General features: G+C 40.6%; 1 protein-coding gene and 2 long non-coding RNA genes across 7 annotated transcripts; 1 reads left to right on the forward strand and 2 right to left on the reverse strand.

The window, feature by feature from the left end:
* Positions 1-36,634: 36,634 nt before the first annotated feature.
* fbln2 (fibulin 2) lies at positions 36,635-102,119 on the reverse strand. 4 transcript variants are annotated; one of them, XM_038697912.1, is made up of 17 exons: positions 101,921-102,112; positions 98,055-99,959; positions 77,973-78,096; positions 77,372-77,501; positions 76,196-76,382; positions 69,393-69,602; positions 66,315-66,440; positions 61,860-61,961; positions 55,633-55,767; positions 53,043-53,180; positions 51,024-51,167; positions 47,710-47,838; positions 45,382-45,507; positions 44,110-44,226; positions 42,471-42,599; positions 41,704-41,827; positions 36,635-38,292 (listed from the first exon to the last, which is right to left on the reverse strand). In XM_038697912.1, the coding sequence occupies exons 2-17, from the start codon at positions 99,889-99,891 to the stop codon at positions 37,932-37,934; spliced, it is 4,119 nt and encodes a 1,372-aa protein (XP_038553840.1). In that variant the 5' UTR covers positions 99,892-99,959; positions 101,921-102,112; the 3' UTR covers positions 36,635-37,931. The 4 variants fall into 4 exon arrangements, with proteins under 4 accessions (XP_038553840.1, XP_038553839.1, XP_038553841.1 ...); XM_038697911.1 differs by having other exon boundaries at positions 98,055-99,964; positions 101,921-102,111; XM_038697913.1 differs by lacking the exon at positions 55,633-55,767 and having other exon boundaries at positions 98,055-99,964; positions 101,921-102,113.
* Positions 102,082-112,413, forward strand: LOC119886918. 2 transcript variants are annotated; one of them, XR_005441567.1, is made up of 3 exons: positions 102,082-102,220; positions 103,361-103,509; positions 111,905-112,413. It is a non-coding gene; the product is annotated as an uncharacterized LOC119886918 (long non-coding RNA). The 2 variants fall into 2 exon arrangements; XR_005441568.1 differs by lacking the exon at positions 111,905-112,413 and adding an exon at positions 103,586-103,790.
* Positions 107,056-112,009, reverse strand: LOC119886920. The gene is made up of 2 exons (XR_005441569.1): positions 110,508-112,009; positions 107,056-109,945 (listed from the first exon to the last, which is right to left on the reverse strand). It is a non-coding gene; the product is annotated as an uncharacterized LOC119886920 (long non-coding RNA).
* Positions 112,414-144,179: the final 31,766 nt, after the last annotated feature.

Here is a 144,179-nt window from a genome sequence, read left to right on the forward strand (position 1 = left end):
TTTTTGAAGATGCTTCAAATAGCTAATTAAATATGATTTAGAGTGTGTTGTCTACTTGGCATGTAACACATCAGGGTAATGGATAGGTGATCAACTGTTTAGTCATGCCATTAATGATCAGTGTTGCAAGAGCAGGTGGCATTAAACCTGAAGGTACGATCACACTGAGGTGGTTAGCCGACTCTTGAGTTTGGGGAAGTTTGATCTGTGTTTATTGTCTGAGAGGATAATATCTTATGTTTTATGAGAAGAGTTTCATGAGGTGAAGCTCTTTGAAGAGACCTCGGCAGCTGTGTGTATCATGTGTCATCACTCACACATTACCAGTCCACATATTAGACACACACACGCACACCACCCTCAGCAATGTAATGTTAATCATCCATGCTGTATTGCATACTGCAGTAGAAAAGCTCAGGGAAGGGCTGTGTACTGCTCGTCATCGGAGGTGGGGTGGTTGGTCAGACGTACATTTACCAAACCAGCCAGTCAGTCAGTCTTCATCCTTGAAGTCTTTTCTCTTCTAAAACCACATTAATTACAGTTGTAGTTAGTTTTGCTGTGAGTTTTGTGGCAGGAGAAACAGTGAGATGCGCCTCGGCCTCCTCTCAAGTCCCTCTCCTCTTTGATGACACTGACAATCACAGAAGCATTAGCTATCCTCTATGGACGGGATGTCCTTGTCCCACCTGCCGGGGACAGTGCAGGTGGGGCAGTTCACACATGGCCTCTGTGTGGTGCTCAGCTTGGTAGCAAGTCCGGTGGTGAAATCCCAGATGAGGGTCTTTGGCAGCAGGGGGGGAGGTAAGTGTCCACTTTCTAAACAGCTGACTGAAAGAGGCCAGACAGGTCGTCAGGTGGGTAGCAGTGGGAAGGCGGCTTCTCCACGAAGAGGGTGGCTGGGTCTTCCTCTTCATGGATGCACCATTCATCTTCCTTGTCATAAACTTCCCACGGCTTTAAACATTGGTAAGCTCTGTGGATTTTCTCTCTGCTCAGGCAGGGCAGGACTTTGCTTGGGCCTGGGGCTGCCTTGCTGGAAGACAACAATGTCCTCAGCGACATCATCGGGTGATTGAAGATTGTGAGAGCAAGTCCATACTCGATGGGAGCAGTGTGAAAAAGGGAGAGATGAAACACTACCGTAACAGCGTTGTCACTCAATTTTTAAAGCTTGCACACTAAGAAAATAAAATCCTTTAGCTTTAGAACGCTGTGAGTGAGTCAGTTTTACCTAAGTTGTGTGATCAAAATGTATTTTTTCTCCAATCACAGTGCAGAGAAGAAAAGGTATAAAAACAAAGAAAACTAAACTTGTACAACCACAATAATCCCTGCACTCTTTCTTTATATTTGAAACTTGTATCCAGCCAACTGCATGGATGGAATTATACATATCCAGAAAGCATGTAAGAAAATAGGAATTAAATAAGAGTCCCTTGTGCAGTTTTAACATTACAGGTCACACAATCCTTTGATAATGATAACATTTATTGGGGGATTAACTGTGAGAAGTGCTGGCAGTCATTAATTTAGGTTTGAACTGCACAATATATTTTAAAATCCATACCTCAAGCACTCACAGCTGTTCTCAGGTGTCAGATATCACTTGGTGGCTGGGCTCTTTCTGTAATGATCTTGTCATGTTTGAATGAAGCTTTAACAAACATTTACATAATGGATAACAATGTCTGAAGCCTGACAAGAATCCTTAACTTTAACAGAAAAGGGTTCCTTTATTTTTCTGCTCACTGCTCACTGGGCCTAGCTCTTGAGGCTACAGGTGTGTCATTTTGTCTCCTGTTTATTTGTACACAAAAAAACTAAACTAAAAATCCTGATGGATCAGCAGGCCAAGGCACATAGGTAACTAATGTCACACTTAATATCCTATTTCTGAATTGCAAACTATTAAAATACAAGCACAAATGCAAAATAAATATATCTTTCAGCATTTTACCCTGACATCAGTTTAATATAGATTAGTGTACAAGGCTGACAATCCTCGTAGACTCAGGGAAGAAAGTATATGTTTTGTGACTGTCCAGAGCTCGTTGGACAGGTTTTCTACCTCTACACCAAAATAGTTTCCAGGCCCTCAAGGCTCCACATTCATTTCCGAGAGCCACCGTTGAAATACAAGAGCTAGCAGGCACTGCACCAGATAAAGATGACAAACCTCCTCAGTTTAACCCCTAAATCTGCAGTTCAAAATCACTCTTTAGATCTACAAAGACAGCTGCTTCCTCCCAAATCTCCCTTTCCGAATCTTTATGTCACATTATCTTAACCTCATCAATCTCCTGGTTAACTCTTATTGGGGGAAGGTGTGTTCAAAGATAGCCCCAGTTTGTGCCTTTCACGTATCAGCATACATTCTGGTCGCAGAGGTATGCTAATACACAAGACACAGACTCTGGCTGGTTAAACGTGTTCACTGTGAATAATAAACTGTTTCTGCCAAAATGTGAATCAATGATTATTTGCTACTGATACTTGTGTGTGTTCAATTCATACAGGTTACTGCCTCCAGGAAACAGCCATATGCCCTCACTCAAAGCCCGATTTGACAAAATATCTCTCCTTCTCCCGCCTACTGGCTAACTGCCAGCCAAATAAATGGAAACATTACAACCTTAAATTCATTGGATTTGTCAGACAGTAGGCTCACATGCTTGTTGGCCTGTTACACTGTGGATATTGTTCCTGGCTGCCTGCAGCCTTGGTTGATAGTTAGACAACTTTTAGTGCCTGTTAGTGTTTTGTATTTTCATTGAAATACTTTTAGCGTTTCAAGGTCGTTCCTTAGTTCTGCTTATGTCATGATACAACATACATATCAGTTGGTAGATTTTTGTTTATTTTTTACTGTGAAAATATTAGACACATACCATCAACACAAATATCACAGTAACACAGTCACTTGGTTTCTCATGTTTTCAGCTTTATGTAGCCTACAGCTTGATATTTTGGGAGGATAATGAAACATTTTGCTTACATACACATTATCTTCGTGTGCCCTGCACTCTGTAGCCTGAAAGGTGCGCAAATACTAAAAAAAACACCTTTGCAAACAGCAAAAAAAAATCGAATTTGTCTATTGCCTGCTGTAAAAATGTACAACATTTTTGGATACAATTTTGTAAGTGAACTAGGGAGATAGCTGAACCTCCAGAACAGACAAATCCAGTACAACATTTACACATGAATACAAACAAGACTGTGTAATTGAATGTTTCACACCTGCGTCTTGTATTCCCATACTGGGCCTTCCTTCTTGACCTGCCATTCGTACACGAGGATGGAGGCGATAGATCAAAGCCATGAACGCTAGGAAGGACCCAAAGAATTTTAACCTCAAGCGGCAGTGGTCAGCCTTTAGTTGTTCTGAGAGGAGAACGTCCCAAACAGTTTCAGCACCTTGGAGAGGGACACACTCTGCCACAGAGGGTTAACTGTCCATATGGAAAGATGGACTTCCAGGCCAAACTTAAAAATTCAAAATGGATAGTTTGGCTCTCATCTCTCCAGCAGTGAATTCAGACAAATGGATATTGCCACTAACCCAGCAGTCTTGCGATCTATGCTTGGGCCCCCTCTCAGGGCCCCCTGGGATACCATCCTGGACATCTTGGCTTTGGTATTTTGACACAGACCAATTTCTTACTTTGGTCTGGGACAGCCACAGTCAGTTAGGCCTGGAAGAGGGTTGTGGGCATCAGTCTGGCAGTGTGACCACTTGTGGAAGCACAGTTTTAGATATAGTCATTGTTCACATCAGGTTTGTGACGTTACCAATTTGAAACAATTGATTAAAAAGCCATACTTACTGCCTGATGTTTTGTATGTTGTCAACAGCTAAGAGTACAAGTCTTGCTTCCCTTTTCGTTGTCATCAATGTCAAACAAGGTTTTTACAAGGCTGACCTGTGAGACTACATAATCCAGCAATTCTCCAGGTATCATTAAGTGTCTTTGGGCAAGATACTGAACCCCAAATTGTGTGAGTGTGTGTGAAAGTGACATGAGCGATTTGAGTGGTTGGAAGACTAGAAAGGTGATTTGTAAGTACACATATATACACATATTGGAATACAGACCATGAACAAAATGTCAGAACTATAAAATCCTGTACATTGAATTGAAATCAAATACAGCTCACTGGTGCTGAAGCTCATCCTGACATCTAGAGGGAACGCAAAGTGTTTTTCTTGGTCATCGTCATGACTGGAAGAAAAGAGGGGACAACCTTCTTGATTCATGAACACAGGTGATGAACTTCAGCAAATCACATAGTGATCGACATAATGTAAATAATAAACAAAGAAGTTTGTTTCACGTGTGCGTGCCGAGAGGAGCGAGGGGATAGAGAGCCAGAGCTTTAGAACAGCACCAAGCATTGAAAGGTTGAATTTTTTTACAGCTTATTCCCTTAATGTAACATTAAATGAAATGTGCAATTCATATGTTAATCATGAATGACATCTTACTTGGGCTACCCACGTCAGTTGAATGCACTGCAAGAGTGGAGAGGGATGGTGAGTAGGAGGTGGAGTTATCACCTCCGGTCAGTCTCTGGCAAAGCCTTTGAACTTTACATTTTGGTGACTTCTATGTTCATTAAACAAGTATATTCTCTTCTGTACTGTAGAAACTGAATATCAAAGCATCTGATGATGAAGCATTTGATTTAGTTTGTTTTTCATAGGTTTTCGCCAAGTGACAGACAGTGCTGTTCCTGACCGTGTTATTACGCTGCATCAAATCCTTTGCATACAGCCAGCAGTTACAATTACAGGCTGTTTAAAACAAACAATTTTGAAATTTGAGCGAAAATGCTCTGGAGCTGTTGTTCGGTACACAGAATAGTGTAATCTCCGGGTTAACAGCAATCCAAAAGCAAATATTAATCTAGTGCTAACATGCAATTGGCTGCAAATCTTACAGTTGTTTGGGAATGGAGATGATAGTGAAGTTGTCAGAGGACTGCTCTGAGAGATCAAGGTCACAGTTCACATCTGCACCTGGTGCAGGCTCACTTTAATGACATAAATGATCCGAATTATAGGGCAAATGTTTTATCTCTTCCATCATCACCTGCATATAGCTGCCCTTTGGAACCAAATGAATGTCTTTATATTGAATGTGCTGAGAGAAGGAACCTTGCAGGTGAACACATTACAAAGGAGTGCTGCTCTGAATAAAGTAAGTCCAATCGTCTAATCTACAACAATGAGATGCACCTCCACACCTGTTTATCAAAGAGATGTATTACGTCTCCTTAAAAAGTGAAAGGTTAGGTGTGAGCCCTTCGTCTGAAAAGCAATGAAGCTAATTATGTCTTCACATACTCTGATGACTCAGACAGCAGGAAAATTACTGAGCTGTCCCCATCAGTCAAAGGGTCTGTCTGGGGAGGAACGCTACATCACGGCAAACTGAGATAGATGTGAAGCAGAGGCCCTCCTCCTGTTTCCTGCCAGAGGGCCGATAAAAGAACTGTCACTTTCCTGAAGCCTCTGGTAGCACTGAGGCTGAGAGATAAGTGATAAAAAAGACAGCATGATAGAGACTGATGGTGCCTAGATCTAGATCACAGCTCGGGTACTGTTCACACCGACAGCAGAGGGCATGAAGAACAAGGGCTCTTCTCAGTCAACATCAGAAACAGACATGACACCAGAATTACTGGATGAGAAATAATTACCAACCTGGCATCACATCAAGCAGTGGTTCACCACAAATTAGCACTAAAACAGGTACAGGTGTGTTTGTGCTGGAAAACCCTGAGGCAAAACTGTATATTGAAGTTACAAATCTCAGTGGCAGTGAGAGGCAGTCATTAAACATGTTTACATCCAGTGACAATGCCAAGTGGCTGTTTCCAAAAAGTATATTTTCTGTAAATGGAGAGTAGTGTATATATAGTATAGTATGAGAGTGCCGCTCCACCGATTGCTAAACTTTTACTTTAATACAGGGTCTCTGGATAAGTATGATGTAAGTCAAACTTCTTAGCATTTGTGCCCTGAAGACTGAGGGGCACTGGGCATTGTGCTGTTACTGAATGTTTAATGTGGCTCGTACACAAAGGAAGCTTACACCTCCTTCAGGATCCATACAAAAGCAGGGAGAACGGCCCAAGAACCTTCCTATCCAGAACCACCATGGGGAAAACGCCATTAGGTCCAGACCATCTAGGCACCTGTGACAGATGACAAGCAACCAAACAAGTCACACTCAACTTAGGTTTGATATCTGCAGTGTTAGAACCACGTTCAGGAAGTGCAAAACGGGCAAAGCTCCAAGCTAGGCAACATTACTGGGAAAATGTGGAACGTCCGTGCAGATCAGCTGTGTGATATTTTCTGTCATCTGTTTGTCCTTGGAGCAGCAGAGAGTCCCTAGAATACAGAAGCACAGAAAATGTCCCAGATGGAGCTCAATGACTGCAGGCATGTGGCATTAACTTCCCCGGTAATGAAAGTATTTGAGAGACTGAGCAGCACTCAGCTGCTCAGCAGGTTCGAGGGTCTTCTTGACCCTCTGCAGTTTGCCTACAGGGCACTTTACTCAACTATCTCTAAATGCGCCTTGATGGAACAAAAATGTATGCAAGACTTTGATTGATTTTCTTCTGCTTTTAACATAATTAAGCCCCACATGTTGGCTGATTAACTGCTACTGTTTGTTTTCAATGATGTCAAATGGATTGTGGAGGGTTGCAGACCCCAGACAGTCAGAGTAAATGGTGTTCTTTGAGCAGCAGTTGTCCTCCACAGGCTCCCCACAGGATTGTGTCCAGCCCCCTCTACTGTTCATTCTCTATAGAGGTCAGCACAAGGAAAGGTAAATTTTTAAGTTTAGAGACGACTCAGGTGTTGTCAATCTGCTTCATGGAATTTATTTATGACATGGACCTTAATTTTCACTGTAATGATCACTTTACATTTTCAAAACCAAACATATAGTTATTGGCTTCCAAACAGCATCACTTCCACCTTCCCAGACTGTTGTTAAAGTAGAAGTAGAAAGTGACCTCCAGCCACCATGCTACTTGTCTTGATACAAAATTAAGCTTTGATCTGAGGCAATTTGTAAGAAAGAACAACAAAGGCTGTATTGTCTGCAGATGTTAAAAGTTTTTAATGTTGACAGACACCTGCTTCGCCATCTCACCGTTGGTATAGCAATCTTAATGTATGATCTGAAACAGGAAACATCGTCTAGGCAGTTTGTAAAGTCGCTGGTGAGCAGCAGTAGCCTTCTGTCTGACATTTACAGCAGACAAATCACACAGAAGACTAAATCATTTCAAATCCAGACCATCCTCTTCACATCCTTCCCTCTGTTCAGAGATACAAGTTTCCAAGAATGAGGTGCAACAGTTTCAATTTTCATTCATAATATGCGCAATACATGCTCTTAATTCTAATACATAAAAAATATAAACTTAAGCCAAGTAGGCAGGAGAAGGCTAGAGTCTTTGTCAGTGTTAGACTTAAGACTGTGAGCATTTGGCTTTTTCCTGGAGGCAGTATGCACCACTGCAGACCCGACATGACTCGAAGTCGCAAAATGTATTTATTTACTTTTTGGCAGCACTAGTAGACGCCATCTGTAACGGGTTCTCATCTCTATATACTGACGCTTTCAGACAGTGTGACAAAACGTAATTATTTGACGCTAAACGCACCCTCAAATAATTACGCCACCGTTTGCTACGTTTCAGCAACACAAAGAAGGCTAACCCTACCTACTAGCCCATTGGCTGTGAGGCCGATGCGCACAGCTGTAGGGTTAGCCGGTCGACATGCATAAAATTAGTGACTTAGGTTTAGGCACTTACATTTCTGATGGTTATGGTAAGGGTAGGGGGCTTCGGGGGGCTGTCAACACCTTTAACACAAACATAGCTAGCTAGCTAGCACTTCCGGTCTGTATGGACACAGATGCTGAAGGGTACCTTTAGCATCAAATAACTACTACTACTACTACTTTGTCACTTTTTCTGAAAGCGTTGGTATATCAAGTTGCATCTGGATATAATCAGGATACGGGACACTTGAAGTGACTGCTGTAAATGTGGTCTTTGGAAGGCACTGGCAAACAACCTTTTTGTTGTTTTAAATGCTTTAGGATGGTAACATAAGAATGTTTACTGCAGCCGAAAAGTGGCGTAGTAGTAGTAGTAGTACTACTAAGTAGTCTTAGACATAGCTCTGGTTTTCGCTAGACAGAGGTAACCTGGAGGAGGTATTTGTGGGTAATGAGAGGGAGGGTGACAGGCTTTTCACAAGCATGCTGAATATCTGTATTCAGGAAGTTCAACACCTGGTCCATGCTGTTCATTGTCACAGAGTGCATGCAGGCGGTCTCCTTAAATTATCATGTCTTCATAGACGTCCCCTCACTGGTCCTACGTCCATATTAAGTCATTAAGTTCTCAACCTCTGCCATGCAGGTTATTAATAGACATAATTTGGACTTAATTACAGGTTTATAACTCATCAGTAATGATAGAAAGCACTGACATTCTCTTTGAAGCGAGATCCCAATCTTCTGAAAGATGGATAAGCAGAAGTCCTGCAGATCAAGCTGATACCTTCATGTCAACAGCCTGAGGGATTATAAAGGGAAAGGCTTGTTAATTTGTAAAACACACTGTCACTTCGGTTTGGAAAATTACACGTGGCAGCAAGCCTGAGTACTGTGCCACTGCTGCAGTGGAAGTCAAACAAATTTATCACAGGAACTACTTTTATGTGTGGGTTTGAGGGTTTTCAGGGGTCAGTGGTTAGAAATGTGAATCCCTTGGCCTGTGTGGACAATATCTGTGATGGATAATTTCAATATTAGATTATCTGCCTGTGGTGCTCAGATTAGCTGGATTTCTACTGTCACCAGTTCACTTGTAAACACAGATATACAATATGAGCGGCTGATTCAGAGGCGGCCTATTTTGAACAATGTTCTCTTTATGTGTCGCCTTCTGTGATCGTTTGTCAGCCCCCCCTCACCCTCCCTCGCGTTTGGGTTTCCCAGCAGTCAGACAACTCCGGGTCAGTCTGTCAGGTAAGTTTTACCTGAAGCTGAACTCTGCACCACCTTCTGTCGTAGCCGGCAGCACCGGCAGCACTCTCTTATCCACTAAACAAACGGTGAATTCCAGATTCATGCCCCGAGGCTGTGATACTTCCACCGCACATAGCCCTAATGTGTTTTTACATGGAGCTGCTAATAGAAAGAAAGGGAGGATTTGTTCCTTTGCTGCAGCTCATATCTAGGAAAGGATCATGTAGCTGGTTGTCAGAACATTTCCCTACTTAAAATTACATTTAAATCATCATGCTAAGATGAGGGATCTGCTGTTTAACACACCTGCAGATTAATATGCTATGAAATAATCAGTCTAAATATGGTATTCTGGAGTGCCAATTTTAAGTCACTATTTTGTTAATCTCTGGTTAAACCCCCAGAAAATTTGGTTGTAAATCCTGAGCAAACATGCAAAAAGTAAATAAAAAAAGAAGAAAAAAACTTTGCTCTGAAAACTCAGTTAATCTGTAACATCAGGACTTTGTCGGCCGTGACGAAACAACCAAACAACTGTCAGTGTTGCTAAATCCTGATTGGTGTGAACAAGTAAGTGACATCATTTCCAAATGAGCCCCACCCATCTCAGGTCAGGGCCTTCACGAAAGGTGGTAGTATGGTGCCTTACAGACGTAAAACATTTGGACAATATTTATTGTCAATTAAGAGGTCAGAGATCTGGAACAAGTTACCGGCTGCTGTGAGGGAATGTCCGGCTTACCCCAGCTTTAAGAACCAACTCAAACAATGGCTCAAGACACTTCAAATTTGTGACCGCTAACACCATACACCAACACCATTTACCATACCAGATCCAGCGCTTTACTGCATTAAATAGCACTTTAACATAATTAAAATGTACTTCATGTAAATAGAGAAGCACTTTACTGCGTATGTGTATATGTGTGTGTCTGCCGTACTAGTGTAGCACCCTCCTGCACTAAACAGCTCTCAAACATAATTAAATTGAACATTATTTCATAGAATGGCACTTTACTGCATAAACAGCACCTTAAATTACATAATCCCTGTCTGCTAACTGTGGTGTTTTTTAGAATATGTTGTTGAAAATTGTGGCGTCTCTTAAATTGTGTTGTATCGTATCTAATTTCAATGTTACATTGTACTGTGATGACCTGACGGGGGACTACAGATGTAAAATAGCCTTTGGGCTAATTCTGCAGTATTTACATTGCTGAAAAGCTTAGATGTCCATTAATATGCACTGTCCCTTTTAAATAAAAAAAAAAAGAAACAAATAAAATCTAAAAGTGAAATAAACTGTTGTTATGTCAACCCACATTAAGTTGACTCTGTAAGGCTTTGCAGTCAAGCAGATAGCACTGTGGTAATATGACAGCAGTTAGTTAGACACTTTAGGTTGAGAATGATGTTTTTCATTGATATTTACATTTGTCATATTGTGTTAAGATAAAAGCTGAAAATATCTGACTGGGCCACAAACCTGTACAGGGCAGGAATTTCCTTGAGGCCATGCTGGCCATGGCTGCTGTGCCCCATCAGTTTGGCCTTATGCGTTGTTGCGAGAGTTGCGTTGTTGGTCCTTTGATCATGCACCAGCCCTCAGTTGAGGTTCTGCAGCTGAAGCTGTATTCTAAAAAGCAGAATAAAAATAAAAACATCTTCAACCCTTAAGATAAAATCATAATTTCCCTGGGCGTTTCAGTTGATGGACTTGCTGCCCTGGCATTTTCCGTTGTGCCCTCAAAATACTGGCCAGTGGCCTTGCCTTGGCTAATTATCATTGCTGGCTGCTGCAGTAGCTGAGACAGGCTGAACTCATGTGGTGTATCTGTTATCTGATTCAGGTTCAGATTCTGGCATGAGCGTATGGTTGTCAGTCTTGGCTAATGTTACAGCCACAGTCATAGCCATACAGCTATAGCAATAGCATTTCCCCACAGCTATAGCTGCAAACATATCCACAGCCACAACAAAGGGTGGGCCCACTTTCACTGTGGTCACAGCCAGTGGCCATGTCTACGATCTGGGCTCAGCTTTACTAGGTTTGTGTTGTTGTATTTGTTATAGAAAACTGAAACTGACAGAACATACATTAAACAATTAAATATGGATTTTTAAGAAGACACCCTACCTTATGTTCCTTTGTTAAGTGGCCATGGCATGAGTTTTGACAAAACTCTCAGAGCAGGGTATCGTTGCTTTTTATATTATATTTGGCATTTCATATTTATTATTATTTAAGACAGGATCATGCCAGTTGGCCCATGAACCCCAGTTTACAATAAGGCCTGTACACACCTGGACATTTTATCTGGGGAGTATTTGAGTCTATTATTATGTCTATACCTTACAGTGTGTAACCCAGAAATGAAATGCACACTATATGCTGAGGACTAGCAGCTGCAGGAGTACAGAGGATGGATTCCAGACGAGGAGAAGGCGTCTGAGGAATGGTCTGTAAAATTAAGTCCTTCTTCTTGAATTTCTTCTGCTGTTTTATAAGAGTGGCAGCAAGTTGTTCCCAGTTCACCACCACTCAACGACTTTACACATCAGGATTTCTGTGGCTCTGGAGGAGCTTTGCTGAATCCAAAAATAACCTGATAATGTCATAGTGATGTTATCAATCCTTATCAAGATATGGGCTTGGAGACTACACATTTTTAACAAGTCTATATCACAAATTGGGGGCATGAGGGATAAATATACAGGCGTTTATGTTGTGTTTATGTCATATCGGCGTGATATCCGGCTTGGCACTTATGGAAGTGCCATACATATATACATATAGCTTACTATACAAAGGTAGTGGTATGGTAATGTGCAAAACCAGCATAACACAAAGTTCCATGTCATGTATTTGTGGTGGAGTACGGAGGAAGAGGTGAAGTTAATGAGTCTCACAGCCTGAGCAAAGAAGCTGCTGTGTAGTGTGGTGGTACAGCAGTCTGGTGGCATGAGGATAAAAGGAGACAAGGCACAATTATGTTTTTTCTACCTCATGTTTTTGTAATGATAATCAAATGACAAAACATTCATTTTCCTGCAAGATTACATCTGCTCTCAAAGACAACACTAGCTTGTCTGAGTAGTTTTATATCAATAACAGAAGTGGAGATTAAATGAACAACACTGAGGTTCAAACAGTCTTGTAACTTAGAACCTTAGAATAAAGTCTGACATTTCATTATCATTCTGCTGAATCATCAGCACTGAATCATCAAACTCTGCAAAGCCTCCAGATTCTCGTAAACAACTCCAGTAGTTGCATGAATGCAGCAGGGTGTTGCTGTTTGTCCTGATTTATTCCGCCTAGGGAAAAACACCTACTGATGTGTTCGTCTGACAGGTGGAGAAAAAGAAGGCACTTGTGCTTTGTAGGCCCATACCACAGACAATTAAACACATGGCTGTTTGGAGTAGAGCACACAAGCAGGTTTTACTAGTGAGGACAGGACTGCGCTGGAATTCCTGAGGTGTGCACTAAGTCGGCAGTAAAAACACTCCATGTATCTATCCAAGAGTCCCACACACAGGCAGCCCAGTGTAAAGTGGTCATGCATCCCGACGGATCTGTCACCAGATGCTTAGTGTGTCCCACAGTCGCTGACGGCCCTGGCCCGTCTCTTTGTCTGCCTGACTGCTGCACAACAGAGCAGATTCACATTCCCCACATCCACAGGCAGCACTCTGTGGGAGAAGAATTTATGACGACCTGACACACAGTTTGTCTCCTCAATTTGTCATCCAATGAAAGGATGCTCATTAGCTGTGGATGGCAGTTATTTCCAATCTTAAAAGTAGAGGCAGAGAGCATCTGGCCTTTGTGGTGTGGTCGACTCCAGGTAGAAACCCCACCGCTCAGCGCTGGGTCAGGCCACATCGAGACTGTAGGACCTGTTCATTTAAATGCTTTTGTCTGCTGTGCTGTCGCTGGGAGCGGGTGAGGAGTAAATCGCAGAGGGGCTTCCTGCTCTAATTCACAGGGAGTCAGGGCTCAGCCCAGGCTGAAACCCAGTAAAGATTCCACACTAAAGAGGGCAGATGGCTTTTGTAATAACAAATATTTAAAGAGAACTCAATACTCCAGAAACATTGTTTCTCTCAAGGGAAGCTCTGTCCATTACTTGGTTTTGGGAAATTTATTGGCTCTAAATCCATTTGCAAAAGTTACTCAAGGCAACAACAACTCTCTGGAAAGAGAGGAATGTCCAGCTGAGAGGAAGACAGAGATAGACATCCAGAGAGCGGGGAAGAAAGAGCACACGTGGTAGTCACAATACAACTTGGACTGCCGTTAAAAACCGAGGTTTCTATGAAAATTGATCATTAAAATTGATAATTAATGAGGAGGTGGTGATGGCACAATGGATAAGATGCTTGCCTTTGGTGTGAGAGACCCGGGTTCTTACCCATCCACCATTGTGTCCTTGAGCAAGACACTTCACCCCTAGTTGCTCCAGAGGCGTGTGACCTCTGACATGTATAGCAATTGTAAGTTTCTTTGGATAAAAGTGTCAGCTAAATGAATAAATGTAATGTTAATTCATTTTATTTTTATTTTTTCTATATAATAATAACATGGTATCTGTATTTCATGCAATACACATCATTGCAGACAAATATGGTCTGTCTGCAGCCTAAACAATAACTTGAAACCATGCTTAAATTTAATCATTTATATAGTTTCCAAACTGTTAAAAAACAAGGCAAAAATGTCTTAGTAATGCAGATGGACATCATATATTTTCAACATTTGCAATACATTTTATCTTAAGAGCCAGTAACAGAATCCTCAAGCAGTGAAGCCAAAATGAATAGTTGACCCCCACAAGATGAATAGCATTTACAATAGATATTATTTTAACATGTTTTGTTTTGTATTATGATTCAAATGCCCAAAAATGCATTCTGGGACAATGAGTAACGCTGCTTGCCATTGCTTGCTGGTTTTTCTTATGCATGTAAGCACCTGGGTAAAACCCTGCAAGCATGATTCACTTGTAAAGTGGAGTCTGGTGGACGTCTTTTCACAACATAAATAAATCATCTTGAAACTGAGCTGATCTCGGCGGAGAGTCCAACAAGTAGCTTTGATTGAGGCATAAAGTAATGTCGCAGGCTGTGTTTGTGTGTGTGTGTGTTTGTGAGTGTGTCACACTAGTAGTAGCACAGAAGCAGACTGCATGCCACACAGTGAGACAGCACTGGGATCCGTCATCAGAACCATTATCCTTTGTTGTAGCCAGACCCACCTACATCAGGCGATGAAAGTTCAGGTTAAAGTGCACTCGGCTGAGAAAAGCTCTCTGCTTTCTCAAATAACCAAATTAATTTGGCTTGATAGGACGGAAATGTTTGTAACCATTACATTACTGTGCAACTGGGTGAACTGGCCTTAAAGTCGAGCCTTTTTAAATACTTAAATACAGAGAGCACAAGTTCATTTCCAATTGCTTACACTGCATTTGCATTCTTACGTTACTGACATTTTAAACAAAAGTTACCAGTATGATTATTAACATTTTCTTATTATATCTGTACTAGATTGTACTTCTATTGTGTAATTGCTATATCTGTTTAAGTATAATTATCAACCCTATGCTTTTCAGTTAAATCCAGTAATTTACTCCATCGTCTCAGATATTCAATTTCTTGATTTCCACTTGTGTATCTTATTGTTTCTGTTTCTAAATTAATCTAATTTTTACCCTCCATATTTAAAATGACGATGGTGTGGGTTTTAACCATAAAGATGGACGACACGTCGCCACTTCTTCCCAGTTCAAAAAAATGAAGCCAAAATATACATGGCGCTGCTGTCTTGCGTTTGTGATGTAATTGTAACCTGGGAGACTTAGTGAACTACTGTAGCTGACAACGACTAGCATTCTATGCAAGACAGGAACACGTTGGCACTAGTTAGTCACAATAGCTCTCCAAGCTCCCCTCTTTATTTGTACTGTGCTGTTTACTCAGCTGACATTTCATTCTCATGATTGTACATCAATTCAGTAAATAGTTAATGGTAACTAAATAAATAAATAAATATTAAATATATTATTGTTTTTTCAGTTATGATCAGCGCTGAACATCATGGCGGTATGAACAGTGATGCGTTCACTTACGGTTGTACGTACTGCAGTGCATTTGAACAGTGATGCAGACTTTTAGCTTAGGGGAAAAAGTGAACCATCTATGTGGTCGGTGACTACGAGTCTCTGAACTGAACCAAATGATTAGAATTGGCCAAGTGATTAGTGATTTCCACCTCTAATTGTGATTTAGATGTAACTTCTTTGTTCCCTCAAATGTTTGAGTGGGCATACATCTGCATGTCATTTTACAAAACATGGCCATTTAGTTGGTGTGCTCTGGCTTCATTTTGTCAGACACATTTTTTAAATAATATTTCAGAACACTGGAAGACGGATTGATCGGAAACCACAAATCCTTAAATTCCTTTAAATGGTCATTTCTTAATCATCATGCACATTTTGCTCGAGGTGTTGCAATATTTATAACACATTTAATACTTTAGCAACATCTGGATGGAAATCTTTGTTGTTGAAAATAGCATGCATTACGAGGAAGTTCAGATATGTCTATTTTATTTGTTGTTTATCGGCTGTGTCATTCTGCTTATAACTTCACATTCCCACAGAAGAGAAGTGCTGATGCAAGGTGCGGGATTATTGATTGAGTGTGCAGAAGGACAATAGCAGGATCCAGATTCCCACAAGGCTACAGTTAATTCCCTCCAAGTCTCGCAGCCAAACCACAAACACAGGAGAGGCCACCCACAAAAATGTTTCTCATAACAGCTCCAATCTCCAATGATAAGCCCAGAGCCAAGATAAATAAGAACACACTCCTCTGCAAGCCTCCTAGTTTACACTGTAAATACTGCTGGAGGGTGCAAGGCAGTTGGTCAACATTTCCTCTTTTAAGTCTGCCACACCCCAACTAGCGTTACAGGTCCTCAGCTGTGGGCTCGTCACAGCCAGAGGTAAAAATCCTCTTCATGGAGCTTTCCAGAAATCTGGTCCAGGGATCAGTTGAAACCTGTGAATTACCATGCTCTCCACATGGATTGTTTCTTCAGTGAGTATTAAGATACTGACTGGAAAAATACATTCAGATACAGAAACATTTGCAGTGGTCTGTTTAAGACTTGAAAGGTCAATCCACAGTTTAACATTTAAATCTGAAATATTTTAGCTTACATGACTTCCTAAATGGTAAATGGCTACATATATAGCGCTTTAATCCAAAGCGCTTGATATGGTTTTTGCCACTTATTCACCCATTCATGTGCACTCACATACCGCTAGCAGCAAGCTACCATGAAGGGTACTGGCCAACCATCAGGGGTAATTTGTGTTTCAGTGTCTTGCCCACAGAGACGTCGACAGACGGGACCCGCTCTACCTCCTGAGCCCGTGGACACACTTTCTTCTTGAATCTGTGTTTGAACTTTCTGTGCACATGCTAAACCCCTAAATTCATTATCACCTCTGATGTGTATATGTTGAATGGATGAAACAGATCCTTCAACCTTTTTTGTTTATCAAACATAGAGCTAGGGAAGATATCTGCCACTTCAGAGGGGAAAACCCGTCTGGCCATTCTTGAAGCTGGAATTAACAGGAAACACAAAGTGCGTGTCGAAAGACAACTGAAGGAACGGAAGCAGAGTTGTGCTTTGTTGGCCGGTCAGGTGTCGTCTCGCCTCTGACCTCAGCATAAGCTGGAGCTTTCAGACAGCAAACATCTTCCCTGTGAAACAGCTATTGTAATTCAGATTTTTTTTTTTTTGCAATTTGGATGTGGGCCAAAATGGTTGCCTGATGATGGAGGCTCCACTTTTACCACAGCAACATTACATTTGAAAACCTGAAATAAAATTTTCTGAGCACATTTTATTATTTAAAATTCAGTATCTTTATTTTTAATATAAAAGCAGTGTTGCATTCTAACGCCAGGAATCCTCCAGTTATGGCACGTTACAGCTGCGCCACTTTTGATGCCTCCATAGCCATTCGTTTCATCAGCGGAGCGTGCAGCCTGCCCCACATTATTTACTTGTTATTAATTTATCCTTTTTGTGCTTCTACTACCTTCTTCACAACTCTCTGTGATGTGGTAATCAGTGTATTTTTGACTTTAGAAATATAAAGTTGATCTGAAAGCTGACAGTGAAGGGCGTGAGTCATTCAGAGTAAACTGGACTTCATCTGGGAGAATGCTGAGAGTTTCAAATTTATCTTTACAGTGCTGCTCCCGTTCACCTTCATTGTGTTGGAGTGTGGCCAGAAATCACAACACAACACAAACATCTCTCAAAGCTGTGCAACTAATTTATAACAACATGTAACAAAATGATCAACACAGGTCTATTTAATGAACTACTGCTTTTTTAAGTTTTGGTAAACTGACCCTTTAAAAAGCTTTGAGTAAAAGTACCTTGTGAGGACTAGCAGCACTATGGAGCAATGTTTTTACGAGTGGGTCCACATGTTTGTATCATGCATGATGACTCACATGCACGCACAAGAGCGCAGGGTAGAACAAGTCACATCCTGCCATTGGCGGTTGTTATTCCACTGATCAGCAGTTGGTGGCAACAAACAAAGCAATGTGTGAGTAAAGGCAGTAAAGAATAAGATTGTTTGCAAGCAAACACAGATGTTTAACTGATTTTGAAAGAGCAGCATTGCTGTGTTTTGCTGTTTCATTAGAAAGGAAATAAACTCAACATATTTGTTAATCCAAGGATACACATCATGAGCTTCGGTGAGCAACACTGAATGTAAACATCTTCTAGGTCCTGCTTAACATAAGATATCTGCTATCAGCATCATTACAGCACAAAAAAGATATGGGATGTAAAAAATATATTTTTGTAAAAAAATATCTTTAAGTGCAGTAAGGTTGTATAGACTCACAAACACACTTAGAAGGTAGTATACAAAATATGAGTTGGTAAAATACAAAATAGCTTGAAACACTGGAATGCTCTTCTAGTTTTTGGTGTGTATATATGCAGTACATGTATATCTGTCAATCTGACAATGCTGTCTCCTGTGGCAATCATCAATCATGACTGTCTTTTCGGTGTTTAATTCCTCCACAGTGATTATCTCTACATTGCCAGATGACTTGAGGTTAATACTGCTGTTTATAGTCTCCACTTCTGAGAAGGTGCATGATCAGACAAACACTGCATGGCCAGCAGGCTGAGGTTTTGTAAATGTGGAAAGTGGGAATTCCCTGTAGTGCTGCTGGTGCTGAAGAACCCTCCCTGTGGTGTTTTATAATAGCTAGCAAATTGACTTATCAAACGAAAGGGCTCTTAAAAATGATTATCTTTATTTCTAACTTTATTTCAACTTGAACTAACTGTTTCTTAGTTGCACCGTTGCTTGTGCCCCTGGGCGAAACCTATTTGGCAACCAGCCAGTCAACAAACACGTTTTGAAAGGTCACGTGATTTTGTATTTATTCATGGGGTGTCTGACTGATAATGACTCCTTCGACCTTGATTGATATATGCTATTGGATTGAAGACCCACATATCTTTGACTTGCCATTTGAGGTATGGACAGTCAGTAGGCACAGTCACCACTCCTATGTTCACGCCATCTGCCACCGACAGGCTGGGGTAAAGGCAAAAGTCCTGATGGGGCTATTTGAAATCAGCCACACACCCACATCTGCTCTGGCAGTACTTAACACGACCTCCAAATGGAACATGGAGAGTGATTTCTACATGAATAAGCCAACAAGGAGATTTGCCTCAACCTGCCCTATGTGTAAAGGTTGGCATCACTTGGGAAATATGGTCAAGATAACTACTACCAACTATTATTTTGTAACAGTGCAATGAAACTGAATAATGTATCCAGTGAGTGCAATTTACAGTTTTCTACAGTATGTAAGTTCATCTCTTTCCCAGACACACAAGGTGTATGGGGTTCAAAATCGTCCAACCATGTTGGGGAAGCTACAAAGTCAAGTATAGAGCTACAACAAGAAGTGGATAGAAGAACATCTTCTTTTGTTGTGTGTTCTCTCTTGATGAAGAAAGTGCGCCAACTGAAGCACAGTGGGGAGCTGTGCTTTATAGATTCCTTAGGGAATATGGACAGTGTTGCTCCTCCTGACCCATAGCTCTGCCAGACAGAGGATGAGCAGACTATTTCTGAAGGGCTATTAAAACAAATAGTTGGAGAGAAGGCCTTTGCTGGCAGGGGACAAGCAAGACCACAGATCATTATTACAGATGACTGTAGGGCAGAGAGTGGAGCTCTGGGCCTACGCTCATTCCATCTGCTATCAGCAGTTTGGAGGTGGCTGTGGAGCAAGGAGACTGGTGTGGAATACAGAGACAGAAGAAACTCAATTCACAATGATCAAAGAAATGCTATACTGTAAAGAAGTAGCCAAGGCTTTACAGCAAGGCAAGAGAGCATCCTGTTGCAGTCAGGTTACTCTGCTCACAACAGACAAATAAAATGTCTAATGTTCTGCCATAGGACAGAAATTTCCATAATCAGATCAAATTACATTTGTTAATAAAATGTGATGAAGTCGTGAAGCTGTTGTGTTTGGATACTTAATTAGTAAATACAATAGTGTATATGCCCCTACATAAACGCATATGTACAAAATTTCAGAAGCCTAAATAATAAATTACTGCATTAAGCTTACTTATCGTGAACCTGTGCCTGCCTGTGGTGGGTCCTGTCTCATCTGCGCCTACCACAGCAGCAACCTTTCCAATAAGGAAGAGGTCACTTAATTTGTCACATACATTCTTATTTTTTCAGCACAACATTGGCCATTGAGCCAATCAGATTTCAACAAAAATAAGGATCAGTTCAAGTTGGGAGGGGCCGCTTATATCCCCCCCTAAACTTGAAAGTATTTGTTTGGCCCAGGGATCTTCCCGAACTTCCCGATGAAGTGTTGCAGCAATGTTGCAGAAGCAATACATGTCCTCTAGGACAAGATACTGCAGAGGAAAGACACTACAAGCAACACCTTGTTAATGTTGCCCTTGGACACTGGTAATCAGTGGGTAGTGTTTTTGTAGACACACTAGAATTTAGTTGTCAAAGGCCACTGGTCCATGGTTAATGCCGATCCCTCTTATGTTTTATAGAAACAATCTCTTTGGATTTATTGCAACCCCGGAAACTTACTCAGCAAGCATATCAGCTGTTAAAGGGTAAGTACATAAAAGTAACATCGATAAGGGTTCAAAACAATGTAGGCAATGTTGGAAAAACCAACATGAGACAGCTAGATTTTGAAATTAAAATCCATTCAGGCCTCCCTCCAAAGCACACAGCTTCATCCTGTAGGCTGGCTCACCTTTATCATCTAAACTAATACTCAGAAACAGGGCCGAGGCACTTTTCTTTGTTACTAGTCCTGTAGCATCATCTCACCACTCACAGTCACCATTTAGTCATTGCTCCTTGTGAGAGTAGAGTGTGTGGCAAAGCGAGAGAGAACAGCAGGTGAATGCAGCGGAGCAGAGGAAAAGGTGAGCAGTGAAGTTTAGTTGTAAATGTACAGCGTAAGTTACAGTTTTTCAGTGAATTAAGGCTGCAGCCAAAGCTCCTGTGTGTCTGCGTTACTACGTTGAGGGTGTATACTACAATACATCCCCTCAATATAGCATATTAATAAAAAAACACATTTCATGAAAATCTGTTGAGAATAAATAGATTTACAGTGAATTTTGTAGTGAAGTCTGCATCTTCCAATACACATTGGCTGTATTCGTACATACTGATTTGGCCTAAATGTTCCCAGTAAGGAGTATGCAGAAAATACCTGGATGTTGTACTAATTTGAAAAAAAATCTCCAGTAGCCTATGCATTGGACCAGTCTGCCCTGCGTGCTGTTTCCCACAATGCAAAGAGCTAGAACTGTCACAAAAACTGGTCTTTTGTAAAAATGCAACAAAATGATTTAATTAGTACAAAGTCTTCTGATTATCTACCGCCCCCTTCCCTGTTGTCCCCCCATGTTGTCGTGAAGTTTCAGAGCGACAGACACAACGCATCCCTGTAACCATAGTAACTTACTCTAACTCCTGCCTGTGTGCGCACGGTGTGAGTCTACTTTTACCTGAGTATTTTTTATCAGAATTACCCCCATAAAAATACTTGAGTAAAAGTATTTACTTGAGCACTGCTCCATGAGCAGTAAAAATGCATGTCGGGCAAGTTGATTGGCTTGTTTGGGCTGACAGTTGCTCTGTCAACATCAAAAATCAGAAAAAGCAACATTGTAACTGGGTGTTTTAAAGTTCCCTATGTACCCCCAGGAGTTTGCTGATTGACAGGTAGCATTAGGTCCTTGTTGCGGAAGTACCGCTAACTCGCTGCTGTTATCTAATTAGCTCAGTTAGATGACTCTGCCCGGAATGGGAGCTTGTTTCGGAGGCTGTGTTCGGTCCTGGTCCGGCATCTGTGTTCACTCATTGAGTACTGGGACCAGTCTGCACAGAGCCTTCATGACGAGGTGTGGGGTGTAACGCACATTCAGCGTTATTGGCTACTGTCGCCAATCAATACCTGCAACAAGTCTCTCCCTGTTTGTGTGTTTTTATTGTGCAGAAGCAAATAACACTCCGCTTTCAGTTTCATAAGAAAATCAAAACCAAAAATTTATATTATAATGTTGCATAAAATCTAAAATGGTATAAGAAGAAAATGAATCAGTTTTTTTCTCTCTCTCTCTCTTTTTTTCCCTGTGCCAATAAAAATATTCAAGAAGCCAGTAAAACTCTGATCTGCTGGCCAGGTGGACAAGATTGTGTTACATTGGACAGTTACGTAAAGTAATGTCATTCTGATATTACTCAAGTGCAAGGCTCTACATACAGTAGATTTTCTAGGTAATAAATCTAAAAATTAATTATTTGAAAAAACACAACAGCTCCAAAGTGCTTTACCATAATAAATGCTTTCGAATCATAGAGAGATCATATTTTAACACCAACACACACAAGCAGGCTTACATAATTCAGCCTCTCATCTTTCTGTACCTAGAGATAGTGATCTACAGCATCTATTCTGTGCTTCGCATCAATGCAACCCTGAGCGCCGGGAATTCCCAGATGCTTCAACACAGCACCAGGCTGACTATAAGAATCAATATAAAGCAAAGTTTCTCTATGGTCTGCAGCTCAGTACCCGTTTATCCCCCATCACACAGCTCCTTTTCTTGATTGGACCCCTACCTTTGTGTCACGTAGCAACTCAAGCATACAACTCACTTGTACAGTATTTCACAACCACTTAAGAATGCAGAATGATAACAAGTCAGTCAGTAAGACAAAATCACCGACCTGATGAATTTGCTTTTTAATAGTTTTAACTGTTACTTCAAAGAACAAAACCATTCACCTTTCATCTCTTTTCTTGATGTTTTTTTAAGGCACAATGAACTGCTATACCAAATGCAAATCAAGATTTTTGCACGCATGGGATATTGTTTAAAAACCATTAGTGTTTAAAGAAATGTGACAGTTAGCACCCATATGTGCACACACTAATGTACACACACACACACACACACACACACACACTCTCTCCACGCCCGCTACACATTTTTACTGCAGATAGGTGAAAAACAGATGAGATAGGCTGAACGCATTGGGATATGAATGAGTGCACAACAAAAGGAGAGGTACACTATCTGGATGTAATGTGTGCATTTCTGTGTCTTTTATGGTGTATGGTGAGCCAGCAACACACGGCAGAATATCCTACAACCTGTTTCTTAATATGTTTATATGTTCAATGGCAATGTATTTTCTAGTGTAGCATGTGTAACAAACACATCCTGTCTTGTGCTTCAAGTCACTCTTGTCTTGTCTAGTATGGAAAAGGTGTTGTGACAAACCCAGAGAATTTTCACCTGACTAGAGTTTCCCTCAGCTCTACAGATTTTTTGGCCTCTTTTAGCTCTCTGTTTCCAGTCTTAGCAGGCAGCTGTTTTCTTTAATAGATGACTGAGAAATAGAAAGATAAAGTTAGACACAGTTAGCTGGTGAATATAGAGGAGCATTTAGCTGCTCGAGTGCCAGACATTTCCTTCAGGAAACAAGCACAACTTCAAATGAATGATACGGCTGTGCCATAGATGTTCTAGATACCAAACACGTTAGCAACATTTTGCTGCTACGTTGTGTCAATGTTGTGCTTACACCCTGTTCTGATGCGGCCAAAAATAAAAAAAATTATACTGCTCCAATTCAAAAGCTTTGAGTTGCGGTAACATAACAATGAAAACATGAATCTTACCTTACTGTTAAAAGATGGTCATAGTGTGGATATTGCATCTTAATTGTTGAGGGGTAGTATTTTGGTGCATAATAGATGGAACAGAACCAGGTCTGTTTCTGGGGCAATGTCAATCTGCTTTCATGATTTTCTCTAATATGAATAAAAGACACAAGGAAAAAAAACATAATCAAATACAGAGAACGAAAAAACACAAAGACAGGAAGTGTGAAGTACACAAAGACACACAAGAAAAGGATTGCCAAAAACAAAACAGCAAATAACACTAATAATAACACTAAAATCTCAGAACCATGACAAGTTTGAATAATTGTTTAACATTTAAGGTGGAAAAAGCAGGAAGGTCAATAAATCATCCTGCAATGATCTATAAAGGAATATGAGTGATATCGTATCTGTTGTCCATAGCAACTTTATCCTATATAAAAAAAGCTTCTCCTTCAGTTCATTACATTCCTGCAGCATCTGTAGGCAGTGGGAGACATATGTTGATAAATCTGCAGCCTCTGATGGGCACAGTGCCATTGTGCTCAAACTTTCACTGTGTTTACCTTCAATGAATCAAGTGCAAAGGACGGCAGGCTGCTGCAGAAAAACCACTCACCTCTACACACATCAGATGGGTCGGCTGTAACCCAGTACCCTGCCTGTTTATAAGGGACACATTAGATTACCAGAGCTCACTGATCCTCTAAATTAGTGGTTACGAAGTAAACAATGCTGCGATGCATCCATTTTCAACTTGAAATACAGTAGAAGTGAAATAACATCAGCTGGTGAGATCCTATGAACAGCTTCACCAAACAATTTTTTTAATGATTTATTGTTATTGTGACATTATATCATGTCTATTTGTTGAGCTGTTGCATCATGTGTCATTGTGACTGGTTCAGCTGCTTCAGTGTGATGAGACCAGTTAATTCATTGGCACGCCTTCTAATCTATATTCCCCCACCCAGCCCTTTTGCACTTTGCGCTGCTGCACATTCATGAACCAAAATAGCAGGTGCACAGTTCATGCGCCCACAACATACTGCTTAACCCAAATTGTCATTGCGCTTGTGCTAATAAGATGGGGCCCATGGTGTTTCTCCTTCCATTCAGCATATTAGGACTGTGGGTGGTAGATTTTCCAACACATGAAATAGGCACACACTAAAGAAGTTTTTCAGTAGGAAAAGAATTAATATGAAGAAAAACAGGATCATGACACAGGTCTGTTACTCACATGCATGTTGTAGTTGTTGTTACACAGAATTTTGAGAATAATGCAGCATTTGAACTCTGTGTTGAGATGTAATTAATTTTGTGAAAGATCTTACCAAATGAACTCTTTAGCTGTAATGATCACACAGTTCTAAAGCCTTGAAAGATTGACAAAGACAGAAAATCCCTGCTGTTATCATCACAGCAAACTCATCAAGTGTGTCTGTCCTGTAAACTAAGAGCTTTTGAAAGAAGAGCAGAGGGAATTACCACTGTGCCTCAGGGGCTGAGACAGAGCTGATAATAGCTGCACTGCATTTGTCATTGCATTCGGTGAGTAATTAAGAAGCTACCTGTAGTTTCTTGATACCGTGCAAAAAAAAATGTGACCAGCTCTGAAGGTCAAGGTAAGGAACTATTTTCCACTTTCTGTAATAAAATCATGCTGTTAGGAATGTGGTTTGTTGCTCATAGCTTGTGGATGCGCTTTAACCTGAGTTCATCTCTGCCTCGTGTTTCTGTTAGCCTGGCCAACTTGTGGATTTTGGTTTCATCTTGCGTTCTTTGGATTAGGCTTTTGCACTCAGTCACTGTTTGTAAGTGTGCTTGTTTTTTTGTTAATAAATCATTGGCTGATTTCTGCTCAGCTCTGGTGTCCTGCATTTGGGTCCTCAACTAGCTCACACACACTGCAAACCGTAACACATGCACTGTAGATTTATTCTTCACACGATTTCAATCACAGCGACAAAGCCACATATATTTATCAGCCAACACTGCAGATCTAGGGGGCTTTTTCAGCCTCTTTTAGCTCATTGTTTTAGTTTTACTTGTTTTAAGCAGGAGCAGATACAGTATCTCACAAAAGTGAGTACACCCCTCACATTTGTTGTGAATATTTGATTATATCTTTTCATGTGACAACACTGAAGAAGTCACTCTTTGCTACAATGTAAACTAGTGAGTATAAGCTGTACATTATATAACAGTGTAAATTTGCTGTCCCCTCAAAATAACACATCACATTAAGGCCATTAATGTCCACAACGCTGGCAACAAAAGTGAGCACTATTTACAAAAATGTGAGGGGTGCACTCACTTTTGTGAGAGCCTGTAGCTGTTTTCAGTAAACGCTCAGATAACGCCACTGTATACTACCTGTCCAGCACCAAACAGAAGACAGACAAAGTTAGTAACTAGCTAGTGAACATAGTGAAGCATTTAGCAGCAAGAGACAGATTTTCCTTTATGAGTTGATTAAAAGGGATACTATGCGATTCTGCAGAGTTTGTTGATATTTTAACTCAACTGCCAAACAAACTCACTCCTCCCTTCACCTTCTTCAGAATCTCCGCCCACCAAATTCTGCTGAAATATGGCAGAATCCATAGCGTCTGCTGGCCAAGGGCTCGTTAGCCTCAATAAAATGGCATGTTTTATTTTTTTTTACAGTACTGTAGAAAGTGTGACAACAAGCCCAGCTAACGTTACTCACCTGTCCAGCAGAAATCTATGAGGTTTATGCAGCATTGAAACGCCTGTCATATAACTTCACAATTTAGATCTTTGGCTGTTTCTCAGCCATCTCTCCTTCTTCACAGCAGTCCCCCACTGAATCCAGCATGTTCCCTGTTTACAACTTTCTCTCTCCTACTGCTCCCGTCACCGCCACCTGTTGCTGTTGTGGGGGGATCGCTCAGGCTCGCTGCATGCCACTTTGGGTTGCATTTAATGAGCCAGGGCAATGTAGCAGGGCAATTGATTTAATAACAGTGAGGAAATATTCACTGAATTTAACAAAAAGTGCTTTGGATTAGAATCACATAGTATACTGTTAAGAGCAAAACCCAGTCTGATGGACGTGTAAATCTAACATAATAGCCAAAAAAACTTTATTGGGAAATTATACTTTTCAGCTTGTTGTGAGTACTTGAGTCCTTCTGCCCCCATGTGGCACATCAAAAATCAATCAATGCAGCTTTAAATGACCAGTTTAAGTGACTCCTTGTAGAATGCACACTGATTGGTGAGAGCAAAGAGCTAAAAGCAACAGAAAGAAAAATGTTTGCTATCAGAATAATGATGCTAAATTCACATTATACACATAGGTGGTCCTATCTTACACCTGACACAAAGATTTCAGTCATTGCTAGTTTCTGACAGACACGGTTATCATTTTCAGGCGCGCTGTTGTCGCTTTCCTATCTTGAAGCAACAAAAACCGGGTCTAAAGTCAATGGCGCCGTATTTTCCTGCTATTATTCTGATAGTAAGATGCACCTGGAAAAGCAGGTTCTAGTGATGCACAGGTGGCAAGATTGGGTGGGCCAGGTCGATGAGTTGTGGGTGGGTGGAGAGTCTCCCCATTAAGAGAGCAGATTATTTAAATCTCCTAGCACCCCGACAGAATCAGTCAGAATCAAATGTTAAAAGTTGAGTTGGACACACCCTAAATGTACTTGCGCCATGCACTTCAGACCATGTGCTATAGAGAGTTTAAATAGGGACCAGGAGCTTTAAGAAGATGTATTTTAATTCTGAGATGGGACAAAACAGGAACTGAATGTAAGAAATAGTCAAGGAAATAAGGGATGCTTTTTATACAGTTTTGTCATACCATTCAGCTTATTAAAGATTAATACATTACAGCCACTGTGAATTAACAACTGTATGTTTAGAGAAAGAAATATCGCATTTACTGCTTTGTAAGGTTATGTGTCCCTAAATTCCCCTAAATGTGTAAAGTTGTTGTGATACCAGCTGACTCAAACTAAAAATTATGAAATTTTGATACAGTACCACTAGGAAATTAAAAAAGACAACTTCTTTGTAGACATAATTGCTTTGTTCTTAGAGACTGAAACATATCTTCCTGAGTGCAGCTTTGAGATTCATAATCACAGCTCTGGAGTGACCTGTGAGTGATTCAGCTGACCCGAGGATCAAAGCAGCACGGCGTACCTGTGTGAGCATCTCGCAAGTACAAAGGTCTGTGCTGTCAGGCCGACCCTTCTTGCGACTGAGACGTGAACCCACCCAGCCTCAACAAACACACTGCTGGACAACTTCAAACACAGCACTCAGCTCTGAACTTCATTACTTCACATGAAAGACAAAGATTCATCTTTCATTTGAGCTAGACATTTAGTTTGATGCAATGCAGTGACCTATATGGGCACAGTGCAGGTTTAGTTCTGGACATTCAGACTCAGGTCTGTCACAATACATCACTGCAACAAATGTACAATACAACACAATCCTAATAATAATCCTCTTTTTCTCTTTCAATAGAGATCTCTTTGCCTCTTGCAGTGATGTAGCTCTTGTAAGGTCATTTGACAAAGGTAATGTCCTCATCACACACCACTCCAGATATAAATGGGAGAGCTCACTTCCTAATGTTTCTGTTACAGCAGCTCATACAAGGCAGTTACTCTTCAGTGAACCTGGGAGGCAAACATTTCAGAGTTGGAGGAAGGTAATTTTTCTCACTTAGCCAAGGGCTGCAGCACAAGGCTCTGTGAAGCAGTATGGGGGTTTGAAAATGACCTGTCAAGCTAAAATCTGTCATTGGAATGTACCTTCCCCATTACAGACACAACATTAAAATGACTACATACTGATAAAAAATAAATTTTTTGACTGGTTACAAAGTAACTGCAGCAGTAAACATTTAATAGAATATAGAAAAGAACATAGAATCCTTTGTCAAAAACCACAAGCTTCCTGCTAAAATGTTTTAAAAGTTTTTACTGGTTTTAATGGTGAAAGTCTTAAAGCAGGAACAGATTTTATGGCCACTTTGCCGCAAGATCAGGCAAAAAGTGGTTCCAACTTTGTGCAGCCAGAGAAAAGCAACTGGATTGGACTCCATTACTGCAGCAGCCTTCAGATTCAGATTCAGATTCATTCTTTATTGTCCTCAGTGGAGGAAATTTGCTTTCATAGTCTGTACAAAGAGCACCATCAATATGAATTCTACACACAAACTGCGCATAGTACACATATAGACATACAGGGATAATATACACATATCTACACATAACACAAACGTTAGGGAGGATAGACAACACTACTAATGGTACTGAATAACACCATGGGGATTTGGTGGTGGTCTGCAATAAAATTTGCAACAAATGTCAGCTACCTGATATTAGATTTTTAAGATTGTCAATAGATGACAGATCTTCACATTCACTCCGCCTTAGGATACTGCCATTTGGGAGTGTGCTTATTAAGTTCTTAAATGGTAAGTTCATTATTGTGTAACCTGGACCTTATTTTCACATGTTTTTGTTAGTTCAGTATTGATCCAGAATTGAGCAAGCATGCTGCAGTCGGCAGCAGCGAGAAAGGGCTGCAACATATTCCTTAAAAGTACCAGACTCCCTTGACAAAAACCTCTTAGGTTTACCACTGCCTCGACCGCTTAGCCTGTTTGTGTAGTGTGTAATGTGTTTTTAAACCCTTTAAAAACCAAATTCACACAATAACACAAACAAACTAACCGACTGAGGCAGCGGTGGACCAGCAACTCCCATGTTCTGCAAGGTAAAATTAAGTTTTTTTGTCTAGGAAGTCTGGTGACTTTGATGAGAGCGAACTAGCAACTGTTTCTGGTTAAACAAAAATAAAAGATGTTACTCTTAATAAAAGCTCTCACTCTGTAGGGATCCTTTCCATAATGTTGTCAGACACTTAAAATCAGTCAGTGGCAAAACCAAGCACTTTAGTGGTACGTACTTTAACGGGCCATAATTGCCTACAAGGATTGTGTTGCCGACTGCAGCTGTCTAAACTGAAGGACAACAAATATGACTTGAAAAACCAGGAATAATTAGAGACAGTAGCTCTGAAAATTGTGAGATTGAATTTGACTTGGGATGTCTATAAATCACAGAACAAAGCAATTGAGTATTTCCTCTGATAACAAAAGCTCAATAGATATGTATCCACCATAAGTGACAATAGAACAATTTAAAGAATTGTATCACTGTATATGGAAAGTTAGACAGTTCTTTTGAACAATCTGGTAGCTACACATAAAAAAACCAACATGAAACTGAACCAAACTATGATAAGCCAAACTATGATAAGCTACATGTCAGCCAGGTTCCCTCGAGGCCGGAAACAAGTATGTTAAGGAATGATGAAGTGAGCTTTCAAGTCTTTTGCCCTCTTTTTACTGTCAGCGCTGCAGGGAAAGTCAGTGCTTGGTATGTCAGGGAAAGTCTCTCCCTTCCTCCGGTCATATATCCATGTACATAATGTATTCCTCATTCCTCTTAGTTCACAAAATACCAAATCTGTTAACAGACGGGGTTTTACATGATGGAGGTTCAGCTTGGAATGTTTATGGAACACAAAGCCTCCACAATGTTTATTTTGAAGGCGCAATCAGTAATATTATATACGCTCTTGGCTCAAAATGACCATCATTTTTAGGATTGCAGGATTTTGAGCTGCTGATTGTTATCACTCATTTTCCTCAATTTCTGCTATGATTTCAAGTTTTCTAGAGGCATAGATGAATTAGTTCACTGTTTTTAGTGGGAATGCTCCAATCTCCCAGGCCCAACTTTGCTCTACACACTTAATGCTTCTCTGAAATCCAAATTGACATTAGTTCTGCAAGGTGGGTAGATGCTACAGATTCTGAAAAATATCGGTACCAAGGTAGAGTTGGCGCTGCCTTGCTACCAATTCAGGCAGTGGTCAACAACAGTACCAGAACAAAAAAGTCAATGCAGCATGGATGCCAAGGCCTACAATGCTATGTAGTCAGTCAAGTCTTGCTGGGTTTAAAATAATAAAAAAAAATAATCAATAGACAGGGAAAAAGCGCCATTCTTCCATAGATTTATGATGGAGTGACTACTGAAAATACACAGTTTTTGACTGTTTCACTGATTGTTTTTTTTTAGCCTGATTGTGATCATCCCCAAAGCTTAACTAGGTCGTATTTGTGCCTAAGTCCAACCAAACCTTAAAGCTGATGTAACTCTTTTCTTTGGCCACTTGGGAGCACCAGAAACAAGATGTGAAAACAACAATGAAATTCTAAGATAAAATGGTGAACTAGTTAGCAAACATTAGCCTATTGACACATCCAGCGTACACAGAGCAACATCATCATTCATTTAGTGTTGTATTTCTGACCACCTGATCAAAGTCCAATATTCACGCTCTGTTAGCTGTTTTTGGTCTCCACCAACTCCTGAGGGAAATATCAGCCTCTTCAGCTGCCAAATGCTCTACCATGTTCACCAGCTAGTGTTTAGCTGTGTCTGTCTGCAGTTTGCTGCTGAGCACATAATGTATGATGGGTATTTAGAGCTTTTTCTTTGAAAACAGCTGCCTCCTGCGGCCGAAAGCGACTCTGAGCAGTCCATTCTCACTTCTCTCAACACGTCAAATAAAGCATACTTTTCTTTCATACTTTACTTGGCCATACTTTTCTATGATGCTGTAGGTACCCCACTGGACATGCCCCTCTAGTGTAATGCTTTGATGTGCCGTTGACATCAGATGATGTAGTCTAACGAGCGAAATACAGGACTTTCACCCAGGAGATTGGGGTTTGTTTCCCATGAAACCAATTGTCAAAACTGACTTCTTTTTACATAATATAAGTTACATATTTTCCTAAACCTAACCAATTACCTTTGGTGCCTAAATCTAACAGTGCCCACAATTATAAGGAAATGACAAGTTAATAGCAGTTTACTAGGAGACTTGTTAATAAGTTTACCTTCTTGATGCTCCAAGAGGACCAACTTACCACCATTTTACTAGCTTGTTGTCCAATTTTTGTGCTACTCCTAAGTGGCCTGCATGGCTCCATCAAGTCAGTTCGTCTAAAAAGTTCTCTGTTTTGTTATTGCTATGGACAGATATGTGATAAAATCTTCAGCCTGATGAACCTAACACATCAGATTTTCCACCAGTGAATATTCGACATCCCACACTTCTTTTCAAACCAGAAACCACAAATGTTATCTTTCATGTTATTTCTTTGTTTAATTGCATTTTTCGATCTGTTTACCTTTCCACATATACTGTATAATTTTCGAGGAGCAGTGGAAGCAATTATGACAAAAATGAGGGGGAATTTTCCATAACGAGCCTTTCCAAGAAAAATACTCTGTCACCTGAAATAGCATTTCATCATGATTGCAGTTATAATTAATCAAAAGGAGACATTGTTTGTCACATCAAGGAACAACCTGTGATAGAATATATCACAGGTTAGAAGATAGATAGAAGGTAAGTATGACTAATCATAAGTGTACTGACAATTGCGACATACACAAAATCAGGGTCTTATGCAACAACAAAAGCTCTGTGGTTTTTGATCGGCAAACACAGGCCTCACTGGCTGATACAGCGTGATACAAGATGACTTTTATCTCTATGGTTAGGCAGAGCTAAGAAAATCAAAGGCATCATTTAATTGGAGCCCCTGATGAAACCTGGTTTTGCTGTCACAGAGGGAGTTCTCTGCTTTGGAAGAAACACATCAGTTATATCCATGGAAAAGCTGACTCATGATTTCACAAATACCAAATGTCTGCATGATAATAATAATCACTAATAGCTTGGACTGACACATTATTACAGTGGGAAGGTGACTGAACACAGCAGTTAAATGGAATCAGTGTGTTAGTGAGGAAGCCCCTGTGAGAAGAATGGGAATGTGTTTGCGCTCACATGTGCTGGAATGGAAAATGTAGCCATGCATTTGATGTGCTGACGCTCAGACAGGTTACGCAAGTGTATTGTGCAAGTGAACATTCTTTTACCAACACACTAGGGCTGTCAGATAGGTACAGTCTGCTGCCCTCTATTGTCAACCTGTAGTGTAATGAGTTTACCATATGGATTAAGAGCACTACTAAGCCCCCAATATTACATACGACTGCAGACATGGGCTTCAGACATTCAAGGATTCTCGTGATGGGCACAATGGCTCACTGGCATGGAACACTTGGATGAAACAGAGCCAGTGTAATTGTTACACATAGACTTGTGTCTAACATTAACTGCTAGGTAAGTCGAAGTATCAGCTGTTAAAAAGGGAAAAGCATAAGAAAATATGCTATGGAATATCCGCTCTTTATTGGTGCCATATAATGGTCCTTTATGATATCACATCGACATATTAATGGGTCAGTGAATCAGGTTTTTTTCATAATCTAAACGAGCTGTGTTCACAAAAATGTTCCTGAACTTTCTTTATATGGATACCCTTTGAATGTCCATGTGAGCCAGCACGTGTTTGGTTTGAGATGTGGTCTTCAATCTGCAGGACCACCAGCATCTCTGCTGTTTGTGCCAGAACCTGCAAATGGGAAACACGGGTAGTATCAGCAGTGAGGCATGGAAGTGCCACACTGTGAACAAACATGATAGCAACATGCTCCATTTAACCTTTAACTACCCACCTACTGTACCTACTATCCATAGTACCAACCGGGGGTTGTAATGGTCATACTCCTGCAGGTATTGGTAGGATACAGTCTGAAGCAGGGAGCTCTACGCCTTTGAGTTCATTTGGTAAACAGCCCGAATCTGTTTGAAGTAAAACCTGTTGGATTTCTTCACAGCACAGTGCTTAATCTCCGAGCCTCTTCATCATATACCAGCAAGAGCCAAGCTCCACTATCTTCACATCTCCATTTAAGATCAAAGTCGGCCTCAGAGCTCAACATCAGGGTCAGTGATCATTTTCTGGAACTCATTGCTTTCATTTCATTGCCTTAGCTCTGATGTGCTAGTTGTCACTATTTGAAGGCTGTCTTGATAGTTGATAGTAATTTTTTCTTACAGACTGTTAAGATATCCTTTATTTTATTTATTTAAATAATCTCAATAGACATTTATATTCCACATATACATTAATGACCAGCGCTAGATACTACAGGCAAATCGTCCTGATATTATTATACATTGTAAATATCAGTTGATTTGCTGCTTTGCAGAATATGCTGAAACATGCAATATCCTGATGCTGCAAGTGTTTGTACTTCCCTCTAAAAACTGTGTTGTAAAATTAGATGTGGTGAAAACCTGTAGCGTTTAGGCGTTAGCAGGATAATGTTACTAGAGGTCTGGTTGTTCTCATGGTACAGTAACATGGTGGGAGCTCAATACATATATTTAGTTGTCTTGATAACCCTTTGAAGCTGAGACAGATAAATAGAGATCACACCATAACATGTGTGGGACACCACCTAAATCAGCAGAGAGGAAAAATCCACCCAGTCCAGACCAGTAGAGCTGTTCACTGCTATTCTGGCTCAGCAGTTTCCTGAACACACAGTGCAATCACACAAAACTCAGTGGACCACAAGGACCCTTTTTTCACTTCTTGAGCTAAATTAAGATTTGTATAACTTTATCCCATTCCAGATAGGTTTTTCACAGGAAGTAATACTGTACGACCATAATAGCTAAACTTCTTAAGGCTTTCACTCAGTTCTGTGTTTTTGAATATGAAACATAAAAGCACATCATAAGTCAGTAAGGTTATCAGAGGTGAAACCGAAATGTGTGGGCTGCTGGGTGAAAGCTACGGCCCGCTTACCATCTCAGGCAAGACTTTCTATCTGTTACTTAAGTGCATTAAAGTTGTCATGAATCAAAGTCAACATACTGCAGGTTGGTATTGTGTTTTGGGTACATGTTTTTATGAATTGTATTGCACTTCCTGTATGTGTGAGAGAGCTGGCAAGCTGCGCTATCAATATTTTTGTATCAACAATGGAATATGAAATGTGAAAGGGGTCACTCATGGTGACAAACTCAGAGTTATCACCCAACTATACAGAGCTCTTTAGTGCCTTTTAGCTCATGGGTTTGGTCTTTTTGAAATATATCGTTCATTCATTCAGTAGGATAATCTCTGCCAAGGAGCATGCATTGAAGCTACTCTATTAAAACACTTTATGTTGTTTTTTCTATTAATCTGACACTCAGTAGCCCAAAATATCAGTATGATGTTATCTTCTTCTACCCTGTATCGTCAGAGTGTGGTGTTTATTTATATGGTGACCTGGTGGTGAGAGATTCTCCCTCCCTGCTTTCCGTTTGAAAAGCTATCTGTTTGGATGTATTAATAGTGTGAGGTAGGAAAGCACGCACACTTTCCGGGTGGGAATGTCAGAGGGTGTAACACACTATATGTTTCTTTTGAAGGGGTGGAATAGGTGATAAAAACAGTTAAGATAAGGACCGCTCAGACTTATTGTGAAGTAGTTTATTTCCAAAATAACAGCTAAATGAAAATGTTGCTACACTAAGAGTAAAATAGTAAATATATGTACCTGCCTAGTGCCCAATTTTGTGTTTCCAAGTTTTAAGATTTATGCTGCACAAACTCTTTTTAACAGAGAAAGCTAATTCAGTGTCATTGGATCCAAGTAGAATTCGAAAACTTCAACTCACCATGATCTGAACACCCCCATTGTTGGCAAGTCAGACTTTGTCACCTGGGGATTTGAGCCCTGGAACTTCAGACCCGTAGAGTAGAATAACTGACTGAGCTACTGTTGACAGTTTGTTTCCACACACCTTCTCTCAACTTGAGGCAGTGACATCAAATGTGCCAGAATCGGACATATTTATTCAGTTTAAACTTAAAAAGCAACAGTCAAAATGTTGGAAATAATTTTCTGGAAAAAAGTCACATCATTCTGCTGGTTTTGGGTGTGTTGTCAATTATTTTGGTTGCATTTGATCCAAAACTGAGCAGAAAAGAAAATGTTGTGCATACAGGACAAGTTACAGCAAAATATTGAATCACCATTTGACCGATCTAAAAACACTTTGAAACACTTTGAAACGCTTGATATCGGCCATGTAGAGAATGTTTACAGCGATTTTGGTAGCACAAAGACTTGTGGCGATATAGATGTTAATTGATTTAGTATATTCTGAAAAATATAGAGTGACTGACTTCTGAATGAACCATAAGTCGCAGTGAGGCAAAAGTTTGTCACATGTGTTGATGTGCTGAAAAATGTTCAGCTCTCTAGGATGTACGGGTGATTTTGTTGAAGTTTGAATGAGAAATGTGAAAATTTACATTTGTTGTAATAAGCCACGCACACTTTATACAATCATTACCAAATTTTATGCATCAACTGAGTAGTGACCCTAGACCTGTACAAATACATGCAGTCAGGGACATGCACAGATATTTAGGGGGTCAGGGGCTAAAGTGAACTCTTCTCACAATTATTGCTTTTTGAAAGTACAACAAAACGTTAAATACATTAACAAAACTCTGGCACAGTGTGCATGTGAGCGTTTATGTAAAATTGTATGTAAAGACACAAAAGTAAAAAATTTGGGGGGGGAAAGTGAGTGTCGAATCAAAATTATTTTGATAACTTTTGATGCAAAATCAGTAGATGATCCTACCAATTTTTTGGGTCAACTGGCCAAACGATGTTGCACAAGTTCTGAAAAAAAAATTTGTGATAAAGTGATAAAAAGTCGCATAATTGGACATTTTTAGAGCAGATGACCATTGAAGCAAATATGCTGAAGAATTAAAATGACAAAAAAGGTTTGACTCCAATCAAAGTCGTTTTCGATATGTTTGCAAAAACCTAAAGTTTATTGTTATAGCGCCACCATGAGGTGGCCTGAGTGATGCTTGAGTAGCTTCGCTGCTTGGATCCCTAAACTCAAAGCACTTCAGAGAGAAACTCATCTCAACCACCACCAGTGTGTAACACCCACCTGGGTGATTGACATCTAAATGAAAATGTTGCTACACTGAGAGTAAAATAAATTAGTATTCATTGACTTATGATAATAATACATTTTTAATGCCTTACTCTCTTATGAGAATGCACTTTAAATTGCCTTGATGCTGAAAGGTGCAGAGTGATGAAGACTTTCACCAGTAGATGGGGATGTTGACTCACTGTTAACCAATATTCAGCACTGATGGGGAAAAACTGACCCTGGCACTGTAGAATTTGATCTGTACTGTTATTGAGCAAAAGACAACCGTTTGATCATCATTTATTGATTAGTTTACAGATACAAATGTCATGTGTCAGCTGAAACTGTACAGGCTGTATGAAGCCAGTCTCGAGTGTCAACAGCAGACTGATTCATTCCTGCAAACTACACAGCAGGAACTTGTCTTGTGTGTGTATACAAAACTACATAAATTTCACCCTGAGATAATTACAAAACACTAACATAGAAAGATATGTCCAGTAATAAAGGAGAGACCCAACGCTACATTAGTAATCTCAGTGCTGAAATTTACCATACATGACTTGTTAGCATTCAATCAGATCACAGTACTTAAAAAAATTGGGTGGTGACTATGGAGTCTCAAAACTGACTAATCTAAATCAAAAATATAACTGAATACATCAATAAATTACACTATTTATTGTAGAATTTACATACATATTTAATTTGGAATATATTAAAACTTAATTAATTTTATTTGAACCAATAAAATGTTTGTATTTAGCACAGACACAGAATCATACTAATCCTTGGCCTGGACATACATGGACACGCCCACATCATTTTCATATGACGGAAATAGAAAACAGAAAATAAAAAAAGGACAAACTAAGGTATTAAAAACAAATGAGCTAGTGTGAAATAAATAGAAGAGTAAAATACATGTAGTATTATTTAAATCTATTAATTTAAAATTTGATAAATTAAGTTTTAATTTATTCTACCAACTGGTTGGTAATAAAAGAAAAATACCTACTGATTAAGAAAATAAACAAAAATATACCCTTTATTATTCTTTTTATACTCAATTTAATTGTTTAACTAATTGATGTATTCAGTTACAGTATGTTTTTGACTCCTAGGCTTTTAGTGTATTTTGTCTTCCATAGTTTCAAAGTGCCCTTAACTTCTAGTTCTGCATATGTCTTTTAGTTTCTTCAGACTCTCAATTAACGTTTTCACAGGGAGGGTGGAGGGAAGCACTGACCCAGATGCGCGCAGTGACCTGTGCCACTGTCTGTACGAACCAACAACTGGAACCTAAAATGGCTACAAAAGCTAAATTACATTAAGAGAGTCAAACTGAAAGATATTTTGGTAAATACAAATAAGTTTCTCAGAAAATATGATTGTCATAAAAAGTTTGGAGAAGCTAGCAGATAACTTGCCAAAGACAAAAAGTAAGGTCTTCTGCAACATTTACATGATTCGTGAATAATACTTGATTGTGAGGAGGCAATACAAAAAAAGTCTGCACATGTAAAAGTTTAGCACCATATGAAAATTCCAGTCCTGCTCTCTGTTTGTTTGTCTCTAGTGTTACATAGCGCTGGATGTGATAAAGACATAGATCCTGGCGAGGAACGAGGTGAACGTCCCCTGCCTCAGCAACTTCATTTCCACATCTATCAGGAAGTCTTTAGGCTCATGGACTTGTCTCTGCAAGTAGACGGCGCCCGTGAAGCTGTTGAGCTTCCGGGTGCTGAAGTAGCCCTCCTTATTGCCCTTGATGATGCTGATGACAATATGATCACCAGAGTAGGCCGGGGATGGTCCGATTCGGAAGATCTGGGCCGGAATGACGATGTTGGTCTGGAAGCTGAGCTGGTAGTATGTGATGCGTACAGGGGAGTTCTGGCAGTCTAAGGAGTTGCTGGGACAGCTGGTCCGTTCACAGCGTCTGTAGAGGAGTCAAGAAAGAGAGAGAGAAAGGAAGAAGATAAATGAACATAACAATATTTCTGAACATTAAAAACTTTAGAGAAACGCTGAAACAATGTATGTCACAAAGTCCACCTAGGTCCCATTTTGGTTCATTCTTCCTCTCTGTCGCTCCCTTCAGTCACCAGCTTGTCTGCCTCCGCCTACACTTGGGTCCAATACTGCATTTCCTGAGTTGTGATACCATGAAGGGACCAATTATGGACCCAGCAGGCGGCTCTTTCTTGAAGAAACTATTTGAGGTGACTTACAACAAGGTGACTTTGTGTCTTTGTAACGACTGGAAATATGCTTCCAGTAGTGAGGACAGGGAGGCAGCCATGTCATTAGCCATGTTTCCATTTAAATGTCAAGCAAATTTGATGCTATTTGACGTTACGCATGGCTGTAATGAACAAGAAGTGTGGGTTGCAAACCAGAAACAAAACAGTGACATGGACCTGAGGACCATGGATCCGAGAAAAATGGAGAGAGGTTTATGGAAATATGACGCTGACAGCAGAAACAGCTGATCAGTAGTGAGTTACATGTTCGCTACGTCAAAAATGGTTTGGCAAAAGTGTATCCATCTCCCATTTCGTGCATTAACTCTTTTGTGAAAAAGGCAAAAACCACCTCAAGCGAGCGTAAAAGATTTTATGTAAAATTAAGGAAGTGTTTTCAAATTTTGCCGTTTCCATCAACCTTTTCTAATACTAAACTTCAAAATGCACATAAAAAAACATTGATGAAAACACGGCTACTGGCATGCCAGGAAGGCCATTCTTCAAAGCCTTGGTTGAGGGAATTGTTGCCTGTGTGGGAAAAAGCTCAAAATGTGAACATGGTAAGCTGGTGAAGTTACAAGCTACTCTTAAAAGTAGCTAAAGTAGCATGCTACAAGCTACTAAGGAAACGTATTGTTTTATCGTTATAGACAAGAATTCCTTCATCCCTGTCTCCATTGAAGCCTTGCATGCTAATGGCAGGAGCAGGTAACTGCTGCTGTTGTTGACAAGTTCATTACTTTGGTGATGGTGATGATGGGTGGGAAAGGGGATGGTGGAGATGATGATGAGGATGATAGTTATGTTATGTAAAATTGAGGTGCAGTATCTGAAGTTGTGTGGTGACACCGACGTCCAGAATTATAGATACGTGTTATGTTCTGTTAATGGTTATGCATATTAAATCAAATGGTTATCTTGCTAGGGGATGTTGATAATAGTCAATGTGCTTTATACTATCTTTAAGCCCTGTGCGGCTATGGTGGACAGCCTGCTCCACAGGAGATTAAACAACTCACATGTGTCACATTACTTACATGTGTTCAGTCCTACTGCTGCATGTTTCTAGGCTTAATTGTATGTTTCTTGTGTTTTGTCTTGTTTTTTTATGCTTGCCGAAGCCCAAATTGCACACTTGGATCAAATAATAAAATTGATTGTAATACATTAAAGAGGTGGTATTCTGCTTTTTCCTCTCCTTTAATGAGTTCTATACTTTTTTGTGCATGTAACAGGTTTGCAAAGTGAAAAAGCCCAAAGTCCAGGGCCAAAGGGAGTTCCCATCTCCCACAGAAAGCTCTGCTCTGAACCGCTTGAAAACAGCTGGTTTGTAGTCCAGCCGCTTCCCTTTCATCCCTGTGACGTCATAGGGATGAAAGCTAAATGTGCCTCATATAACGCTCGCCAAGCGGCTACTCCGACACGCCCTCAAAAACACCGGTGGAAAAACACTGAGCTGCAGCACACACCTCTCCCTTCAAACACTAGCTACCCTCCAGGCAGTCAGTGGACATAAAGTTGTTACTGTGATGTAGAGACAGAGCTCAGTTAAAACTTTATGGATGAAAGATACTTTTGTTACAGATTAATAACTCACCACTCTGAAACTCTCGCTCCAGTCCATGTTGCCAAGCTGGTCGGCAACATGTACAGCTGAAACAAAGCTGTGTTTACCGGCTTCCAGCTGACCCGCCCTTCTCTGCTTCTGATTGGCTAGTAGTCCTTAACTAGGAACTGCACATGTGCAACTCCCAACAAAGATCATTTAGAGACAAGATGTATCACTCCATAGCTAAAAAGAAGCCTTCAACACAGGGTGAAAAGAGGAGCTGCAGCAATGTGCAGGATGACAAAAAATGTGGTGTTTTTTGAAAATGAAACCATGTAAACCTGTTGTGGTGCAACCTCTAAATAATAATATTTTGTGGTGTCATTTGTTATAACACAAAACATCTTTTGTTAGCAGTGTTGTTCCACACACTTCACTGATGAATGAATGGCAAGGAATTTATGTATACTATTAATTAACTTTCACTTCTCTCTTTCTGTCAGAATACACCCCCTCTCTATTGCTGTTTCATTCTCTCCTGAATCAGAAGAGTGTGGATGCGGGATCTGTGCAGCAGATAAAATGTAGCAATAGCCCAAAGTTACCAGACTGCTACTGGGAAAATGTAGTTAACCTGGTTACACATTCAGTATTGCTAGTCCCCATCTCTGCCCCCTGCTGCGAGGATTAAATGAAAATAGAAATGAGGAAAAAAGCAAAGCAATACTGTGTAGCTGGGGATAACGGTTGTCCTACAGTAGCTACTTGCAGGGCTTTTCCAGCCTGTATTCTGGTGCTTTGTGACTGCTTATCCATCATATCACAATTTACAGCCTTAAAAGTTGAGGTAGTGCACCATAACATTTCCACAGCTTATGCCAAAACAGTGTCTTGGAACCTGCGCCAATGAATCAGAGTGGCACTAAAGGCAGAGCAAGAGACATTTTAATCTGAGCCATGTGTCCATGGCTGCCAAGTCTACTCATGAATGAAAGATGTCTGTCCATGCTGAGCCTGGCCACGTTACACTGAGGCTAATAAGGTGTCTCTTGATAACATTGATAAGAGGCCTCCTGTGGGCTGTGTGCAGAATGTGTGTGCTATTGAGTCCAGAGACAGCCCCGGCAAGCACCAAGCTGATCAAAGCCATCTGACTTCATCATACCGCTCGATGGGAGTCATGTTCAGTTGCCAGCCAGCCTCTATAGCTGCCACAGGTTCATAGCTAACAAGGCCCTTCTGTGCAGCAGACTGCAGTGCAAGGACATGGATGTACAGTAATTCTCATTAGAGGGGCACAGGCTGAGAGGAAACCTATTGAATATCCCACATATGCAGGTCAATGCTTAAAGGGGCAGTATTTCAGGTTTTATATGCCCAGGATACCACAAAGTAACCATTATGCTATATATTAGAGACTTTATTGGTCCCACTTACTAATAAAACTTAGACAATGCTCTGCATAGGCTTAACTTGATCATCAAATAAGAAAAAGGCAACACTGGAGCCAAACATTTCAAGATTCCGAAGATGCCGAGAGAAAAAGGTAACTCACGTGTCTAACACCCTCTTGTAGTTGGGAGGGCAGTCAAAGGAGAGACATCTGAAGCCTCCCTGGAGGTTATAGCAGGTCTGTCCATGTGAACAGTTGTGGGTGCCAGTTTTGCATTCGTCAATATCTGGAAAAAATAATAAACAAAAGTGAGAATCTCACTGACAGTGTTTTAGCAGTTTGATTTTGAACAGGCTGTCTTGTAATTCATCATCGTCACAGCTGTGATTGTTATGTGACAACCCTCATAATGCAGAGTTTAGGAATGTGTGGAGATGTTTCTCTCATTCGTTTTTTTTACACAGGCATTCATCTCGGTTTTAATTATTTTTACACACACATGAGACAGAAAAGGTTCATTTTCAGTTTTATTTTAATTTCTTCTTTAGAAAAAGTTACTTTTTCTTAAAGTTTCTACAGTGCCTTTTACTTAAAGCTAAAACCGAGATGTAAGATAAATGAGTAATGGCATATTGCCGAGTACTTGATACCACATTTATAAATGAATGCACAGATGAATTCAACTGCACACTATCTCCATCAACATAGTTTAAACTAGGGTGTTTTTCTCTTGACATAAATCAGTTTAAATGAAGAAAACGTAATAAGATCCAAAACGTACTAAGATAAGATAATAATAAGTAATAAGATGTTAGAAAACTGCCAGAGATGAAAAAGGTAATAAATAAATCCATTTCATAATGTGTTCCAAATCTTTCATGGGCATGTCTGTGGAACAAGCTATGGTATGTTGTTCACAGGGGCCTCACCTCTGCAGGTGCGTCCATTAGAAGACATGACATATCCATGAGCAGGACAAGTACACTGGTAGCTGCCAACAACATTCACACACTGAAAGGCACAAAGGTTCCCGATGCTCTGGGAGCACTCATCAAGATCTGTTAAAAACACACATCTCGTCAGTCAGATTAGAGCCCTGTGTGGAAGCCAAAGGATTCAAATAAAGGTTCCAATAAGGCATCAGGACCTTTTCTCTTTATCTTTGTGTGTGTGTGTGTGTGTGTGTGTGTGTGTGTGTGTGTGTGTGTTTTCTATGCCTGCGTGACTGTGTTTTTCGTGTGTGGGGGATTAGCAACAGAAGCTACCTTAAGGCCCTGTCACCCAAGACAAAATAAAATCTCTTATCTTTCATGCTGCTGTCAATCTGCCCTTGCATTCATGGAAACATTGTATAATTATTTGGATCAATGACACTTAACATAAGCAATTTTAGGAGCTAAACTTCCTTCACCCATTCAGTCCTGACAGAGAAGGGTCCACTGTATTTCCCATATTCTGTTTCCCTACAGAGCTTCAATGTTACACCATACAGTTTAAACTGCTGCAGACACATCAGCTGCAGTCTCTACCAGAGAAAGTACTGCACAGCTGATCTGTTCCTTTACTGTATTCACCTCCGGTACACTGTGCATGTGTATGTTATGAATATGCAGAGACTTGATACTATTTTGCCCTTTTTTCAAGCCCTGAAATGCAGACAGTTACTGATGAGACCAGACTACCAATCAGTTTTCTGCAAAATGCCTTGTATCTGCAGGCGAGTTGAAGGTGCAGCACATTCCTGCCTTACATACCTTACTTTCACAACACATACACAATTATTGACATTTCACTTTTGTGTCCTCATTTGGTTGATACTGATATTGTTTCTCCTGCCAGGTTCCTATCATATATCCTATTTTCTGCTGTAGAGAAAAGGCTACCATAACAACTACTATTAAAGGCTCATTTAAAGCCTCTCTATATAGATTTTTATGTGAGTATAGCATTATTGTTTTTATTTTTTTTACAAATTATTGATTGGAATTATTGACTCGTCCTGCACGAGGCGGGTGCAGGACGGGGTATGGATCTTTTTGGGGATGTATGGCTTACATTGGTGTCTGCTACATTGTCTTTTTCGACACAAACATCAAACACTTAAACATGTAATGGCTTTAAAGCTGCACTGTTCTTTCCTTTGCCTTCACAGCCAGTGAACACTCCCTGGCCACTTTACTGGGTACACCAATACAAACTAATTCAATCCAATAGAACAGCCATGCAACATATTCTACCTTTATATAACCCCATATTGAGAAACACCTCTGAATATAATACAGTATAGTTCAACAAAACCATAAACTTCAACCTCAATAATAACCATGTAGTTAAATGAAGACCTCCTCTCTGACATATAATTGCCTTATGAAGTTGTTGTTACTAACATGTTAGAAATCAGTCAGATAATTATACATCCAGCAGATTTATTTCTAATATTCATTTGAAGTAGTGTGTCTGTCCAACTGGCTAATGTACAGTAAGTCCAGTATTCACTCTACTTTAAGATTTGTTCTGGTCCCCAACCAACTCTACCAGTTTCTACGTAGTAAGCTCGGTAGAAAATACCTTCACAGGTGTGTCCATCCTCTTTCAGGTAGTAGCCATGGTGGCAGTAGCATTGATATGAGCCATAGATGTTGGCGCACTGCTGGCTACAGGGGTTTTTGTCACATTCATTTACATCTAAGCACAGAAAAGAAAAGGCATGATTAGAAATATTCCTGATTTTCATATTCTGAAAGGATAACCCTGGCCTTATTCTGTATTGTTCTTATTGTCAACAAATCAGCAGGACAGTGTGTGACAGTGAGTCAGAATAAACTGCAGTGCGTGTTTTCATGGTAATGAAGGAACATGTCACCAAGTGCAACAGTGTGGCTCACTGATGTGTTTTAACAATTTCTGGATGAATTTGGAGCTCTATGGCTCAGAGGAAAAAGATCAGGCTCTGGTTACATACACAATACTTGTCAGTAGGTTCATTGTTGTTTTTTTGTCCTTTCATGGGATTTGTTGAAAATAAAAATATAAAATACTGCCAGCCTCATCTTTTCATGTAATAAATTCCACCTTCTGTTCCTGTAACAAAGTCGTTTGTGTACTTTGTACTTTGTGTATTTGCAATTTTACTTTTAATGACAAAAAAGGAGTTACTATAGTGATTTCTTAGGAAGAAGTATTGTGGCATTACCACTTCAGTCATTTTGACGGTGCAATGATGGTCTGAAATGCAATTTGTTATTATATGTTATAACAGCTTTCCTAAGGAAGACAAGCTTCAAGTGTCTGGAATGTAATCTGAAAAGCATTAATCAAAATTTAATTATGTTGCTCAGAGAAGCTTTTGTGAAAAAAAACCCAGATACATGCAAAGCTTCACCTTTGGATTGTGAACAGAAACCTTCACTGAACTTCACTTGATTAAGTTCCCTGAATAATTGCTGTGACAAGCTGAATTTAATGTGAATCACACTTCTGGTCAGCTTTGCTCTTAGAAGCACAACCACGTCTTCAACACGCTGATGATTGATGGTGCCTCAACCTGGAAATCATTATGTACCAGACGGTTCAGCATCAGATGATCAGAGACTAAATTCAATTCCAACAGAAAACAGCTTTTGCTAATAACAAGGCTAACAAAGGACTCATAAACAGTTTTCTATCAATATATATCATCTCCAAAGTCTGTGCGAAGGCTACATTTAGCTTTTGATGCCAACGCTCTCCCCAGAGGCTTACCTCTATGCCTTAAGTTTTTCAAGGAATATTAGACAGTCCACTTAAACAAGGTGGCATTTAAATTCTCAATCTGTTGGAGAACAAAACTGTCTATCTTACCTTCACAGTTCTTGCCATCAAATGCTAGGGAGAAGCCAGCTGTGCATGAGCAGTGGTAGGAGCCTGGGGTGTTTTCACAGGTCTGGGCACACAGCCTGCCAGGATAGCGCCAGCACTCATTTACATCTGTCAGTGCAGGAGTGGGAGCTATTAGACAGCAGACAGATACCTCCGGGCCACTGAGGACTCAATGCCCGTTCTCATTCAGACACTCAGAAAACAATGCTGTTGGCTTATTTTAGATAACCCTACATATATCTATTTAACAATAAGCCATACATCTCACAGGGGTTTTTAAATTAAAATGTCACTGAAGTGGCAAAATTCAAACCTATAGAAGGGTTTCCAGTTAAACAATTGATGATGGTAGAAAACACGTGACCGCAATGTCATGTTACATGGTACATGGCATTCCAGTGAGAACTGACAGCTAGTAGCAGTGATAATACTAACCCAGACTACACAACCTTTTCTCTTACAGGTACTGAGAAAGTAACTGTGGGTGGGTCCCAAACCATCAACTGGCAGCACAGGTTAGGTTTAAGCACAGAAGCACCCTCACAGTAGCATCATCAGCATAAAATAACATGTTAGCATAGATGAAATTCCTGCTGCTCGCCTCACATTAAGGTTAAGAGCATAGAACAAAAGCCCCTCCTCACATTACAACAATGAGGTAAATGTATTCATCATATTACAATAGGGAGGTAAAATGAGCTGCAGGTTATAACTCCCTTTATGCTACAAAAAGCAAAGGACATATAAAAAAAACTACAAGTTGAGAATGAATTGGAATTGAGTCTCAGAGCCTGAGGGAAAAAGCTGCTCTGCAGTCTGATGAAAATTCTCTATCTCTTCCCAGAAGGCAGCAGGGTGAACAGGCTGTGGCTGGGTGGGTACTGTCCTTTAGTATCCTTTGGGCTCTGCGAAGGCACCGATATCACTGATGCTCAGGAGATGGGTACCAATGATCTTCTGAGCAGTTTTAATCCCCCGCTGCAGAGCCCTCCGGTCCTGGGCCGTGCACATCCCATGCCAGTTAGTGAAGTTTCCAGTCAGGATGCTTTCTGTTGCTCCTCTGTAAAAGCTGACAAGAACTTGGCGTGGGAATTTAGCTTAAGTTTCTTTAAGAAATCCATTTGTTTCTGAGCTTTCTTCACCAGCGTGGAGATGTGAGACGACCACGGCAGCTTCTCTGTGATGCTGATTCCCACGAACCTGAAGCTGTTCACCTGCTCCAACTCAGCTCCACTGATGTAGACAGGAGTTTATGTCTTTATCTCATTTTTCCTAAAATCAACCTACTGAGATGAACAGCTGGCTGTTGTAACTTTCCAGTTCGGGCGCAACAACATGACTTCATTAAAAGTGCGTCAGTCACACCACAGATGGTGGAAAGCATAGCAGAAAGCATGACACAAGTATGGCATTCATGTTTGTGTATTCATGTATTAACTAGAGGAACGCTACAGTCTGCTATTTTCAGTCTCTTCAGTGGAGCGGAAGCTTTAAGTCACATGCTTCACAACATCATGTTTATTTGCTATGTCTGTTTCCATTGCACTTTGTCACATTTTATTTTTATCAACATACCAGCTTTTCTACCTCAGCCAAGCATAAAACTATTTTACAATATTGCATTCAATATTTATTTTGCAATTATTTTTCAAATTTATGTTTTTTATGTGTAAATTGCAAATGTACATAAAAACAGGTGGATGGAAACACTTTGCGTTTGGGTCCTCTTTCCTGTTGCCTAGTGCCTTGAACTGTATAGTACTGCAGAAGTTACCTATGACAAGTCCAGCTGTGAAACGTGTAACCAGCATGTACTCTGACTGTGAAGAGTCTTTGTAGGACTTGCCCTCAGTGTGGGCCTTCCTGTCCTCTGCCAGTGCAGATCACTTTGTCCTCAGAAGTTAGAGGTGATCAATACGCTGTGCATGGTCTGTGATATTATTTGAAGACACCACATATTTCTTGGAGAATTCTGTGCTGGAGATGGGTTGGTCCAGCTGTACTGTGGGGTTAAGTTGGGATGTGAGGTCCAATGAGGTTTAGGTAGGAATGGGACATACCAAACATATTAAAATGTATTTAAAGTAAACACAAAATACAACCATTTAAAGTTGTAAGTCCCTCCCCTATTGCCAAAATAAAACACATCAGTCTCTCTCCAGTGCTTAGGATGTGCCTCACTCATCAATAGACAACAGTCCCTAAACTTGCAAGATTTTTTTCTTCTTCTGGGCAAGTTTTGGCTTCAAAAACTGATTGGACGAGTAAACCTCCAATCTGCCTGTCATCACCTGACACAGCGATACATACCGGTGCAGACTTTGCGGAGGGCGTCATACTGGTAGCCCGTCTGACAGTCACAGCGGTAGATGCCAGGGAGGTTGTGACAGATCTGGCCCACTCCACAGCGGTGCGTCCCCATCTGACACTCATCAATGTCTAGACAAACAGAGAGAAAGATAAAGTACCTCAGCAATGACCCACTCTGCACCTGACAACTCCTACTCACACCACTGGACTTGGTACAAACACACACTCAAAAATACATACACAGTCCTTTTTCGTGGTCATCACTTTGGCTTTAAATTTAACTCTTTAAACTTGGAAGACTACTGTGAACTGTGGTACATATAAAAACAGCAGTTTTTTAATCATTGATACATCATTGACGTCATTTATTGAGCAAAGCTGCTAAAGAAATCCTGGTTCACACTTTTCCCCATTTCTCTGTTTAGTGTTAAGTGAATATGTTTGTGTTTAGAACTGTTGGTCAGAGAAAATAAGCCAAATGAACATGTCACCTTGGGTCTGGGGAATTGTGATGGCATTTGTCCTAATTTTGTGACATTATATAGATTAAACAATTGATTGATCAATCTAAACTGGACTAAGGGCCCTATTTTAATGATCACAGCGCACGGCGTGAAGCACGTGGTGCAGTTACGTTTGGGGCAAAGGGTTGTACATAGTCTGTGAATTAGTCAGAGGTGTGTTTTGGGGGTACCATGTACAGTACACCAATCAGAGTGTGCTTGTACCATGACGCATTGCTATTATAATGGCGGATGAATGACATATTATTAAAACATCAATTGATTGATTGCATTGCAGACTCACAGCAGAGAGGAGGATACGGACAGAAGTGTGGACGTGATATAAAAACGGTCTCTGATCATGAAGCCTCTTGTTCCTGTCAGTGTCGGGACTGTGTGTTTCCTTTAAGGATTTACTTTCATGATTAGAGAGGCTGATGTCAGTCATTTTAAATGTTTCCATGTGCGCAATAAATTCACAGCAAATACTGTGGGACATTTATGCAGCAAAACAAAAAAACTGTAGTTATAGATGTGACATGACAGGACAGAGGAAACTCTCCAGAGGAAAGAGAATTCAACTTTTAACTTCTGAAATAATTTAGATGCTCTGATGGAGCTCAGGATTGATCGGGAGGACGGCTGCTTTACTCCAAACAGTTTCTCTGTATGAACCTGGACTGTGTGTGAGACCATTTGGATGTGCAGAAGAACACAGAACTTCAAGCATTCAAAATATGACATATTTAAAATGGTGATGGCGCAGTGGATAATACACATGCCTTTGGCGTGAGAGACCTGGGTTTGAATCCACTGTAAGACACCATTGTGTCCCTGAGCAAGACACTTGTTGCTCCAGAGGCGTGCGACCTCTGATATATATATATAGCAAATGTAAGTCACTTTGGATAAAAGCGTCAGCTAAAATGAATAAATGTAACATTTGAACATGTACACAGAACTTCACTGACATGCGTTTAACATAAACTCACAAGCTTCAAAACATAGAATCATCAGTGTTAAGATGTTTTGAGGTGGGTGAATATTGACATACTGATGTCTTCAGGGCACAACTGTTAACATGGAAAGTTTGGTACAGATGTGAACATGTACACTGAAGTTACTACAATTTCATGTTTCCACGCCACGGACATGTCCTTCAGTGAAAACTTTTTATGGCTAATTACACTGGACCCCAAAAGTTTTAAGTCCATCAAATTAAGACTGTAGAAGGAGTTTGATAAAGTACGAACCCTGTATATGGTGAGAAATAGCCTAAAATGCATTTGGAAAAATAATAATGAAGAATGAAGAAATGTTTCTCCTTTTATCACTGTGCATGCAGTGATACATTTCTTCTTTTTTTTTTGTTTTTTTTTTAATTATTTAATGTGCACGTATGTTTTTATCAAACATTATGTTGTTTATATTAAACATTACTATTTAAGTTCAATTATTGAAAACAATAAAACACACATTTAGGAACAATAGCAGAAAATAGTGGTATTTATAACTGTGGTTACATGAAGCAGAAAGCCAGTAACATATTTTTATCCTCAGTTTTAAAATATCAACATCCCAAATGTAACAAATTAACTACTTCTAGTTAAAACTGATATCTTTACAGTACGTGAGCGCGTGAAAACCAACAAAACAGTCAAAAGTTGCCGTTTAATGCTGTAATATGTACTTTGCATTGTTATTTATGTTCATATATTTGTTAATTATTATATTACTCTATTCATCACATATTTGAAAAAGTAGAATACACATACTAGCAGGTTACAGAAATCAGACTTAATGCAATCTGTCTTCACTGTTGCATGACGTCCACATACGTGGACAGTTGGCTTTTGGTGTTTAAAAGGTACATTTTACTCTAAATCTTAGTTTATAAAACATAAACATGTCATACTTTACTGTACGTACAATTTTTTTTACCTTGATTGACGTCCTTGTGAATTTTTTTTTACAGATATGCCTGATGCATTTAGGGTCATCAAGCACTGAATATTTGGAATACAAGAGAGTAACCACTGTTACAATGTTGCTATCAATCAAGTGACACTATCCTCAAATGGCTTGCAGAACATAACCATGATATATTGACCCAAAATGGAGTTAAAATAAATGTGGACACCATGCATGAAAGGGGTTATGGGGGAGGCCTGTGGCAAAATTTTGAGGTGTTCAAACTGTGGGATAGAGAGCAATTTAGAAAAGTTTTTTCTGCTCCACACTCACAGACCACAGCTCATTACACGACATGCAGATGGAGTCTCAAAACAGCTGTAACAGTCATTTTTGACTTAAATTGCTCTAAAACTTGAACACTATTACAACACAGATTACAGTCTTTTGTGCGTTTTAAAGTTTAATCAGATTCTTTAGCAGCACATACAGTAAATCAGAGCGGTTTTCAATGTTGGAGAAGTTTGAACCAAGGCAAGTCATTCCTTTCATTTTACTTTTCTCATTTAGATTTTCAAAAATGCATATAAAATCACTGAAATATGCTTGATACACCAAACTTAATAGCCCACAACTACTCAATTAGCTGCCCCAAGAATCCATTATGTCACCAATTTCATGGTTATATTATATATTTTGTCTGTCATGTTAGGTATTTGCTAATTTCTTATTTATTTATTTAAATTTGAACGATTGGTCTCCATAAGTGACCCTAACAGACTGATTCTGCCCTATAATGGCATTTTGTAATAACGCATTTGAGCACTTGTAGCCAAAAGAAATACCAATCCCAATGACTTCCTTTGTCCATGCTGTTGTGTTTAAGATGTAAAATCTCACCGACACACTTGGCTCCATCAGGGCTGGCATGGTAGCCGTGGCTGCACATTATGACCTTCTGCTGGCAAGTGTAGGAGCCCACTGTGTTGATACAGCTAAGGCCTGAGCTACACGGCTCACTCAGGCTGCTGCACTCATTTATGTCTGCAGAAACACAGAGAGAGAATCAAACCTCTAGACAGCTGAAATGAATGAATGATTGTTGTAAGGTTTAATCCTGATTGAATATCTACTTCCTCCCACTGATTTTAACACAGCATTTATGTAGGTGTGTATTTACTTGTTGGCAGTAATCATGTCTTCCTAATATATGGTTGATCCAATGCTCAGGGAGCAATGTTTACTTTTTGACTTTAAAGTAACTAAATGAGCATCATAAAGACAGCCAAGCTGACGTGTACCCATCAAACTCAAACAGTGATTGAACAGTAGGCGCATTAGTCACAGAATTTGTGAAATTGTGACAAGATGGGTTAGCCTGAAAAATCCTAATAAGCATTTCCAAGCCACAGAAAAACAAAAGATTTCCAAAACACTCGAGTTTACATTTTACATTCAGGGGAAGCCAAAGGAAGCCTTCCACCCTCAGTGACAGAGCTGTAATGTATGTGCAATCATCAGCAGGGAGTCATCAGGCTTGATCATTACTTTGCTCTGCGTGGCTGTATCAGGAGCATTCAGGGGTGAAAATCAGGCTTTTTAAGATAAGCTAAATGCCATTTGGTTAATCCATACCCAAATGTAAAAACGACAAGTTGTGGTTTCATAATTTTCTTGGCTGGGTGCAGAGACTTCTTGGAGTCTCTCCACTGGTTGCCTGATAATGTCACAGTGACAAGACACCAAGAAATTCAATTATATTTTGGGACATTTTACCTTTACTGGATCGCCAACAGCAAAGAGATGACAGGAAACAAGGGGAGATAGATAGGGCATAACATGCAACAAAGGTTCCTGGCCTGACACAAATTAGGAACGTTGTGGTTGATGGTTGGAACCTTAACCCTTAGATCACCAGGCCGTCCTGAGCTATCTCTCTAATCAAGGAAGGAATCTCTGTATGTATCTGTTTGTATTCTGATTATGTCAGGAACTGATCATCCAATCGACTTAAAAACTGGTGTGTTGCTGCGGACCCAGGGGAGCGCAGTGTTGCGTTTTGTGTTCCAATTTCAACAAGCGACATGTTCAATATTAATAAAAACAGCGGAGAACAGCGCTGAGTGAAGTTCTGCAGCAGCGACTACAGGGAGGCTAACGGGGGCACAGCGCACAGCCCTGCAACAGTGAGAGGGGGGTACGGTCGCGGTGCTTATATGCTCCGATGTGGGAGTGAATTGTTGAAATGGAGTTAACGTCATCATGCATGTTTAATATATGTTTGAAACAAATGTGTTGCGATTGATCCACATCCATTGAACTATGGATGCTTATTTTCATTTCCCAGCATGTCCAGGTAGAGGAAAGTCCTGCACTTCTCATTCAGGGGATTCACATTTCTTGAGGCTTTTTTAAGAGGTGAGTCAAACACACCACAGATTAAATTTCTTTCAAAACTTTTCAAAAGAAAAGCTCTCAATTCAACTCGACATAAAGTAATGCTGCAAAAAACTTTCTGGGGTGTATATTTTGCAGCCGCACTTGCTAAAGAGGAAGAGATTATGTGAGTAAGTGTTGCTGTCATAACTGAGATCTATATCAGCACCAGCCATTATCATGTGTCACTTTTATGCCCCCCTTCCCTCCAAACCTGCAACAACACCAACAACAACAATGTATCAAAAGTCTTGTTCATAGTGATGCACCTACAGAGATTTATCGCCTGAATCTGAACATCCCCTCAGCTTTGAATTGTTGGCCCACAACTTAACTGTTTTGTTTCACTGTCAACGCTCTCAGAGAGAACAAGGAGCACTGAGGCTCATCTGAAGATAAGATTTGCCACAACTCTATCTGCTGTTAATTTAGAGATCATGTGTTTCTATTAGCCATTAGAGAGCAGCACTGACAGTCTCTCACCAACACAGTTGCCATGGGAGTCCTGTGTGAAGCCGCTGATGCACTTGTGTTTGGGATTACACAGGAAAGAGCCCACTGTGTTCTCACACACAAAGCCCATACCACAGTTATGGGTTCGCATAACGCATTCATCAATGTCTGGAAGAAAGAAGAGAAACAAAAAGTCAGTGAGTCACCTTGACAAACCAAAAGAATCCACACTTCAATTGTGAAGAGTTTAAATCTGCTGTCAACTCTCTGAGCTTCAGCCTGAGCTCTCAGCTTGTTAACAGTACAGTAGGTGGCACTGTGGCTCAAGCACAGAATAAACATGTGCAGCATCCCAGAAAGTCAAACTTTCCCTCTGTCAGTGTTCAACTCCAGGAGAAATTCCCCACCCATAAAAATATCACTTGTTCTAAATCTGCAATTAACAGAAGTTGAACAAAACTTCTTAAATGACAGTTATTGAACCTCATGAGCAATGGATGCTGTTTTATAATGGAAGATTTGTTCTTTTGTGCAAGCCCGTTTCTCAGGAGCTCACATTATATTGGGTCCTCTGAGACTTGTCCCGTGGCACACAAGCGGAAGGTCTTAATTTGGGTTTCTCTCCTTTCTTTCGTGTAGTTAATTGGTTTTCCCCATGCTGGATGGTCAACTAAATGTTACCTTCATTATCTAGCCACATTAATTAGTACTCCCTGGTGCCAAGTGCTGATGACACAAGCCACAAAGCGCCAAAGTGCTTTACTGCCTATGCAATGTTGCCTCTCTGGGAGATTATCTTGTCACATACCAAACCTGGGCATCTGCTGAAACACAAACATCACCACTGGTGCCAAAAAACATTAGCACAAATCTTAATTGAGCCTTGCTGTTTGAGCTGCGCTTGAGTCTTGACCACACCCATACAGTTGCCACAGTATGGTAGGAATCAAAACGACTGTAAAAATTCAAATATCTCTCTGATTTCTACACTTTACTCTGAAGATTTATGTCAATGTTTCTGTCACAAATGTTGATTGTATTAATTTAAACAGGGACTGAGGGTGAAAATGAGCTGTCTAAGTATATCCTGTTCTTGTTAAAGAGCCTCTTTGAAAACAACTGTCTGCCATCAATAATGTCAGGACATTCCAAAACCCTCAGCACCTATTCATGATGTACTACACTGCAGTCCTGTTTTATTTGAAATTAGTAATTGCAATAGAGGGGTTGTGATGACAAACTTTAGGACCAGAAAAGCTCGTGTGTGCATGCATGAACATCTTTTACACAGTGTCTCAGTTTGAGCCAGGGGTGTTGGACTTGTGTGCTGCTGGTTGCTGGATCCTCTTTAAAATCCTGAGAAACTGGCAACACTGCAACACAAATACGAACCTTGGCCAAACATAAGTGGCAAGTTCTGTTATGAAATGGAAATACCTCACAGTATGAAGGCTGCAACTGCATTTGAATGGGTATTATCAGCTTGATGTATCGCAGCCAAATATCTAAAATTCACACCCATATTGGACTAATTCACAGCTTATTTATGTTCAGGGCCAACGTTCGGTTCCAATGAAGGATGAGCCCTTTATATATTGAGGTGAAAACCGGAGTTTGCATCTTGTCACAGACAAATTTACTTCTGCCTCTTTACTAACTATAACCTTAACCAACCAAGTGTTTAGTTTCATACCTTAACTATGGTATATTTGCCATAATCATAATATTTTCCTAACCTTAAGTTACAATGGACAGATATAGAAAGGAAGAATTGAGAAATAGTTTCACGTTTGAGTAAATACGTGAGATTAGCAAATCAAAAGTCACTTTCATGCCTGCACTGTAAATATGGAATTTAAAAACAGCAGCCAGTACTTGCAAGTCTTGTTAGCTTAGCCATAGCTAAACTACCAAGACTTGCAAGTACTTGTAATTGTCACAATAGTAACACTCACAAACTTACAGTCCTCTTGCATGCTCATGCATGGGTCACAAGCTTCTTTTCATTAAACGCGTCAACGAGAGAAAATTACAGGTTTAATCCATACAAAAAGCAAAGTGTAACAATGCATTTAACCGGAAGTAAATAGACAAGCAAAGAACAAAATTTTTACACTTGCCTTTTCGTATGGATTAAACCAAAGATATATAACTTCTTAATTAATGAACTTTAGATGTGCTGGTATATGGATTTTATTGCCTTCACGCAGAGCCAGGCTAGCTATTTCCCTTTGTTTCTAGTCTTTTTGCTAAGCTAAGCTAGCCAGCTGCTGGTTCTGGCTTCATATGCAGCAAACAGATATGAGAATGGATTCAATTTTCTTATCTAACTCTTGGCAAAAAAAGCAAATAATTGCATTTCCAAATATATTGTCACTGAAAATAATCCAGGCTTTTGTAGAATCTTCCAAAATTGACATTATTGTCTGGCGAGAGGGTTGTGCTTTTGCTTTCCTGTCCTTGTTGTCTTGTTGTCTGTTACCACTAAAAAGGAGTTAGAAATCCTGTACAGCCTATTGAAGAAGACATTATCAGCATTTCCACAGACTACTTTAGTGGCTCTGGAAATGACTGCTGGGTAAATTGGCTTAATGAAAAACTTCAGGAACAATGAACTCACCCTCGCAAACACTGTTCCTCAGCTGGTAGCCTGCAGGACAAGTTACCTGCAGCTCGCATACAAATGAACCCACTGTGTTCAAACAGCGCTCGCTGGGCCGACAACTATGGGTGTTGGTCAAGCACTCGTCCACATCTGCCGAACAAGAACAAGGAAGACTGTGTGTGAAACAACAGGGGAGGGAGATGGACACAGGGTGCATGACTATGAGTTGGAGGTGAAGCAGACGCACAGAGTTCATTTATGGACAGGACCAGTACGTAATTCTTTCTCTGCAGACTGGCCCTGACTGTCACCATGACAGGGCTCAGTGAGTGTGTAGCAGATGCACGTCAGCAAAAAAAAAAAAAAACGAAAGCGCTAACAAAGGAAGTCATTCTTACATCTAGGAGTTTGATGGATACCAGGAAATTACATCTTTTTCTTTTTACTTGCATGAAAATCGCTAACTGAGAAGCTGTCGTGAGTGACTGCTTTAACATGTTTGGGTAGGTATTTAAGTTGTACAGTGTTACCGCTTATTTGCTAACAGCTAGCCTGCAAACTGTTGTTAGCAATTAATGCTTGGTAGTTAATTAAGCAAGCTGAGGTAGGTGCAGCATAACCTACATGAGCAAGAAAGCATATATGAAGTTCAAAGTTGTTGCTGAAGTTGTATTGTCTGGCTCGAGGTGTTACCGTCAGCCAACGATAGTGATGCTGGTGATTACCACTTCATACAAAATCATTTGATTGGCAAAGAAACAATGGCATTCTCCCTGGTAGTACTTAAGATTTGTTCATAGTCCCATCAATCCTGCACCAAATACCCTCACATAATGTGTCCTGAAGTGCTGTTTGGTGGGCGATGACATCAACTTTGGACAGTGACTGCTTTGTTAGTCCCAAATCAAATTTAAAATATCAGATCTTGGCAAAAGCTAAGTGATATTTTTCTTGTTATGCTTGTTTGTGTGAAATACAATACACAGTTGCAAACATTTAAATCTTTACTCAGTAAACAGGCTCTGTTGATTTATGACACTGGTGGGCTCATGCCGAGACAGTAGATTGTCGCTCTGCTGTGGCTCATCTTTATCAAACTGCTGCATTCCCTTATCATGCATCACAGTGCGTGGCCGATTATCTGGATGTGCTGATAGGGTTGGACTGGGATTTTTGTGTGTGCATCTGTGCATTTGTGTGCAAGCCGAAGTGTGGCTGTCATCCAGATTGGAAGATCACCCCCAAATATGGCTCATTCCACAGGGAACCTGACGAAAAGGTCGTGTACAAATCTGCATGAAGGAGCCAAGGATGAAAAACAAAAGGCAGGAACAAGAGGGGAACATATTCTCCTGTGTTGCCTGTGTATCTGTTGGCAGTCCCTTGCTGAAATGTCTTTCTCGACTTTCAAAGCTTTTGCTACTGGGGATTTGACTGAACTGTGTGCCTTACAACACCTTTCCACAGGGAGGACGAGGAAAAACCTGTACCTGGTGTGTGAGTAACATCCTGCAGCTCTCTTCCTGTAAGGTTATCCACCTTAGAAAACTACCCAAGCATCATCTCTCACAGCACAGAACGTATTTTATTGTATTATATGAAGGCTCTGTGGAGCTGCAGCAACAACATTCATCTTACTCACTAAAATTAACAGTTTCCCCTTTTGACATTGTGTAATGCTCTGGGGAGTTTACAGGATCCATGCTGTACAGACAGTGCAGTGCTGACATACTGTTGTTTTGGGACCCGCTTTCGCAAATGTCCCATTTGTTCCCCAACTGAAAGACATCTGTTGTCTTCGTTGTAGGGAGGATATTTCCAGGGACAAATCACACCAAGCTCACATCAAGTCCACCTCGTCCTCTGGGCCCTGCTCTCTGTGAAACCTAGGGATGGACGGGACTGTTTCCAATGTTTGCGTATTGCCAGTGGTGCAGAAAGTCGCCTTCTCCTTCCTCTCTGGTGGCCAGCGTTATTTCCAGTGCGTCATTCTAAGAGGGAAAAAATAAAAATAAAAGGAAATGTGCCTCTTGCCTACCTTCCCTGACTGATCCCCAGGGACAGCCACATTACACAGTTGTGAGGAGTGAAGTGATCCAGTATAAGGTGAAAATACAGAGAGGGGAGATAGCAGTTTAAGAAGAATTCCATCAAGAGAACAGAGGGGGCTGTGCACAGGGGGGGTGTCTGACAAGCAGCACCCCCTCCCATTGTGATTGCTCATCACACTGGACCCAGCAGACAATTTTTGAAAAGTTCAAGCTGAGGTAGATGAAGTCATTCTTGGCCTAGTTGCAGATTTGGTTTGAGCAGGGCTGGGACAAATAATCGGCCCTGGCATTTTATGCCCGGGTGGCCCACCAAAATCAGTTGGACACCCGTCACCAACACACCATCCTTTCATTTAAGGGCTCCCCCCCATGGCCGCTGTCCATGCTTTATGGGCCTGTCGTTCGCCCAACAGTTATATAAATACATAATACAAATACATAATTTACGTTACACCAGTCCCAAAGGCACGCGGCCCCCCGGGCACCTGTGGGCTAGGGTGACCAGACGTCCCCGGAAAACGGGGACGTCTGGTCACCCTAGCCCACAGTCAGGAGCTGTACCCTGAAATGTTCCCGTTTTTAACTAAGGTGTTAACAGACCTGAAATCAGATTTTACTTGCTGAGAAAGACTGAACAGCAGAGCATAGAGGTGTCATGCCGAAAAGTGATCCCTGTCCTTGAGAGTCAACACACAAAATGCCACATGTGACAGTGCCAAATCTGTACCACCAGCAAGATCCGTTGCACAAAAGTGGTCCTGTCTTCCAAAGAAGGTTACCACAAATGTGCCTGTTCATAATTACTCGTGTGTTGTTGTCTGTTCTCATCTAAGGGCGTCAAATTCTGACACTTTCAGAAAGGCTGACAAAGCGTTATTTAGTGCAAAAGGTACCCTTCAGCGTCCATAAGAGACGCCTCCGGGTGTGTCTGAAGGAGACCGGAAGCGCTACGTTAGTATAAAGGCTTTGACAGCTTCCCAAAGCACCTTACTCTACCACTAACCATCACAGGGGTGCCTAAACCTAAGTCAGCGATTGTATGCATGTCGACCGGCTAACCGTACAGCTAGCGTTGTAGTACTCGAGACCGGTCTTATTAAACTCATTAAACTTATTGCTTCAAATGCAACCAATAACCCTAATTAAACATGTGTTGTTACCATTAACGACACCCCTCCCTGCGATGCTTACGTTGATTTCAGCTTTTAGTGTTTGTATGTGGTTGTTTTAATGGGAAAGTGGATCTTTCAGATCTGACTACAACACTACGTACAGCTGTGCACATTGGCCGTGCTAGCGGCTAAGCAGCCATGGTAACAGATGTTTTGCCACTCAGTACAGCTGGGGGAGGGGTAGGGGGTGGATTGGACGTGAAGTAAACGCAATTTCAGGCTAGTAATGCCCATTTCTGGGTTAAGCCTTGTCCATCCCAAGCAGAGATGGGAAAAAATTACTTGAGTAGTGAATAACTTAGTGAGTAAGTTCTTTTAATTTACGTGGATGTGCCTGGAATTATTTCAGATGGTCTTTCCCTCTGATCCCCTGTACAGATACAGATAATTTAATTGGTTGAACAGATATAGATAATGGAACACTCGCTCACTCCCTACTAGGTGCCAGGTATTTACCAGGAAGAAGAAGGAATGGAATAAAGGATAATATCTCTGGTTTTGCTGCGTCGATTTGTATCCTTTCAAAAAAGAAGTGCAATGGTAAATCTGTGCAGTACTCTTTTAGAGATTCGCCTTCAAACCAGCTGCTTCATTTATTGCCTGTACTTCAAGTTTCCTCAGGTAATTCATAGCATGACTCCACCCACCTCCAACCTGTAACAAAATCCAATCAGCCAGAATAACAAAACCACTTGTGTGGGTTATTAATAATTACATGACTAAAGGAACATAACGTAAAATATGTCCCAACCAGTTAACTGAAGTTTACCAGGGTCTCTGAAGTAAGCTGCAGGTAACAGGATCTCATGGCAGGCTGCATCAGCATGTATTAATCACGTACATACACGCACACTCAAACCCAACTCCTATCTATCTCCTTTAAACATCATAGGTGTCAGTGGTTCACAGTGTCTTCACAGTGTGTATGATATATTTACAACACGTACTCAATAGTTTACTACTTTACCGCTGTTAAAACCTCAAATACCCACCGCTTGTAGTGCTATTTGCTTTGTTTCATGCCCACCCACGTCTTCACATGTGGGAACGCTTTCAGAGCGAAGGTCTTTACTGCTCACTGAATGGAGGAACAGAAGAGGAAACACTAATTCTTACGTAGTGTTTATGCATCCAGAGGTATTATCCCATCTGCTGACTGACAGACAGATTAAATAAACTCAGCCGTGACAGTCACAGTCACAACTGCAAGGAAATACCTTTCTAACAGTGGCCTTCAGTGTTTAAGCAAAGTCTTTTCATGTTAATATCACTCACTTCCTTCCTGTTCATTCCAACATCTTGCACACTCAAACGTACATGTGATGTAAGAAGAGATTTGCTCAAAATACACTTACTGAGCTGCGGTGTATAGAACTCTGGAGGTGGTCCATATTTCAATGTTTAATCCAAAGGAATATTGCTGCCAAGTTTTTGGCACTGTTGCAAATGCATGGATCAATTTACTACTGCATCAAATATGTTACTATACGGCCATCCATGGAAAATGGTTTGTGGAGTGGTAACAATTACATTCTCTTCTGGGGAGAGGTTTAATGTCGATGGTCTATCTATGTGATGACCTTTTATACAGTACCACAGTTTCCAACTTGTATGCAGATGCTTTTCTTGTCATTTTACATAGAATCTCAACTCCAGCACCTCAAACACACCGTTATTTAGTGAGCAGTGATCTCTATATATCGAACTTTTAAAAATTTGCCAGCAATGTAGGGGAAAAAGGGGTTTTATCAATCACTACTTCACATCAATGAGAAAAAGCTTAAAACTAGTAACATCTCTCAGTATGATGAAACAAAATTCAACAACAGTACAAACTATGGCTTCCATAAAGTTGAATTAACACCTCTCTGAAACAGCTTGAACAAATTCGGACCATTACCCCTTCATGATGGTAGGATTTACTGCAGGGCTGTTGTATTATACTGCCTTGGGTTTAGCTAGGTGGACCTAATAAACTGCCAACTGAGTGTATTATCACCTTATAAAGTTGTAAAAGATGCCTATTCACACATCCAGCATACACAGAGCAACATTACATTTGGTGTACAGAAGGTCTGTAAGAGCTTTTTGTCTGAAAACCAAAACATCAAGCTAAAACAGGTGAAGGAGCTTTGGGTGATAATTCTGTGATGGTTTGTCACTGTGAGCAACCCCTTTCACATTACACAAACCACATAACCCATTTTATTAAAATATTGAGTAGTGTAGCTTTAATCTACAAAGTTTCTAGAAACTAACCAAACTATATAATAGGAAATGCTATAAATGGTGAAGTAGAAATTACTATTCCTACGAATCCCGCGTAAAGACAAAAACCAAACCAACAATTAACCGATTCTAAAAACTATTGTCTGTGTATAGAGCTACAGCGCTGTCCAAAAATTAGCAACATTTTTTTAAAATATATTTTAAAACTAGCCTGAGAGCTACAGACAGGACACAAGATGTGATACAAAAATGTGTTACCATGTGTTTCTTCACACATTTGCAAGCTCTGAGAGCAAGCGCTTGATTCACCTGTCAGAGGTGCCGTAAGTTATCACCCAGAGCTATATGAAACGAAGGTAGCTAAGTACACAGATGCTAAGTGCAGTGTTTGTTATTGCAGCTATAGCTGCCACAGGGTAATTGGCTAGGGCTGACTTATGCTCCAGGCAATGGTCTCCACCACCAGGAAGTGGGAGCCCAATCAGTCGATGCATTGTTTACTATCACAAGACCTGCATTTTCCTCCTTCATGAGTGACTGCATCCAATTAAAAAGTGTCCCGATCTCTGGACAAACTGCTCCATTGCACTTTTGTTCTGTTGTCATGGCTGGATGTGTTTGTTTTTCTTCATTTATACAACAGTGAGTGGTATTGTTGATGGTGCTGGGTTGTTTGTTACCTTGTGCAAACCCTGCTTGAGGGAGACAGCTTAAGGGATACATACAAGTATTGTGAATCGCTCCAATTACTGCCAACGGTACCGCGACAAGAAGGAGTGGCAGCCCATACCTTCACACATGCGTCCATCTGTCATCAGCGAGAACCCTGGGAAGCAGGAGCAGTGAGCCTGGCCTGTCACCACCGTGCACTGCTGACTGCAAGGACCATTTCCTGCAAGAAACAAAAATGCGAGCAGCATGATCATAATCATCTCTGCATTCCACACAGCTATGCCTCCAGGGCAGCCATTCACTCATAATGTCTTAAACTTCTCATCCTTGTGCAATTTCTCTGTTGTCCCGGTAATTCCTTGCCCTGTTGTCTTGCTCCCCGATGGACCCTGCCTTCACAGCCTCGCACTGATCATCACTCCCTGCAGGAATCGCATTCAATACAGCAGAATCAATTCTTTCTATTTAACAGCTCAATAATCCTGTCACAAAGAGTCATGGACAGGAACTGTTTTCCCACAGTTTCTCACCAACACATTCCCCACTAAAGCTCTGCAGTGGTGAAGTGTCGGAAGGCCGCTCAATACACATTGATCAGAATATTCTTATAACTAACAATCAGAGGCAGTTTGAAGGAGCAGGGTTTTTGTTGCAGCCTGGAGTAGAGACTCTAGTGGTTCAAGGGTTTGCACTGCTGATCTCCTCCTGACTTGACCAAAATTCAGCTGCAGCAGTGTAAACACAGCAGATCAACCGTGACTGAACAGTTTATCAGTGAAAGTGCATGCAGCGAGGCAACTGTGCCTTTTTTTCCTTCTGTTCATAAGAGAGTTTCAGGGCAGTCAGACGGCACTTGGATACATCATGTCAGCCCTTCTCAGCCTGGCCTACCTGTTTTGTTCCAATAAAAGCAGAGCTGATTTGTTGAGCAGATGTATCCTGCCTGCTGGACTAACATGCAGTAAGAATCTGGAGACACAGCATACCGCCTTATATGAAACACTCACTAAAGCCCCCAACACTCTCATCACCCTTTAAAAGCTAACCCACAACTCACAGCAGGAAGTGAATATCAGAGCCCCAAATCAATAAAATCACCTACAAATCATGTTTCATCTTCCTTTAGGAAAACCCAGATCTCTGCTCCTGGCTACCGTCATACAGTCGGTAATGCCGTTTTGGTAAACCACCTGAAAGCACCACAAGTCACCTATTACTTTGAATGATGAATGATTCCGAAGTTCGCTCATTCTCATATTTTACAATTTATAGTTATGTATACTCCAAGAGGGACTGGCTGTCTCAGACACGTTTAAGAGATGTTTCTGGCCCAGCATACCTTATGTGAAAATACAGCACCAGGTGAGATCATTAAGCCAGCCAAGTAAGTTGTGAAATTTTCAAATAATGAGTTCAAAGTGCATTTCTGAGAACAATACATTAAATCAGCAGTGAGGGGAAACTTTAGTACAGAAGGCACCGCCATACAGGCAGTTTTTTATATGCAATTTAAAAAATGCTGCATTATTAGAATTATTAACAAACTATGTTGTTAATAGTTACCATTTTCTTTACAAACATTATTGATGCAAATAAACCTTCAAAATGCATTACCCCATGAAGAACAATCAATCTTTTTATGTGGATTGTTTCTAACGATTCGGTCACAGCTGCGGCTGTGACTTCACTCTTCTCTGTGTATTTCCCTGTCCCCTCCTCCCTTTGTGGTCCAGTGACGCTCAGCCAACTTATCTCCAGTGAACCACTAGTGTGTTTTTGTGATGTTTTCTTCATGTCTTTTCCTAACATGTGTTTTTCCTGTGCTTCAGGACTCCAGTGCCAGTGTCCTTTTGTTCACCATTCACCACTCACTGCCTCAATTAAACCCCAGCCCTGCTGCACCTTCTGCAGCCCGCCTGCCTTCATCAGCCCTGCCAGCTCATTCATCTACTATCGCTTGTTCATTAAAGACTTTTTATCTATAGAACTTCTGCTGTGTTCTGAGTCCGCTTCTGGGTCTGCCACAACAAAACGTAACAGATTTACTCTGCTACTTCTATGATGCAAAAGTCAGGGCGAACACTTTTTGGAAACTATTTCACCTTCATTTTGCACATTAAAGATGATTCCAGGGAAGTCTTATTCAGCTGACATTTATTATGAAATACAGCAATTCTTTCTCAGTGCAGGGGCCAGAGTAACTGTGCGCTCATTTCAACTCGAGCATGATGGTTGCATGACGCTGTGTCGCGACAGCGTATCAGCGTTGAGCTCAGATTTATTTGCTATTATTAAATTAACTTTTTACTTTATTTTTTGGGATTAAAACATTGATTTATCTTTACTCCCGTTTCTTAGCAGTGAGCCACGGTGTTTCGGGTTTCCATTGTTGTTGTTAGCGTCAATGAGCTCTGTTGCACTTCTACTTCATATTTATATGAAAAACAGACAAAACCGGACATTGCTTGGAGGAAAGTAAGTGAGACAGTTGAACTACCTGGTAAGTTCAGAACACAAGTGTTAATTGATTGAAGCTATGGTTGTAATTTACTGTGAAGAAGTTAGCATAGCACAGGCCTTATTGATCCGAACTCCATTCAGAAAACAAACATTTTAAAAGTTGTTGTCTTGCTGACAGACCTGACAAAGCATGAATTCATATGTTTAACAAAACGGCATCATATTGTAGTTATTTCAGCATAATTTTGATCCATTTATTGCAATTAAATCACAGCAAAATGTTTACTTTGGTTTCATTCCTCTGCTGTACCGTGTAGAACAATCAGCAGCAGTCCAGCAATAAAACCCATGCGAGGAAAGCAACGCGAGGATTAAATTTGCGCTGAGGCTGAATGCACAGTGAGATGGCTTTCTCTAATGATCAAGGTAAAATGAAGACTATGACAGAAATAATGTTCAATAATGTTCTAAAACCTCACGGTGAAAGCTTCATATAATTTTTTATGTTATGCCGCTGCATTCAATACTAGGTGCACATCTAAACTCTATGATTGGATGTCAGTTTATTGCTACAGTGTGTAAATACAGCATTATACACAAACCTTTATCTGGAGAAACTTTGGAGACAAAAATCTCAGTGGTTTAGGGTACAGAGCCGAATCACTTCAGTTTGCTACTTGGCACAAAACGGTAAAAAGAATGTTAAAATATAACAAGCTCTTGGCACTTAACAGATGGCCACAGTGCTTTTTTAGTTAGCCATTGGGCTTTTATTCAAATATTAGCTACTTGTCAATTGACAATTCTGTTAACTCAAGCAGTGACTCTTTTTTTTACTGATGTGTATCAGTGAATATAATCTTGGTCCTGCTAACGTGAATAAATAAGATCAACTTATAATACTGACTGCGGTTGGAGCTAGTTCCGTGCGACATTGCCACTACGCCATACGCACGCAATGTAAAAACCTGCACAAGGATAAGAAGTGCCAAACCCTGAGTAAAATTTCATATTTCAACAAATATCACCAAGATTAATGGATATTAGCTTTCAGAAGCAGTGGAAATTCTACATAATTGTTTAGTCAAAATCGGACAGAGTTCACAAACTTTTGCAGTGATTCTTTTATAAATAATGACTTGAATATTTAAAAAATTAACTCTTGCCATTCTTGAGAAATTTGTAACTATAGCTAAGTAGTTAAGTGTATGTTTCACTAGCAAGGACCACACAATCGACAGGTATGATTAAATGATTTATTGATGATCGAAACAGAAGATGTACGAAGCTTGCAGTTGCCGAAGAGACATTCGAAAGCATTGTGGGGAAGCTACGATAGGGAAATCCGCCGTAGCACCCGGGCACGACGGACCCCCTTATAACCCTATGAAGAAGAAGAAGATCAGGAGGCAGGACAGAGAAAGGGGTGGGTGGTGGGGGGGTGCAGGATACGAGAGCGAAGGGGAGGAGTTAGGACGTGTGGGTATTTATGGAAATGCTGGCGATGACGTGGTTGATGTGTGGTCCCGCTCCTGAAACTCTGCTAATTAGCACCACTTGTGAAAGTATCATATTAGTTGGGAAAGAGGCTACTCATGAAGTAATTAATTGAACTACATATAGTCGGTATGGTTTATTTCAGACAAGATGGCCTTTCTCATCACTGACTGACTGTGGTACGTGACCTTCACCACCGCAGAGGAGCAAAACAAATAAGAAAAAGCACTGAACTGTACTGAACAAAGCCTTAAGGCATGTAAACACCAGGGGCCTCTTTCAAATAGTAAAAACTTAATTATGATGCTTTAGGTCAGACAGGGACAGTTCAAGGGTATAATTATACTGGAAATGTTATGTATCACACAAAATGGCAACAGCATAGCCAGCACACCCATCATCATGCAGCACTGAAATTATACGTTTTCTTCTCTTTCTGCCTTTAGGAGTCTGTAAAAACCTGTGCCTGAATCTTTCTTAATATAAAATATGATCGAACATGTGTTTTTAATATCAGTGCCCGGATACTGAAATTGTTTATCATTCGGGGGCCGTGACTGTGACGAGTCCTGCGCACAGTGATGTTACACGCATTGGAGTGTAATGTTGCCATTACCTGCACAAGGACTGGGGCGGGCAGGGCTGGTGGTGGTCGTACTGGTTGTAGTGATGGTATTAGTAGCTTCTGTTGGGTCCAGAGCAGGACTGTCCTCTCTGACTCTGTTGTCCTCATCAGGACTCACTGCAGAACAGAAAGAACATGTCAGTGTAGCTCTCCAGCTAATGTTTATACTTTAAAATCAATTGAACGTACTGCAAAATGAATGAAAGTATTTTGACTCACATGTTCCTGATATATGAAACCAATTTAATAAAAGAAGCATCCCGCATAATATCTATTTGCCTAATGACAAGACATCATTTTACCCATGCTGGGTATTTTAGTCATTAAACTCTTTAATAGAGCAGAGAGAGTTCTGCAAATGCATTATCTTTCATTTGAGGTTGTGTGGAATTTTGATGAGCCTGTTTAAATGACACTTAGTGCCATAAGTATGATGATGAAATCTGTTGTTGGTTTAACCACAGCATAATCATAGTAAAATGACCATAAATACACATATAATAAAAATTAAGATTCCTGTATTTAAGCTTTTAATGGAAGTAAAATACTGAAGTTTTATTTTCCAGCAATTCCCTCATCCCTCATCAGTGAATTCCATTCATCTTAGTTAAACCGGAGGAACACAAGGTCAAATAGGGAACAATAATGCACAGCATTTCAAAAAATGTGAAGGAGACTACTTATATACAACACAGACACAACTCGAACACACCAAACTATGTGATAAGAACTATTTTTCATTATGTGGTTCAGCATCATAGCTAGGACATCGGTAGTTTAGCAACATATTCATGGCAACAGCCTTTTAGTGAGTTTCATTTGGACTGACAAGAATCAATGCTGAATTTATTTAAAAAATGTATGTCACAATACTATGTGAGGTAGTTTATATGCACATAATTTTGAGTTCTAAATGAAAAGTCACTATTGAGTCACTATCATTCAAATATATCATGTAAAGTCTTTATTGTAAAATCAATGATTAGGATACAAACAAGTTAAATAATGACTCGTAGCAAGCCAACCTCAGTCCAAAATATGACATTTTACCTTCAACTGCATTCATACAACTTCTTGTTATGTAGTCTACTATTCAGATTTTGTCAGATTTAAGGATCTCTTCTATATAAGTTACTTTCAGATGATTTAATATGTTGGTCTATCACCCAGAAAAAGTAGTCAACCAGCTCTGTTTAAAATCTGTCTGTGATCAGATAATGCAGAGGGCACAGCTTAATGCTGCTGTAGCAAAAAGACAACAAACATAATTTTTCATCAAGAATTCCTATTTCTATCTACTGTGGCATACAAACAAATAAAAACTCATAAACATAAATTTTAATCCCACAACAGATTAGCTTGTTAGCAGTTCTGTTAGCCCTTACATTACAGGTCTGAAAAGGCCAGATGGTTTATAGACGGTTTTTATTCAGCCTGTAAAAACAGTTATATCATGTTTTCTGAAACTCCTAAAGAGCAGTGTCGAGTTTGACAAAAATAACAAATTATATTCAGATTTTCAGATTGTGAGACTTGTGAGACTTCCAATTTTTAGGAGAAAGATTGTATTACAAATTGAGAGCATGAAGTTTGAAACATGCGGACATTTACCAGGCAAGGAGGCTTTAATGAAAGGCGCCATCAACTTGCACTTTGGGAAATCAAATCATATCAAGTTTATTGTCACATTGTCACAATTATACACAATACAACCTCAAGTTTAATTCTGTCTCTGCATTTAACCCATCCAAAGTATTATGATGTACAGCGCCCAGGGATCCGGTTTAAACTCCAGGAACCCACAGGAAAATTTAACATGTGTTTTTGATGGTGGGGGAAACTGGAGCACCCACAGGAAACCCACACTAACACAGGGAGAACTTGGGTGTCGTGGCTGTGGCCGTGCCCCCGCAGATTCCCCAGTGTTTCTTGTGTACCCCACTTGCTTGTTTTTCCAGTGCTCCCGTCTGGCTGTCCCTGTCTGTGTCTGTGTGTTGCCGTGGGTGTGGTTTTCATTTCCTCTCTCTCAGGCCTCTTTTGTGTAGTGACCATGAGAACTATTCTTTGTGTTCATTACAAGTTGATTACTAACTGTCTGTTCTGTCTGCTATCCCCACACCCTTGCCTCCATTCCTTCCCAGCCACACCCCCATCACCCATCGGTCCTCGGCCCCTGCCAGCCATCATTTCCTCTCCACTTTCCATTCCCCAGTACCACATCACTCCAGTTCTAGCCACTTTACACTGGCTCCCAGAATGTTTGAGAATAGATTTTAAGGTATTACTGACTACTTTAAAGGCTCTTCATGACCTCGCTCCCTGCTCTCTCTCTCTCTTACCTTACATGTCGGTCTGTACTTTTAGATCCTCAGGCAGAGGTCTTTTGCCTGTTTCAGAGGCCTGGCTGATAAGAAAATGGGGAAAGTGTGTTTGCTGTCAGGGCCCCGAGGCTCTGTAACGATCTGCCCAAGGAAATCAGGTTCAGGCTATGTCAGTGATCTCCACTTCTATACACATACAGTACTTTCATCTTGAAGTGTCTTTTATTTCCTTTTTTTTTTTTTAAATGTCCTTGTTCTTGCCTTTTCTGACATGGCATTGTTTTTTATACACCAAAATGTTTTAATCTGTTTTCTTATATATTAATAATAATTGTATGATTTGTTTTATTTCATTATTTTTGTGATGTGGCTTTTGAAAAGTGCTCTATAAATACAGATTATTATTATTACTACCTTAAAATAAACCTTTATACCTTCATCTCACCATTGTGGCTGTGTACTGCACTTGGGTCCACCAACACAACAATAAAAACAGTGAAGATAATTACTGCTCGCTGCCATGTTTTTGTTGGCATGAATGATGAGCTTGTGCAGATGGTGAAAACCATAATTTGGTGGAGCCATGCCATAGAAACATCTTTAACATTGGAGTGAGCCAGGCTTCTTCCCTGGGCTTCTCAAGCTTGGAGTATGCTTTCCTGCTATATTCTGAACCAAATTCTGAAATTTACCACCAAAACCCAGAGAGTTCATGTGTGAATGAACATGCAGAGGTGAGCTGCAGTACCTGGTGCACAGGACTGTCCGTCCTGCTGCAGGACGTAACCCTGGTGGCAGCCACAGCGGTAGGAGCCCCAGATGTTGGTACATGTGTGCTGGCACAGTTGGCTCGGGTAGAGCTGACACTCATCCACATCCTCCTGCTCCTCCACCGCGTTGGAAGCTTCATCTGTGGCACTGATGGAGAAGGCCTCTTTGGGGAACTTGCTGTCTGATACTAGAAAGGGTGAGAGAAAAATGGAAACTGACTTGAAGACACAAAACAACATCTGCTCCTACTTTGAATTTATATTCTGAGCGTTTAAGTAATGCTCTTATCCAGAGCCTCCATTCTTAAAATACTATCATTACAAGGCACCACCAATTCCACATGCAAATGTCAGGGCCTTAGTCGTGCATTTATAGAACTCTTACAACCACAGGACACTAATGTGAGAGTGAAGTAAAGAAATGCACAAAATGCGAAGCGTTTCTAGAGCAATTAGACCGAGTCAAGAGGGAATGTTTTTAAGCCCTACTAGCTATCACAGTTGTTCACTTACAAGATGACAAACTTATTTGTCACCGGATTGTACAATGAAATGCATGTTATAGTTCCTTTTATGTTACTCATAAAAATACTCTCTCTCTCTCTCTCTCTCTCTCTCTCTCTCTCTCTCTCTCTATATATATATATATATATATATACAATTAAAGTAATGGTGAATAGGTGGTGGTGATGGTGCAGTGGATAAGACACATGCCTTTGGTGTGAGAGACCCAGGTTCAATCCCCCACTGGGACCCATCCATCCCTGATCAAGACACTTAACCCCTAGTTGCTCCAGAGGCGTGCGACCTCTGACATGTATAGCAATTGTAAGTCCCTTTGGATAAAAGCGTCAGCTAAAATGCGTAAATGTAATGAATAATAAGTCATAAAAATAACAAAGTGTGCTGAGGATGAAATAAGGAGTTTCACAGCCTGAGGTGGTGCTACAGGGTGCCCAGGCTGGGTGGGTACGGTTGATTAACGTAATGTAACGCAAATGGTGGACAGTCAGAGGTGTGATCAGAGAGACCTGTGATCTCTGAGACCAGTGCTGAATGACTGGTCACGCTACTAAAATTTCACACGCTCATCAGTATAACTGTGACTACTGATTTTCAGTGGCACACTGTGCAGCAACACTCATCGCTGTTTTGGCTCCCTGTGTGTCTTGTCTGTGCAAAGCAAGTGAGCAAATGAGAGAGCACGAGCAGCAGAGCGGGGTGAAAGTGACGGTGAAAGTTAGTGGAAAATATTGTTAAAATAAAGTTACTTCGTAAGTTGTCAGTCTGGCAGTAAATGTGCAGTCTAGGCCACAGTGTGTCCATTAAGTCTGTTGTTTCTGCAACTGCTGGAAACAACAGAAAACGGTTAGCTCTAGCTAACATCTCTCATTTAAAGCACGTTGATTTTTTGGGGGCTGCAATGCAACGTTAGCTAAATTATTACTGAGTAATGTTAATTAGTTGCGTGTCATTATTACCTAACTTGTCGAGGAATGAGAACATCAGGTTCAAGCTAAACTGGTCCTGCACACATACTGTACATCCTGATAGTTTCAATATATTTCAGTTTCCAGAGGAGGCTGACAACTGGTTGTTAAAGGAAGGACACTGGTGACCAGGAGGAGCTGAGGCTAGTAAAGTAAATTAGGGATGTAAACTAGTCCTTTTAAGCAATTATAATGTGCAAATTAAATGCTTAGTAATTGTGCAGAAATCACATAGAAAAAAAGACGCATCAAGATGGATCGCCACCCTCTGAACTGTAATCAAATCAAATCGTGAGGTGCCAAGAGATTCACACCCCTACTGCCCAACCAGTATTCCCATTACTTGTAAATGTTCTTTAAAAGGTTTTGTGGAGCGGTTACCATGATGTCTCCAATTGTCCACTGTATCTGTCATTCATCTGTGACAACATCTGAGGCTCTTCTTGCATGATGTTTAGGCTATGGTTGGCAACAGGTCTTCTCTTAAGTGATCTGTCACCACCCCGAGAATGAGTTTCCTTGATGTAGCCTAATTAATTTGTGTTGTTTTTGCTAAACTACAAAGTGTTCAAAATTCATACAGATTGTTCGTAAAGTGAAGAAACATAAATGAAAGTTTTTTTTCCTGCGCAAAATGTGCGTCACTTCACTTTAAGCAAACAATACGTTATTAGTTCTTAATTAGTTCATGTGGTAGGCTATTATTTCCACCTGCTTTTAACACTTTACTTAAAACAAACAAAGACATGCTATAACATTATAATATTATTAGTTTAATATTTGATTTGATTACATTAATGTTTAAGTTGAGATTTACAAGAAATATTTTATTGCTGCTGTGTAAAGGGAATACTGCTGGTAAAAAGCACCTTATTTGTTTAAAGTGTTTGCAAACCACATGTTATTGCACTTTTGTGTACATAGTAGTACATAAAAGTGGGCAATACACTACTTTAGAATTCATTATTCAATTTTGTGCGTAACAATGCGATTAATCGCGAATAAAAATTTTAATCATTGCTCAGCACTAGTAAATATATGCATCATGCAAGTCCTTATAGCAATGACCTTCATGTTAGTGTTACCACTAATCGCTAAGAGGGACACATAAGAGGCTTTGTATGTCTGGACAGAAGACAGGTTCTATAACTGTGTTATACTTGCTATAAGCTTCATGTGGTGAATTTTCTGTTAAGAAGATTCCAAGGAATATTTAAAGACCGTTGTTTTTTTTCCGTACTATGCATGTTGACTTTGATCGGTGCCAGCCCGCTGTCCTGCTATTTCTGTGTGAAAATATACATCAGTATTTTTATCAACACAGCTGAATGTAAAGTTCACTAACAGTTCCTGTCAGATAAAGTTGTAGCCTAGCATCGGGTCTCAGCAGATGGCAAATCAAATACTGCCATCTGCTGGTTCCCTAGTAAATCACATTAAGCCTGTGGCAAAGAACCTTGGTGTTTGGTTTGATCTTAATTGTGTCAGCAGCACACCACAAAGCTTGTTCAATCATGTTTTTATCAACTTAGAAATATAGCTAAAATTCAATCTATGTTAACTTTTAAGGACACCGAGACCATTTTACACGCCTTCATCTCATCACGCCTGGATTATTGCAACAGCCTTTTCACCTGTTTAACCCAAAAATCTATTGATCGACTCCAGACTGTCCAGAACTCAGCTGCCAGGCTTTTAACCAGAACAAAGAAATATGACCACATTACTCCTATTTTAGCTTCATTACACTGGCTCCCAGTATGTTTTAGAATTGACTTTAAAATTCTATTGATCACTTTTAAAGCTCTTCATGGCCTCTCGCCTTGTTATATTTCTGACCTTTTAGTCCCATACGCACCAGCACGTACCTTGAGATCCTCGGGCAGAAGTCTGTTGTCTGTTCCAGAGTCTCGACTGAAAACTAAAGGGGACAGAGCGTTTGCTGTCAGGGCCCCGAGGCTCTGGAACAGCCTGCCCGAGGAAATCAGGTCGGCTGAGTCAGTGAACTCTTTTAAGTCCCTTCTTAAAACATACTTTTATAGGAGAGCCTTTCCCGATCTTATTTGACTTTATTTAATCCCTTTTATTTTATTGTATTTTACTAATTTTATATTAATTTTTCATGCTCTTATCTTTTTTTGTATTATTCTTTACACTTGTTAAAGCACTTTGTAACTTGTTTTTGAAAAGTGCTCTACAAATAAGGATTATTATTTATTATTATCAGTGTGGGCGGCTGTGGCTCAGGAGGGAGAGCGGGTTGCTTGCTAATTGGAAGATTGGCTGTTCCATCGGTGTGTGCCAATCTTCTGATTGGGTGAATGCGATGTAGTGTAACAGCGCTTTGACTGGTCCGAAGACTAGAAAGGCACTACACAAATACATTTTGCATCGCCCTTTTTGCATTTCAGGAGAGAGAGAAAGTGTCCTGATTTGGATATCACATGGTTTTGAACTACCATTTTGATTCCAAAATCTGCCGGCCTTAAGCCATTCTGAACCTAATCTTGGGATGCATTTTTGCACACTGTAGATTTTCTCCCTTATCATCTGTATTGTTCTAAGAAGGGATCTTTTTGCTGTCAATATTGAAGGGAGGCACAATTACAGCAACAAATAATGTGAAAAAATGTGAGTATCTTATAAAGATTGGCTTTAAATAATATGAACCTATTCTGCACCAAAAATAAACGACAACCTTGTAAATCAAGGGGTAAGGGCCAAATATATTCTGTAGCAGTAATGGGCCCAGATGTGAGTTTTAAGTAAATATTTTTCACCGTCCTTACCTGGGGTTTAAATTCAGAGGAGCAAGGCGATTAAATGTTTCCTGTTTTAATTAAAGGCGGTGAGTCATAAGACTGAAAACATATCCCCATGGAAATAATTACAGTGCACCTCATCCATATGTTCCTCCATAAAACACTCACAAAATAAAGGCATCCTTCAAGCATCCTGAGAGAGAGAGGGAGAGGGAGAGAGAGAGAGAGGTATACACACTAACTGAGAGCTTGAACAGTTTCTGCAGCTCCTAAACCTTTCACAGCTTTCAGCAGGTTAATTGATTCCCACCTCAGAATGACATCATTCAAATTTCTCTTTTAAAGCTGAAGGAAATGAGCTGCAGTCGATGGTTAGAACAGAGCCTATTAAAGGGCGGGATTAGGAGGAATTCCTCTGATGTTGAATGAAATAACAGGCTAAGTAAGGCAGTGAGGAAACTGACCTTACCTCACCATCATTCTTGGATAAAACTATTCCCATTAAAGGACAACCACGAAGGCTGACTGCTAATGAACTGCTATCCCATGCTGTGTGTCTGGTCCCAATCTATAAACTAAAAATCTGAACCAAAGTCTACCTAATCCCAAACCAATGATTGTGGGAACAGGTTTTAGCTTCTTCTGGGAGGGATTTAATGCTCTAGTTGCACAGGAGAGTAGAGACTAACAAATACTGTCATACTGTATGCTTTAAAGTCTTATTTCACCTCATCACACCTCTAATGTCACTGAAGAAAAACATGCAAATCCCTTCTCATGGAGCTTACAGCCGTAAACAAGATATATAGGTCATATTCGGAGGCCAGTGCACTGGGCAAAAGTGTTGTGACCACGTTTTTGTAGAGATAAGCAGATATAACTGGCTTTTGGAATGTTTTTGCACTGAGGCATGTTTATCCTGAACCTCAGCAGCTTGAAAACACATTGATGTAAATGTCACAGGCATTAGGTACTTGATGGATCAGAAACAGAAAAACTTTGCTGGCACAAGTAGAGAGACAACAGCCTGAGCTGCCATCTGTTCTTGATCCATCACAGCTTGCATACATCTTTTCCCATTACTCTGAATGGAAACGTGACTCCTGACCAATCAACCAAGAGCATCTGTCTTTTGGAAGATCAAACTCGGCCCATGCTCTACCTCTGACATAGACTTCAGTGAGGACAAAATTAAAGTGATGGCTCAACCCGGAATAATTCCATATTCCAGGACAGTGCAAAGTTTGTTGAAGGTTGTTCCAGTAAATACCTTTTGTAGGCAGAGCTGTTGAGAGGACAGATTTAACTAAAAGTTTTGGTGTCCAAACAAACTAACTGCTGAATGTGAAAAAGAAGTTTAGAAGCCTTGTTAACTAGTTTACCTTAACAGCAGCAGAACAGTGTTCCAATTCAAACTACACACTAATTTAAAGCAGGGTTTGAGTTTGTGGTGCATTCACACTGAAAAACTGACAAAATGAAGTATACTAAAATGTCTATTATCATTAAAATGGAGAAGCTATTTACATCTGTAAAACATTAAACAAATTGCCAATTGTGGTAAGAAAGCTTGAGAAAGATCTTGGAAAACAAAGTATTAAATCTTTTGTTATTTTGGAGCGTTTGCTCTCTTTGGTTGGCAGTAACATTACGAAGTTGTTGTTTAATTGACAACCGTCAACATATGGTATAGTTTCCTGTTAGAGCAATATTTTAAAGGTACAGTGGGCATGTTTAAGATGAGCCATGACTGTGCAGAATCTATCACGGGCAACCACTGCACAACACACACCGGTCAGATTTCTGTAAGGTTTGTACCAAAGTTTGACATGAGAATTTTTAACTTACAAACTACATAAACTGACAGTAATTCTACCTGACATAGCAATGAAGGAAACGTTCTTTCTATGTATGCATGTGATTGTCAGGGTATTTTGACATTTAATTATTTAAACATTTCACTTCCCCACCTGCCTATTCATTTCCACTGCGAAAACAATATACTATAAGAATTAGCATATTGGAAACAGTTAGTATGTAATAAGGAACAGGGATGAATCCCAGGGCCACAGACTTCATTTGGTTGAATTAAAATCTTTAGAGGTTCAAAGCTGATCCTTGACCTTGGAAAAAGCAGTTGACAATGTAATCTCAACCACAGGTCCATTTAGTCGGTGTACGGGATCTTTCGATCATATCAAATGATCAACACATAAGGTTTGCCCAGTTGTCAGGGAATAGTAGGTGCATTTTAGAGCATCTCAACCATTTAGGTAAACTGCATCTGGTTACGAAGACCATTTTATATGATCGAAACCTCAAAAACACCTATTAAATGGATGATGAGTTATATATTTTTTTGTTAGCAAATGGCTAGGCTTATTAGCTTCCTCGCTATACCTCTTGCCCTTTTCGTTATTCCAAGGAGTATTTGTAACTGTTTTACACCTACAGCAAATCCTAACACTTCCAATAGGCAAGATGAATGTGTTTTCCATGCTGAAATGCAGTGCACCGGGTAACAGATACCTTTTCTAGGCACAGCAGTCGGTCTGGGCTTCTGCTTTCTCCTCAGTGGGATCTGGCTCGGACCTTCCTCTTCCTCGCAGCAGGTGAGGAAGACGTGACCACATGGGTAGCCCAGGTACTGGTGGGCATCACAACCCAGTCCTTCACTGCGCACCCGTAAGCCAAGGGCACAGCAGCTACAGCACACCTGCCCATTCAGATACAACACAGAGCCTATTAGGAGTGCGTCACTGGGGTGTCGTTCACCTAATCACCACCTCTCTTTATGGCCCTCCACTTTCAGCCCTGTTTAGTAAACAGCAGAGGAGGGAGAGACATAACAGCTAAACAGGCAAGCATGCTAGTTGGGAAGGGTTTCAGCTGTCTCCTCGATCTGAACCACATGTCATGCAAAGAAAACCAGACATACACCTTTTTCTACTTTATTCTAAAACAATGACCTGGCACAACAGTTTGGCTCAGCTGCATCAACACATGACCAGCTGGCTTGAGGGCCAAACCGCCGGGTTTCCTCTTGGAGAAACAGGGAAAGCTATTTGAACTGACTCTGAGCTAAGGCATGATTCCCATTTCCATATGGAAGTATTCACAGGTCTGAAGGATGCATACAGAAATGGGAGACTTTGGCATTTCCATCCTAATACATCTCAACCTGCCAATAAACACAAATAAACAGTCTGACCTTTACAAAAGCCTCTTTGCTGGCATAGGTATCTGAAATTGAAATCTCACTCTGGCCAAAACAACTACGCATTCCAGCAGATTGTTTAAACAGTTTAAAGTCTAAAATACACTGGCAAACTCAGTTTTCACCATGTTATTGTGGTAGATCCAAAGGATTCTGTACTTGACCACTGCCTATAGTTTGAACAGTTTACAGTGTCCAGTTTTGTCATCTTGAATTATTTGAAACAGTGAGTCATTCCCTACCTGACTCACAAAAACAGTTTTGTATTCTACAGGAAGACTGAATAAATTCTCTTTTTCTTCTATGGAACTTCGTGGCTGGAAATGTGTGCGCCATCTACTCATGATCCTCATGTCTTTCAGTCATGACTCAACCGTATTCCTCTTGTTTCTTCCCTGTCGCTTTCCACTGCCATCTAATTAAGAAAATCTATGGTGAACACTAGGGAAACAACACTGCTGTAAGAGTTCTCATAGACCGTGATGTACCTGGAAGGAGTCATCTGTGCACTTGTCCTTCTCATCCACTTCACAGGTGTCCCCTCCTCTGGCTAAAGTCATACCTGATTCACACTGGCTCTCCTTCAAAGAGCTGAGGCAGCACTGTTTCTCTGCAACACTGACACAAACACATGTACATACACAAGCGGGTTGATTCTGTTCATTCAGTGCAGTGTAGAAATATATATATATTTATACATTACACTGAACGAACAGAATCAACCCGCAAAAAACAAAACAGCAGTTGTGATAACATGTAAAATGACTGAAGACATTGGCGAGTTAGTCATACGGTGATATCAGACCTGTTGGAGATCTGCACTCTACTGAGTGCACTCTTCTAGTATAGAACATTAAAGTGAAAAATTGGTGTGATAGTCCTTTAAATAGTTACATAGTAGTAGTAGATTCATTGTAATTTTAAGCTGCTCTGTTGTGAAAAAGTAAAAAAGGCCTATTCAGCCGATCTAATAACTAAAAATGTGGATATTTGGCTCCAACCAATCATGTTTCATCCAACCAATAAAATCATTCTTATATTATTCACCAATGTTATATACTTCAATGTGACTAAGGTCAGTTCACTTACCTGCATATGGAGTTCTTGTCATTGCTCAGCAGTGGCATGCGGTTGCAGTGGTGATTTTCTGTGGCCCATTTCTTACCAGCAGCACAGCAGCTCTGCAGCAGGTCTTCAGTAGAGACACCTGGACCTTTAGCCCAGAGACATGCCGGTATGCATACATCAGCGCACACAAGACTGATGGAATTAAAACAGTTCTGCAGTAAATCCTCTGTGTCTGCACAGTTACACTGCATGGAACAGACAGAAGCCTGAAGAGTGCAGTGAACACAGTAAGCAGTCATACAGAAACATATGGTAGACTGCACCAGGCCTCAGAGGCGCCTTTAAGATGTCTACAGCTGACTTAAGAGGTGCAGTCACGTTACCAGAATACAGTAGCCCATTTTATGATTGGAAACTTTTTTTACTCAGGTCTGGGGAAAGTTACAGTTAATTTTATAAATCATTTTCATGGACAGTCCACAGATAGGTTTGCGAACAATAAGTAGGACAAATTGAGTCAGCGTTTATAAAGAAATGCATAGGCTGCCCGAGCCACAGTGGAGCAGCAAGGTGGAAAGAGGCATTTGGGAGACAAGTCACAATTGTTTCTCAAATCAGATCTTTAGACTGACTGTCCGCACTGTTTGCAAGTGGTGAGTTTGAATTTGAATGTTGTCCACACATTACCAACCAATCCGCATGGCTTACTGTAGTATCGACACAGGCATCAGTAACTGCACTGGTGAGGCGGCTTTCCAATGCGGAAGCATGAGAAATGGCCCTCACCCCCCAACAAATTGTACTGTCAAGTCGTGTTGCAGTGTTCCTCCGTCACAGCAGACAAACGGAACAAGGGTCTGTCCGTGGGCTAAATGACACATCCACTTTACTACACAACACGCCCCCTGAGATAGCTTTCTGGGATGATCTACCTATTTTAACCCAAACCATGATGTTTTTCTAAACCTGCAGCAGTTTAGAGGGTGTGTCATGTAGCAGGCGTGTCCTGCAGTACTGTGGACCTGCAGATAGACCTACTTGGACAAACTCAGTAATGCAGCAACTAACAAAGTTACAAGCTGATGTTTAGCAGGGATAATGTTTATTGTGGTCATTATCTTATTTTAGTACAATTAACATGGTTAGTAGTAAAAACAAAGTACAGAATTAACAAAGTTGTTTTGCAGGGATTTGGTCATATATCTAAATTTTGTTCTGATGATGACTCGAGATGAATAGTTGTTACAGTTCATCCTGAGACTGATGTGTGTACCAAATATTACTCTGAAACTAAAATGTGGAGCTCATGATCGTACAAGAGGAGCTTAAAATTCTTCGTGTACAGTGCTAAGGCAAACTGAAACTAATGTTAACACTGATAAAACCTTTAGCATCCTTGTAGTTATTAAATCTACTGGCCATATGGGGAAAAAACATGGTTTCTCATAAACAAAGGTGAAAAACCATAGGGCCGTAACAGGGACCTACAGTATTGTTGAATTATCCAAGAGACTGCTGTATTTCTGTGTTTAGGGAACAATGACAATATCATCAAAGAAAGAAATGGGAATTAACAACGGCGAAAAATACTTTCAGAACCAGGCTCTTCCCATTTCGAATCTCTATGAGTCAAAACAAGAGGTTTAAGAAAAATAGGCTTCTAACAGACATGCTTTCAGTCACCGACACAAAGCTGATCGTGCGTCACTATGAAAGTGATTTTGGTTAATGAGGCAGAAATTAAATCGTTTTATGAATGCCTCTGTAAATTCAGTTGTCAATATTAACTGGCAATTTTAGTCATTTAGTGAAAGAATACCAAAATAAAAGTGCCAGTGATGGCTCCTCTTCAAAACATCTCCATTTTACCATCCACTTATTCAGAGGAAAAATGGCACCATTTCAGTGTCATCAACTGAGGGAAATGAGCATAAAACATCTGTTAAACCAGGAACCCATTAAATCCCCATAATTGAGCGAATGCATTTCATATTTCTAAGCCTCACATTTCTGTTGATGCAAAAAAAATCAAATCAGGTCCACTTTCTTGCTTCCAATTAGCTGATATGCAGCAAACCTTGCCTACGTCAAGAGGCTGCTGACGTGGCAGCCATCAGTGATCACTGACATTCGTCGCCGCAGAGTCCCACAGAGACTGAAATGCCCCCCCACTGCTGAGTGTGTGGCAGCAGGCCCGGCTGCTCTGCACGGAGCTCAGTCGGTGGATGAACACACCGCGAGGCAAGCTGCTGCTGCTGCTGCTGCTTGGCACTATAGAGCGGCAAGTGCTCGTCAGCCTCCCCATCGCCTCCATGTCAGACCCAAAGTCGTCTCACCCTGCTGCTTTTATCCACATATTAGCATAAACGCTTGAGCACATACACACACACACACACACACACACACACACACACACACCAAACTAGTCTCTGTGCCCTTTGAAGAAAAGCCACTGACAAAGAGCTTTTGTTTTTCAACTCAATAAACCTTTGTTGTCTTACATACGGTACAGAACATTTGCATATTCTTCATATTCACACTGCTGTGAAAAGAAGCTTTGTTTTATAACTTTGAGGACATGAACCTAATCAACAACAAAAGAAGATAACACCAACAATTTTCTATAACTCTCATTCAGTCCTCATGCATAAAAGCATCCAGTTATGAATACACTTGTGCTATACACACACATAGCACAGTTCATTACTGTCCACTTCACTGGAATAATTCCTGTTGAAACAAGCTTATTTCTCATAATTAAAAACAGCTACATCAGAATTCACTCCATGGGTGTCAAATAAAGCATTATGATCAGATTCAGCAGTTTTCTGCCCGCATTATTTCCTTGATGTAATATCCACTGTATTCACCTCCAAGTATAATACGTCTAAACTATGCTAATCCCATACTGCAAAGTGTACATTCAGAAAAAAAGAATCAGAGAGCCAGGAACGCCTTAAATAGCTCCGCTTTGAAACTCCTTTTATTTCACTTGGCTACATTCAGTTTCATCCCAGCACTAGCTCCTTTAAAGCTTAGTAAAAAAAATAATAATTTAAAGCAAAGGCTCTGCAACTTACTCTGCATTATTTATAAGCACTGTCTTCAGAAAATAGTGTCAAGTTGAGAGAAGAAGAACCTTAAAAGTATAACTTTAGATTTTTTCAATTATTATTGTAGAATTGATGTCCTTGTTGATAGCCCACTTTAAAAAGACTCATCTCAAACGCAGTAATGCCTGAAGCTGATGTATCCATGTTTTATGAACGCAAACTGTGAGATCTGTGTCTAATCCCAATAAGGAACAAAGTAAGGTTTGTGTCCTTTCATTATTTCAGCAGCTCTGAGGACAGATGAACAAATACAACAGGAAAAGATGCTCAACCAACATCTCTACTTGTTTTTCGTAGATCTTCTGAATGTTTTCAAGACGTAAAAACACCATCCCAGTTTGATTTTGTACAGAGGAATAAGAAACTGTGGGATTGTCACAACTGCACAGGTTAATTATTTCGCACTGACACTAAATGGGAAAGTTGGACGCAATGCAATTTCCCACTGTTATGTGAAGTATGTTCCAGGAGTGCTTGCCAAAGGCCAAACATGAGGTCCAGCCGGAGGATCAGATGCAGCTTAACACTCAGGAGTAGCCTACTAATTACCCGACAAACAATGGAAACGAGCACACATATTTATAGCTCAGAAACCACACTTTTGTCAATAGCAATTGTTCAAAGAGTCAACATGTTTGCTGGAAAGGCAGCACTGCCTCTCTTCCAAAATGGCCTGCGATATAGCAGATAGACCACAAATAAGTGACATCTGTCCAATTAAGAAGCTCCCATTGGGTTTGTTAGGACTGATTTGCCCGGCCTCACACCGCTCGCCCATCATTACTCTGTCTGGCCAAACACAGACCTGTCTCACACCACACTGAGACCCCTGTGGGACACATCTGTGCTACCTGAGAGTGTGTGACAAAATGCAGACACCAACTGCAACAAAAACACGCAGACAAGAACATGCGGCGTGATAAATGTTTGCAGCCACTAATGTCTCTGGATGCTCTTGGTGCTAATGATGTGACGGTATATTAATTGGCTGATTTTGAAGTCTCAGCCAATTAGTGTTGACCACTACTGATATGATGGAGGTTCTTCTCTAAATGAACTGCACTGAAATTGTGTATTAATGTAGTTATCCGATAACATTTAAAGAAATTCTTCATTTAAAGAGAGTGATATATATATAAATAAATATATATATACTGTGCAGTATTTTGAGAAAGTTTTACTGACATTTAGTACATCTATTGGATAAACCTTAAAGTTGTATTAATCAATATTTTTTTAACAATGGATCAAATGACCATATGTAATGTTGAACGTTCCTGTTGAAATTTCAGAGATGTGATACATGATGGATTCTATGTATCGCCTCAGAGTGCGTTTTGTTTCAATGTATTTTTATGTATGTAGTGCAGCCAGTACGAATGGAGGCACTCAAGGCATTCAGGGAGTGTTGTTTTTATGATGTAATAATCTGAGCAGGCCAGAGCGGGTAATGGCTTAGAACAATGCAAGGATGCTAACTGCCTCAACTCCCCCTACTCTGGCACCGTCGCAGGCTTTCTCGCCTTGAAACACATAGTGGTGGTCATTCATCAATATGCTTCCTAAACAAATGAACCGGGCAAAGTGGAACTGACTTACTCCTTCCCCACAACCAATACAAGGAGGCTGTCAAAATTATACACTACACACAATGCAGCAGATTGTCAGGAACATTTTTCACCAGTCAGTGGCTTATTAGATCTCAAGTGGCTGAAACACAGTACTACAGAGTTCTAATGTAAGGAACAATTTCAAAATCCTGAGAATTGTTTTATTGTTTGGTTGCTTTCGCTTAGCTGGTGACTGGAGAGAGAACCCCAATCACCAAAGATATGTGGCAGGTGATCAAAAACATCAAAGGCTACAAAAGTAGGTAGCATCATGTGTGAGGCCACGTTACCTGATGAGGCAATCGAGAGGAAATCAACAGTCTTGCAGAGTGGTGCACAGAGAACGACCTACTGCTCAACGTCAGCAAAACCAATGAGCTGATTTGTTGAATTTAGGAAGAAGGAGATGAAGACACACACTGTGGAGCTGAGGAAGAGTAGCTGAATAGTTCACACAGAAACGCCTGTTTCTTAAGGAAGCTTAAGAAGGCCAAATTCCCACGCCAAGTTCTTGTCAGCTTCTACAGAGGAGCAATAGAAAACATCCTGACTGGAAACATCACTAACATGGGATGTGCACGGCCCAGGACCGGAAGGCTCTGCAGCGGGTGATTCAAACTGCTCAGAAGATCATTGGTACCCATCTCCCGAGCATCAGTGATATCGCTGAGGTGCCTGCAGAGCCCAAAGGATACTAAAGGACAGTACCCACCCAGCCACAGCCTGTTCACCCTGCTGCATTCTGGGAAGAGGTTCATAGGTATCTGCTGTCGCACCACCAGACTGCAGAGCAGCTTGGTCCCTCAGGCTGTGAGAGACTTAAAGTCATCCTCAACACCGCACCATAAATGATCATGTATGTGTGTGTGTGTGTACCATGAAGGAACTACAGCTTGCATTTCATTGAACAACCTTGTGCTTTATAATGGTAAGTAAATGAACCTTGATATAATAAAGCATAAATATAATATTGGGTTCGGGTCTCAAATTTGGTTGTACCAGTCAAATTAAATTAGGGTGGATCAGGTCCAGGTCTCTGTACATACATTGGAAAGACTAGTGTATTTTTATATAAAATATCCATTTTAGTGTTGATTTAAAAGTATCTGCTTACTGTACAAATAATCAGTCAACAATGACCAACAACCTTGTTTTTAGTCAGTCCAAGCATTGTTTCATTTCTCAAATTCATTCAAGGTTTTAACACAGTGATATTCAACTATCTTCATTTCTTCTCTGCCTTTCTTCTCACACTGCCCCCCAGGGTTTCATCTGTAAAGCAGATGGGAATATAATGGACTGTAGGATTCAAAGGAGTGTCCTTGCACTGAGTCAGGACTGTCCCTGAAATGTGAGGTTTCAGTAAAATAGAAAAACAAAGGCCTGTGCAGTACAGCACTGCCCTCTCTTTGTCTCACACTCTGCCTTCCTCAGGGGCCAAGCCTGAAATAGTGTTTTCCACCCAGAGTTAGCGGCTTTGTTGTTGCTCTCAACAATTATTGCTCTTTGCCTAGAAATGCTAATCTCCCGCAATGCCCAGCGTGACCATCCGGCCTCCCACCACCAGTCAGCCCATTTCATGTCTGGCAATCTATCAACCCCAGACACCCGTCAACAGCAGCCTGTCCACAGCAGCACCCTGGGCCCAGCTCCAGCTGCCTCGTGAGAAATGTCTGCTGCTGTTTTCCCTTAAACATGAGGCAACAGGGCGGCTCAAACAGAAAAACTCAAGGCTCCAAATGTGGCCTCAAAACTTGATTTCTTGAATGAAACTTTAAACCTTTAAAACCTATAAACTTATTTGCACCAAAAGTCGGTAATGAGTGATTTCCTTTATATTCTGAGACATCCTCTCTCTGTCAGACTTCATTATGTTCTATGCTGCCAGCATCAGGCTGGTAGGAATCCAGCAGCAGCAGCAGCAGCCCGGATGAGATCTGAGCTGTGGACCAGACATGGTCTTGAAAGCAGGGTTTGGAAGAGCTGCCCTCCTGGCAACAGAAATGCCAGACTCTCTTTCAAATCGACTTCTCACATCTGCCAGTCAGAGCAGCCCCACTGAGGAGAGTTTGATCCTAAAGTTGAAAATGTGAAATAAATCCATTGTGAATACTTTTCCACCAGAAACATTTCAGCAGTCAGTGGCCATTCTGGCATATGACAAAAAATAATAATAAGGCAAAAAAATAATAATTCGTAATACTATTTCCTGGAAAAGGTAACAGGGAAATAATCTGTACCGAGAAAAAAAGAAGAAAGTAACCCACTCTATAGACGCCACACAAAAATACCAGGCAGATGATTAAACTAAAAAATCAAAATCAAACAATTCTCATTATTACATTTATATTGTGTAACGCATGAACAAACGAGATGCCATGTGTTAATTAATCAGCTTTCGAGGTTGCGATGGGCATATCTTTTTTGACTTATGGAACCAGGCTAGCTGTTTCCATTTGCTTATTCTTTGAAGCTAAGCAAGGCCACCATGTCCCGGCTCATGAGATGGTTTCAATTCACCTCTTGGAAAAAAAGTGACTACGTGTATTCCTGTAATATGATGATTCAGTTACAACCCACGCAAAGTTTCTGCCTAATATCCACACAAAACACTTCCCATAGCTGCTTTAATATGACTTTTGTAATGTCATGATATGATTCACAATACATGGAGAGTTTTGGCATTTGATGCAATGCCAAACTCCTCACTGCTACCCTTTCACAGTCTGTAAATCATTTTTAAATTCTGTATGTTGAGTTACTGCACTGCACAGTAAATTAGAGCATTGTCACATATATAATTAAAGACTGATCAGGCTTGATTCCTTAAAGTACATATATTATCTGATCTTGATAATGAAGGTTTAAAGTGTTGGTTCACCCAAATTACAAAGAAAAATACTTTTAAACTTATCTGTAATGGTCATGCAAATAGTAAATTTGGTTTTATTTTCCCAGGTCTTCCCCTCAGTATAATGGAGGTGAATAGAAGGATTTGCTGTGAGCCATTTGTAACTACTTTAGACTAAATACACAGTCTTCTGTGGATTATTCCAAGTAACAAAAACTGTTTCTGCAAAGACATGTTGCTGTTGTGTTTTTTAGGTGTAAATTTTCAAGTTGAAAACCACAAGCAAAATTCCACTCTGTTTGGCAGAGGCAGAAATAAAACCAAAGCCTTTTTGCATACATACCACTACTTGTTTTTGTAATGTGGGTGAATTGACCTGTAATATATGAGATTGTTTGGAAAAGGCACAAGATGTCTCATTTCTGCTTCCCCCTGCAGTTCGGACTCCTTTGGCAGTAACACCAAGCTGCGGTTCTTAAGCCTCAGCCTCCAACTGTTTCACATGCTCTCCTCGCAAAACTTTGTTATTACAAGAGGGCTTGTTACCTTGGTTAGTTGAAAAACTAACAATTTTCAGTTTCCCTAATTACCTCCACTCCTTCTCAAGACGTATCAAAGATTATTTTTGTACTTGACAGCAGATCCAAGTGTTTGTTGACTCTGCCTACAAGCAAGGAAATAAGCGCAGTGTTTGCATGATTAGCTGCTTCATGCTCCATTTTACGTCTGGCGGGTGGCACTAAGAGCAGCGTGACTGGGGTCATAACAAGAGTAGGAAGCCTGCGCTCATGACCCAGCTATCTCACCACATTCGGAGATAAGGATAACGACCCCGGTGACAGATGAGAGACCCACTCTACATCATCATCCGCTTTTATTTAGACGATTTGCTTCCTGCCGACGGGCCCAATGGCTCTCTCATCGGCTGAGAACAAAGAGAGAGATAGCACACTGAGAGGCGAAAGCTTTCACAGATCCACTTAAGATATGTAAAATAAAGCCATCAAGTGGAGTTATATGCTAGAAATATAACAAGAGATGAGAATCAATATCATTCATTATTCACAATATCTATGCCAGTTGCCTTTAATGTCGACATCTTATGAGACTCTCCATTGTTGGAAATAACAATAAAAAAAAAAAAATCTGTCTCTGATTTTCCACCCAGACAGTCGGTGAAGAGCTGAGCTTTATTCCATTCAGAGCTGAGGAAAAACGCCGAAGGCAGTGGAAATAAAGGGAGTATGTTCTTTTGTGCGTCTTACATTCTGCTCAGACAGTACGATACAATGACACAAGTAGGATCAGTCCAAGTTAGAATCAGGGTTTTTTGTGGGCCACTATGTAAACATTGGCACACCCTTTTGGCTCATGCACCTCGTCCTACAGCACCAGCATACTGCAACTGCAATGTGAAATCTTCAGGGGCCATATTTCCAGGTAGTCATCTGTGCAGTCTATGAGCTTAGCTGCAGAGAATGCAGTATTGTTTTGGTGATTGGGGTCATACAGTAGGTCGTGCTGACACCGGGCGGGAGTGTGCAAAGGAGTGTGCAAAGGAGCGGACCTTCATAACAGTGGTGTTATCCAGGGCCAGCAGGATGCAAGAACTATTGAGGCTCCAGGAGGTCGTACTGACTCTCCTCTGGGACCCAAGGCAATAACAGAGCCCTCCCATCTATCACATGTAGCGCTGCTTTCACACCCGGACTTCAAATAAGAAAGAAAAAAACACCTCAGGGCACTTGAAGATCTCAAATCGGGCGATTGGAGACAGCACAAAAGTAGGACACCTGAGGGTTGTCCATCTTGAAGCTGATAATCAGACAGAGCTTCCACTGACATCGTAAATAACTAGGATTGGGTCCCTTTGCTCTGTTTGCCTTCGAGTTACTGACACCCTGCTTCGGTCAAGTCAATATTGTCTGCAATACTATTAAGGAGGCTGATGATTTGTGTCTGCTGCTGAGCCTGGCTGACTTCATTTGAAGGTTTTCCTCTTGACCTCAATAGATTGTTTTGGCATAGGTCACTACCAAGAGTAGACCCTGCAACAATGTACAGTATATGGACTCCTCTGAAGGACAATAGCATACTGCAACTAAGAAGCTGTAATTAGAAATATAAATCAAAAACAACCACAACTTCCAGGTGTTGTTCCAGAACTAAGAAAACCATTAAAATCACATTTATGTTTGCAATAACGCAAATTATTTAAAATCTAGAACTACAACCTTACTCCACAGGATACAATGACGAAAAACAAACAATGATATAAACAATATATATATATATATTTATTTATTTCTGTGTGGGTGGCTCGGTGGTGCCTAAATTGTCCTTAGGTGTGAGTGGTTGTTTGTCTATGTGTGGCCCTGCGATGGACTGGTGACCTGTCCAGGGTGTACCCCGCCTTTTGTCCGATCTACGCTGGGATTGGCTCCAGCCCCCCGCGACCCTGTACGCAGTATAAGCATGAGCAGCGTTAGCTGCCATGGCAAAATATTCCAAACAACTCTGAAACTCATCCCCTTCGGTGCAGCAGAAGCTCATTCCAAGATCACTCACAGCAAGTCATAAAACAAGAAAACAAAAAAGCTTTCATACACCCAACATTTGTTGAATCACCATTATTTTACATGAACTAATGACAGATATTAACAAAACAGACTTTCAGATGTAGAAAAATGCCACAGACTGCAGTTTTAATTGCCTCTAAATGAAAACCATTAAAAGAGTGTGCCTGTCCAAAAATGACCCTTCTCCCTCTTAAACAAATAATTTGCCATTTTGAGGTAGTCATTATAAATAATCACAACTGAATGCCCCTAATCAACACTGGTGGAAGCATTTGGGTAATAAAACCAGACTTGGCTTAAATAGCAGGCAGCAGATTCAAGGACAAACCTTTAGTAGTTTTAGTGACACTAACTCCTCATGTTTGTAATATAAAAATAGTCCTTTGAAAGTATTTAAAAGGTGACCTTAGTGTGATCATTAGCAACTGGAGGAGGCATACAGAGCCCCGGGGCTCGGACAGGAGTTATATTCACTATGAGTTTGTCTTGATGACGTGGCATTCACTGTCTCTCCCAGCACAGTGATTTAACTCTCTGGCTTGTGTCTGGCCGTTCACCATGGCTGACCTGTAAGCAGACTGACATGAGACACTGCTGAGCTGATGAAGCAGGCAATGAAGAAACTCTGATGTTGGACATTTTCACTTTGGGTTACATACAGTGTATGAAATCATAGGTCTGTCCCATTAACAATTAACTCTTGTTATGTTGAGTGCTTAAAGAAAAAACTAAAGAACTCTATGCAGTCTTAACAGGCACTTGGGAACTGTTGACAATAATTGGAAATACGTCACACAAGTAGGCACTTGATTTCTGGCTAATGCTGTGTGATTACTGGGACAGACCCTATGTAAGGCAATGAAATGAAGTAATCATGCTGCAGTGAATCCACACTCTCCATGTGGTTTTAATTCCTTAATGTATGAGACAAGTGCTTCAACATGACACAACTGTAAGTGATGTGATGTAAGCAAGATAAATGTGCACTCAGCCAGGAAGTCCAGTCCCAGTCTCTTCAGTCAGCATCACATGTGCTACAGCATTTCATAAATTCATTCATCATATGTTATGGCTCAGTTTGAACTGTTTGTACTCTAATTCCTTTGAAGACGTAAATCCTTTCTGTCACTGATCCAGACATATAGACATGTGTCTTTTAAGCTTTGTGTGTACACTGCTGCTTGGATACAGCCCAGATTTCAGATCAAAGTCCCATTTTCCCAAAGCTCACAAGTTCAGTGTTTGCTATTGTATGTCCCAGAGGAAGCAGTGTGATTACAGGTTAACAGATTGAAACTGTTGACTCTTATTCAATGAACACATGCAAACTGCCTAGACACAGATCTGAGAGAGTCTGTAAGATGAGCTCTGTTGATAGAAAGAGATTCTGTGGAAATGAGGATGTGAAAACTCTTGTTGTTTGTGTCTCTGAGGTGCTGCATGGACAGCCGTGAGCGGTCCAGATTCTTTGTAGCATATTCCATGACCATCCTATCTGTCAAGGCCTGGGAATGTGACTGGTATTTTGATTGCAGTTTCTCAGGGGACTGTCTGGGACCTTGAATCTGGTTCACAAAAAAGTAGTTGTGGAGGCACACAGTTGGGGCTCGACTTGAGGAAAAAATATGTTTTTTGCTATGAAGAGTTACAGTTATTGCCTTAGTTGTGTATCTAAAGGTGTAATAATTAATCTTTTACAGCTCTACAGCAGATGACCACAATAACTCTGCGGACAGTTAACCACAATGTTTATCGGTAGGAATGTATGGGAAGAAATAGTCCCCAGCTATTAGAGTGTCAAGACGCTCCCAGCAGCTACCACTGTAGTAAAACATTTCTGAGAAGAAGGCTGGGAGTCAAGTGCCAAATAGGCAGTTGAAAAATCAGTGCTGTTATTCAACTAATTATTATGGTGATACACTTAAATGCATCTTTCTTTTAGATCTTAGCTGTGACAGGCTGTTCCCTCCACCTGTAAGTGTAGTGTTTCTTGTCACAGTTAAAGTACATGCTAATAATTACTGATGATTAATTTTTCCAATAAATGCAATCGATACACCAGAAATTAAATGAGTGTCACAAAAAAAAACAGCGTTTCATTTAGTTGAGTTTGGGGGAATTACAACCATCTATCAATGAGTCCAAAGCAGTGAGATATGGAAATCTAAGCAACACACGCCTGAGACAGCTGCTGTCATCATGCCTGATTTATCATCACAGTAACCTTTGAAAGGCCACTTCAGGACTGAATCACCTGAGTCCAGCAACAGAGAGTGTGAAGCAGCTACCTGACAAATAAATCATTCTCGTTTTATTGATCAGTCACTCTTTCAGCCTGGCAGATTGTTTAGGATATCTGACTGGCTGAGCGTCATTTATATCTTGTATAAACTTGTATGATGTATAAACTTGGTGAGGAGCTTTAGATTCAGATTCAGATATGGGTTTAGTATCAGGAATTGAGATTCCTTGTTTTCTCGACAAAATCTGCTCTCCTTTCTCTGGAAAAATACTTGCACCTTTGTTTCACACTTACCTGTTGTAAAGTTTAATCAATTTTATTTTCTACGATGAGGATAGTTGCATTACACAATACAAACACGAACTTCTACCTCTACTCTACCAAAACAGCTTTCTGGTAAACAAGCGTTGCCAGCAGCAATTCCCATATCAAGTGATTGCAGTTTTTTGTCCCCGTCGGTACCTATACACCACAAAACCGAGCATGCGGGTCAGTGTTTTCCTAAATGTAAAGGGATGTAGTCTGTCACCGGAAATGCGCCCCAGGTGTAAATTTTGAAGAAAACTTTCAATCCACCATGGCTTTTAATATGCAATGACTTCCACCTGCTTAATGAGGGTGTAAATATTCACTGTACGTTGTAACTCGAACAGTGCATCCCTTTTACTTTTTTGCTGTTACTAAGTTATAGTATAACTCCCACACTATGTTTAAATTAAGCTACATCTGAACTTAGACACAGCTGGTGCAACAGGCTGCAGGTCTCTGACCAGTCTGTGACCACTGTTGTGCATGACCCCTTGTGCTTTGCCTCCTTAATTTGATCCACAGAGGAAAGGAATCATTCAAAGTGTAAACTACTGTAAGGCTCCAACTACTGATCATTTTTATTATCTCCCGATTATTTTATCAATTAGTGACTTTGTCAATAAAACATCAGAATGGCAATAAATAAACGTAAGGTGATGCCATCAAATGTCTGGTTTTGTCCAAGCAACAGTCCAAAATATATCTCCAAAGGTATTTAATTCACTATATTATAAGACAATCAAATGCAATTTGCCTATATAAGCTGGAACTGTAAAATGTTAGGCATTTTAAAAATCTGTTATGACCCTGGGGTCATATTCTGTTATTTGTTATCTCACCCTGCACTGTCAGCTGTCTCCTCCCTTAGAGTGTAGCAGGTATAGACTTGATCTTAGGGAATGACTTGGCTGATGCTAAAGTTTTCCCATCTCCCGAGGTGATTGAACATCTGATTGCGTATTCGTTACAGAAAAGGTTTAGAAAACATTATGGATGATGCTGTCTATGTCTCGTTGAATCAAACTTTTTTTATTAAGAGGAAAATGTTTGATCTTGGGTGGGGAGGTGTTATGACCCTGGGGTTATATTTTGTTATTTGTTATCTCACCCTGCACTGTCAGCTGTTCTCCTCCCTTAGAGTGTGAGTGAGTGTATGCAGGTAATGGAGAACAGGTGGGCACACTGGATTGGTTCTGCAGAGCTGATTGGAGCCTCCTGATTGGTCACCTGGATGACAGCAGCCATTTTAAGCCCCACTGACAGGAACTTCTCTCTCTCTCTGCCGTTCCCAACCTGAGCCTGTGTACTGTCTGTTTCCATTGCGAGTAGAGAACCTGTGTAGTGAGCATATTAGATGTTGTAAGTAGCTTACCTCAGTGATTTTGATTATTGTCTTATGACAACCTTGTTTTGTTTGTTTGCTATGTACTACTACACGCTACTAGCAGTGAGTAGGAGTGAGAAGTCCTTTTTGTTTTTGGAATTATAAGCCCAGTTTAGAGCGTTGTCTTTTCTTTACTTTCTGTTTTTGGTTTAGGAAAGTTTTAGGTTAAATTAGAGTGTTTTGGTTGTTGTTGTTGTTGTTGTTGTTGTTTTGGGCACTGCTCAACTCTGAAGCCAATAAAAAAATTGTATCTCATTTGTTCTGGCATTGCTTGGGAATGGGAAGAGTGGGAAGCCACACATTTGTTACATCATGGATACATACCCCCTAGACCTTGGGATGTAACAAATTACATAAACTATTCATTGGTAATCAAAATGGTTGCCACTTCATTTTCTGTCAATCAACTAATTTATTATGGCAGAGGAACAGAGATTTCTTTGAAGGCAGAGGTGGAACTGAGGTGTCCGTTATAACATGGTATTATAGTTATAGTTCTACATGGCATATATATCACAAATTATATAAAGAGTTTTATTTTTTTAATATGTTGAAATAATTGCTTTCTAGGAGTACGGTATTAATACACGCTAGGCATAAAGGAAAAACAGATCCTATTTTCATTTTAGTGTGGCTTCGAAACCTTCAGAAATAGCCACAAATGCCAAAACATTACCAGATGTATTTCTAGCAGACAACGTGCAAAACAAACTTTGCGTTTCAATTTTAAAAATACAATTAAAAAAATATATTTTAAATCAGGGACTTGCGTCAGATGTTGAAGAGTTGCCAAATCCTGTCCATTCTATCCTGAGACGATGAGGAAGAACTGATAAACTTTATTATCAGCTGCCTGGAGAGAGGCCCTGCCTGGCCCTCCCCTCCATCTCCACTATAATTGTGAGCAGCCACCTCTTTACTCCAGAGTATTTTATATCTGGAGGAAGCAGTTTATCTGGAATAAGAGCACCTGCCCCCCGGACAGATAACTCTTCCTCAGATTATCCTCCTTCTTATGCTACAGAGGACACAGCAATGCGTCATTTTTAGGAAGAAACTTTGGGATCAGGTTGTGATCCGCCAGCCAGTCCACAGCACACATCCCACCTTATTACCATGAATTAGTGTGCAAATGGCCCGAGAAAAAAATCACATGTGGCAAACAGTGATAATCTAATTATTATTATCTCATCAAAAGATTAATTGATTAAGATCAGCCTCCTAATAGAAGAACTGGATCATATTCTCATCCACATGTTCTATTGGAGTGTTGATTAAATGTATTGAGTGTCTGTCTCAACTGATGTCATGTTAGTGGATCTAACAGCTTTTCAATCCAGTACAATACAAGTCCTGCAATAAATCCCACATTTATAAAGCTTAGAGCGTAAAGTATTTGTTAAGATCTCAGAGAGGAGTCAATACAAGTCTGTATTCATATTTAAGACATCAACAAGGCATTTTGTTATTCTATGTAAACCCTGGGGATGGTTGTGTGAAAATCCCAGCAGATCAGCAGTTTCTGAACCAACAACCATGCCAAGGTCAAAGTCACTTAAAGAGGTCATATTGTGCTTTTTGTTTTTTCCCCTCTCCTTTATTGAGTTATATACCTTTTTTGTGCATGTACTAGGTTTGCAAAGTGAAAAAGCCCAAAGTCCAGCCCAAAGGGAGTTCCGATCTCCCACAGAAAACTCTGCTGCTCTGAACCGCCTGAAAAAAGCTTGTTTGCAGTCCAGCCACTTCCCTTTCATCTCTGTGACAACCATAGACTGTATATAAAGAAGTGGACGTAGTCATTGTGACGTCACTCGTTTGTGGACTGCCGTTTTGAAGCCTCGAGTTTGGCCGATAGGGCGCCGCCATGTTGATTTTTTGCAACCAGCGGCACCGGACATGACCATATTTGGACGAGACGGCGGAGCTAATGGTCGTGTGCGGAGCAAGCTAGCTTGCTTAGCTAGGTGCATCTGTAATTCATGTTAACTGTTATTTTAACAGGGCTGATAACTTTGTCTAACAAACAACAGGCTTAAAACTAAATGTACTCACCAGAGAATGTGCCTAATAAGCTGTTCCAGCGGCGCTGGGTAAATTTACACAGTGCCATGGGTCACTCTAGCCTGACTGACAGGTCACCATGGTAACGACTTGTCAATCATAGATAGTCCCGCCTTGAAGCATACTCTGCTTTATGGTCTATTTTCCTCTAAATGGGACCATAATTTACTAAATGAACATCATGTTGTATTAAAGAAGACATGGAACTAGTGATTGAGACTATAAACACATTAGGAAACTGTTTACTGAGGTAATTATTCAGGTGAGAAGTAGGATCATTTAACTATTATTTCTAATGGAACCAGACTTCTCAACCAAAAGAGTCGCCCCCTGCTGGGCGTTCAATAGAATGCAGGTTTAAGGTACTTCCGCGTTGGATTCACGTCTCAGATCGGAAGCTTCCCGCTGGATGATGACACATGGATGAAAGCAAAATGTGCGTAATAACGCTCACCAAGCGGCTAGTCCGACACGCCCTCAAAAACACAGGTGGAAAAACACTGAGCTGCAGCACACAGCTCTCCTCCCCCTTCCAAACACTAGCTACCCTCCAGGCAGTCAGTGGACATAAAGTTGTTACTGTGATGTAGAGACAGAGCTCAGTTAAAACTTTATGGATGAAAGATACTTTTGTTACAGATTAATAACTCACTAATCTGAAACTCTTGCTCCAGTCCATGTTGCCAAGCTGGTCGGCAACATGTACAGCTGAAACAAAGCCGTGTTTACTGGTTTCTAGCTGATCCCCCTTATCTGCTTCAGACTGGCTAGTAGTCAGTCAGAAGCGATCATTGACAATGTTAGTACATCTTGGTAACTGGAGAGGCAAGATGTATCACTCAATAGGTAAAACGAAGCCTTCAACACAGGATGAAAAGAGGAGCTGCGGCATTGTACAGTATGAAATGAAACCATGTAAACCTGTTCTGGTACAACCCCTAAATAAGATTCTGAACCTGAAAATGAGCAGAATACCACCTCTTTAAATCCCCTTTCTTCCCCATTCTGATGCTCGGTTTGAAATTCAGCAGGTTGTCTTGACCACGTCTACATGCCTAAATGCATTGAGGTGCTACCATGTGATTGGCTGAATAGCTATTTGTGTTAACAAGCAATAGAACAGATGTACCTAATAAAGTGGCCGGTGAGTGTCTATATTTACGCAGGCAGTGTTTATTGTATGAATATCATATTGCATCACATTATACTGGGCAAGTATTGCTGTGTATTTGTTGTATTGTTCTCAATCCCTGTATTATTCTACAGTGTATAGAGTCTGATTGTATATCTAAGCCCTCCAGGGCATCAACATCTGGATCTGCTGCTGCCTCGCGCTGCACACACCTTTAAAAATCCATTTCATATGCATCAGCAACGGATCAAATAACTAATCTATCCCACATAAAGTGCAATGACCTGCTAAACTATTTCAACCAAACGTTTAAACAGTATTCCATGACGTTTTCAACAAAATAAATGTCCGTTATGCTTCACTAGTTCATATAACACACTATGTGATTCAATGTATAGCAAGTTCCTGAGTGCTTTTTCATTTGCTGTTGAAATGTAAAGTAACAGATGTGTTTCACTTCTCTACTTTCTTTGAAGTAAATAAAAAAAACTTTATATTTGGCATAACTGAAAAGATGTTTTAAAAAGCGGCACCTATTGAAACACAAATTTCTTTCAACAGAAAATCCAAGAAGCAGACAACAGTACCGCTACACTGTTTGATGGAAACCGCAAACATACTAAGAAATACAATAAATAACAGTTTCTAAATCTTTCAAAAGAGGATTTTTAAATTGAAGACACACCTCTGAAATAAAAGTATCTGAAGGCAGAGAGAATCTATTACCAAATCCAGATTCTCAAGCTCCCATGTCTGTCTCCTGTGGGACAGCTGAGGCAATGTGCAGTAAAACAGTGGCGAGGCCTTGAGCGCTGGGTGAGGGATGGTGGTGACTGGTATGAGACTGCTGTGGGAGGATGTTCACGGCAGGAGAAGTTTTTGACTCCCCTGCTCTACACAGACCGTGGGCTCGCTTTTTATGTTGCTGTTCAGATCCCTGGGGGTTGGCGAGTGTCTCCACTTCTTCCATAAGCTCATGACATATGGCTTGGCTTGGTAGTTAGAATGGGACAGAGAAAGGGAGCTTTGTTCTGAGTGGACAATGTTGTATAGATCTACATTAGTAAGACAGAGTTTAAATACTTTATGTTGGATTCAAAATGTAAATATAGTGCTACAGCAGTACACACAAGTATGTGTCATTTTCAGAGATTTAAAAATGTCAAATCAAAACATTTAAAACGAGGACTACTGTCTAAAATCTTCTTGCACTAATAAATTGCTTTATAGGTCAAAACCCACTGTGCACTACATGACCACCAGCAAACAAAGACAACAGCACAAATCAATACAGTTATGTTAACAGTGGATCAGATGACTATGTATAGACAAGATTTGAGAGGGTGTCACTCATAGAGATATCCATGGAGACAACTCCTCAGCGATCCAGAACATTTTAGCATCTTCCTGCCCATTGTTTTGGTTTTATGACCAGCAACTTTACTGTTTTGGTTCATTCTCACTGCTCTCATTGAAATAGTATCCATCAGCAGCAGGTTGCTGTTTTTAGCCAAGAGGTTCAGATGAGCTGTTTGGACCAATTGCACAACAATTCTAAACTGGTTCTGTAAATTATCTCCAGCATAACTTTTCCCAGACAGTGTATTGCATTAAAGTGTAGCTAGCCAAGCAGTTTTTTCCCTGATGTTGGAACAATTTGTTTGCGTCAACCCAGCTGATGAAAATGCATCTACCGTAAAACTTCAATTAATAGCCGAGTCCCAAACAGCCGCCTGCCTCCTTTACTGGCCTGGTGTGGGGACACATTTTAACAAATAAACGCCTGCCTTAATTAAACGCCTGGTCTGGTTTTTATAGAAGTTCTTTGGATGTATAAAACCTCTTAAACCAGGCGGGGTCGCCGCTTTAGCTGCTTAGATCTTTAATACACATAGGCTATTAATGTTTAAAAGACATGCTGAACATCGTTAGATCGGTTGGATCCTCCACAATACCACTGTTAAGTTCATTTACTGGAAACACCAAGACCCAAAGTCTAATTCTTCTAGATTTACCGGTGTAACCTGCATCGATACAAGAGAGGAAAAGGGGGGGGGGGCTGACTCACGTTAACTTGGAAGCGCTCGTTAAATACGCTCGTTATGTCCGAATGTGTCCGTCGCTCTCTGTCAGCTATCTTCTCTCATCCTGCACCGTGTTGTTGTTGTCTTGAGGTTGCGGCCTTCAAAATAGCAGCGCATAAACCGCCTGTCGGAGCTAGATTAAATGAATGACGTGTATTTGATATTATTTGGTAATTTTTACATAAGTATTATTCTGTTTGAAATAAATAAACTGTTTCATAGTAGTTTCAGTTTTGTGCAAAAATAATTGAAGGCCTGTCCCAAATAAAGGCAGGGTCAAGTTAGTGAAAAGATTAAGCCCGGGCTATTATTCAAAGTTCTACGGTAATTCACATTCTGTTTGTTGGAACAGTTCTAACATGGGCTTAGAATGTCCTTGATTATGGAATCGAACAACTGTGCAAAATGATTTCGTCCAGAATATTTTATATTTTATATATGTATATATGGGAGTTTAGGAAATCTATATATTGGCTTATAGTATTTTTTAACCATCTTGATATGTATCTCTTAGATTTTTTTTTATTGTGACAAAGATCCTGAGCATAACATATTACTGTGTAAATATTGTGTGTGGTGTCTGGTGGACAAACTATGTAACGGTGACACTGTCTCTGCAATAAAAAGTCTCAAACACTTGGTATTCAAATCCCGCTCATTGACAATGTTAGTACATCTTGGTAACTGGATTACATTCTGAGCATGTTGGTCTGTGCTGTTGAAGCATCGTTGACTTACCTCCATCAGGTTTGATGACTGGAACAGGGCGATCTTTCCTCTCCTTCTCTTTCTCCATCACCTCTTCCTGGTCTTCACTGTGAAGGTTAAACAGCCTCTGACTTGGCTTTCTGCTCGGCTCACTCTCAACCAGCTTAAACCTTACTGGCGGCTGGGTGGTGGTAGTAATAAAATGGACCAAAGGGGTTGTCAGGTACTCAGGCCTCCTGGGGGAACTGGTGCTGAGCTCAGGTGTGGTCTTTTCATAGCTGCTTGTTGGATCATTGCTCTCTGACTCCTCACTCCTCTCCTGTTGTGATGGTTTTATCTTGTAGGGCATATCCTTTCCTTCAGGCCCAGTGACACTGCGAAAGCCTACCATTTCTTCCTCCTCCTCCTTCTCCTCTATCTCTTCCTCAACCACCTCACTGTCTGGTGCAACTGTCCCCTGTAATTCTTTTTGATCATTTGAACTTGCCTGGGAATGAATTGGGCTCTCTGGGCTTCTCAGCATGTACAGCGGAAGAGTCACTCTATCTGATCGCCTCAGCTGATTGGTTTGACTAACATTGATCTGACTCTTTGAACCTCTGGGTGTCACACTATCTGATGCATTTTGGTGTGTATGTGTCTTAGTCTCAGAGCTTCTCTGATGATGAATCGCACTCTCTAAACTCATGTGTTTCTCACTTCCTGATCCTCGGTTTAGTGGAAACATGACACTATCCAAACTTTTGAGTGCATGCAATTGATTCTCTAAATCTGTCTGTGTAGTCAGATCACTGAATGTGACACTCTGCATACTTGTTACACCCTGTGAAGGCTGCCAGGAAGCAGTGGCGTCCTTGTGCCTATGTGGCCTGATAGTACTCAGCCCTACTCTCAGGGGACTTTCTGTCACTTCCTCTCTATCTGCAGGATGTTCATGGACTCCGTATCGCTCTCTCAGCTCCAGCTTGCTTTGTCTGTCAAAGCTCTGAAGGGTAGAGCTTCTGTCAAGTCTGTCAGAGCCTTGGGACACAGAGATGACCTTGTTGGAGGAGGAAGACTGAGTAGGGAAGACCAGAGATTGAGGGTAGGTCTCTGGCAAATCTGTAGGGCCGTAATCATAATCTTCTGGCTCCTCCTTATCCAAAGGAGACGGTTTGAAGAGTGGAAGATTCCTATTAGGAGGAAGGCGATACGGCGTTCGAGACTGATCCATGCGCCCTTGTTGGTCAAACCTGTAGGGGTAACGGTTGCGCCTGCCGGCTGTGTCCTCCTCTGTTGGTGCAGCTAACATAGGTTTATGGTCCTTGTGCGGGTCACAGTCTGGCACAGGATAGCACATTAGCTTCCCCCCTTCGTTGGGACAGTGGCAGACCCGGCAGGTGTCAAAGTGGAAGGAGTGTCCAGCTTCGTACTTTTGTTCATCATGGACGCATCCGATACGTTCACACTGCATGCAACCGTCTGCAGGCTCTGAAACCTCGATGCAGTTTGGCGGCATATCAGGACAGCTGATGAAGTGGCAGCTGATCCGGCCCCCTCCCGCCGGGCAGGAGCACTCCGTGCTGCCATAGTCAACAAAGTAAGAGTCTCCCTCAGGCACTTTGCCATTCTTGAATCCAGCATTGATGCAATCGTAGTATTGGTAACCCTCGCATGTACATCCTTTTTGCAGGCATGAAGTGCAACAGGTGCCACTCTCCAGCACTTCTTCAATACAGTTGTCCAGCTGGGGACAGTCCACACCGGTGCAGTCACGCTGGCACAAGCAGACACTCAAGTAGAGGAAGAGAAATGTGCACCTCAGCAATGTTACTTCAGATATTACAAGACCAGCCATGGCAACAGGTGTGTGTACAACAAAGGACATCAGGTACTGGCCAAGGGCTTTAGATTGCCTTCAAGGATTCTGGCACATTCTGACCATTTGAACCCCCTCTACTCTGCAAGAAAGAAGAGAAAGAGAGCCAGACAAGCAGACAGGGGTTTAGTTCTCAAAATGAAAGCAGACCAGCATTTGGCTTCATAGCTGAGCTCACAAGAGTCCAATTTTTACTCCTCATAGTTGTCCTATGTACAGTAACTGACTACGTGCTCCCCATTAGCATCAGCTGCAGTGCAGTATTTTGAATCATTATGCAGGCTGTCATTAGGATGAAACTTGGAACTTGCCCAAGTCTTACATTTCTACCACGTCGTTGATTATCTCCATAAGAAAAATTGCCATTGGGTTGCAATCAACTTTAGAGTCTGCTGAGCACCGAGACTTCATCATGCTTTAGCAGTTGATTTTGTTGGAAATTGGTTAGACTTTATGGAAAGTACATTGTCTGAGTAGAGAAATAAATTGTCTAAATTGTTTAATAAGAGTTGCAATTTCAGACTCACTCAGTTCATTGGTTAATTAAATTCAGCAGTGAAACACAGGAATCAAAGACTTGTAATAACTTCTCTCATCAGCAAAAAAAATCAAAGCCCCAAATTTGACACAAATCCCTTCTGTTCTGTTCTGAACTACATGTTCTCTTCAAAGTGTTTTTGGACAGATCTAATATATCATCAAAGACACTAAGCAAATTTCCCATGGCAGTGGATGCTGGATAGCCAGTAGGTTATATCTACAAGTAAACAACCCCCCCACCCCCCCACCCAACTCACACTTCTCGATTCCTGGGCTGATATTCATGAAGTATCTATGAAGTGCTGAATTCAACACTGATTTGTCACAAATGGTGCTGTAGAAGTCAGTAAATCTGCTCTAAATAAGGGCTGTTATCACATCGTCATCTGTGATCTGAGCCATGAGCTACACATTTAAAGAGGGAACCAGAGACTGACCATAACAGTTCACACATTTCGCTCCACACAGTGGAGAGAGTGTGTAGCTGAATTGTTCTATTTATGAAGTAATAATTATTATTTCAAAGCATTTTATTAGGAAAAATAAGCCACTAATGACTTTGTTATCAGTCTTTTTGTGTTTCAGCTCTCAACATGAGTTCCTTGGCATGGCAAAAAGTAAATGTAAAACAATTCAAAGTTCAATCATGTGTGAAGCAGAGAAGGAGTTGAAAAATTGGCATTTCTAGCTCTAAACTTAAAGAGTTGGAGCTCCTGCAACAGACTCCCTAGGGGGATAAGCCTAAGCCCAGCCCGCAGCCCTTTTGTCACTGATCTGAGCTGTTTTCTAGCCTGAGAAGTTTGGATCACAGCAGTTCTGTCAGTGAAAGTGATATGCGCTGTTACTGTAGTAGACATATTAAAGTTGGCAATGCAAGGCAGCAAAAGAATGCAAACTGAGTAATCTATGCAGCTTGGTGTTTCCCAGAGTAGTGAGGGATGGGGGGATTCCCCTGTTTTCTCTCCTCCTTCCCACACACTCTGATGAGCTCCAAACCCCTGATGCCATGCAGCTCTGCTCACATGGACATAATCTGACGATTATTTTCAAACTTCACTTATGAAAAAGAGTGCAACAGGACACCTCCTCAGAAAGATGTTATGCACCTTTGCTATTTAGAAAATGCCATACATATTCTGGAATACAAACAGGGAGATTAATACACAATGAACTAAGTTAAAGTCATGATCATGCCACCGATAATACACAAAAATCTATTGAAGTTTTCTTCTCCTGCATTTGTTACAACTGTATGCAGATGGCATCTTAACAAATATTTAGTCTTTAAATAATGAATTGCAGCAATTTAAAATAGATCAGACAAAATAAACAGAGTAGCTCAGTCTCCTGCTCAAACTGCATCGCAACCTGTCTGCTCTTTCCACCTGATAGCTGGAGAAAGTCGCCCGATTTAACCACTGATTGCAAAATTGCAGTCTAAAGTACGTCCAAGGTGAATTCCCCAAATTGAACTAGCGTTTAGACTCAGAGCTCTTACCACAACACCGATGGATTCAACTGTGTGTTTTCAGCGGGCGAACCCGGTCTCAGTGAGCTGCGGACTGTTGACGGTGTAACGAGTGAAGTAGTTTGTAGACACCGGTTTGATGATGGGCTGGAGAGCCGCCGGCTGCAGATCCGCTGAGCGCCGCAAGTGTGAACCTTTTGACCATCGCAGCACTGCAGGGGTAAGGCAGGGACCAGGCAGGGACCAGGAGGGCCGGCGGAGGGGGAGGTACGAAAAGTTTCCCCTGCTGGAGACTCATAAGGAGCTGTAGGACCGGCCCACACAATGCAGGTAAAGATGGGGAGATTTATTTTAGGCTGCTTGTTGAGCTTTGGGCATAAATTATGAGACAGATAAAACTTTCTCAGTGCCATTCAACAATTGTTACTCGCTTGATTGTAGATACATGCTACAGATCAACATTTTGCTAGATATGCCTTGTCACTTTCTACAAAAAGCGATTGATATCACTCTAATATATGTCCATAAAGTATGGAACTTTTTTTAATTTATATATTTATTGTACTAATTTTCAAATTACTATTATTTTGATTGTTTGATTTTTAGGAATTGTTGTGTTTTTAAATCTCACGTTTGATACAGTTTTTTAATTAACTAATTAATAATCTTTTTATTATTATTTTTGTTTTTAATATACATACACACGTTTATGGTTTTATCTATTTATTTTATTTAATTTTTTAATATATTATTATAAAAACACACATGTTACTGTGTCATTTACTTATTATAATTATAATTATTTTAAATTTTTAATATATTTTTATTTATTTTTTAACACACACACAAACTTGCTTATTGTTTTTTTTATTTACTTTTATTTTTAATATTTATTTTCACGGAAATCTTATATTTAATAGTTTTTTATTATTATTTTATTTTTTATTATCACACACAAACACAAATTTTACTGTTTTATTTCTTTAATATTTAATGCAATGTATGAAATTTATTGTACTTATGTAATTTATGTGTAGCTTTGGCAATATTGTTGCTATACATTCATGCCAATAAAGCTCATTTGAATTTGTATGGAACTAGGTGAGCATAAAGGATGACGTTTGTGTGTAAACATATTATAAAATAACACATACACCACTGTGGTCATTTTGAACTCAACTAAGGTTTGGGCTAAATCTGACCAAAAAGGAAGATAAGCTGGGTTTAGGTTCCACTGTTTGTCCTCTGGTATTTAGCTTATCGTAGTATAAAGTCAGACTGTATACCAGAGTCCATGTGCTGTTGTACTCTCCTACAGGTTGAGCCATGTTGTTGGCCCCCAGAGTAAACTTCAGCTGCTGTCCACTGCTGTCTTTTTAAGGATCTTGCATGTACCTCTTAAATGAATGTCAGTAACCAAACAAGAGCTTTGCGCTCTCATCATTACTCATGCTGTCTTTCTCCTGCCAGTTACAGCCCATGCATGACACAAGGCTGTAAGCCATCTCAACTACTCAGAGAAGAACGCATCTCCCTCAAATTCAGGCCTGTTTTTAATACCCTGCGTGATTCGACACGAAGCCCAACTCCATGGATCGAGAAAGGTGCATGTTGTTCAAGTGAGTATGTCTTTGAATTCACATGTGCTAGACATATTTCATCCTCAGTCATTTTAATATATTTCGCCTTTTGTAGGGAGCATGAGCCTGCAACAGCAAATTGCAGAAGACTTTACGACTTGAGACCAATCTAGTGTCTCACATTCACATCAGCAATTCCTTTATTTGAAGCAGCACCTCTGGAGGGCATTGTAAATTTTCCCCAACATGGCACCTCCAGAGGACGTCTGAGTTCAAAGAGTGTAGGGAGTGAATTGTTTGAAATAAAGTGTGGCATGCTAGATGTTTGAATGGACTCACTCATCATGTTGGAGCGCAGTGTGACCTGATCAGCAGTCTGGACCCCTCCCAGCAGCCCATATAAAAGTCCTAATGAGGAGCTGTCAGGGCCCGGGGTGAAGTGGTGGTCGGTGCTGTGATAAACAGATTGGCCCTGATCACAGATAAGACTATTGCCAGGGGAGTGGGCTTTCAACTAGAGATGAGAGATGAGGTAGAACAATAGAAAGGGCTCACATTCAGAGTGTTCAGGACTGGGTCAGTGGAAGAACATGTCAAAACTTGCTTGTAGTCCTACATTTTTTATTTAATGTACTGTACTGTGGGCCAGCTGCTTTACTTTTCACATGTAAAAGTAGACTTGGCTGTAACAGCACAGATCCCTGGAGTTACGTGCAGTTTTGTCTGAAGTTGCACAGATGAATAGTGTAGGATTACAAGATCAGAGAGGGGTTGCCACAGTGTAGTGAACAAACTTGGATTTTGCGTGCGCATAACAGGATGAAGCTCAGCCCTGCTATTAAACAGTAAGTGGGACTCAACAACGCATGGGTGAGATTTGTGGAATCCCAGTGTGATCTCCAGGGAAAGCTGTCAGACGCAGACAAGTCTTTGAAATATCTGGGGAGGCCTCAGGGAATCAGGCTTCATGAATGGGGTCACCGTGGAGCATCTGGCTCAAGACTCACTGGTGTCCCTCTTGTGTGGTTTATTGAAGAGAAGCTTGGCAGGGGCCTGTGAGCGACACATCTTGTACCTATATAAAGATTGGTCTGGATGGGTATCAGTTTGGGGCATTTATAGGAAAATAGAAGAATCTTAACATAACTTGTTTCCAGTTTTGGCTGGAAATTGTGATCACTATCACTGTCTTCTCCAGCTGCAGCTTGAGCAAAGTGAGACCATGCTATGTATGCGCAATATGTGAAGATAATCACCTAATATTATTTGAGCAGCTGGAATGACTGTTATCTCCCAAATAAAGAGTTTGGCAAGTTCACAAGCTGTATTACACATTTAGTGAACAGAAAGATTGACCAGATGGGAGCTCAAAAAATCAGTTTTATTGTCTTATTAGACTGTCATCTATGTCAGTGTCATCTGAGGAACTTTTTGGAAGGTTATTGCTCCATGCTCCAACGTCTCAAGAGAGATGCAAACATGCCTTTTTAATTAAAATATCTATTGATCAACTTTCAAAATGGCCACATTATAGATTAGGTCCTCAGAGCTATGATGGAGATACATCATAGGCATTAAGATACAAAATTTCTGGTCAGACATTACTGCATTACTCTTTCTTCATTAAGGCATGGCCCTGTACTTTGTGCGTTGCAGTGAACTAGTTTTATGGTGTAAAGCTGCTCTTGTCTCTGCTCTTTCCGCTAAAAAGCCTGCCATCATAGACCCCATTTACCCTTGTCCTTTCAAGTGTCTCATATCTGTACACACTAACAGCTCCTACTAGCATCTATTGTCACTTGTAGATCTCTTACTTTATTGATGCTTGTCTGTTGTTCCTCAAATGTAAGTAGCTTTGGATAAAAGCATTAGCCAAATGAGTAAATGTAACTATCCAGATAAAATCTAGAGTGTTTTTCCAAACACTGAGGGTTCATTTAAAAGTAATTTTACGTCACAAGGTTATATATTGAAATTTATGTTTGTTGTCAATTTATGCTACACACACAAAACTATTATGATGCTGTGTGGGGGATGAATTTCAAAGCCTGAAGGAAGAAGATGCTCTGCAGGTGATATGACAGCAGAAACTTCTATATCTCTTCCCAGAAGGCAGCAGGGTGAACAGGCTGTGGCTGGGTGGGTACTGTCCTTTAGGATCCTTTGGGCTCTGCAGGCACCTCACCTCACCGATATCACTGATGCTCGGGAGATGGTACCAATGATCTTCTGAGCAGTTTGAATCCCCCGCTGCAGAGCCCTCTGGTCCTGGGCCCTGCACATCCCATGTTAGTGATGTTTCCAGTCAGGATGTTTTCTATTGCTCCTCTGTAAAAGTTGACAAGAACTTGGTGTGGGAATTTGGCCTTCTTAAGTTTCCTCAAGAAATCCAGTCGTTTCTGAGCTTTCTTCACCAGCGTGGAGATGTGAGACGACCATGTCAGCTTCTCTGTGCTGAAACTGTTCACCTGCTCCACCTCAGCTCCACTGATGTAGACAGGAGTGTGTGTCTTTATCTCCGTCTTCCTGAAATCAGCGATCAGCTCCTTAGTTTTGCTGATATTGAGCAGTAGGTTGTTCGCTGTACACCACTCTACAACATTAACAATTTTCCTCCCGATATGAAGTCTCATCGTTGTTTGAAATCCGGCCGATGATGGTGGTGTCATCCATAAACTTCACAACAGAGTTCTCTCCATGTTGGGGGATGTAGTCGTGGGTGTGCAGCGTGAACAGGAGGGGGCTGAGCACACAGTCCTGGGGCTCTGGTGTTCAGCACTAGAGTGGAGGAGGTGAGTGGAGAAGCCTGCTGTTACAGACATGTCTGAGCAAACCGCAACCCCTCTTCTCAACCTTGGACTCGTCTTTGTCGAGCCATGACGTCTAGTCCACAAATGTCTAGGGCTAATTGGAAACGGTGTTTGTTAAGTCACAAATATTGAATAAACAACAATAATAGATTGTTTTTTTAAACTACCGTCCTTATCTGAACATATTAAGGAGCCACACAACATACTGTTGAGAAAGGTTCTGTTTCAAGGCTGGATTTGAAATAGGATTTCTTGCTTCTTGAACAACACAAAAAAATGTGCTGTTCATGTTGACTTCAGCATCCTGGGTAATCTATTCACAAGTGGACAGCCTTTCACATCAGATAGCAATTCGGTCCATCCATGATGCATGAACTAATCTAAATAGAGAAGGGTGAGATGTGATAATCATTTAAATGGGGATAGCAGTGAACCCTTTCAGACAGTCTCTCATTAAAAGTATTGTATGCAAGTGACAAAAGTTTTTTTTTAAGAAAGAAAAAGAGAACTTTCTCTCCTCTGTACACCACTCCATTGGCCGTGTGTAGTGGCCATGATTGTCTAATTGTCTGTTTTAGGTGAAAAGTTATCAAAATGACAGACAGTTCCCCCAATGCTGACTGAGGAAAGGGGGACGATCCAACAAAGCACTTAGTTTGAGTCATACGGAGGCCTTTATTCCAATACACATAACATCACTTTGGCCTGTCACCTATGATTAGGGAATGGCTATTTGTTAGGTGTGGCTGAAAAGGATTCAGGAGCGGACACAAGGTAGAGGCACTTAACTCAGGCAGATTTATTTCAGAGTAGCAAGAAGTGGCCTGGGGTGTGGGACAGGTGAGAGGGTTCCGAGGCAAGTTCCGGCTTGATGGGCTGCGTCCTCCAGCAAACAATTTAAGGCAGGCAGGCAGCGTCCTCAAACAGGCAGGGATTCTGGCAGGCAGAGACAACAGTTAAAGCCAGGCAAACAGGGTTTCCAATGACGAAGTTCTGTTCACAAGATTCTCAAATCGGCCACAGCGTAGTTACCACTGAAGGTTTACTGATGAACTGGTGAGGAGAGGGTGAAGAGCTGGAGTATTTCACTGAGGAGGTTGATTGCAGGATGAGACACAGGCAAGAGCTGCTGCCGGAAGAACAGCCAGGAGAGAGGGAGCCACAGCGACACGTCCACAACCATACACAGGACATAACAGACAAAAAAAACAAAAAAAACACAGACAGCAGGGATGGTAAACAGTGGAAACAAGGAGACAGAGGTGGTGGCAAGGCCCAATCATGACACTATTGTCTACAACAATATCTTCTTGTTTTGCTTGTTTTTGACTGTAAATGCAGACCTTTTGCCAGAACACACAAAGACAGGATGGGGCACATTAGACCCTTAATGATGCAGGCCTCTGATTACATAGGGCACGTCACATACAACTTACCACCATCTGCTGAGCAGTTCACACACAGGTCACCAGTATCCTGTTTGGCTGCAACTGAAATTATTATCATGCAAATGATCTGCACAACCTGTCTTTTACATATGTATCGCAACTGTGCTTTTTAAAAAAGACACTGTTTATAATTCACTGTGTTAGGTATATAAAAATGCAATGCAGAACTCTGCTGATGTCTCAACGTATGAATTTTGGTTATGACCTTGAATGGCACTAGTGTGTGTGTGTGTGTGTGTGTATGTGTGCGCGCGCACTAAGCTACAGTGAAACACAATGGAGATATTTTATTTCTGGAATATTCTTGATTCAGTCACTGTGTTGTTGGCTAAATGTTTTGGTGAATAAATGCATGGAATTAGCTCCAGATTAACTATATTCAGATGGTAATGAGTATTTAAAGTATAAATGGAATATTCTGGGAACATTTTTCCCCCCATCACTGACTGGGAGACTAAATGTTTGGAAATATCTGCCTCTCTGTGAACGACTGATATGTGCAGCATGTTGCAATTAACTCCTGGCCCCAGCTCAACTGCAATTTCTTATTTCCTGCAGAACATGTACAGTATATCCTCTGTCATCAATGCAGCATTACTGATTATTTCTGCCAACAGCACAGAAGCATAGCCTACCTTCTGCAAAAATAGACAATATTGTCTCTAGTGCCCTGCTTCATAGGCTTGAAGAGGAGTGACCTTCACATGGGCCTCAGTCTGCAGGATTATCTGATACAAAGCAGTGCAAGACAAAAGTGAAGAAATAGTAAGGAAGTGGGTGGTGTCATGCTCTGGAATCTTCATTAACCCGGCACTATAGGGGGCAGAGCCGCCTGCCCTGTCTTACTGATTCTCTTAACACTGGAGTGGGTCAGGTACCAAGGTCCCTCTTAAAAGCAAATGCAAAGCACACCGTCTGGAATAAAATGTGCTGAAATCAAGACTTTAACAGACTCCAGTGAACCCTATATAGACCTAACCCATGCTGCACTCCATCTTTATTTGCCTCTGCAGACATGAGAATGGGCTGCACATGAACCAGCATTGAGGCCCAAGTGAAATCAAAACAGTAGTGTGGGCAGATAAACAAATACATGCCTTGATCACCTCAGGCTGTTGTGTTGCACAAAATGGAATGGAAATGTTCAACTAGATTAATTAACTATTTAATAATTAACTAATATTTGACTGAAAATAAACTTTCAAAATTGAAAAAAAAGCAAACAAGGGTCATAAGTCCTCATCTGTATTTGTCAGTGTGTCAGCTTATCTTAGTTATTGGCTAACGTGTCTCGTTTGGCAGCACACTATGTTTGGATAGAGCAGAGTGAGCAAAGAGCAGGGCTTTGACACGCGTTGACTGCTGCCTGGGCCGACAGTCAACGGGATGCCAGACTTTTAGTCTCAATAATAATGAATGCACATTTCGAGATTTCTTTGTAAAGAGCTCTCCACAAGACCACTTATCAATCTATGTATATAAATGTAAAACAAGGCCACAAATTTAACACATAAGGTTCACAAATTAAATTCTGATTCACACATAAATAGTGAAATACATTTAATGTCCTGGAAAATCCACACATTTAAAAATGTTTGCATCAAGAACATCTTTGAATGTTACATTAAAAACCACTTGTCATGTGGTGTCATGCTTGTCTGTTGTTTGGCTTTTCTGTGTGGATCTTGCGTAGGCCTGCTTCTACCTGCTAAAAGGGAGTTTTTCCTTGCCACTGTCACCAAGCGCTTGCTCATGATGGGAATTGGGCCTTTGTTAATAACATTACAAAGAGTTCGGTCTAGAAAAGTGCAATGAGATAACTTCTGCTACGCTACCTTTTAAGGCCATTAAAGCAAAACAATAGCTCCATAATGGATTATCATCTGGGGTAAGCAGGTATTGGCCCAATGACCCACACCCTCAAGGGGCCCTGCACCATGTGGCCAGTTAGTATTTCTATTACTATGCAATTACTTTGTGGTAATTTTATTTGATTACTATTGTTTTTTTAAGAATAATAATTACTTGACTAATCTTGGACTCCTGTTTTGGCACTGTGTGAAAATGGAGTATAAAACCTGACTGTGAATCATTTTCTAAAGCAAGTTTAAGGAATTTCGTATGTCTGAAAAGCGTAGATGATGGAGTGTGTGGCCAGGTCTTCCAGTAGTCAACACGAAGCACGAGGGTTTTATTTCTTCAGCATATCATACCAACCTGTGAGAAATGGATGGAAAAAGAGGAAAAATAACAAAGATACAATAAATAGGATGCACGTATATACGTCAGTTTGTGCCGCTAGCTATAAACTAGTTAACACAAGCGCGTTATGCTCTTGAAATATATATTGCAGAAAACTGCAATGAAACATACCTCGTAGGCTGCTTTGCTACATCTAGAATACTTTTTTCTTGGCTTCTTTCTTCTGGGGTAATCTATGTCCAGATATATTTATATATGCTTAATATTTACTTAGCTTTGAGAGCTCTTCTCACGCCATGGTTTTAGCACTTATGTTATTTTGTATTAACACATACAAACATGACTTTTGCTGTTTTATTTCCTTATCTAATGAAATGTATAAAATTAATTGTCCTTATGATATTTATATGTAGCTTTGGCAGTATTGTTTCTATACATTCATGCCAGTAAAGCTTATTTGAATTTGTATGTGCACTAGTTTGCCGGTAATTAGTTCAGCCTCTAGGATCTGCCATTATTACAGGTAGGAACCAAAAACGGAAAAGGTAATTTAAAAAAAACAACAAAAAAACTTAACTATGTATGTGGTGTCAGCTCAGCCACCTGGCTGAACGCCGGGAATAGAGGTTTGGACCCAAAATGCAGACACTGAGCAGGTACTGGTGAAAGAGTGAGGTTTATTGCAGCACATGGTGAAACTTACAGGTGGTAAGCAGTCCAAAACACAACCGGTGAGTAATTCAACTGAAAGTAAATCCAAAGTAATCCACAAAAAACACAGGAGGCACTGGAGAAACCTAGAAAGAACACTGGAGAACTCTGGCATGGAAATCACTAGACTAGAACCACATGAAAACAATGAACTGGCAAGGAGTGAAAGACAGACAATCACTATATACCCAGGTGAGGGAGAAACTAATTAGACACAGGTGAACCCACTTAAACAATCAGAGACAAGCACCGGAAGTAAAACATGACAACACACACTAGGAGCAGAAACTACAAACTAAAACAGGAAGTAAAGCATATGGGAACACACAAGGACAGAGTTACCAAAGTAAAACAGAAAAACAACTGCATGCCGAACAAAACCGGGGCAGGGAACTGGAAACAGGACAACACAAACATGGATACATGGAACTAAGGACTAAGACACAGACATAGACGAGGAGAGAACAGACAGGGCATACAAACAAATAGAAACTGGACACAAGAACCAACCACTCACAAAATATGGAACCAGATGACATGGACAAGACACACTGACAAGTGGACAAAAACCAGAACAAAATGACAAGGGACCAGGAAGAATAAAACAGAACTAAAATGCAGGACTAAAACTAAGATAAGGAACAAGACAGAAACTAAGTCAATAAAACATGCGAATGAACAAAAGAATAAACTAGACTACAAAACCCCACACATTAAAGACTAAACGCAAGAATCCAAAATCAGAACACAAGTGAAACCCAGAACTACATAAAACATAGGAAACAACTGAAAAACCACCCAACCAACCCAAACCCTCGACATGTGGGGCAGTTACAGCAGTTTAAGGCATTTTGTATGTCTGAAAAGCGTAGATCATGGAGTGTGTAGCCATGTCTTATGAACTTTATTCCACCTGGATTTTAACTAAAAAGGGATGTTTCTCTATATTAGAAATTGTTTTGTTGAATGCAACTATTCGCACCTATTCAGTTAATCAGCTTCTGATTTCATGAAATATGCATGGACTACCAGCAGGCACTCTGCAGGGAGCTTTGGTTTCCAGGGGATGTTGCTTGATACGGAGGAGGCATCCAAATTATGCGTTGCTCCAAATTGGCTCCCTGTGTCTTCAGCCTTCTACACTGCAGCAGAAACTCAGTCATGGCATTACAGCTCAAAAGTTTCAGACTGTAAACTCTGAAATCAAGAACTATACATTACTTCTACTGTTTCTTTACCATTTTTACCCTTGTGGTTCCGAAGGATGGCTGCAACAGCGCTGATTCAAACCTGTGTTAGCAGGAAGATACATTCCTGTCGTGAGCAGATGAACGGACCTTCAGAAAAGTGAACACCCGCAACTTCTGTTGTCATCTTCCCTTGTGGTGATGGAAGCCAACATTAAGCCAGTGGACAAAACCAGCCTTTAAACATGAAAACAACAACAACAACTGGAGAGTCAGATGTTCCCTCTCTCAGCGAGGTGTCTGGCTGAAGAAAAACAACATTACTGAAATGCGGAACAAGATCACAAAAGCGTTATTGCTGTTTGACAAGCTTTGGAAATATTTGGATATGAGCCTGCTTGCTTTGGAAAATTCCTTCCCACGGTTTCATCCAATTATTTATAATCTATTCTTTACAGATGATACATGTAACACACACTAGTAGTTCTGGGTAGTGATATTGATTTGCTAAAAGCTGTGAAAAGACCTCATATTATCTTGTACTGGAAAAAACATAAAGCTGTGCCATTTTGGCTTTTCCTTTTGCCTGGGTGTGTTTTTCTTCCATCATTTCATTATAACAACTATTCTAATGAGTAGCCCTTGAATTCTGCAAATGTCAACCCAATCAACAGTCACAGTGAATGTCAAGAGTGCACTATTGTTTTATGCAGCCCTCAGGCCTGTTTGAAAAAGCAGTGGATGTGTATAAAACAGGACAAAGGATTTCTTTCCATATGGACGGCAGATCCACGCTAGCTTCAAGCTCTACACCTCTGGCAGCCAGAGCAAATTCAGCAGGAACTATTTGGAGAAGCATTAACATTTCCTCTTAAAGCTGCTGTTGTTCACATCAAGAGTCACGTCACTACAGTAGTGTGTGATGATCACGTTGCATTTTTTTTTTCAGGCAGTACAACACAAGCCCCCATTTGAGAAAAGTTGAGTCTTTTCTCAAACTGTTTGGGAATGGACGGTGTAAAGTTTGATTCTTACAATGACACACAATGGGCCAGATCGTGTTCTGCCTTACCGCTCCCATAGGCCATCTTAGGTCTGTGTTCAGCTTAATGATGTGTGCAATTTACATAGATGCCTGCATCATCCCACATGAATAAATGCCTGCATAAAAACATCTGTGTGATTGTAGTAAAGTCCATTACATTGAAAGACTATTAGTGGTAAATGTTGACTCAAAACATGTTGATCAACGTCTCTGCTCCAGGACATTCAAACGTAATGGTAAAAACGTCTTTCAGATGACATAATGCACCCCCCAGGCAGTCATATTGGAGGTCCACAGCTCTGGGGCTCTACAACACAGAACATCTGCTTGTGTTTCTCAATAGACATCTTTGTTGTTTTGAGTTTTGAGTCTTTGAGTTTTGTTCTGGAAGCTCCTGATTGCTAATGATACACCAGACACTATAATGTATTATCTTGTCAGCTAACCACAGTTATGTTAGTTTACCAAAATAACACAAAAAATATTTCTACCTACTTCCAGCTATCTAGCCATGCAGATCATGGTTTCAATGACAATGTCAGGACTAAATATGCAACATTCAAGTTAAAGTTTGTAAAAAAAAACAAAAAAAAAACGAGTTGGCTATTATTTAGTAAGATGATAACAATGAAAAACTCAGTTAATCTTAGTGGTCAGGTAACCGTTATTAGCTAGAAGTTATCTGGCCTGTGTGGGTTGTTCAGATTTAATTACCGTGGCAACATGAGCAAATAATGTTAGGGGTCGCCGTTAAAATCGGATTTTGAATACACACACAGTTGAAACAACTGCACCCCCAACTCTTCATGTTTGTGATTTGTTAACATTTTGGCCATATTAGCTTTTAGCAGTTCCTGTGTGCACTGTACCCATTTCTGTACAGGCTATGATCACTTGATTACTTAAAAATGTGATGATTCTCAGGAAGATCTGGAGTGATAAGGAGCATTTTTCTGTGATTTCTAATCATATTAATGGACATTTATTCACAATGGCATCAGAGATAATGTAAGTCACACTGAATCTAAAATGTCTCTGTCTGTGTAACTGTGTGTTCAGATTTGACTGAGTTATGACTCAAAGAAGCATGATGCAAATTGCAGCAATTGTGTTAAAGTTACTTGTTTGTTCATATGTCTTACTGCACTGTAATTTTTACTGTCTTTTTTAATTTTATTTTGCCTTTTTTAAGCCTTTTTACATTGCCTTTTGTTTCTGTTATATCTTGTCTTCATGCCTTCATGTCTTATGTAAAGCACTTAGAGTTGCCTTGTTGTTGAAAGGTACTATATGTTAAGGCAGAAAATTGTTTCCTCTTATATTTAATCTTTTATGCATGTTCTTTTACTATTATTATTATTTCTTTTATTGTTACCATTATTATTACTATTATTGTATATATATATATATATATTTATTGATTCTATCCATAACCTTTCCTTCTTCTATACTCCTAATGTTAGTCTGTCAACATTTACAAGGATTAAGGTCAGAGCTGTGATATTGTTTTAGTGTTTTCTTGAATGTTCATTCAAGGCCAGGAGAGGATCTCTGTTCCCCAAAACATAGAAACCTAGACTGTATAAATGACTATGTATCCCTCTGCTCTGGACCAGATGCCCGAGGCTACCCTAGGCAGCAGGTCTCTGGACCAGCTGATTTTCTGTTGTAGTTCTCTGTCATTCTCAAGGTGTGGACTACGGGGGAGCTTAGCTCCCCTTAATAAGACATCAGCTCCCCTAAAAGCATGATTTGTGAAATTTTGGGAGTCTCTAAAATATTGACAGCATGCTTTATTGCTATTCATTTCTATATCTCTCAATCATCATGGATCCATGCGTAAAACCAGGAGCGTCAGACTTCATCCAGCCAGAGGGAACATTTACCGACCATGCAGGCCAGTCGCTCAATGATCTCCTGTCCCTGGTCTGCCGCACTGCCTCTCACGGGTTGTGTCGTTCCCTCTGGCTGGATGAATATTATGCATGATCCATGCACTACTGCAGCTGGGGGCTCTCCGCTGCACCACGCACTTTCTAAATTATTCCCTCTCACAAAGAAAAGAAAGGTCAGGTCGCAAACACAGCCGCAGCTGCTGTGTGAAGCCAAAATGGCTGCATATGATAATAATAATTATTATTATATATAAGACAAAAATGCGTTAAACTTTCACAGTCTGCCCCAGGCCTACATGCTTGCAGCTATTAATGATTCAGCAGCAAGAATCATATTCTGTGCAGACCAATTTTCTCTATAAAAGAAATTTTGGCAGTGGTGGTGGCCCGTAAATTACACTCTCATTTAATTGCTCTCATACAGGCATAAGACAGTAAGATGCTTCCGAACTGTTGCAGTCAACCTTTTTTAAATAAAAAAGCTGCATACTCACACATTTTACTTCACTTTTTTTTCTGTTCAGTCAAACAGTGACCTTCATCAAGACTAGTTAGCTCAAGTGCCAGTTGCTGGATGTCCCATATTCCATTTCAGCGATGTCCAACTTATTCTGGATAATCAACAGACCTCACTGTGAACAGATTAGATTGGGACTATAAATTTGAAAGTAGTTCCAGTAGCGGCGGCCGACAAAGCCAGGGAGGCTTGTTGGAATCGCATTGAGTAAATTTGTAATTATCTTCACAGTGTTGTTATTGAAGGCTAATTCTCCATGCCCGACTTCACAAAGTTACTCCTGAAGTCTGTAGTACAGGCCACAGGTATACAAGAAGCACACACACCATGTTCAAAGTGTACAGACACCAGGGTTGCATCTGGGCCTCGTTCCAGTGGCTCTCAGTCACTGGTCTGAGTGTCCGCTGAGTTGGAGGCAGGAGCCTGGGGCAAAGTGCCAACCATGTGTTACGAGGAGAGCTTTATACATTACTCATTGTATTTTGTAGTTTGGCAGGGCCGGCTTGGCAAGACCGAGTATCTGAGACAATTGAAAACATTTTAGATTGGCTGTACAATCTTTAAAATTGCAGTACAAAGAATCACCCAATAAAATTCAAGAGTAACGAGTTCTGGTCTTGTCAAAGGCAAACATACCTGGACATTGCCCTAAAGGAAACCAACAGTCTCAACGTCGATGTGTTTTTCAGCACCAGATTATGAAGCAGCCTTTCCAAGCGCCTCACGTCTTAATTAAACCGCTTGTTCGGCTGGGAGAAGGGGCTGATGACAGTGCTATGTTAACCGAGGATATTTAAACATACAAGCAAGTTTTTAGCCAACAGTTGAATTAGGCCAGAAAAGTTAGTTACAAAGGACAATATCGGTGTGTACCAAAATACAAGCGTAGTTTAACAGGGAAAGGAGAAATAGAGCACTGGCAATAAAATAAACACCCCTTTCAAGCAATTTCAGTCTGGTTGAAAGTCGCCTAGACCACTCTCATAGACTTTAAGATTAAAGATGTTTTGTTTGTTTTTTTACTGCAGGCACTGCATTGCAATCTCTGTGTGTTCCACAGGGTTTGCACACATTTTTATTATAGATAACCTGGTGCATTCACATGCTCCTTGGATGGTCCCATTTCCCAAGTTGGGAAGTCGTTCTTCCGACTTTGTTGGGTTCATGAGCTTTTATGTTGTAATATTAAAACAACAAAGCTTTCAGAAATGCTTTAGGAAGTCAGATGACTCCACACCTATCCTGTAGTTTCAGCTGGGAGATGTGTGCAAAAAATGTCAAGGAAGAAAATAATCTTACACCTATTTACCTTATCAAACAGAAAAATACAACAGTACACCGTCAAAATTCAAGTTTCTCTCTTTCACCGAACTAATTGCCTTGTTAACTCATCGTAAAACATACTTAAGTCAAATTAAATAGAAACAAAGTTACTACAAACTTTTTTAACTCTACTTGCTCAGCTCAGTATCTTGCATTTGGGTCCACCAACCTGCCATACACCACCGTGACAGTATAATTCTCTAAAATACTGATATGTTATTACAACCATTTGTAAAACCAGGGAATTCTTGAATTTGGTGCCCCGTCGAAATGACCTTAGGTACAAAACGTATGCATCTGTGCAGTAGATTGCTTCAGCTGGCTGCAGTGGCTGCAACGTATTCCTTTGGGGGAATTATGCCTGTCAAAATAACATCCACAAACGTGCTTCTTTTTGCCAGCGACAGGCTCAGACTGTTACACCAGGTGTCTGACATTATCATGGAAAGGATCCCTATGAATGGCTCTCAGTGACACCCTTTGTTTTTAACAGGAAACTGAAGTCTCGCTCAAGGACAATTTTCGCTCTGAAATCTCGAGAGAGGCGAGTTGTTGCAGGAAGCTGATGGTGGAAATGTGAGTCAGAGTTGGAGAGAGGAGTTGTTGTGTACGCAGCAGAGATGCTCACAAGTCTTTGAGCTAGAGTCCAAGTCAAGTCTCAAGTCTCTTGTTGTTATTACAAATGTTGTATCACCTGCTGCGTTAAATCCAGGTTGCTAATAAAACTGCATAGCTATAAGGAATTCTGTAAATGTAACCTGTTTTTCATTTACAGAGCACAGCCATGTAATGTGCAATGTAATTATTGATGGTTTATTAAATACTGTAAGTCAACACACTCCCCAAACTCTTAAACCCAGTGTAACGTTAACTAAATAAAACTGTGACGTTGCATAATCAACAATAAAGCTGTAACCTGTTTTTAACTTACAGAGCACAACCATGTAGCCTAATGTACAATGTGTCTACAATTAATGACAACTTATACACTACTATAAGTCAACACATCCTGCAGACTCTCAAACCAGTGTAACGTTATAACTAAATAAAACTGTTACATGATCAACAATAAACCTGTAGCCTCTTTCTAGCCAACGGTAATAATTAACGTGATGGCAGCCAGCGGGACGTAAGGATTACGTTAATCAACCACCACAAGTTTGGCAAGTAAACAAACGCTCATTCATCTTTTCATAACGAACGACAGTCACAGTTAACCTCCGTAGCTGAAGGTCGTAGCTCTAGCAAGAAGCAAGCTAACGTTAGATGGTCAATGCTGAGCTGAACATGTTTACTCACCACAGGTTACTAACCTATTTGTGTTCAGTGCGTCTTTGTTTGGGTCTTGCTTTCTGAAGTTTTAAAGCCAAAGGTTATGATGAATGGCGGAGCAGCTGCTGGTGCTTGTTGTCCTCTCTCACGTGCGGCCGAGCGCAGAATCAGACGTTTCCTAAAAATAAACATCGTTCTTGAGTCCTGCACCTCGAGTCCGAGTCGAGTCTAAACCTCTTGAAAACAGCTGGTTTGTAGTCCAGCCCTGCACTTCCTTTACTTGTGATGTCATAATGAAAACGGGTCATAAAGCTTGCCAAGCGGCTAGCGGGGTCAGTCACGCCCTCAAACCAAGCTAGTCTGAGCGGAGGCCCTTTGACTCGCCTTTGTTTGAGTTTCCATTGTAGAAATGTTGCACCTGTACCTGCTTCCAGGTACTTTTTTTCATATCACCTCACCTCTGTCAAGGTTCCAAGTGTTGGACCGTGACTTTAAATTACCCTTTTTAAACTATGTGTAGTCCTTGGTCCTGCGTGTTCTTTCATGAAGCAATAGGAGAAGATGTTTTTGGTCCAAATTAATCAGTTTTATTACAAGTAAATGAATAAAGCTTACAGAGCTCTGGGTCGATCTTCCTTTCTCTGACAAACAACAAGCTGTATCAGTTCATGAAGTCTGACTGGCTATCTCTCCCTGACCCAGTGTTTTAGTATACATCGTCATGTTATAAAACAATAAAGCAAAAGTGTAGGTCATTCCATGATTGGCCCACGTCCTCTGACCCCAATGTTTGTCATCTGACTCCACGAATCACCATGCTGTTGCTGGGCAGATTATGAGCGTAGTTCCTGAAATGTGATATCTTGGAGATGAGATGTTTTGTACCACATTCCAAACCATCCCTCACCCATTGTTCAAGTCTCCTTATCTGATCATGCAGAGACCCCCTGTTTCTGCACCTCTCCAAAAAACACACACATCAGGTCTAGTTTAATAAATGATAAACCAACATATAAACTTCTACCTATAAAATACATCAGAGATCAATATAAGAAAACACAATAATTTTGGTTACCCTGAGTAATACAAAAATCAATACTATCATAATCTCTCACAAGCGAGCTGAGGGAAACTAAAATGTAACGTGAAAGCAGACAGACTGCTGATTGGTCAGAGAGAATATTCACTATTCACTGCATCATCATTGCTGCACCAGACAGAGGCCAGCAACAGAAAGTTTTATATTTTACAGTTTCAATATTGACAGTTTTAGAGAAGTGATGGCGGAACAAAAACGTGCTTGAATATTTTCGGAGTTGAGGAGCTCAGCAAGTGGCTGCGGGGGAAGCCTACTGTGACCCGCGGGAGGAGCGTGTGAGGCCGGCCAGCCGCCCGCTCACAGAGCCCTCTGCTCCCGCCGTCACACAGACCGCTGCAGCAACAACGGCAGAGGAAAACACAGCTGGAAGCTTTTCATACCGCTTATCTGTCTTTACATTCTGAGGAAGGTTGAAACGTTTCAACTTAAAAAAGAGAAAGCTGTGTGGATCGCTGGTGTGTGTGTCGCATTGAACATTACGTCGCGGCAGTTGTGTGTGGCGTCGCTATGACGACAAGCTACGTACTTCCTCTGGGTACTATCTGCAATGGAAAACGGAGCAGGGCCGAGCAGAGTCGAGTCTATCGATTTGCGCTATGGTAGCATTTTTCAGCAAGGCAGCATAGATCATCAGAACACCGGCAACAGTTCAACGTTTAGTCCTGATGGTCAGATGTGGAACAATGATGTTGTGGACTTGTGAGTAACTTATACCATCTGTTACGGTCGCAGTCTGAAGCGGCTTTGATTTGGATCACACTACCTTGTTTCTTACGACCCGCCCTTCTCTGCCTCTGATTGGCTAGTAGTCCTTACCTGGGAACTGCGCATGTGCAACTAAGTAAGATGCATCACTCTGTAGCTCAAGAGCGGAGCGTACAACACACAGGGGGGAAAAGAGGAGCTGCAGCAATGTGCAGGATGAGAAACACATGGTGTTTTTTGAAAATTAAACCATTTAAACCTGTTCTGGTACAACCCCTAAATAAGATTTGGAACCTGAAAATGAGCATAATACCACCTCTTTAAGTCGCACTCGAGTCCGAGTCTCTAACTTGAGTCCCAATCTCTGGTACGCAGTTCCTTTAGTACACAACAAACTCCTCTCCCTTGTTTCCACCGGCTGAAGCCATCTATTGCATGGATTCCAAAACTTTTTACATTGCAAGGTGTTCCACAGAACTGGTTGTGGTTGTGAAAGTGAGGGAACCAGCATGCGGCATGTTCTCAGTATGCATTTTATTTGATCCAGAGCCCCGCTGAGGCCCCTGGGAGCTGAGGCTGTGGGCAGTCTGCAGGATTGCAGTGGAAACGTAGCTAACTGTCTCAGCAGCTAATCAGTGTCCCAACTTCCTGTACTCTCCACAGACTGAGTGCTTCCCTTTCGTCAGTTACAAGTTGGAAGCTGAGACACACAGGAAGTCTATAGGGGCATTTCTCCTCTTAATGTGTTATTGTCCCTACAGAAACGCAATTTTTTCCCAATGACATCTGCTTCAGCGTGGCAATACACAGACCATCTGCAACTCTTTATTTAACTAAAACTGTTTGGAATGTTTAATCTATCCTCTACCTCTGTAGGAGAAGTTGTGATGCATCCAGGCACGTGCACACATAGACATCAAAAGGGGCTTCAGCACCTCTTTTTTTCTGGGGTGCTATTTTTATTTTTAAATAAATGAATATATATTTATTCATGTTTGCACACAGCTTTCCTGTCAAAGAAATAGCTATATTTATTTTTTTTTAAATCTAAATATCAGGTGTGGAGGTGAGTGGCAATGAACAATAGACTAAGCTACCAGTGCCTCCAGTTTACAGCTAATGGGCCAAAAGACAAATAAAGGCCTATGTCTTGCTAACATGCATGAATCATGAGCTGAGTTAATGTAAGTTAGCTGAAGTTTAGCTAAGGCAATATATCATGGCCATACAGGCTAATGTACTGTACTTAATGGAGACACTACAGGTGAATACAGTTAAAATCTGTATCTAATAAAGTCATCACAATCGGCACATTGATTTGCAAATTAGGCAGTAACTAATTAAAATGCACTAATTTGCATACATTTGACAAGTCACTGCAGGTGAATAGGATAAACAAATTAACTAAAGCATCTCACCACAGAACTTCCCCAGTTAATGACTTACATAAAGACGCTTTCCCCCTGAAATGTTATGTTCAAATATGCAGATTAGTTTGCTTTGGTTAATTTAGAAGAAACCTACAGATGCAAACAGACGGAGTAGTAGGCTTAAAACAAACACCATCTAAAGTTGTGTTTTTGAAGTTTTCTTTCCATTAGAATAAAAGATGACATGGAAGCAAAATAGACCCAAATCTCAAAATTGACCACAACATGAAGAAAAGTGCCTTAAACAGTAACTTTATATTTCTGATCGTAGGCTCCTCATCTAATAACTATCCATTCTATTTATCTGTAGTTTGTTGTATGCTGATTGATCTTTACATGATACAGACAGCTCTTTCACAAATGTAAAACAAAGTCCTTGTCAACATCAGTTAGTGTGTGTGTGTGTGTGTGTGTGTGTGGTAAGTGTAATATAATAGCAACAAAAATAATGTATTTGATCAATACATTAATGTATTCAGGTAATTCAGTATCCTGTTACTTGGCAAAAAATATTTAAATAAAATATATTTCTTTGTTTATTCGGTTCATGTCTGCAGCACAATGACTCAGTTCAGTGTGAAGATTTTATTTTGATTTTGAATTATGTTTTCCAATAACACCAAAAGAATTAAAACGATCTATTGCCTTTTGAAAAATAAACAAATTATTAGTGAAACTATGTACCTCTCCTTGGTGCAATCATTTATTCTAAATATATACTAGTAGCATTGAAAACATGCACACTGTGGCATAGTTTCCTTTGCTGTTGCCTGCTCCTTTAAATCTAGTGAAAACTGAAGAAGACAATGGTCTCTGTGTGAACTGATTATTTTGTAGAAAAGTAAAAATGAGTGAGTGTGAGGGAATTAAAATGAATTGGAAAGGAAGTCAGAGTTGTGTTAATATATTTAATGTTTTGTTTAAAAAAAACTTGAAATAATTATGAAAGGTGCCCTTTTTTCACTTGAGCTCCTGTCTGTGTCTGTGCAAGTCTCTGGATGAATCATGGAAGAAGTGTGACAAAAAAAAGGGAAGTTCAAATACCCAAGAGGATGCTCTACAGAATGACAAAACACTTTAAGCATTTATTTTCAGAACAAAAGCACATGCTGTGCCATTTGATCTCTTCAGGTATTCAGGCATCAGCACTGACTTTGATAACCCCTGTAAAGGTCCCTGACTGTCCCTTTATTCCAGCCATAGGGAAGCAAAGGGCAGGGACATAAGGGTGTAAATGCTGCTTTTATGGTTTCACTGCAGAGACAGTGTGGCAGGAGGAGCACAATAATTCTGTTGTTTAATTCCTCAGTCATTCTCCTATGGGAGGTGGACAAATGAAGATCTTTTATATGCATAAACACCCTTAACACATTCCAGTAAAATAAAAATAATTGACCTGCTTTTCTTTATTAAAAAAAAACAGCAGCCCCAATCAGCTACCTAATACATCTTTCAGTTAGTCTAATTTTAGTTTTCAGGCACATCTCTCAAAGCCTTTTGGGTAAACTGGTGGTTGAAAAAGAGGAGAGAAAGACAAAAAGTATATATAATGAGAAGGAGGGGCTCACAGGAACTGCAGACAGTTGACAGACTTGACTGCTTTTTGCATCATGAGAGGTTTAAGTCATTTTATATCTGAAAATGTTTGTTGTTGTGTCATGTATAATCAATTATGTAGTGTAATTTGGTTTCATGAAAGGCACTGTATAAATTGAAGTTATTATTAAATTCAATTCAATTATTATTATTATTATATAACTTCTGCCAGTCAGATATGTATGAAACCATGATAGGGCAGAGCCAGAAAGACCAAATCTAGTTCTCAAGGCGATCTAGAAGAATATCGTGGTCGATTGTATCAAAGGCAGCTGTCAAGTGGACGTAGTCATCGTGACGTCACCCGTTGGTTTGTGGACTGCCGTTTTGAAGCCTCGAGTTTGGCCGACAGAGTGCTGCCATTTTGAGTTTTTGCAACCAGCGTGACCATATTTGGACGAGACGGTGGAGCTAACGGTCGTGTGCGGAGCTAGCTTGCTTAGCTAGGTGCATCTGTAATTCATGTTATCTGTTAACTGGGGTGGTGATGGAACAGTGGATAACACACATGCCTTTGGTGAGAGAGACACGGGTTCAAATCCACTGTGAGACACCAATGTGTCCCTGAGCAAGACACTTAACCCTTAGTTGTTCCAGAGGTGTGCAACCTCTGACATATATGGTAATTGTAAGTTGCTTTGGATAAAAGCATCAGCTAAATTAATAAATGTAAACTGTCATTTTAACAGGGCTGATAACTTTGTCTAGCGAACAACAGTCTTAAAACTAAATGTACTCACCAGTGAACAGCCACCTCTTAATACGCTTTTTCAACGGCACAGGTTAAATTTACACAGTGCCGTGGGTACAAGTCACTCTAGCCTGATTGACAGGTCACCATGGTAACGACTTGTCAATCATAGATAGTCCCGCCCTGAAGCATACTCTGCTTTATGGTTTATTTTCCAGTAAATGGGACCATAATTTACTAAATGAACATCATGCTGTGTTGAAGAAGACATGAAACTGAGACCATAAACTCATTAAGAAAGCGTTTACATAGATTAGAAATCAGCTGAGAAGTAGGGTTATTTTACCATTATTTCTAATGGAGTAGGACTCATTCTGCGTTCCATTTACCTCGGAAGTCGGAGGTCGGAGCTGGGAATGACGTCACACCCAAGTTGATGGCGTTCCAGTTAACAAGTCGGAAAAACTCGCTCAGACAGCTGCTTGTTTCCAACTAGCCAGGTTAGCTATTGATACGACGGTTGATTAAAAAAATGCATTGTGCGGTATTTACTCACACTAAACACTGTAGCAACACGTCCACAGACAGCTTTGTGTATGAACATTTATATGAGTCACAAGTATACAGAAGTGCTAATAAATAGTATAAACTACAGCTTTCACTAACTGTTGATACCCGACAGCCATCTTGGATCACGAAGTCGGGGTAGTGCGGTTCTCCCGACTTCCCGAGTCGGAAATCTGACTTCAGGGGGCGTTCAAATTGAAAGTTCCAACTGGGAACTCGGAAATTCCGACTTCCCATGTCAAATGGAACGCACCATTATTTTTGAAACCCCCTGCTGGCCGTTCAATAGAATGCAGGTTTAAGGGACTTCCCCATTGGATTCACGTCTCAGACCGGAAGCTTCCTGCTTGATGGAAACATTTTAACAATCAGAGCTCACCCTGATGTCATTGACAACCTTTTAGAAGTGCTGTTTCTGTGCTATGTCCCTTTCTGAAACCAGACTGAAATTTATCGAGGATCTTATTCTCATGTAAAAACATATTTAATTGTTTATGCACCTTTTCCAGAATCTTACACAATAAAAGGCAGATTTGAGATAGGCCTATAGTTTCTCAGCACCAGGGGGTCAAGGTCGTGCTTCTTCAGTAAGGACAGGTAAAAATACCAGACTCTAGAGATGAATTTACAATGTCTAATCCATCATCAATTAAGCAGTCTAAGACTATGGTTCTCAACCTTTATTGGGCCAGCCCATCTATCCAAATGATGTAGGCTATTTGTCCTATATTGTTAATTATTAGCATTATTGTTGTTACTTTTGTTATTAAAAACATGAAAAAAACAAAACAAATTGAATGACGAACAACAATTTTATTACTTTCCCATGGAACAAAAAAGCCATGTGAATAGAAATTATATTTAATAAGGGAATGTTTCTCCCAGAAATCCAGAGACTGTTTACTTGGATGTGGCACTTAATAAGTGGGGGTTCTGGGGGGTCGTGCCCCAGAGTATTTTAAGCATTAAAGACTTGTTTTCCTGAGTTCTGGTGGAAATGTTTGTTTTTTAATGTAAAGGGAAACGTAATGTAGTAAGGCTCTCAGGCATTTATTATTGCATTTAATTACGTTTCTCTTGTTGATCAACTTATTTAAGTGGCCAAATATAAACTACGAGTGCAATAAGGAGAGCAAAACACAGCTATGGAACGAAACTGGAGCAACAATTCTCATCAAGCAGCTCAAGATCAATATGGAAAAATCTTAAGGACATGACAGACTACAAAAAACGCCCCATCTCCCCTCTTAACAGTGATCCAAGCCTCCCAGACAAATTAAATAACTTTTATGCAAGGTTTGAAATACCTACCTCACCAGTCATCCCCCCGACCCCATTCCAACACCAGTCTTCTGCATCCAGGAGGAAGAGGTGAGAGCTACATTTCAGAGGCTTAAGATCAGGAAAGCAGCAGGGCCGGATGGGATCAGTCCTGCTTTGCTTAGGCATTGTGCAGCTCAATTGGCGCCAGTATTTTCCACCATATTTAACACCTCATTAAGCCAATGTGAAGTCCCACATTGCTTTAAATGCTCCATCATCTTTCCTGTGCCAAAGTCCTCAAAGATCTCCTGCCTCAATGACTTTAGACCAGTTGCCCTAACATCTGTGGTAATGAAAGCATACCATCACCTACCAAGCCAACCGTTCCTTTGAGGATGCAATCAGCATAGCACTCCACCATACCTTGCAACACCTGGAATCACCAAACACCTACACACGCATTCTGTTCATAGACTTTAGCTCCGCCTTTAACATTATTAACCCATTTAAACTCTTGACTCGACACAGCCAAAACCCAGGAACTCATTATTGACTTTAGACGTAGGGCATTTCCCAAAACACCCATACAAATAAACGGCAACCCAATCACCATCACTGACTCCTTTAAATTCTTAGGAACACACATTAGCAATAACCTGAAGTGGACAACTAACACCAAACACATCATTGCAAGCTCAACAGAGACTTTACTTCCTCAGGCAGCTTAAAAAATACTGGATCAAGCATCCACTCCTTGTTTTGTTCTACTCCGCTATCATCGAGTCCATTATTACAGTATGGTATGGTAGCACAGACAGCCAAACAAAGAAAAAACTTTATGAGGATTGATTGTAGAGAATAATACTTTTGGGTTATTCCTGTTTACATTGATGAGACCAGATAGCGCAGAGTTTTGTTATAAACAGCTACAGAGTTTTTGAAGATGTCTCCATGGACCGTGAGCTTGCTCTTTCTCCACACTCTCCAATTAAATACAGAAGTGCAGTACCCGTTCACAGGGACTGATGTGATGCCTCGGTGGGCCAAATTAAATACATACATAATAAAATAAATACCTTGATAGAGGCAGGTGCTGAAATAGTTACTCACAAACTCTTCCTCTTAAGTGATAGTGCCTACAAAATAAAAACGTGAGGTTTTTTTGCAGCACTACTTTATTTCGAGTTGAATTGAAAACTATTAGTGGTCTGCTTAACACATTTGTTTCTAACACACTATATTGCCAAAAGTTTTGGGTCGCTTGCCTTTACATGAACATGAAGGTTAATGACATCCCATTCTTAATCCATAGGGTTTAATATGGAGTTGGCCCACCCTTTGCAGCTATAACAGCTTCAACTCTTCTTGGAAGGCAGTCCACAATGAAATTTTGACCATTCTTCTAGAAGCGCATTTGTGAGGTCAGGCACAGATGTTGGACGAGAAGGCCTGGCTCGCAGTCTCCACTCTAATTCATCCCAAAGGTGTTCTATCAGGACTCTGTGCAGATCAGTCAAGTTCTCCACACCAAACTCGCTCATGTCTTTAATGACCTTGCTTTGTAGCCTGGTGCGCAGTCACGTTGGAACAGGAAGGGGCCATCCCCAACTGTTCCCACAAAGTTGGGAGCACGAAATTGTCCAAAATGTCTTGGTATGCTGAAGCATTAACAGTTCCTTTCACTGGAACTAAGGGGCCAAACCCAACCCCTGAAAAACACCCCCACACCATAATCCCCCTCCACCAAACTTTACACTTGGCATAATGCAGTCAGGCAAATACCGTTCAGTACAGTACAACGCTTGAATTCACTGAGCTTCTGAGAGTGACCCATTCTTTAATAAATGTTTGTAGAAGCAGTCTGCATGTCTAGGTGCTTGATGTTATACACCTGGGGCCATGGAAGTGATTTGAAAACCTGAATTCAATGATTCGGAGGGGTGTGCCAATACTTTTGGCAATATAGTGGGTATTAAACCTGCGTGATGACAATAACTGTTTCAGCAATTCATTACCACATTAGAGCATATAAGCCCTGTCTCCACGAGCGCTCCCCGCCATCGCTGCTGCAGAGTTCTGCCCAGCGCTGTTCTCTACTCTCTGTATTAATTCTGAAAGGCTGTTTCTCAATAAATTCAGATTACTGTACTTTAAAGCTCGGACTTGGCAAGTTTGGCTCAGCAGTACTAACTTCCAGAACGGGAGCACGCAGTCCATCATACTGCAATTGGAACAGCAGCGGACTTGATGACGGCCAGTCCTGTTAGCCGGCGGGACCTCATTTCACTGTAGCAAATTTTGAAATTAGCTCTATCTTGAGAAATCGACCACATATTTGTTGTGAGTTGTGAGTCTTCTTCTCTGCCATTTCCGCTTGTTGGCGCAAAATGCATTCTGGAACACTTGGCTATCCGAAGTCCACACATGTCACCACCAAAAAACGGGTGGAGCAAGAATACATCCGGGTATTTGGCTTTACTTGGCTGGATGCAGACTTTTGAAGTGGCCTCAGGTGAAGATACCAACGATGGTCGTTCAGTCTTGGCCACCGGTAGTCTTAACGACTGTAACGACTGTCGTCACAGCAACAAGGAACACTAACGAACCAGCAGTATCGATGACCCGGGCCAACGACCCCACTGAGGTAAATAGCTGAGTTTCCCTGCCAGTCAGTCAGAACTGAAGAAGTCCTTTGGATGAGGGACAAAACGTCTTCCAGTATCTTCAACCAAGTCCAGTTGCCCTTGACTTTAACCTTCGTTAGATAACTAAGACCTGGATGACTGAGAATCTTCATAGACATCTTGAAGTGGAACAGTACTTGGGCTGTGACTGATGAAGTCCACAAGAACGCATGTTGAGAAACAAGTGTTCAAATTGCACCAAACGCAACACTGTACTCCCTTGGGTCCACACACCTGCCACGTTTGATGTCGATTGGATGAACGGTTCCTGACATAATCGAAATGCAAATAGACAGACAGACCCACACACAGATTCCTTCTTGTATGAGAGATTATTATTATTATTATTATTATTATGTTGTTGTTGTGTTCACACAGAAAGTGAAGCTAATTTTTTCTGACGCAAATTGGGTGACGTGAATAAAGCAAATCCACATATTTGTGCCAACTGAAATTATTCAATTTGAGTGAAAAATTTGCATGTATCACGAGGCAATATGTGGGGAGGACCGAGCAGGGCTCTTATATACAGACTGGACAAAAAAAGACGTTGCTAGGAGAAAAGTATGCAAGGAAGTTGAAGTACCTGGTAAATAAAAATATGTGTCTGTTTCTTGATTTCAGCTATCGGTTGTACTTTACTATGAAACAAGTTAGCATAACCATGACCATCCAAACTACATTAAGAAAACAAGCATTTTAAAGTTGTTTGCTTGTCATCTTGTGGACAGGCCTGACCAAGCATGAATTTGGACTTTACAAATCAACATCCTTTTGATCTGTTTATTGCAATTAAAGCTGAGCAAAATCTGTTTATTATGAGTTCATAACGCTGTACTAAACCAGATATAGGATAAATATTTGCAGGTTGTAAAAACACATTGCACGGGTAGCGTCAACACACCTTTACAGTGTCCTAAACTTAACAGGAGGTAGGAAGCCGAAGATGGGGACCTGCCATGCTAGGCCAAGGCAGCTTTTCAAATTTTGGTCAATAGCTTCCTGATCTGGGCTTTCTCTGACTTCTCGCACAATCTCCTTTTAAAAAATTAACTACCGATTTCGGTAGAAAAAACAGTATCTCACAAAAGTGAGTACACCCCTCACATTTTTGTAAATATATGATTATATATTTTCATGTGACAACACTGAAGAAATGACACTTTGCTACAGTGTAAAGTAGTGAGTGTACCTTGTATAACAGTGTAAATTTGCTGTCCCCTCAAAATAACAAGACACACTTTTCTTTGTACTCCTCACCTGGTTGCAGCCACACACACTTGACACCATCTGAACCAAATAAGTTTCTCTTGGTCTCATCAGACCACAGGACATGGTTCCAGTAATCCATGACCATAGTCTGCTTGTCTTCAGCAAACAGTTTGCGTGGTTTCGTCCTGTGCACCATCTTTAGAACAGATGACAGCCATGCAGACCAATTTAAAGCAGTGCGTCAACCTCTGCAGCAACGCTGGCAGCACGTCTATTTCCCAAAGACAACCTCTGGATATGACGCTGAACACGTGCACTCAACTTCTTTGGTCGACCATGGCGAGGCCTGTTCTGAGTGGAACCTGTCCTGTTGAACCGCTGTATGGTCTTGGCTACCGTGCTGCAGCTCAGTTTCAGGGTCTTCTTATAGTCTAGGCCATCTTTATGTAGAGCAACAATTCTTTTTTTCAGATCCTCAGAGTTCTTTGCCATGAGGGGCCATGTTGAACTTCCAGTGACCAGTATGAGGGAGTGTGAGAGCGATAACACCAAATTTAACACACCTGCTCCCCATTCACACCTGAGACCTTGTAACACTAACGAGTCACATGACACCGGGGAGGGAAAATTGCTAAATGGGCCCAATTGGGACATTTTCACTTATGGGTGTACTCACTTTTGTTGCCAGCGGTTTAGACATTAATGGCTGTGTGATGTGTTATTTTGAGGGGACAGCAAATTTACACCATTATACAAGCTGTACACTCACTACTTTACATTGTATCAAAGTGTCTTTTCTTCAGTGTTGTCAGATGAAAATATAATCAAATATTTACAAATATGTAATGTGGAATGGGGTGTACTCACTTTTGTGAGATACTATAAGTATATATGCGAACCAGGGATGTTATGGTTCATGGTTAACCTCTGGGGCACCAGGGCCACCGGATATTGGTTTCTTTTAACCATGACAACAATCATTTCCACACCCTATAGAAATAATTTTGGTGTCTAAACCTAACCAAAGCTTAATCATAGTAGTCAGATTAGAAAATGGTTTTATAATTTTGAAATGAATGTCGGCCTGCTGATAATTCATCAGAAAAATTCTGGAAGTCAGTTTCAAACTGCAGTACTGGGATCTGCCAAGAAGGGGTTGCATAAAAAAGGAAAAATTCTGGATTTAAATAAAACATACTCACAGTTGTCCTCTTTATTTCTTCCTGATCATCCTACAAAAGGTCTGTCAAATGAATGTTGATCAACACTAAAAGAAGAGCAATTAAACATCCTCTGCAAGTACAAAATGCCTCCTTTGATCCTTTATCCTATTCATCAAACTTTAGCCAGCACTTTGGTTGAATGCATACCAGCTTTTGACTAAAATTCTTGAGAAATTCAAATAATCCCCTGATAGTCAGTATTTAATGAACTGTGAAAGTAAATCAACTTTAAATCCTGAGGCCTTCTTCAGCTCATTTCTAAATCCTGACATTGTGTAGCTTGAATTCATCAAAGGGTTTTCTTGCTTAGGTTTTTCTGTTGTGTGGATGAGACTCCAAGTGCCACAATCTGGATGTGTTTTGTTCGTTCCTTTATTGCGAACACCTTGATGTGCCATTGCTGAAATAAAAACTATAAGAATAACATCCCAAATAAGATTTTTTACTTTCATGCCAAAATCTGAATCAATCACAGTACAGCAGTGTTATAGCAGCTGCTCAGCTCAATGCAGGCAAAGATTGTCAGAACAATCTAGTTATCAATCAAGGGCTGTTACACATTTAAAATTAAGTGTCTATAACTCACAAAAAAAATCCACTAGAAGGTTAAAGTATATGAATATGAAATAAACTCCACTTTTCCCCATAGTCTGTCGTGTTTTCATTGAGCAAAAGTGCTAGTTACTGTATTTTTACTCTTGATCATGCAAAATTATTACATATAAAGTACCTTTAGCTAAAGGACATTGTGACTGCACAGCACTTCATGCAAGCTTTTCCTAATGTTTTGGTCCTAATTGACTGTGGCAGCTTGGATGTGGACAGAAGTTTCTCCAATTGTTCATGGTGGTTTCAGAGACTTCCCTGACAGCTTTGTCTGGGACGGATGAATCAAAATGCCTGGCTCCCATCCGAGGCCCACCGGTAGGCCGATCAAATGAGGACTAGACCATGACTTATTTTCCGTCTGCACAGCCGCTCCCCCAGGGGAACATTTTTAATGGGTCAGGTAATCAACCTCTGAGTCTTCAAACACCCTCCCTTTCCATGAACAACATCACTCTTCTCACTTGGCTACATTATCTCTTCTTTTAACTAGTTTTATGGAAGGTTTTAAAAAACGCCTTAGACTAGGTCAAAGTGGAAAACCAGTTGGCAGCAAGACACATGTCTTCCACTAAGGCCCTGTCTACACGAACATGGGTATTTTCAAAACCGTGACTTTTTCTACGCAGTTTGGCCATTAGTACACATGGAAACGCAGTATCAGGTCAGTGAAACCGAACATTTTTGAAAACTCCTGCCAGGGCGAAGTTTTTAAGAAAATCCCTTGCAGTGTTGTGTAGACAATAAAACCGGAGTTTTTGCCTTGCAACGTCAGAGTCCACGCCATTATCTGCTGTGTTTGATGTCAGATTGTGCTTCACTGCCTGCCTTGTTTACCATTTTATTAGGCTCTGATTGGCCAAGGTGGCTTTATGGTTAGGGTCATATCGCCGCCTGGTGGTTTGGCATGCTCTTGTCAGCGCTTGATAGCATGTTTCTGCGTTTTCGTGTAAATGGAGATTTTTATTTAAAACGGAGGAAAAACTCTGTCTATAAAGGTTTATGTACGTGTGGACTAGGCCTAAGACACCCCTAAAAAACGCCATTGAGGACTATGCCCCTGATGGAGTGTGCCCTCGGACCTGCCAGAGGAGCGCGAGCCATCACCTCATAACTCCTGTGGATTGCATCATAGATCCAATGAGCAAGCTGCTGCACAGGCAGAGGGGCCCTCTAAGCCCAACTGCTGTGGCAGACGAACCGCCGGTTGGACCCCCAAAAAGCCGCTGTGCGCTCAAGGTGTGCAGGTGCACCCTGCTCTTTAAGGGTATACTGAATGACCAGCGCTGTGAGAGAGAATCAGCCAATCGTTGGTGTAGGTCAGGATTCTCACACCTTTCTCTCTAAGTGGCACAAGCACTGTTTTCACACATTGGGAGTACATGTGACCCCACCGCAAAGCGCAGGTACTTCCTGTGGCGTGGAAGAATGGGAATGTGGAATTATGCACAGGTCAGATCTACGGATGTCATCCATTCGCCTGTCTGACTGCACTTAAGAAGCTGTCTGACCGTCAGCATGCAAAAGGGCCTTTACACAACATAGCAGTTCAGGATTGCAGGTCCAGTGGAAAGAGGAGGCCATGCTCAGGCCTTGTGCAGCAAGGAATATGGCTGCAAGTAGCCAGCCAATAAGACAAGACACGCTCAATGCCTGTCAACACACGAGCTGCAGTGTGGTGCTCGTGAAGTGGAGGCCAAGGAATAGTAGGCCTCACCCAGGTCAACTTATTTGCCTCACCTGGGGAGAAAAGGGGAACCTCACATGGCAGCGCTATTATCTGAAACAAACTGTGTGATGAGAGGCCAGGAAATAATGCACAACAGACATCATCTTCCCCTTACTCACCTTACCTGAGTTAAGGAGACAGAAAAAGCCCTATCGCTTAATGCGGTGCTTATAGTCAACATTTGACATCTGTGTGTCGGTGTAGCAATGTGGAAGTACTTAGATGCTCTATTGGCAACATGAGGCATGTGGGGAGAGAATAAGAGATAGGCTGGGACCGCAAGCATCTGACATTCTCCCCTTCTTCACCCCAGGGAGAAAAAAAGTAAAACAATCTGTGCCGCTAATCAATGTATGTATTACATCTGAAGGACAGCCTGAGGTTCAGTAGTACAGTACACCATGGTTCTGAAGCTCAGCAAAAGACTCTGAAGTCAGTGTGGGATACATGCACTTTACTCGGTGACAGCAAAATCTGAGAAGGTGGCGGCGGAGGCGGCTCCTGCAGCCTGAATGTACTTACCTTGACCGCTGTCAAGAAAGCCAGTAGCTAGTGACACAGCCTGAGCGACACTAGCTAAAGTAGCAGTAGCATAAGTGTGCAGAATGTCACTGAAGAGGCAACGTCCCTCCCCAGAAAGCAGATAATGATGTAGCTAGAACCTGTCAACTAGTGGTGCAACCTGAGCGGTACTAACCTATGGTTACAGAAAAGTACAATGCCCTCAGGGCACTGGCAACACAAGGCCTTTGCTATGGATAGCCAGCACATATAGCTAGTGACACAGACTGAGCAACATTAGCTAGCCTAGCAGTAGCAGAAGTGTGCAGTATGTCCTTGAAGCAGCAGTGGGAATGCAGGAACTCCTTCACAGACACACCGTCTATAGTATGATACCACGGCTAGTAGCCACCACCATGTCCCTCCCCAGCACCAGGGAGAGCAGAGGGAGAAGGCAGGCCTAAACAGTTAACAAGAAAATTGATGCCACATAGCCTATGCTATCACAAAATTTCTTGGCAGCTAAGTGTCTGGTTTCTTTAGAAAGCCCAATAACTGTGGTTGAAAACAGATGGACTGATGCAGTGGAGGGTGAAGGACTAGGAATTAGCCTAATATTACAGCAAGGGGGTAAAAAGCATTAGAAAATGAAATGCAGCTGCAACATTCAGATGGTAGGGTCAGAATTTGGCATATGATAGCATGGCTCCATCCTGCCTTGTATCAACAGTTCAGGCTGCAGGTGGTGGTGTAATGGTGTGGCGGATATTTTCTTGCCAAACTTTGGGCCCCTTAGCACCAATTGAGCATCGTTTAAATGCGACAGCCTACATGAGTGTTGTTGCTGACCATGTAAATCCCTTTATGACCATCTTCTGATGGCTACTTCCAGCAGAATAATGCACCATGTGACAAAACTCAAATCAACTCAAACCGCTCTCTTGAACATGGCAATGAGTTCACTGTACTCCAACGGCCTCCACAGTCACCAGATCTCAATCCAATAAAGCACCTTATGTGATTGAACAGGAGATCCACATCATGGATGTGCAGCCAACAAATCTGCAGCAACTATGTGATGCTATCAATATGGACCAGAGTCTCTGAGGAATGTTTCCAACACTTGTTGAAAGTATGCCACGAGGAATTAAGGCAGTTCTGAAAGCAAAAGGGGGTCCAACCTGCAACTGGCAAGGTGTACCTAATAAAGTGGCCAGTTAGTGTATGTCTCATTGTCATTTTTAAAAAATGTGAAAATTATGGGAAATAATAGATTATGACGGAATTTTTACAACTCTGAAAATGACAGACAACGAAAAAGTCTAATGTAACATCTGGGTGGAGCATGTATGAAGAATGAGTGTATTTGTAACTAATTTGTAAGCTAACAAGATACAACAGAAACATAAATAAGAAAGTTTTGGAAATGCCTTTTTTTGTTTAAACGTTTGATGCAAGTTAGCGGTTTCCCTCTGCTTCATGTGTTTGTGCTAAGGATAAGCTTGTAGGCTAAACATGTCAAGGAGTGATCTCATTTAACCCACAACTGTACATGGAGCATTTCTAAGAGTAAAATATAAATTGTTTTCTGAACAGCAGTTAGTGCTCCGGCCAAAGAAAGCTCAACTCAACAGTGTCTATTGGATTTTTATGCTTTGTAATAAAATCATCACATTGAACACAATTTTTGCGTAATGAAGGTTAGATTTTTCAAATTCTGAATTTCTGACTGCTGTTTGGAAACATACTCATAAACATTAAAACTGAACTACTTTATTAAGGAAAATACCTGTTAAATCTTCATAGGTTCACTATAACATTGTTATTGTAGCAAAGACACAAAATCATCACTTTCTCTAGACTCTAAAAGATTGCCGTGCGTCTTGGCAAGTCAAGAGCTTGATTGATTATGGTTCAGTTTGCATCCAGGCAGAGGGCCATGTCTCTGCGGCTGTTGGTGGACTGAAGGATGAAAGCTCAGTCTGGGGCCCTGTGTGGTCCTGCAGCTCCAGAGGCCTCTGCCTTGGCCGAATCTGTACACACCTATATAGATCTTCCTGAATTTCATCTTGTAGTATGAAAGAACATGGGTGGGAATGCAAAACTTCACGAATAGTAACTGTGCACAAGGGGATAGCCTTGATTTTGGAAATGGGTTGAATTGCAGACTGTAAAGGAATATTTTTGCTGTACATTGTCTCTCCTGAACTTGTAGCCTTGGAAAGCAAGCTGCTTACTGTGCACCAGTGCCAATAACCACAGTAAGGGATCAAGGAATGTTTGGATATATCTCCTGATTTTTACAGTGTGATCATCTGAGCCCTAAGGAAAACTTCTCCAGCTGTGAACCAGACTCTCGAAGGAAAAGAAACAGCATCCCATGAGCAGTTTGCTGTTTTCACTCCCTGTCATATATTGGCCTTACTTTGAAAAACGCTACTTGTCCCGAATAGGCGCTTACTGTATGTCCATCTTCCTAGTTTGTCCCAAGGGTCGGTGCTTTTTGTGCATGTAACAGGTTTGCAGTGAGAAAGTCCAAAGTCCAGAACGAAGGGGAGTTCCCATCTCCCACAGAAAACACTGCTCTGAACTGCAGCTCCTCCAGCCTTTTCTTCCACTTCCATGTGATGTCACAAAAACACACTTCATATGCTCGCCACGCCCTCAAATACACCAGTGGAAAAACACACTGAGCTGCAGCACACAGTGACTAGACGTCTGATTTGTCTGATTTTCTAAATGTTTGCAACTGCCCAGCTCATTGATATCTGGCACAAGCACGCTGGTTAAACCTCCCCTGTGTAACTGCGCACAGCTTAGATGACCGCTCATTCTGGTCAAGGTAACAAAATAAACAGTAAACAACTAAAATGCAAATGTAAGTAAGTTAAAGGTAGATTACAGGCCCCAAAAATTATTGTGTAAAACAGTTTTAAAAAGTTACTATTTCTAAAGAAACTACTTTTTACTAATTTACGTTACTCGTCATAAGTAATGGGCCACCCGTGTTTAACATTACAACTATTGAATTTTTTTTTACAAACGATTCGTAGCACTTCATTTAAGTTAAGTAAATTTTAAGGCAACAGTCACTCACATTTTTATGTTGAAACAACCTTAAATATATTTTGACTCCAAAGCATGTTTTAAATGTAATTTATTATTACAAAAATTAATTTAGAACGAATCATGATGGACGAAAATTAGTAAATCCAAAGCTCTAAAAGGCAAATCATAAGTAGTTGAGTGCATACACAGACATATTGTGCTTTATTCAAATTAACTAAGTAACTACTAGATCTGCCTCGTCTTTCCATCTACAACCACCAGACCCATCTGTCCAATTTGAATTAATGACCAATTACATGCAAAAATAATAACTTTCCCATCAGCCTCAGCTGTACTTAGTGTTTAGTTATAATTAGCAAATGTTGCATACTGATATTACCATTTAGCTTGATGTACCACTGTACCTGTACCTAAGTACTTTACCTGTATGCATGGCTGTAGGTTTGTTATTACATAGTAGAGTTTGCTTAGGGAACCCAAACATAATGGACCACCCTTGCCTCAGCAGGCTTTTTAAGAAATATTATCCCAACCAATGTGAGCTTTTCTGATGGATTCCTATGATATTTTGTATGCTGTCACATAGGGCTGTGTCTGTGTTGATCTGTTGTTGCTGTGAGGTTTTGACAGGATTCAGACTGCCTCTCCAGCATGAAAAATACAATACTTTAGAATCAGTTGTCATGAGTGGTGACTGTGCTAGACATTCTTAATAAATCCCGCATGGCTCCAATGCCAGTGTTCTACTGATTTTTATGCAAACCCTTGTCCTGCTGAAAAGTCTTCATGTCCGTTCTATTTAAAGACAATGTACCTCCTCACCTTCCCCAAAGCCCACCAAGAGCAGTCTAAAACCATCTTCAGCCAAATGCCATGTTCATCTACAAGAGGTTGTGGTCATTACAGCCTGACTTCATCCAAAGACAGCAATATTTTTTCTCTGTGCTCACATTTAACTGCAGCAGTTTTTCATTTCCGTGCATGTTTTTGTTGTCCTCTTTTGAAAACCCTTTATTACTGTTCCACCACAGAAATAATGGGATCGTTTTCAGAGAAAGTGTGTTAATGATCACCATTAACAAATTGGGGTCAACAGTTAACAGAAGTGAAGAGGCGTAATTGCTATGTAGTGTTTATGTAGTGGTAATGTAATCCATTATTCATAGTGTGTTATTGTTGCTTTCTGTAGGTCAGAACAGTCACATGTCCAAAAGTTATGAAGTTTCAATTTCATGGCTCTCCTCAAAAATATTTGATAATGAAAAAGTCTGTTTCGTCCCAGCAAGTGTGCAGCTAACCATACAGTACTTACCCTCTTCAGTGGGCCACCTTCTGGTTAGAGGCCAGAATTACAATTTTTTTAATGAATAATTCATAAACACCTGTAAGGTGGGAAACTTCAGAGCAAGCTAAACACCAAACAGCCTGAGTCTTACCAAAACATAAACAGCTGCCAGCTTCAGCTCCTCCTTTGGCTCAGCATCATGAATCACAATACCGATAAAAAAATATATGTGTAGACTAAAATCTTTGCAACAGGAACCATATGCTCTAAATGAGATAAGATATAAGAAGACAAAGGGTGAATTATCCTGAGGGGAGGAACACATCTCGTGTGTGCCATGTGGCACTGGCTGTGAGAAAGCAATGCGAGAGTGAAACAGAACAGGCGAGGGTGTGGTGTTTTTTTCAGATAATCAGGGTTGTTGCCAGCAGTTTAAAGATTGAGGTCATGAGCGCAAATTCCATCATCACCCACACCCTTGAAAAGATTTTGGAAAAAAATACATCTGAAAAATCTTCTGATTATTTTCACTTTACCAATTTAATTTATTCTTTTAAATGTTCAATTGTATTTTCAGTACATTTTTTGTTCCAACATTTCACAGCTTTCTCCACAATACTAGGAATATTTTCCCACTTGAGAAATAGTATTATGTTTCGTCATATTTCACTTTAACTTGTTTTTATATTGGGATGCCTAGAAAATTGTCAAATTTAGAGGCTCTGAAAAAAGTCATCTTACTATGAGGAATGTGGTTCCGCATGAATACACAACTAGTAGAATTATCAGATGTGTGGAGTCCTTTTTGATGCCTAGATCACAGTGTGTTAGAGTAAATGCTGCAGTGTCCTCCCCTATTATTAACAAAACTGGAGCCCTAGACGGGAGCACTATGTGTCCAGTTCTATTTACTCTTTTTTACAAAAGAATGCAGGGCGAACTCATCTGATGTTTTCTATTAATAGAATCTATATTAAATTTGCTGATGACACAGCGATTGTTGGTTTGAATGCTGAAGATGAAACAAAGTATCTTGGATGTGGAGATGAAGTTGTTGATTAGTGTCAGGCCAGTCAAACTAAGGAAAGTATTTTTGATTTTAGACTATAATGGAACACTTACAAGAAGCTATTAATGTTGACTGTATTCAATTTGTAAATAAATATAAAGAAGATGATTCAACAGTTGGGAGTGAACAGAGAGATATTGGTGTTCTTCTATCGTTCATTTGTGTAGTGAGTATTCTAACTTTCTGCTTATTGCCTTATTATTTCTCACTGTCTAGAGTTAACAAGAACAAACTTCATAAGATTGTTAATGTCTGGTAAGCTTGCAGGTCAACGACAGCTTTGTGAGTCCCAAGTGGTAAAGAATGGGCGAGCAATGCTCAGTGATGGCTCACACCTCTCTATATGATATGATAGGTGTGTCCAGGCATGCAAACTAGTCATGGGTAAAAAAGAGAGAAGGTGAGAAGGATACACAAGCAGAGAAACACAGTGTAAAATTTTCTATTTCTATTTTCTATTTTTGGCCTGAACCAGTCTCAAGGGCCCACTTTCTCTGTTTAGCAGCATGTCTCAGCCTTGCCCTCTTCAGCCGCCTTTTAGAGCCATCTATGACTCCTACCTACCGATTGAATTACAATCGATTACAATACAAAACTGCTGAACAAACTGGTTTGTGAATTCACCTAGGTGCACAGAGCACAGAATCACAAACAACTAGGCAACGATGTTGGCTCTCTTGTGTTAAAACATTCGCTATACAAATGCCAGTAACCTACCTTATAATGCGTCATCTGTCTAGACCCGGAATTTAAGACAACACCACTTTTTCAGACATATTTTAAGGGGCAAAAACTATGTTCGGACCAATATGGTAATATGAAATTAAAATTAGTATTTTTCTGGCCATGATCGTTTAAAACATAGAATGTGCCTTATTAATTTTTCAGCATCGTATTCAACATCATGTAAAATGTCAGGTCAGGCTCATATCTGTTAAAGCTAGCAGAGAGGAGCTAGCTCCTGCTTGCATTAGCTTGCATGTTGTATAGATGACGTACATTTGTCTACTGCAACAAGAGAATGATCCCAACATATGTTGTCCTGTTGACGTTAGCCTCCATAAGTAGAATATAACTTTATTGTCAGGCAGAGGCTGGAAAATTGTCTTTGGTCTCACCAGATCTATAAAAGCACCACTTTATAAATATATAGACATATAGAAACAATCAAAAACATTGCATCACATCAATACCACACATCTCCCCACATCACATCCCTACAGTTAATACCCCATACACACAGTGTACAATATACTTTCTATACAGACAGGTGCAAAGTAGTGCAGTTCATTGTTCATTAAATTTGTTTGCCAGAGGTACTCTGTATCGTCATCCTGGAGGGAGAAGCTCAAACTCAGTATGGAGAGGGTGTATAGTGTCACCAAAGATGGTCAGCGCCTTCCTATGTAGAGCTGTACTGTAAAGGTCATCCAGTGTTTCACCTTTGTTGCCGGCCTATTACCTTTCCTTCTGTTTCGACTATCCTGGCCAGCTTGTTTTTTTTGTGTTATATGTCCGAATCAGACAGAGATATTGGACAGGTGAGTGCTCTCTATCAGGCTTACATACACTTGTATGTTTTGACTGGTCCTAAACTCCTTAGGTTTCCTAATCAAAACCAGTCTCTGCCAGGCTTTTTTTTCATAATGGAATCAGTTTTTTCAGTGAAACTAAATTTTTTCATCCATATGTGTACCTAATTACCTAAAACAGTTTACAATTTACATTGATTGACCACAGAGTGTAAGTAACAGGGGCAGCAGCATGATGTAAAATCTGCTCCTTTGTTTTCACAGCATTGATTGACAGACAGCTGGACCTTTACCATTGTTCCAACCTGGAAACCTGAGCAAGGTAATCAGAGACAGCATCATTCTTATAAAAGACACCAACTAAAGCCACTTCATCAGCATGTTTAAATAGTTTATAATTGCTGACCTGCAGTGTCATCTCATTAGTGTACACAAAGAATAATAATGGTGATAAAACACAATTCTAAGGTGCTCCTGTGTTTAGGACAGTTTCATCAGATTCCTCTAACACAGACACTTTGTGGGCGGTCTGTTAAAAAGTCCTTGACCCAGTGTACAAGACACCTATTCGTACCTAGGTCCAACAGCCATTGTAGCAGAATGTGTATCTGCATTGTATTAAAAGCTGAGTTAGAATCTATAAATAAAATCCGTGCATACGTGTTATTTTGCTGGAGATGACTGGAAACCATGTTAACCATGGTAAGGTTAGCAACCGCAGTCCCCCTATTTGTTCTGTAAGCAAACTGTAATAAGATCGAATTGTTCTTTTATGCTTTCATTTTATGCATTTGCGGAATTTTTTCTACTCTGTGCCATAGAGATCTGTAAACAGAGATCTGTAAATGTGAGAGAAGTTTATTAGCTACAACAGCAGGTGGCGGTAGGAACACTGCCTCTCATGAGTTGTAAGAATATCCACTGCAGTACCCAGGGTCATCTGTAGGAGACAACAACTTCTGCTTCTTCTGGACTCTACTCAGTCTAAATGTTTCTGTATAAGTGTATATAGTTTACTATTGAATACTTTATCACTGTATTTGTTTTACATTTATATTTAAATAAATAGACTACATTTGAAAGTACTGTTGTACCAACTGTTTGTAGGAGCTATTGTAAACCCTATGTATGAGGTTACTGTCCTCAAAAGTGGTCCATTTTCCGTTGAGCTTTTGTATGAAAAACTATATTTTTTGTAAGGCTCATGAGTAGGGTTTACATGGCACCTCAATACTGGAGATCTGGGGGACCTCTTAAACATGAGGTGCAATGTTCACTTTATCAAACTAACCCTATTACAGCGAATAAATTAATAGCCATTTGCTGGACCACCAGGGGTCCTTAAGGGTAATAAATAGTAAATTTAATAAATGTACTATTTAAAATTAAAATAATAAATAGTTTTCACCATAATTCCATCCACAAGTAACACAATGACAGAACGTATGACTATTTGGGTCATGGGTTTCATACACTTTCTTTAATGAAACATCAAAAATCCTATCTGATAAGTGTGTCTGGGATATAATCTTATCAAATGGAGATCTGTGGTCTAATTTGTGTCAGTTATAGTGTTGTCATTTAGGCTGATGTGAAAAATTTGAATACCACTCACAATCTGGGTAAACCACAAAAAGACTGAATGCAAGGCAAGAGAATAAATATACTACTGTGTACCTAATGCTCTGTCCTGTCAGTATGTATATATCTTGCACAAAGTTTCTCCTTTTTTGCCCATATGGACTTTGTTTATTAACACTGTTTGGACTGATTGTACAAAATTACTAATGACCTCCAAATTGCATCAGACAAAGGACTTGTCTCTGTACTGGTTTTATTAGATCTCAGTGTTGCTTTTGATACTATTGAACATCAGATCCTATTGCAGAGACTGGAACATTTCATTAGCATTAAAGGAACCGTTCTAAGCTGGTTTAAGTCCTATTTATCAGATTGATTTCAGTTTGTACATGTTAACGATGAGTCCTCCATGCATGCCAAAGTTAGTCATGGCGCAGCACGTGTTCTGACAGGAACCAGGAAAAGAGATCATATTTCTCCTGTTTTAGCTTCTTTGCATTGGCTTCCAGTAAAATCCAGAATAGAATTTAAAATCATTCTCTTCTTACCTACAAAGCTCTTAATGGTCAGGCACCATCTTATCTTAAAGAGCTCATAGTACCTTACTACCCCACCAGAGCACTGCGCTCCCAGAATGCAGGGTTACTTGTGGTTCCAGGTTCCAGTTTGGGTTCAGGAGGCAGACACCATCTCCACATTTAAGAGTAGGCTTAAGACTTTCCTCTTTGATAAAGCTTATAGTTAGGGCTGGCTCAGGTGAGTCCTGAACCATCCCTTAGTTATGCTGCTATAGGCCTAGACTGCCGGGGGATTTCCCATGATGCACTGAGCTCCTCTCTCCTCTACTTTCTCTCCCTCTGTATGCAACCTCATCCCATTATTGCATGTTACTAACACAACTTCTCCCCTTTCTGGTAGTCTTGTGCTTTCTCGTCCCTCTCCTCTCTCCTCCTATCACTTCCTGCAGGTTTTCTGGCTCTGGAGCTGTGGAGTCTGGATCTGTGGCTGCGGGTCACCTGCTGCCCCCGTGTTCCAGTTCGACACCCTCTGCTGCAACGACTATTGTTACTAGTCCTGTTGTTATTATTAACATTACGATTATTATCATTAACACTATTATAAATATCTGTACCATTTTTCATTTAGTCTATAGCAACATCACCTTTACTGTCTGTACCTCTGTGTGTGTATTGTGTAGGCTGCCTTCTCTCTCTCTCTCTCTCTCTCTCTCTCTCTCTCTCTCTCTCTCCTCTCTCTCCCTCTCTCTCCTTCACCCCAACCGGTCGAGGCAGATGGCCGCCCACCCTGAGCCATGGTTCTGCTCGAGGTTTCTGCCTCTTAAAAGGAAGTTTTTCCTTGCCTCTGTCTCCTAGTGCTGCTCTTGGTGGGAACTGTTGGGCTTCTGTAAATAACATCATAGAGTACGGTCTAGACCTGCTCTTTTATGAAAAGCGCTGTGAGATAACTGTTGTTGTGATTTGGTGCTATATAAATAAAATTGAATTGAATTGAATTCATATGTCTTATGAATATTTTAAGCCAAAAAATACACTTTAAGCCTTTAATTCACTTCCTTCCAAGTATGACTATAAATATTAAAGTAGTCTGGAAAAACATGGACGTAAACTGCAACTTGACTGCTTGGTGGTTGGAAATTCAAATTTATTCTAAAATTTTTACCTATTAATATTTTTCCTTGCCCTTCTTCCATGTTTACAAGATGTCTTAATAAATTCAGTATAATGTACATTTCCAAAGCACTAATAACAGAGTTATGTCATAATCACAACTCTGTTGTTCTTTAACAGAAATACCGTTTTCATTGATTGCTTCCATTTCGCCATTTATGGATCCCTGTCAAGCAAGCATCAATAACTCAAGTTTTATTGACAGCAACTTAACAGCTTTCAAAAAAAAATGGCAAAGTGGATCCAACTTAAAATAATTAGTGAAAAGCAGAGTAAATTGTATGACATGACTGTTCATGTTGTGGAAATGTTCAAGATGCTGAATTTAAGGTGGCCTTTATTAGATTTTGCTGGCTTTACTTGTATTTGAGAATTTACAATAAGTGAATTAACTGGTCTTTAAAAAGACATCATCTTGGTGTCCTTAATGATAGCCATGTGTAGCTTTAGTGTACTCATATAATGCTACCTGTAGTTTAGGCATGATGTGATCCCAGTTTTTGACAACAGCTGTAGATGATCCTGATTCTTCTGAAGCTGAGTTTTGTTAATTGCAACAGAGACCTAAGCTCAGACAGTGTCTCCCTATAACTGTTCAGGAGCCATTTTGAGGTGGGAGAAACAGCCTTGTTGGTAGTGCACAATAAAATCATTGTTTTTACACTACCCACTGATAGACTCCCTGTGCTTAAATACAAAGAAATGATCCACTTAATGTCTTTGAAGGTCGCTGCTAAGTCCTTCTGATTATATTCAAACCCACTGGGAG

Source organism: Micropterus salmoides, unplaced genomic scaffold (genome assembly GCF_014851395.1).
Source record: "Micropterus salmoides isolate LMB-PRFRI ecotype aquatic unplaced genomic scaffold, ASM1485139v1 Ms_hic_scaffold_4, whole genome shotgun sequence".
Taxonomy (NCBI): Eukaryota; Metazoa; Chordata; class Actinopteri; order Centrarchiformes; family Centrarchidae; genus Micropterus; species Micropterus salmoides.

Excerpts from the sequence above, each read along its gene's own strand:
- fbln2 (XM_038697912.1), bottom strand. The coding sequence starts at position 99,891 with ATGTCCTTTGTTGTACACACACCTGTTGCCATGGCTGGTCTTGTAATA. Across the intron at positions 51,168-53,042 it reads CTCCCATGGCAACTGTGTTG|ACATAAATGAGTGCAGCAGC; the intron begins GTGAGAGACTGT and ends GTGTTTCTGCAG. Across the intron at positions 42,600-44,109 it reads GGATGGACACACCTGTGAAG|ATCTTGATGAGTGCTCCCAG; the intron begins GTATTTTCTACC and ends TGTTTTTAACAG.